The 122648-nt window shown below is 38.0% G+C and overlaps 2 protein-coding genes across 4 annotated transcripts; one reads left to right on the top strand and one right to left on the bottom strand.

The window, feature by feature from the left end:
• Window positions 1-22721: 22721 nt before the first annotated feature.
• LOC104140466 (uncharacterized) lies at window positions 22722-42705 on the bottom strand. Its single transcript, XM_009669268.2, has 7 exons — window positions 42641-42705; window positions 41090-41254; window positions 38498-38620; window positions 36887-36934; window positions 32762-32850; window positions 31150-31242; window positions 22722-25149 (listed from the first exon to the last, which is right to left on the bottom strand). The coding sequence occupies exons 2-7, from the start codon at window positions 41199-41201 to the stop codon at window positions 24961-24963; spliced, it is 654 nt and encodes a 217-aa protein (XP_009667563.2). The 5' UTR covers window positions 41202-41254; window positions 42641-42705; the 3' UTR covers window positions 22722-24960.
• Window positions 42706-57187: 14482 nt separating this feature from the next.
• On the top strand, window positions 57188-116188 carry BRD10 (bromodomain containing 10). Of its 3 annotated transcripts, none has more exons than XM_068927804.1 (9): window positions 57188-57249; window positions 57964-58244; window positions 68743-68943; window positions 76272-77707; window positions 89197-89273; window positions 95422-95511; window positions 108770-108885; window positions 111279-111466; window positions 111952-116188. In XM_068927804.1, the coding sequence occupies exons 2-9, from the start codon at window positions 58060-58062 to the stop codon at window positions 115575-115577; spliced, it is 5919 nt and encodes a 1972-aa protein (XP_068783905.1). In that variant the 5' UTR covers window positions 57188-57249; window positions 57964-58059; the 3' UTR covers window positions 115578-116188. The 3 variants fall into 3 exon arrangements, with proteins under 3 accessions (XP_068783905.1, XP_068783904.1, XP_068783906.1); XM_068927803.1 differs by having other exon boundaries at window positions 57238-57249; window positions 57587-58244; XM_068927805.1 differs by lacking the exons at window positions 57188-57249; window positions 57964-58244; window positions 68743-68943 and adding an exon at window positions 75521-75582.
• The last annotated feature ends 6460 nt before the right edge of the window (window positions 116189-122648 follow it).

The following is a 122648-nucleotide window of genomic DNA, read 5'->3' as shown; positions in this document are numbered from 1 at the left end:
AGGAGTGTAGAAAGTGCAAAGATCTAATTGGAGGTGCAAACAGAAAGTAATTATAAACATAAAAGATGCACAGAAAAGTAAAATTTAAAGTGAGATTTTGGGAGAGAGGACAATGATCATTTTCTTATGGCAAAACTGAAAGAATAAGAATGAAAAATTAAAGGCAAATTAAATAAATTGAGAATAAAAAAGAACATAGCCATAAGCATGAATTTGTTTTGGAGTTAAGAAAAAAATTGATGATGAAATGTTCAAAAGCAAACCATGACGTGTATCATTCTCGGTGAGATAAAGTAGTACCCTTACAAAACAATAACATGGATGCAAGTTGTGCTCAGTGCTGTTGGTCTGTGTTCACCCACGAGAAAAAAGGATAATGTGACTTTGAGCTGATACACATAACAGAAGTCGGTAGTAAGTACTGAGCGAAACCTGGAAGGATAGGGTGAAACATGGGAGCTTTTTGAGGACTGGACTTTTGTATATGTTGGCATTTGAGTAATTTTCCACAGGTAGTTTGCTCTAGGACATAAATAAAGATAATTAATAGTTTGAAAGCTTGTTTGTTCTTGCATTTGAAGTCCTTTATGAAATCTTAAAAACTCAGGTGATTGCCATGCACATTTTAATTTGGTCAGCAGGAGACCACGTATCTGAATGTTTTCAACATGGGTATAGTCATGGGTATAGACAGAAAATGTCCAAGCAAAACTCTGGTGTTGACTATAGTATTTATAGTAAAATATAGAGAAATATTTTATGTGTATGATAAAAGCAGACTACTATAGCTAGACAGATTAATATTAAGTCATTTAATAACTACTTGAGGAATTTAAATGCCAAGTAATGCTACTAGCACTGAGTTGGGCAGCTGAAAGTTTTAAAGCATTAAGGATGAAATCACACTCTTCGTTTAAGAATAGTTGTCAGAAGCTAGAGCTGACCTGGTCAAAAGTACTAACATTTTGCTATGTAGGAGAGAGGCATATCTGAGCTTACCACTGTTGTCCTGTCATCTTCAGAGTCAGAATGGACAGTCCCCATAAGTTTGGGTGCCTATGATTTTTGAGAGGAAATAGAAGGGTGATATGGGGCCGTTTAATACTTCCCACAGTACTATTATCATTCATGTATGCAGAGTTTTCCTTGTAGAAGACAGTGGTGTTACCACAGTCTTTTCCTAAATCCTACCCAGTCCTCAAAACCTTGCTCTGTTAAGAGAAGACTTGGTCCAAGGAAAAGCAACTCCGCTCTGGTTCTTTTTTTAGAAGTCTGTATGCTTTCTCTTTATGGTCTTAGATATGTGAGAGTTCTCTTACAGGTCTTACAATATTTTCTTAATTTTTTCTCATTGCAATGCTTTCCACAAAGATAAAACTTTGTGAAGGGAAACTCAGAATTTTTCCTAAAGCTGTAGATTTTCTTGTGGTAGACCTAGAGTTGAGGTAGATACATTGCCTTGTTTCCAAATAATGTCACTCCGTTGTTGGTGAGGATTAAAGCTATTTGTATGTATAGATGCCAATCTAATAAAATAGTTCAGGCTTGCAAAAGAAATGAAAAAATCAGGATAGCAATTAATAGAGCCCTGATGTTACTAAAACTACAGCCTTCCTATAAGCTACAGTTCTATTGCAGAATTTAAAAGAAATATGAAGAGAATTTTCTTTAAAAAAAACATCTTTCTATTTCAGCCTGAACATATATGATTCACATAATAGATTTTTATTGTGCTAGTACATCTTTAGCCTCAGGCAAGAAACTCATCATCCCAGGGTACCAGTAGAGTATATGCCACTAGTTTTGGCATTGCACAAGTAGAAGAGACACTATGGTGATTTCATAATTGATTCTGAAGCATTAGGAACTGGAAGCATCTCATGTAAAGTTAATAAAAGTTGAGTGAATCAAGCCGTCCCTTGATTTCACTTGAACTTTTCCAGTGAATCCTAAATTATGCTGTATGCGAAGGAAATCTCCCATTAGGTTCAGTGGAGAATTAGTATCGCATCTGAATCAAGCTTTGTAGAAGAGCTCATTTAAAATGGTAGAGCATTTATAGTGCTGTCTTGACTTTCCATTTGATAAAAGCCCTCCTTGAAGACCAGTGAAGCATTCCTACTAAATTTTTACAATTAGCAAATCTATAGTTCATCCCCTCTCATTTCAACAAAGTTGGGTTCCCATGTAGTTGGATTCAGTAGAAGAACTTGACAGCCAGATTTGTTATAAATAGGATATATAGAATGACTTATTTTTAAGCCTCTGTTTTCTCGTTGTGTTAAAAGATTGCTCCAAATCTCCAGTTCAGATTAAGGAACCACGTCCTGCAGCACTGAATGGAGCTGATCACTCCAAAGCTTTTATGATCTTCTTTCTGTTTCTGAAGCGTCTTGGGACCCCGTTCAACTGTTGTTATGGTCAATAAAGAAACATACCTCACCTTCGGCAACGCTGTGCTGAACTGTGTTTTAGTTAGATAGCTGAAATGTGGAAATATATTTCTGATTTGAGAGCGTATGAAAAATCAGCTCTCTGAAACTAATCTGAAAACTATAAACCTGCAAAAAATAGGTTAGTAGTAGACACAGGTAAATGGAATAATCTGGATGTAACGATATCCAATGCTAGTGTTATTTCGCAGTAAATTTCAGGAATTTGTTTGATGTAGGCTAATGTAGATTTTTTGCACAATTATTCATTTAATGGGGGATCCCTACATTCTTTTGCTCTCTCAGTAATGCAAATAAACAGGTACTTTCCTAGTTTTGCAGGTAACTTTTAAATAAACATGTCAGAAAAGAATCCTTTCAGTGGTTATATTAACCAAAAATGAAGCACAGCAGCATTGTCGCTCCCACACCTCAGGAGGCTCATGTTTCCAAAGTCTCGGAGTCAGGCATATTTACACCACATAAATCTCACTTTTTCTAATAGAGCAATTTTGGATACATGCAAAAGGAAGCAACTGGGGACCCCATTCGTACAAAGCTTTTAATAAAGCTTTAACTAAAATACAGTTTCCATGTCAGGAAAGCTCACAACCAAGAACAGGTATAGAAAATTGCTTCCAGGGCAATTTACTGAATAGAGAATCTGTCTTAGAATACTAGAAGAGCTGACTGATTCATCTTAGCAAAATAAAGGCTAAACACAGCAAGTGAACACCTGTGAGGGAACAGTAGCTACGTGAGTTCACGGACAGTGTTGTAGAAGGACAAATAAAATATTTAGAAAGTTTTGAATTAATTTTAGGAAACTAGATGGTGTTTCCAACTGCAAGAAATTTAGATTCTTCATTTTTTCATAGATCTTCATTTTTCGATTATCAAATATATATCAAACATGTTGTTTTAATATCTATACCTTGCTGAGACGTTTGAAGTAATTTTGTGTTTTGACACTAGTTGCATGATTGTGATGTAGTCTTTGCTACATCAGACTGGATCAGCTAACTACAGATCAATCCAGAAAATTAAGGTGGAGGAAAATGCAGAATCCCATCATTTCTTTATGGCAAAATACTTCACTAGAAAATCATGATTTTCACTGACTTTGGTTTGGCTACCATTTCGAAGTTAAAGTGCTGCTTTTCCTTTACAACTCTTCAAAAAGGTCAGAGCCTTGCTGCCTAAGATACCACCACTTCTCCGTGGAAGTTACCGCTGGTGGCAGGACTGAAGCTCTCCAATGACTGGGTGTAGAAAGTGAGTGCTCTTTGTAAAAGCTGCTCCTGCCTAAAACCATCTTCCACCTCAGTCTGAAATTCCTTCTTTCTACTGATGCTCAAAACGTGCTTCCCTATGGCATTGCCATCCAACCATAAACCCTAGCTTGTCAGCCTCTATAGTTGCAAACCTCAGCTCTGCTCCAAACTTGACCTGCTGGCACCGTGTTTAATCCACCTCAGCAATTCCTTGGGGATCCAGATATAACTGTAGCTCGGATTGGTATGGTGAGCCAAAACAGTAGCTTAAACCCTAACGCTTATAGCCCAACTCTAAGCCTAGATCATGAGCCCACACCTTACTCCTAGATTACATAAAATGTAATCACAGAGTACGTTGTGTTCCGCCAGTGCAAGCACTCGCTGTAGAGCATGTCAGGCAACCACTTCCAGCTTTAAACCTAAGTCTAAGAACATGACTGAATGATTTCTAAATATGTAAGGAGCAGGTATTGGTACAGATCGCATCACCTAAGTCTAGGTGTTGCTCTAGCTTAACAGTGCCTGCTCACTGAAACCTTAGCCCCGCAGAGGCAGCTTCAGCCTGATTTGACCTTACACCCGCACCAGACCAGGCCATAACTGTAGCGCCTCAGCCTTTGCTAGTTCATTTCCTAACTCAAATACCAACCCTAGCCCTAGTTTTACTACCTTAAATTTCTTCAATTTTTTTCTTCTATTAACCCTGGGGTGAAGGTTCTGATGTGGCAATTATGTTAGTGCATAGCTTCACTTCTGAAAGTTAGTGCTAGTCCAATAAAAAAAAACTGTACCTATCTGGTCCCGTTAAAAACTGAGCATAAAGTTTATAGCTCTGAAACAAATATTTTCAACTTTTACTAGTTAACTCAGAAATAAGCAAACAAATGGTTGAAAAATCAAGCTCAAACTGTAGTTTTTTTCGTGCTATTTGACCAGCAACCTAAGTGAAAAATGCGTAAAGGCAAAATGGATTTCAGGTAATTATATCTTTGTTATAGACATATGTATCATAAAAGCTGAAGCAATTAGTCCACAATAGGGAGCACATGCTTGCCACATTATATATATTTTTAAATGTAGCTATTTTTAGTTACATAACATACAGAGTTTGATCAGCTAAAAATATACTTATTTGTAAGGATGTATTTGTCCTTACATAATGGTCAGACTATTAACAAAATGTTGGGGAGAAACATAGTACGAGGCTGAAACCTTTTGTACTGAGGGCAGAAATAGTTGTTTTTCTCAGTAACGTAAGCTCCAGAAAATATAACTTAACAGTGGAACTACAGTTTCTTTCATAGTCACTTTGCCACTACTGCATATTGCTTCAGTATAAGGAAATAAACAGCAATCAAAATGGAGAGGAGAACTGCTAAAAATGACTAAGTTCTGCAAATTTGTAAGTCATGTAAGATCAGTTGAATTATGCTATGCCGATGAGTAAAGCTATTATTCTACGTTTTTGTAGGGCTGGGTCTATTGTGGCACTAGCCACAAATACAGATTATCTAAAAAGTATTAGATTATGAAGTTATACAGAAACCGTACAACTATCTATATTATCTCTTGAAGAGCTTTAAAATTTTGTCAAGTAATTGGTAGTAACAGTAGAGTATAAATTTTCAGAAAGATTTCCACTCCTGACTCATCAAAGCAATGGTTCCTGGACCATGAACAACCCCCAAACAGCAACCTTCAAGGCCTTTCTAAGAGATTCACCTCATTAAACAGAAAATGCAGAACATTCTTGTCCTTTATGGCTGTCCCAGCGTCTCGGAGAAAATTGGAGAGTCTGTTGTGCCAATAGTTTAGGAATCATTGAACTGACCAAAATATTCAAAACTGCATAACGATACGTGAGGTAAGTGATAATAACCTCACAGCAATACAGTACCATTTAAATTTCCTGCCCAGAGAACATGCTAAAATTAGACACCCAAGAAGGACATCCAAAACAGGGAGTGTGATGAGTAGGGAGCTGTAAGATTGGGTACTTTGTAGCTGTGTAGATCCAGAAGCACAGAAACAGTAAGGGGAACCTTAAATTCTACTTGATAGGTAATACAAAGAGCTAAATCCGGATCCCAGGTCAGTTGCTGGAACTGACTTCTGAAGACAAATGCTTATTTAGTTTCTTTCAATGGTATGGACAAAGCTCGCTTTTTTTAATTACAAAAAGTCAAGATTTCAGGATGGCGAGACATATGGTAGTTTTCAATTTCATTCTTCTGAATTGTCTTTTCACTGTTTTTTACTGTAAGTGGATTAGTATCTGTTCAACAGACGTTTCACAGCTAATTAAGAGGAAAGGCAAGGGGGCTTACCTCCCGGCCCGTGAGGAAAAGCAGCGCATCTCATTTATTGCGTCTACTGAGAATGAACAAAAAATGGAATTCTTCTGCAAGAAGAAATTTTCTGGGACATCAGATGAGTTTTTGTGTCTGTATATGTGTGTGTATTTTGTTATTGATTTATTGCATCCTAGTTGCAAACTAGTTTGATTCTTCCTCAAATTATTGCACAACTTCTGCAGTTTATGTGAGTCAAGGAACATACTTAATATATGCAAAGTCAAGAATCTACGGTTAGTGTACGTAAAGTCGTAACAGTCTAATCAAGATTAGTCCATTTAGATTGGTAGAAAACGTTATAGCTGGAACGTTGTACAGTTAAAACTGATATATAATAACTTTCTGTTATCTACCCCTTTCTTTATCTGATGCCAACCTTTCCACTGACACTATGGGTCTGAAACATCAATGGCTTCAGTCTGGGAGGCAGTTTCAGCATGCTACCAACATCTTGAATCCTTTACTGGGGGGAGTATGGTACTAATGGTCAGATTTCTTCCTCTTCCTTGGTCAGATCTCTTCCTCCTCCTTGCTAGCAGAAATAAAATGTTCATATTGATTTCTTTCTCCTGACTCTAGGGTCTGTTTGGGATCATTTTATTGTTTGCTGACAAGTTCTATGCCTTTCTGTTGCTTCGCAAGTCTGCAAGTTCAGGGTAGATCAAAATGGACTTTAAGTGTGTTTTATGTATGTTGAATACTTGTTCTTGGTTCTCTTTATTCCTAGGGAGAGTGGTTTTACCGAGCTCCCAAGATTGCACTCATCTAATGACCAATAACTAGTCATGTTGCCAGTGAGTTGCTTATAGCCTTGAACCTCTAGTATCATTCTACATCTGGGCTGTGAAGGCCTCTGCTGTCACCTAATTTCTCTGCTCTTCTTTGTTGCATTGATACTTCATTCAACAGAGAAAAATAGGTAATTATGGCTGTCTGTTACTTGTAAAAAGGCGACAGTTAGTTACAATAGGCATTACAACACACTGTAGTGAAAAGCTAAGCAAACACTAAAATTTATTAAGTAATACTCACCTATTACCTGATACTAGGTAATTACCAAAATAGTTAGATTATTGCTCTTAAAACAAAACAAGCTAAAATAGAGCTCCAAGTAGGCCAAAATAAATCCAGACAAGTCCTGAGTTTTAATCTTGAAACAAAGTCTGTGTCTCTTACAAGCAATGGCAACACCAGCTTTACCAGGCTGCAAGGCTGCAACTTAAATGTAACCAAAAGGTAAGGCAAGGACATGTTATGCTAAATTAGATGAATTATGATAATATTTTCAATTGCTCTAACACATATCAGAATTAAGAGCATTTTCAGGTGTCGTGTGTTCAGGATATAAACTATCACTTGAGAATCAGGAGGATATTCTTCTGCCAGGGCCATGGTTTATTAGTACTGTAGTGGCCATGCAGATTCAGTTGGGCATTGTCTTGGTCTGAAACTGCAAACACAATTTTATTTTATAAGTCTTAAATGTTTAAGTGTCTCAGCACTTACAGAATATTGGTTTGTACTACCTGACATTTTAAAAGAGTTTGCGAGAGAGACAAAATTAAGCACCCTGTTTTGTGTTACAAATGGCTGTTCTGATTATTGCCTGCGTTTAAGGTCACTGTACGTTGTTCCACAATCTGATCATAAGATTATATATTTGAAACTTCCATAGCGATCTATAATGTTATTTATATTATAGTAAGTCTTTTGCTTAAGTCTTTTTATATTTGGGACATAGTGTAAGCCAACTTAGTAGGAATAGAATAGGAAGTAATATTATGGATTAGCAGAGAATGTACAGATGTATATACAAATTTGTGCAACATGTCTTCTATACAGTAAGTTTAAGTGGAATTCTGTATTGCAAGATAGTATTCAGAAACATGTATCTATAAAATGGTTCATAAATGTAATTGGTGCTAAGCAGAATGTATATAAGCTGATCCTATTATCTGCCTCTGATTTTGGATAGCAGCAATGTTAGTCTTTAATCACTGTATCCAGTGATAAAAATTAGCAGATGGAATGTTTTATTAAACATTACAAAGGGTCTTAGCTACAAGTGCAGATATTATCAACCTCTTGCACCAAAATAGATATTGGCGGCTTGTAGTAGAACATGCATGCTGTTCCTGCCCCGTTTGTGGACCTTCTGTACTTCTGTTCTGCCTCTTGGCCCCTGGGGCTTGGTCCTCTTTTATTGTAGGTCTGTCTATCTCACAGCAGAAAATAAAGAATTTTATTTCATGAGAGAATCAAGCCCTTGCCACTCTTGCTCCAACTGTTCCATGAATGCATGAAGATAGTGCTTAAACTTGTATTCAGTACACAGTGACCCAACCGTACTCAAGTAGACAAGATTTTACCTCTAATTGTGTTGCAGTAACATTGATTTTCTGTTTCCCTCTTCAGTTATCTTACTTTAAAATAATCTGCTTTGTAAACTGAATCATTTTCACAGCCCTTCACTGGACTTGCTCCCATAGGTCCATATCTCGCTTTTACCGGAGACTCCCAGGACTAAACCCAGCACTCCAGGGGTGGCCTCACCAGTGCTGAGCAGAGGGGAAAGATCACCTCCCTTGACCTGCTGGCAATGCAGCCCAGCCTTCTTGTCACGATTCACACGAGGATGGTAGACACACCAATTAAAAAACATTTTTACTTTAATTGATTTATTCAAATTGAACGTGTGAACTTGGTTTGTTTAGGTCGCAGTAAGGGCTCTTAACTTATATGAATGGGCTTACAGTAACATTTTTAACAATGGCAACTAGTTAATGCTAATTAACAGTATACTTAGTGTACTATAACACAAGAACTTATTTACAGATATTTACAAGAAGCTTCTGTAGTTTTACAGAACAGAAATACAGAACATACAGAGTAGATGGGTGATGTAACCTGATAATAATAGAGTTGACACATCAAGCACAGCAAAGGGAGGGGAGAAAGGTTGGAGTATCTCAAATGGATACCCAGACGGACGTACCACCCAGTCTCACCAAGTCACGCCAGTGAGCGTACTGGTGCTGCATACCTGGCCACGCCGGAGGGGTGTGCCAGCTTTCGGGGTCCACATAGAAGGATGACTGGAAGGATCCTGGGTATACTGGTAGCCAGCATCCTGAGCCTAGGATGGGGGCAGGTATTCAAGAGGCACCACTCTTCTGCTTCAGTGGTGGTCAGCTGCTCCAGTTTCAGCTTCAGATGATCTGGCGGGGTCTTCAGCCAGAGGGAGAGGAGCCTTGACCAAGGCTGCTGGGCTTCTTCTAGCCTTGAAAAAGGCCGCCCAGTGCATTTATGCTCCTCTGTCTTCGTGACTTCAGCCCATCTCGTGCTGCCGAACCGCTAAAGCGTTAGATCCTGCCGCTTTTATGCCCAAGACCCCTTGTGCACACAGGCATAAACTATGTTCATGATTGGTCCCATTTTGAATCCTGGCTCTAATTGGATTATTCTTGATCCTTCGTTTGAATATTCTGAAACCTTTTTGTGACTGACAGTGGCAGCTGCCACCAGCATGTGCTGTTTCTCCAGCTATGATTTCAAATCAGGGTGGCAAGAAGCCTGTCTAGCCCGCCTGGGGTTATGTGGAGGTCACCCAGATATTCCTAAGCAGGATTCAAAACCTTAACCTTTCAGCTATAACACTTCTTCACCACAATGGCATGTTGCTGGTTTATAGTTGACTTGGTGTCCACCAACACCCCGGCATCTTCTTTGTAAAGCTGCTCTCCAGCTGGTCAGCCCCCAGCCTGTCCTAGTGCATGGGGCTATTGCTCTGCAGGGGCAGGACTTGTCATTTCTCTTTGTTTAATTTCATGAGATTCCTCTCTGCCCATTTCTCCAGCCTGTTGAGGTCCCTCTGAATAGCAGCACAACCAATTGCTTTATCAGCCACTCCTCCCAGTTTTGAATCTGCAGACTTTTTGTGGGAAGGATCTAGGTGGCTCTAGGTGGCCCTGCCTGAGCCAGGGGGTTGAACTAGATGATCTCCAGGGGTCCCTTCCAACCTCAACCATTCTGTGATCCTGTGAAACTTTTTGAGGGTGCGTTTTGTCCCATCCTCCAGGCCGTTAATGAAGAGGTTAAACAGTACTGGACCCGGTATCAACGCCTGGGGGGACACCAGCACTGACGGGCCTCCAGCTGGACTTTCTGCCACTGGTCACAACCTTCCGAGGCCAGCAGTTCAGCCAGTTGGCAGGCCACCTCACTCTCCATTTCTCTGGTCTGTAGTTAATCAGCTTGTCGCTGCGGGGTGTTACGGGACACAATGTCAAGAGCCTTCCTAAAGTCAAGGTAAACAACATCCACTGCTCGCCCCTCATCCAGCCAGCCAGTCATCTCGTTTTAGAAGGCTATCAGGTGGATAACCACAGTTTCCCCTTCCTAAATCCATGCTGACTGCTCCCAGTCACCTTCTTGTCCTTCCTGTGTCTGGAAACGGTATCCAGGGTTAGTTGCTCCACCACTTTCCCAGGGACGGAGGTGAGGCTGACCAGCCTGCAGTTCCCCACGTCCTCTTTCTTGCCCTTTTTGAGTACAGGAGGGACTCTTGCTTTCTTCCAGTCGCAGGAAGCTCTCCCAGTTGCCACAGCCTGTCGAAGCTAATCGAGAATGGCTTCGCAGTGACCTCTGCTAGGTCCTTCACACTCATGGGTGCATGCCATTCAGGTCCCATCGACTTCTGCAGGTCCGGTTTAAGGGTTCCCTGATATGATCCTTCTTTGTAAGGGTAAGCCTTCATTACTGCAGACTTACCATCTGGTCTCAAGGGCTTGGAATTTCAGAAGGCCAGTCTTAGCAGTAGAGATTGAGGCAAAGAAGGCATTGACTACCTTAGTCGTTTCTTTGTCCTTTATCACCATGGCCACTACCCCATGTAGCAGTGCGCCCACTTTTTTCCTAGCCTTCCTTGTCCTTAACATCTCTGTCCGGCCAAAGTCTGCTCTCCTCAGTTCCTGGATTGTGATTCTGCTTCTTGCCCTGCTCCCTTCTCACAGGATCCACCATCTTAGCCCATGGCAAGGCTGCCCCTGACCTTCACATCCCTGACTAATCCCCTTGTTGGTAAGTATGAGCTGCAGCAGAGCATCTCTCCACATCAATTCCTCATTCACTTGTGTTAGGTAAGTCAGTGCACTCCAGGAAACTTCTGGGTTGCTTGTGCCGTGCTGTGCTGTCCCTCCAGCAGGTATCAGGGTGATTCAAGTCCCTCATGAGGGCCAGGGCCTGCAACCATGAGGCTTCTTCTAGTTGTCTGAAGAGGGTCTTGTCTACTCCTTCTTGATCAGGCAGCCTGTAGCAAGCACCCACAATATTGTCACTCCTATAGGTCTGCTCCTTAATCCTTACCCATAAACTCTCAGTCAACCCTTGCACACCGCCATACATTCCTGCTGCTTTCTCACGTAAGGGGTGACACCCCCTCCTTGCCTTCCTGGCCTGTCCTTCCTAAAAAAACCATGCCCATCCATGGCAGCACACCAGTTGTTTGAACTATCCCACCATTTCTCTGTGATCCCAGTGAGGTCGTAGTACTGCAACTGCACGCAGACCTCTAATTCCTCCTGTTTGTTTCCCAGGCTGCATACATTAGTGCACACATGCTTCGGAGAGGCACCTCAGCACACTAACCTCCTAGGAAGGGCACCAGATCTTTCTCCATAGTGTGATCTCATAGGCTCTTCCCTAGATGCATGCGTACGTTTGGGGCAATTCCACTCCAGCTCTGTTTTGTTGAGTAAGAGTTCCCTTCTTTCAAACAAGTATCTATAGAGTATGGACTGTAGAACTCTAAGATATTTTAGGGTTTTTTTAGGAGACATACAGGAATTTTAGGACCAGTGTAGGTGATTTTATCAAGTAATTTTGTATCAAGTAATAAAATTTCCTTAGAAATACAGCTTAAAAATGCAACAGACATGGAAAAATGGAGAAATTAAAGGGCTATAAAGCTAATGCTTTATACCCCAGAGGGCGTGGTTTCATGTTACCCACTATAACTGAATGCTATACCTTGTAAGAGGTCCTATAATCACAGATTTTTACCATCTGATCTAAAACTAACACATTAGAAAATTCCATGCCATCAGCTGGTTGATTTGACATATCCTACAGTAACACTATTATTAGGCCTAACCGAAGAAAGCATTGAGCAGGACTGCCTATTTTAGGGTCAACCTGCTGTTACATAGGACTAAATTTAATGTGAATCTACAGCTTCAAATCCAAGCTGCTGCAGGGACCAAACCATACACTAGCAGATGCCTTTCATTCATATCATTGTAGGGCCCCACAAAGCTGAGCATTTTGAATATGCCTCTGCTCCTGATTTTCTTTGCCACGTTCCCTTTACAAGGGTTTCTAAGCATAGTGGATTACTTAATGTTAGGATGATTACATCTGTCATTTGCTGGTAGTGAGTTATGAGAACATGGCACAGAATCTAACCCAATTCATTTTAATTGTTTGCGAGCGTATTGTGTTTTCTTTTTCCAGATTATATATCAGTTTCACCTTCTTTTACACTCATAGATTGTCAATGGCTCTTTTGCACAGGAAACTGAATTTCACTGCTTCAGGAGGACACTGTGTTTGTAAGTCTGTAGAACACAAATGGATAAACTTTTTAGTTATTTGGAGCAAAGTTTCCCTAGTCATGAATCCATGAGATATCGGGACAACTTGATAATGTGATGGTTATGAAATACAAAAACAGAGAGTGATAAGGGAGCCATCCAGTGGACTAGTGTGAAACATACAGCAAGGACAAATCCAACTTAAATCCAAATCTCTGAAGTTGTTGTGCCTTTTTAACTTCAGGATGTTGGATTTTGTCTCTTTTGCCCAAAATCTGCCAGCACCATTTAATACAAAGTTCCTTCACCTGTTGTGCTCATTGTAAATAACTAATTGTCCCAAAATCCCTATCAGTTTTAAAGTTTTTGAAGACGAGGATATGGAGCTATATTCACTAGAATCATTCAGTTAGAGTGTGTACATTGGGCTCCATTATTTTCAGTTTATGTGGTAGAAACAAAAGTGTATCATACAAAAAGTGTGGGGTAGGAAGATGTTAACTCATTCCTTTGAAATCTATTCTGAAATACAATTTTATCTTACTGCTTTCAGTTCTAAATGTGTGCTATTTTAAATGATTCTTAATGCTTCTGAATTACTCATTAGAGATTTATTTAAAGTCTTTAGAGTCTTTAGGTTTCTACAGATGATTTATAGATGATTTATTCACTTACCAGAATAAACTGAATAGGGATGGAAACTATGTCTCTTAGTGTTTATAGCAACACAAGATTTGTGATTCAGAAAAGTTTGGACTATACAAGGAATAAAGAAGAGTTCCCTCTAAGCTTAGAGAAAATGTTAATTGAAAATAAATAGGAAATTGATCCTTATTCCCTGTTAGCATAGCACTTAGCGGATTTTTGCTATGATTCTTGTTGATTGGAACAGTATGATTTTCAGTTCGACTGGTTTTCAGTAAAAACTGTTAACTTTGTTCCTTGGCAAGGGAAAAGGAAGAGAGGCTTGAAGAGTTATGATACAGTTACGTAATCATGAAGTCAGCAACATGTGCAACTGAGCAGTTGTAATCTGGAAAGGAAAGGAGTTTGGCACAAAACCAGAGACAGCTTTAAAATTTTTATTTTAGCTTGTATAGCATGCTTCTACAAGACTTTTTTCTCTTCTGACCACCATTAAAAACTGTCAGTATAAAATGGGAGCTTTTGCTGACATAAAAGCTAGTGTAGTCTGTGAGGTAAGCCAGTTCTTCTTACTTTTTTCTTCCCCTGTGGCAACTTGAAGTATTTTGCCCTTTTTTTGATTTACGTTTTGTAGAAAGGTAAGCAAAGCAAATTTGGGGTAATAGTCAAGACTAGTCTAAATAAAAAAGTGACAAAACTCAGTATTTACAGATTTTACAACATCAGGTCCTTGACATAGCTCCATAGCAAACAAAAATACATCAAGACAGTGCTTGTAAAATTTAATTTTATTACAATATAATAAGAGCTGTACATAACGGACACTCCAATCCTGTGCTGAATTCTCTCCCTTAATTTAAAGGAAGCGTGGTAAGAGTTGTGTATCAGTCACATTACTGGAGCATCCTATATACAATAGGCAGCATTCTAAAGTTATTTAACCACACTGTAAGACTGATCTTGAAATATGGTGCAACATGATCACATTTCCGGTGCTTATCTCACAGGAAGTCCAGTTCTATATTTTGAATATAACAGTGCTGGTTTATTTTTTAATTTCTTTCTGATATTCCAATAAAATCCAGTTTAGTCTGTTCTAAAACACATTTTATGCAAAATAAGTATTTTTAACAGTAAACATTAAGGAAGAGTGAAGAATTTTTAACTAAGTGTACACTTGGTTAAACTTAATTAAAAAGAACAATTTGTTACTTCAATTAATCCTAGGAGAACAATTCCTTCTTCTACAAGATACCAGGCTTTCAGACCAGGTATAGTATACATTGCATGCCACATTTCCTGCCAACTCAAACCATATAGAAAATAGTGTTTTCTCTTTTCTCCTGGTAATTTTATTCCCTGGCCTCCTTTTTTCTTGTTTCTATTCATTTTTTGTAGTATTGGACAGAAGAATACAGTTTCTTGCCAAAGCTGTTTTTTGTGTGTGTTGGGGGGGAGGAAAAATCAACAAATAGACCTTCTGTATTGAGTTCCAGGAGAACTGAGAGGAAGTAATCCAAAGCCTCTCTCTCTTGTATGTGTTTGTAAAATTTTTGGGGTGGGAAAGAAGTCTGTCTTTCTCTGTTAAAGAGCATGTTAATTTAAGATGTCATCATTCTACATTTTCCATGATAGTGCTGATAAGTAAAATAAACTAAAATGCTTGTTCTGTTTACAGAGTATATTTCACTGACTTATTTTTACTTTCATAAATACAGCAGCAGTTTTAGAATTCACAGCTGCTGTGTGAGCATCATTTTTATAGAAACTAGACTGCTAGATGAGAATGTAGAACCAGTCCTCCACGCAGTCTCTCTTAGTATCTAAAGCAAAAAGGGACAAATCTTCCCAGCTAGGGATTCAAGTTTTTATGTCAGCCTCCGATACTGTTATTAACAATGAGGAGGAAGAGCAGATCTGTCCCTAGGCTTTGGTTATATTGTTTACTGAGACCCCATCAAGCTGCATTTGATTCATCTGTTTGCTGAACTTAACAGGTACTGGGCTAGGCAAAACATTCTCTTATGCACCCTTATGCATTCTGTCAGGTGGACTGACAGAATTATGTCTTCTAAGGTAATATAAAATCTATCAGATTCTTGCTTAAACATCACTTTCTCTCCAACAGTTAATTCAGCTGGACAATCCTGAATACCTGTCGTACATGATAGCAAAACAGAAGGTCTGAGGAGTGAAAAGACATTTTATTTAGTAATGATCCATTCTTCTGTGTACTCTGTGGCTTTCTACTTTTTTCATAGATCTATGTTCTGTAGCACTTGTTTCTCCATAACTAATACATAAAGCCGAAATTCATATTTATAATATCATTTTCAATATCTTTTTAGACTTCTTTTCCACACTTTATTTTTCTGTGCCTATACCTAGAACTGCATACCATTCTGTTCTGCGTCTTGTAAAATGTTTGAAGCTCTTAAAAATAATGACAGTATCATGGAAAAATAAATTATGTGTTTTGTCAAGTAGTTAAATTCCTAAATCAAATATTATCGGAGACTAACCCTTTATTTCTGAGATTAAATTTTCAGCCCATGAAATCATATTCCAGTCAGGGACCGGTCTTGAAAGCCGATTAGTTTTAAAACATGAATTAAAATTACTTTCAGGTTTTACAACTGCCTCTGGCCTTCTGCCGCATATGAGGATTTAGTGCTATATTTTTCTGTTTTAAACAATGTTATTTTCTAGTTGGTATGTTAAAGTCTTCATTCTGCAGCTGAAGCTGCAGTGTTCAAGCAACGGAACAGTCACTAAGAGATCTAGCAAACCATAATTCAGGATAGCCCAAAACCGTCCTAGAGTCTGCCCCAGTCAAAATCAGCATATTCCAAGTAAAAAACCTCAGAGACACATTTTTCTTAAGGCTGATTCTCCACCCTCTCACCTCAATCCAGGTTAATTTGGCCTAGAGATTGATATGCCTCTCTTTTCTTATTATGTCAGGTGCTTGTGCCCTACCGTTTTTTGTGCCCTACGCTATATTTTGAAAAGTGATTGCTTTAAAATAGTCACCTATTTAGACAGAAGTAAAAGTAGCATGAAGAGCGATAAGCGTTCTACTGCAGGACGAAGTGTAACATTCAAACCCAGGGAAGGTGGTGGCAGTAGTACCACTGCATTCAACAGCACAGAACTGTACCTAATATCTTTGGATATAGCTGAGTTATACAGCTCAACAGAAGAACATGCAGGATTCAGGGACAGCTGTTCTTTTGGGGTGATGGTGTCCATGCCCAGCACAAATTCGTAAAGATCACCTTGGCAAAATCTTTCTTTGTTCTGGGCGCAGACAGCGGCAGCCCAATTGCCAGCACCAAGCCTAGCATCATGACCACAGAAAAGGAAATACACTACCCTGTAGCCCTCAGAGAGGTGGGGGGCCAGCTAAAAAGCATCACAGGTGCCACTGTGCACTCACTGCATATAATCTGCAGATTATAGCTTGCATTGGAATCTCTCTCAACTTTACCCCCCAAACTGCCCTCATCTGTAGTTAAGTAATTTATGCAATACATTTAGGCAATAAAATTATTTTAATGTTAGTCATTTGTAGATTGGCAGTTCACTGTTCTAATAATCTTTTTTGTTTGCCAAGTGCGTATTGCATTGTGATACGGTGTATTATTAGGCATAACAGTGGAATTACATGAAGTATTAATTCAAGCTATTATATCTGTGGATTCTGATAGTAGCGACTTTCGTGATAAACCTTAGCTGTTCTGCTCATTAGCAGTAATGCTACGGAATTGCCAGCAGAAAATTCCTGCGCTAATTCCAAGCTGGGAGTGAGAGAATCGCTCATCAATGAATTACTTCAACCGTATTGTTAAAAATCGTTATTATTAATGTTTATAAAAGACTAAGTGGTTGTAGTATTTAAAATGTACTTTATATTTATTTTGTGGTTAATGGCCTGTAGTCAGAATTACCTCGCTGAGGTGTTACTCAAACACATTTTGTTTAGATTTCCATTTGAAGTGTAACAGGACAAGAGAATATAACAAATAACAACAACAAAAGGATTACAGGCTAGAAAAGATAAGGGTTATGACATTCCTTGTGTACGACATGCTCTCTGGAGCATTATACTTTTTGTAGGTTGTGATACATTTTTGGATTTAAGAAGGAAGCGGGGGAAGTAAAAGTTCTTCTGGGCTAAATGACTAGAGACTAAGTTATGCCTCTGTTTTGCCTCTAATTTCAGCAACCAGGTTTTATGACTCAGCAGATCCCTTCCACATCCGTGTGGCACAGCTAGTTCATTATCCGGTAGCTTTCAGCAGTCCATGGAAAATTCCTGGCCATATGAAATGAATTTCAAAGTCAATTTCAAGTCACATGACTGGAGTTAGGGTTTTATCAGATGGAAGCTGAAAAATAATGATGAATATCTTGAGATTAATCCAGAATAAAAGGAAAAAGTTTAATTCATCATCAAGAATTAAACTAATGCGCTCAGAAACTGAACAGACAACTGAAATACAAAACAGAACGTTTTCATACTGGCTATTTGCCCATAAAAATACAGAACACTGTCCTGCCATATATGCAGACCACAGGACAGAGGGCCAAGATGTACCCTTTTCAATGTGAGGCTAGATATACTGCTGCTTAAGTTTTCAGATGGCTTATAAGGAAGATATGATGTTTCTTTATTTCTAAATTATTGATCCAACTCTATCAACACTTTAAATGTGTTTTGAATAATCAAGAGGAAAGCTGGATAAAGTAGCTCATTTTTTCCTGATCGTTGTTACCTGTTAAAAAATATACTGTGGCAGACTTTGGATATGTAAGTTAAATTTTATGTATAAAATTAAAGCAGAATAGAATTAAAGAGAGATAATGTGCTTTATCTTATACATATATTTCTATATGCTCTGACATAATCAGCTAATTGTCTTGTAATAAACCAAATATTTTTCTGTGTCTCTGCGAGGAAGGGCCCTGAGTAAATCAGCAGGCGGTAGCCACCTTTCTCTGTAATTCCTCCCCTGCAACTTCCTTCACTTATTGCATATTTGGCTGCCTTTATTTAAGGTCAGCTCTGATATGGTGCAACTGCGTAACCTTGGATGAGACTTCGGTGAAAACAGCTAAATTGTGAGAAAGAGATATGAGAAGCTGAAATAGCTAAACTGTGAGAAAGCGCTGAATGAAGCCTCGTCCAGGACATCCACCTCGCACACTTGGCTCAAAGGGGCTGCATTTATGCTCAGGCTTCTGCCATTGGTCCTTGCCTGAACGAGTACATTGCTGATCCAGACCTGGCCTTGCTAGCTTGTCCTCTGAGCCACCTGAGCCACCTCGCCAGGGGCTACCCGGTGATCCCAGGAGTCTCAGCCACTGTGGGAATGTGCCCTTGCTGGAGGGGTCCCCTGTCACCCCCCAGGCTCCCAGCTCACCGTCCCTTGCAGAGCAGCCAACCCCTGCTGCTCCGTGACAGGTTGTCTGCCATTTCTTCCTGCAAATATCTGTGTTACTAGTGTCTCAAAACCATTCCTCCACTTTTTATTAAGAATAAATGCAAATTCCAGAAGCTTTTTATGTAGGTCTGGCAATCAAGTTAGGCTGAATAAATTAGTCAGAATCTTCTTATTGCCACAGAGAAGGTTTGCAGCAAGTTGTTCGTCTCAGTCTCTCTGAAATTGAAAGCTCCATTTGAAAGAAGAGGTGGAGTTTACTTCAGTAGTGTTTCCAAGGGTAGGTATAATCAGAACACTGACAACTACTAATTTGATAGCAAATTTCAGTTGCCTTCTAAAAAGCATTTATGAATCTGCTGGTAAACTTACCAAATCTTTGGTATCTGAAGTTTCTTCTATGTTAATTTAAGCATTTCAGTAAAGGCAGACAAGCTTTCTAATCAGTTTAAGACAGCTACCATCGTACATGACACTTTATAACACAATCCTGGGAAGTCTAACTCAAATTTATTGAGGTTTACACAGTGTACCTGTACTAAACATTCTAGATCATCTCATCTGTTTAAACTAAGCTGCAAGTCAGTCTTAAAAAATACTCAAGTGCTTTATAGCTTGTTGTCAACAAGTTATTACATTTCATTAGAAGTAATAACAACCATATGCAATACATTTTTTTCCAAAGCTGAAATGAAAGTCATCACTGCTGAAAGATCAAAATCAGTCCCATCTGATGCATTTACAAGACACTTTGCTTCTTTGCTTTTAAGTTCATATGTAAAGTGTTCGTGCTCTGAGGGTTATGGAGAGTCTGTTAGAGTCTTGTTTATTCTTTAGCCACAAGAACGTGAGTAAATATTAGACATACCACAAAGCTCAATTCTGCAGTAGAACGAGATGAGAGAAATGTTTGTAAGATTGGGAATCATGAGCTACTTGCTACTGTCTGGTTGGGGCTAAGTCATTTTGCTGTCTCTTTCTTCCTCTATTTAAAATGCAGGCAATAAAATTTGTATTCATCTGGATGGCATGTTAATATTTTACAGTATTTTGACTTTGTAAAGCACTCTGGGAATGTGAAGTATTATTGCAGGCTGTACCAATGCAGGCTGTATCACAGTTTACAATACCACTGCTTCAAACATTTTACTTCTTTACAGTTCTAAGATGTGAAATGAGTAGAAAAGCACAGTCATCTTCCACCTAGCCAGTACTTTTGAAGCATGACACCTATCCAGTAATATATTGGGAAGATATACAAATAGGATGAGACTTGGGGAGCTAAATGTATAATTTTGGATAGTACAGATACTGTCATCAGAATGAGTTTTTCAGTTGCCTCTGAAGAAGCAGCTAATGCAATACTGAAAACACTGGACAGAATATGTTGAATTCATAAAACATCATAGAACTCTTTTATTTTTTTCTTCTTCTTCTTCTTCTTCTTCTTCTTTTAATTTTCCATAGCAACACACTGCATAATCTAACAATAAATGGATTACCTGGGGTTTATATTTGAGGATTTAGCGCAATGGCTTTCTGAAGAGAAAATTTCAGAAAGAGTAATGTTTTATTCTGTCCCAAATAACTCTTTTCCTACTTCTGTATGATTATCAGCTGTTTTCATATTCCTAATGCTCCTCTCAGATGCAGTCTTTCCAGGAACAAATTTCTCTTGCAGCACAGAGGTCACAGATTATCACAGAATTGCAGAGTAGTTGATGTTGGAAGGAGCCTCTATAGACTGTGTAGTCGAACCCTCCTGCTCAGAGCAGGGTCAACTAGAGCACATCATTCATCACTTGAGAGGAACATCATCACTTTTTACCTAATTCATGGCTGATCTTGAGATCCATCTGATTAGGAGGAATAAATCTTAAAGTTCTTCCTCTCATCTACCAAAACTATAGGGGCTGATTTTTGGACTGCATCGAGATTACATTTTGTAAGCTCTGGTTTTAAAAGTCATTGAGCAATTATCCCTGTTAATTATTAGACTCATTCAAATGATAGTTAGATGGGAAGTGTAATTACTGTTCAGATATTAGAATGCCTCCAGATACGTTGTCAGATGGTGTTTAGTAACATAGCTGGTCCTTACCATCTTGATTACATGCTTTAGAAATATAATTTATAGCAAGAGCACCTCAGTGTAACATGGTGAAATATTAATGTCTCTGCTCCTGAAATTCCAAACCCATAAAATAGTTTTAAGGCTTATCTTAAGACTGAAGCTTAACTGTCAGCAAGAATCATCTTAAATATATTCTGTATTTACAAAATATAGTTAGTAGTCAGCATTTGGTGATAGTTAATATTAGTTCTCATACTAAAGTATTAGCATGACTCATAGTATTTAGTATTACCTTACACAAGAGAATAATATAATTCCTAGGAAAACACTTAAGTTCATTTCAGATTCCAGAAAATATGGTGCTTCCAGTAAAAGAAGCTGCGAAGGTCAGAACACACAAGTCTTCTTAAACGGTACCTGTTAATTGTGTATACCTGCTTCCAAAGAATAGTTTGACATAAAAAAGCTCAGACTGAAAGCAAGCAGGTCATAATTACTAATTAATTACTTTGACTGATTGCTATTTAATTATTATCTAAGCTACAAATAAAAAAGTTGAAAACTGCTTGAGAGATTCTGCAAATTCTTTCATGAAGCTGCAGGGAATCATAAAGAGCATATGACTTGCTAAATAGCCAAAATTAAAGACTCAAAATCTGTGGATAGCTATGCCTAATTCTTTATACCCTTTTCTGCATTTGTCCCATACGGGAAAAAAAGTCAGTATACATGTCTCTTGAAAGAAACAGTTAAAACAGTCTCTACTGTAGAGCTCATGCCTGCAAACAAAAGGTAGCAGATTAAAGTTTCTTTTGTGTGTAAACATATTCCCAAATTTCATAAAATCTCTAAAGCTATGTCATATATCACATAGCCATAGCGTCTCTGGGCAACCTGTTCCAATTCTTAATTACCCTTGTGAATTTTTCATACTTTACAGACAAAATTTCCCTTGCTGCAACTAGTGACTGCTGCTTTGTGCCTTTTGCTGTGCACCTCTAAGAAAAGTTTGGCTGTATCTTTTCCCCAGTCCTATTTTAGCTAGGTGAAGGCTTAACCTTCTCCTCTCCAGGCTGTCTCCATCTCCAGATGTGACTTTGCAAACGCCAGATAGAGGAGGAGAATTAATTCTTTTGACTTTCTTGGCTGTCGTCTTCTATCATTTCAGACCTGTGTCTGGCAGATGTAGGCTCTGCGTGAGTTGGAATTAACTATCGGTGTTTAGAAAAGGAAGAATGCTTTGTTTTTCAGCTGCTGAGGCCTTTTTTGTAGCTTACTGGTGTGATAAAATTTGAAAACAATTTTGCTACCATTTACCTGGAGTCCAGCAGATGGTGCTAGAGAATGACGGCTTTCAATGAGCTGCGCCTAGCTACTCGAACAGCTGCTCTTTCCTCTGTAATATTAATGAGCCCATGTATTTTGGCGGATTTGGCAATTTGGCAGAGAAAATGGAGAGAGGAGCTAGAGGGGAATCTGCTCTTCTGCACCTATTCCCAGAAGAGGGAATATGAGGAGTAGCATTTAAAAGACACAAATGTCAGAGGGATTTAAACTGCCTATGATTTCATGATTTCTTCGGCTAGACAAATTCTGAACGAACCAAACCAAAACAAAATTGCCTTAAAAAAAAAATCTCTGTACAGACATTCTAGTTCAAAATACACATATGTATCTAAAGCCAGCACTCAGAATACTGTTCTGTTAAAATCAGTGGGGAACCGTCGATTATTATCTATTGTTACAAAATTAATATGTATATTAATCTTAACATCTATTGTAACATTAACATTCACCATGTCATCCTATCTAGGGACAAAGGGTCCTTGACTTCAAATTGTGAATGACTGGAAGGGTGAGAATGTTGCATTAGAGAAGAGGCATGAAGGAGACCTTTTGTTTTTTCATTTATTATATTACTAAAGATCCTTAATAGAAACTGATTGGGATGATTTATAGCTATCAGTATGGTTGTAACTGCACCAATGCCAAATTGTTATATTTTGCTTAGGCTGTAAAAACATTCATTAGATTACAAATTTGTAATTTTAATTTCTAGTTCTTATGGTTACACATACTGAAGTTGAGTATGTAACAAGTGTATGCCAGGTCCACCAGGGCTGGCCACCAATCTCCTGCTTTAGCCTGTGACAGTTGTTCCTTCTAGTTTAAACAGACACTTGAATGCAGTGATTCCTTTATCACTCTTCAGCATTTTTTAATTTAAATGGGTTAGACTGTTCATACCTCTACGAATGAAAGAACTCTAGCCTCTAGAAAAATTAACCCATAGACTGTAGGAAGATTTGATTACCTCTTTTGCATACAGTATTTGGTTACCCTTTGACAGATTACCTAGTAAACTGGATGATCTGGAATTAAAACATTTTCTTCTATTGATTCTGTATTGATTATATCAACATTTTCACAAGTTTTATTCTAACAAGTTACAAATATGGTCAGAGTACTAGATGTACCTGAGGTTACATTATACAGAATACTTCCATCAAATTGTTCCGCAGCAAACAGAACATAGTATTTCTTTTAAGGCACAGCTTTTGAAGAACGTAAAATATTTGTGTTAACATTAATAATTATATCTGTAAAGTAAAAGTTACAGAATATCAGTACTGTTTTAAAAACATATTACAAAATACTCATTATATTTCCCAGTCAACTTTTAGATACATTGGATAAGTATTTCTATATTGTAAAGTGTTAGAAGCTATATTTTCAAAAAGGCTCAGTGGCCTTGGCTTCCTGTTTTGCAATAAAGCTTTGGTTTTCACATGCTTTGCACCTTGGAAAATACAAGCATAATTGCCACTCATTACAGATTAGTGCAAATTTGAAAATGTCAGTTTACAATTTTTGTACAAGTGAAATAAGAGTTTAGGAAAGAACAGGATACAGAAATTGTTAATATCTTTTTCTACATACCTTTATAGACACAGAGCTCACTGGTAAGTTTTCAGAAAACATAATAAATTCAAATGCAATTTTTGTCTTTTATATCTCATATCTAAAACTTTACAAAAATTACCATCGTAGCTTTCCGGACTGGCTTTTGTCCCTTGAATTAAAGTGTTAAAAAACCTTATTTGAAGTGTAGATGGTAAATATGAACATACGCATATGTTCATACGAATATGAACACAATTTTAGCTTTAACTACAGAATACTTTTGAAATTCACAGAGGTCAGAGACTTTTTCTGACATCAATACGCTTTGTATGAATTTTATACAATTTTAAGGAGTGGTTTTATCAACTTGTTTCCTGGAGGGCATGTTCTGTAATTTAGTCAGGTGATCACATCATTACCAGAAATAAATATATGATTGTAATATGTTAGTGTATCAATTAATGGAATTTTACCTGAGATCCAATTGAATTTATTCCTTGTGCAGCACAATAGTTCTAATGGAATATATGCTGCACTCAGTATCTGTTTTTTTCTGCTGACGTTGCTGACCACTTAACAGATCCAGAAGTCATGAGTATTATTTAGGGGAAAGTCAAAAGCTTTCTTCTGTTCACTCAGTATTGAAATCAGCAAAATGATTTTCACTATCTGGCGAACACAACTGTGAATCTAGCAGTGAAACTGCATGGTTATTGGGAAAAAAACAAACTTTTTTTAAGGACTCACAACCCTTTGAGGTTTTGTCTACTCTAGATGAATTGCCTTACTGCCATGTGCATTGGTGTGATTGATTGACATTAGGATTCCTATTTAAGGTATGCGTTTTAAAAGAGGAAAATGTTTACAATGTGGAAAACTAACTGTGCTTTATATTTCATATCTATGTGTGATACACTCTTGTATCTCTGTTTCTGAGATATGCCTGTGTATTTTTTCTCTTCAGGAAGAACTCAGCTACTTAAAACAATAATAGTGCAGATACGATGCCAATAGACTGCTTAGTTTGCTTTCCCAACTTAGCCACTTCTCTTCCTATTGTATAGAACAGAACTAAAGGATGTTACTCTCATAAAATGGAATATTGTGACTCAAGATGGTACAGAAAAGTTTTAAAAAAGGCAAAATGGAGATTAGTTCTACATGATCTCAATCTTCCTTTTTTTCTGTTAGCCTATTATAGGAGTTGTATGGACACTTAGGCAACTGAAAGGTAGACAAATTACTTTTCCTGCAAATATGACACCCTGAAGTAAAAATTTTTCTCCCCATCAGGTTCTGTGTCTTCCGGCTTGCGTATATCTAGTGAGTCCTCATTCACATGCAGATAGTAACTTGTGTCTTTGTAGCACTGGAACTTCACTGAATCTCCTTGGTAATGCATGATGAAAAAGTGATTGTCTTCCCTCAGCTATGAAATAGGCAAAACAAAGAACATGTCATTTTTTAAAGCATTTCTATAGAAATTCATATATGAAGAAAATTCAGAGATGCTGTGAGCTTGTTATATTCTGAGTGCTTTTCTCTAGTGGTACAGATTTACCAATGTATATGATAAATCTTTGGGGAACACCTAATCATCTGGCAACAGATGACTGTAAACGAAAAACATATCTGTCCCCCTCAAAAGACTGGATATTTCCAGACACATAGCTGCGTTCCCTTTCTTTGCAAAAAGACTAGCACAGTTTCCTCTCATTGGGACCACTTATGTTTTTATCTTGTTATTTTTTTACCACATATTCCCTGCTAGCTACCTTTGGCCAAAAATGTCAAGCCACAGTTTCTGTTAAGCTAAGGTAATGTCCTTGCCTAATTTATAGTAACACTAGAATGTTACAGTGTCGATTACTCTTTAACAACTGTTCTATTACATACATTTTTCTGTATATCTCAGGTTTCCAATTTTTTTTTAGGGTTCATCTTTTGAAGAATGGCTGCTGTTGTAACAGCCGTCTCTGTGAGCGTGCGTGAATGGGCTCTGCAGGTACCTCTGGGTGTGGATGGAGAAACAGTTAGCAGAAAACAGCTGGCCGAAGAGAGAGGAGGAGTACGTCCTGAGAGGCAGCATCTCAAAGTCTCCCACGAGCTCAGGCTGGTCTTAAAGCAAGAGTCAGTAAGCTGAGGGCACGAAGGAGCTGCCGTCCTCTGCCCAGAGCTTCCAGCACCCACCAACACCAACACGGGGTGGGTGGGTAACCCACCGCGCATCCAAGAAGGCCGTGGCTGCTCTCCGGGGACCAAGGCCAGAGGATAACGTGTGTGCAGCCGATGAAGCGAGGGACCCCGCCAGGGCCTTTCTGAACAGCTGCCCGAGCCCCAGGCGGGTGGGTACGGCCCTCTGCCTCTGAGTAACCGGCTGCCCCACTGCTGCTCCGGCAGCCTAACCGTGAGCGAGTGTGAGCGAATGACTGAACGTGCTATGGGAATAGCTATTCGGATATTCATAATAAGAGCTGAATTAATAAAAGCTGTGTTCTATGTCTCAGCCAACTCCAACCCCTATCAGGGGGCAGGAAATTTACAATATCTTTTGGAGAAGATTGAGACGGTGAATGAATACATCATAACTAAATTCTTTCCTCTTTTGTGAGTGATCTGTTTGAACACTCTAATCCTACTTGCAAGATGGCTCTGTATATCTGACCAGTCTGGTGACATATCATTGCACACAATTCTTAAGTGAAACTCTAAATTGAAACTGAATGCTTGGGAAAAATCTAAAAGGCTCAAGAAAAGCCTCAGCAGGAGAATATTAAAGGGACCCCACCATGCCGGCTGTTACAGCACTGGCAATAAGTCCCTTTTCATAAGAGGAGGAGTGTGTCACTTCAGTCCATAGTACAATAGGTGACAGAGAGCGAGAGCACATGAAGTGAAACTTAAGGATAGATGTCCTCTTTAACAAGACTATAATGGGAATCAGCTAAAACATTTTGTGCTGATGCAGCTGCTGCAACAGCATAATGTATTGCAGCTTTGATCTGAAATCTGGGTTTAGAAATAATTATTAAGAAAGTTGAAGCTAATTTGTCTTTAGGAAAGGAACACCTTCTAGGGACCCAATAAGGTAATAAGGAGACACAACTGTGGTAAAAGAATCAGATGAATTCAGAAAAAAGAAAAGAACTGTAGAAGCAAGGAGAGGCGTGAGTATGGAGTTAGTCCCCTAGAGCCCCAGAGATGCCAAGGGGACCTGGTAAATGTGAAGCTCAAATTAGGTGCTTGTAAAAGCAGATTTAGATGCAAAAATTAAAATAGCTGCTGTATCTACATGACATGACGCAGCATTAGATTGGGAGCTATCAGAGGAATTGGATGATGATAGTGTGCGAATAGAAGAGGAGCTGGGAATAGCAGCATATCCAACCACTGCTAGGACTGCCATCTCAGAGCAGAGAGACGCAGCAGATCATTGTTCTGAGGGAAAAAATAAGGAGGATTTAGAACAAGGTATTTTGCAAGACATCACAAACCAAAATATTCTCCATTATAGCCTGTTAAGAATGCTGATGGAAAAATCTGGAGCATGATGGTGGACTACTGCCAGAAAAAGTTCATCTTGAGGACAGCTTTTGTGGCAGCAGACATGCCTGAGGTCACTGGTAAGTTATAAGGAAATAATAGTTTTTCGTTATAGATCTGACTGTTTCTTTGCCGTTACATTAAATGAAGAACTAATTAGCAGGTTTGCTTTCATAGTTAGTGACAAAAAGTATGCATTTACTCACGTCTCACAGAGGTTTCACAACAAACTTTTAATAGCACAGGCTCATGTTAGAAAAACACTAACATTGTTGTCTCCACAGGGTAAAATTAGTCTCTTATGTGAATGGCATTCTAGGGGTCAGAGCTGCAGAGGGAAAGATTTGAGGGAGAAATATCCAAGTTTTAAAATAAATAGACCCAACAGGATTTAAAGTTATTATGAATAAGGCACAACTAAGGCAAGCCCAGACTAAGTTTAACTGCTGCAGTCTAAACCAGAAAGCAGCTAAAAGATTAGGAATAGATATCAGGGCCAGCTGAAAGGGAACGAATCATTGTACACCATCATGATATATTAAACAAAGGAGTACAGGACACTGTAAAATATACATGTGGCCCCAAATGAAGCAAGAAATTGAGCACATAGTTAAAAACTGCATGAGGCATACAATGATGCAAAAGCAAGCTAGTAAAACTGAGCCACCACCCGAATTGCATCAGAGAAGCTGTGGACCTTGGCAAATAGGCCGGACAGATTATATAGATCAACTGCCATGAACTAAAGAAGGATATCAGTATTTCCTTGTCACCAAAGGTATCTTTTCAGGCTAGGCTAGAGCACTGTTGACTTCAGTAATTTTCTTTTAAGCAAATGTCGAGAAGGCTTTTAGAAGGGTATCAACCAAAGAAGCGAAGAGAAAGGGAAGTTTGAAACTTAAGGGACACTGAGTGCTATCAGCACTTGAGTAAATAAAAGCTGAGAGAACTGGAGGTTGAGGATATGTATGCGAAGATCTGGGAGGGGGTAACATGTGAATAATAAAACATTATGACTGAACCAGAAGAGAAGTAGCATTGAAGGGAAACAGTAGGATAAGTAATGGAGCAGATTAGTATACTTGTCTGATAACCAGTCTTCACTCATTAAATTCAGCATTTCTTGAAGAGTAAAAAACAAATGGTAAAGATTTATACGTAATAAATGAAAATGGTAAAATGAGAATGGTACAAGTCTATTACATATATGTAACAAATGAGAATGTAGGCAACTCGATGTAATTCCCCCTACTGCTATTTCTTCTCTCCACAATGCCTCCTCCTATCTATTTTGCTGCTTGCATCCCAAGGATCCAGGACTCAGCTCTGATCCTACACAGCTATATAATCCTGGGCCAGCCTTCTGAGAAAATTGCTAAGTCATGAAATAGCTTGAAAAAATATAGGGAAGGTGTAAAGCTGGAGGAGTCTAGCTCAGACCGTTGGGTCAGATAAAGCCATTAGTTTCAACAGGAAATGTTAAATGAAACTGGCCTAAACATCATAACCAGATGTTTTTCTCAGAAGCGACCTTGGATAGCGTTATTCATGCGCTCAGGCTTCATCAAGTGACAAAGTTTGTAAATGTAATGTTACTTGTGCTAAAAGAGACCATATTGTCTAACAGGACATTTAGCCTCCCCACTGCTGCTCCAGCTGTGTAACTGTGAGTAAGGGAATGACTGAACATGCTATGGGAATAGCTATTCAGCTTTTAAATATGTGGTGTTTTAATAAATACTGGTTGTAATCTCTGTCCTGTGCCAACTCAATCCTCTGTCATAAGAAGCTCCTATTATAAGCTGTTATTTGTTTTTATAAACTGTTATTATTTTATTGTAATAACAACAGCTTAATTAATAAAGGATGTTTATTGGTTAATAAATATTGGTTTTTAACTGTGTCTCCTTCCAATTTTATTAGGAAAACAGAAATTCAAAACACTACATATAACTTCCCGCTGAGATAACAGCAGGCCTCACAGATGTCTCATATCTATGGCAATACTGGCAGTCTTTCAATGAAAAAGGAAAACGTCTGTCTTTAAATATTTTTTTTAAAAGCTAGCAGACCAAATATCACATTGTAATACCACGTAGCTTTCAGTCATGAGAGGTATAGCCCCATCTTACTCAACTACTCCTGCATTTTCTCATCCTCTGGACAATGGGGGCTTAATTCTTCCAACAAATAGTTATTTTCTCATCAGCCTACTCATTTCAGAAGGTTCATAAGAATCTCATGATTCGCATTTGACTATGATTTTTGCGTCTGCTGAATGTGGCTCAAGTGCAGACTGCTGATTCCTCTTCACACAAATCAGGAACATTTATATTTTTCTACCTGAAATTATCAGCAAGAAACCATGATAGGTTGCTCTTTATCTTTGGGTGCATAATAAATAAGTTCTCAGAATTAATTCTTCATTTTAATTATCTGTTTAGAAATCCAAAGTGATGAATAGGTCTCTCTAGGTAAGCGTAGTAGTTCTTCTGTCCAGCTGTTCCCTAAAACTTGGAGCCATCACAACAACAATTCTTTTCCTATGAAGAGTACGACAGAAAAAGGTATAGCTTTTTCTTTAAAAAAAAGGTAATATATTTTTAAGAATGCTGTGTGACTGTGATAATACATATCAATCATTCAAAGAAGGGACTAGAAGTTATCTTACAAGTTTTCGAGCCTCATTATTTCTCCATCTATACAGAGCTAAGGAATTTTTGTGGCAAGAACTTGACCTGAAGAACCCATTGGGATTTCCCAGTCCTGATAAGCAGATTTTCTCATTTATTATTCATAAACAATTTTTGAATAGTATTGCAGCTCCTACCTTTGAAAGATTATTTCAAAAAGACTTCAGAGAGGAAACGTCCAGTAATCTCAAACTAACAGAATTCCCTTTTGATTTAGGAGATATGTTAGAAATATTAAGCTGCGAACTACAGGCTTTTCAACTTTTCAGTTTTGATTTTATGAAGTTCTGCATCTGATCCCAGACAACTTTAATTCTGCTTCTTGAAATTGGAAAGACTTGTCTTTTTAATCTCCCTGACTAGTAAGTCAGGTAGAGCATGACCCTACAAAAATGGTTATTAGCTACATTTTCTTAGTTTTTAATTTCCTCTAGCTTAGAACATCTATTTAAAAATAAATTATAATAAAACTAAACTATTTTTCTTTCTATGTTCACAGCATTTTATTATTTCTATCTAGAGAATAGACAATAAAATCAAGCTTCCATCACAAAAAATGTGTTAAGAAAGCACCCGACTACCTGTATTCCTATACACTCTTGATTTACAGTCTTCTACAGAAGATACAGAATTCACTCTGAAAATGCTTCAGGGATAGCTTATTTTTAATTTCTTATTTATATTGAGTGTTTAGCACTTCCTCTTTTGTGTTTTTATTACCTCCCAGAAGTTCTGATATTTGATTGATTGATTTACTATTCATAAACACATTACATACTCTTCTAAATTGACCCTTTAAGAGCTGCTAATATACTCACACAGATTTGCTAGATCTTATCTAAGAACTTGTACTAGGGCAAAACTTCTGTGTATCTCCCTGATTTTATACAAGAACAACACTGTGGGAAAGAACTCTTTGTCATTTGAGTTTTAACTTAAGCTCAGATATTTTGCCTGTAGACTGGAAGATGTGTTCACATACAGAAGTCAAGTCAAAAGTAAAGACAAATTGTCCATTCCTTATTTTCTGTTTTCTCAGGAAAATACTAAAAATCAGCGAAAATAGGAACATAAACAGTCATTTAATGAGCAACAGCAGGACTGCATTAAGGTCCACCTCTTTTTACACATAAGCCTGCATATACACTTTCTCATGCATGCAAATTTTTATTTGGCTGATCGTGATTACATACCTGTTCAAAGTCTGGATTTTCATGCTTGCATGTTTTCATGTTGCATCTTTTCAGTGTAGGGTAATCTGGCTCTGAACAGCATGCTTTTAAGACCTGTGTTTACAACCACCCAGATTGGTAATTTTGTCTTCATATTTTGGTCTGTTTTAAACCACCATATGTAAAATTAATTCTAAGGAAAACGCTCATTTTTTAATAAATCTCATAAATGATTAAATTCAAATTATCCAAAATGACTAGTTTGTTAAGTTCCCAAAACACTTCTGTGAGTATATGCCTTTCTTACCATTTGAAATGCAAAATGAACGGGGTTGAAAACAAATACCGGAGAGTTCTTCAAACTAATTAAAGCCCAGATTCTGTTTTGCAGTGCAGGCAAGGTTGAACTGTGTCGTAACAGAATGCCCCAAACTGCATTGTAGACAAGGAGCCTTGTCTTCTTCCATATGAGAATTCTTGTTGAGATTAAAAAAACTATCCATATTTGGCTGGAAAAGTGTGTTTCGTGAGACTTCCAAGACTTTTAAGTATTTGGGAGACACTGACTATGTTTTACCTCATTTTCAGATAAAAGCTATTTTTAATCATATCAAGGAACATAACAGTACAATCTAGAACTTTAAAATAGGTAATTGAAAAGTAAAATCTATCAGGGCTCAACACAATTCTTTCTCTGATTCTGTAGTACACCTTTCAAACAACTAATTTATGAAAAGTTAATCTCTGAACTAGTTAAGTCCTGTACAAATAGTAGCTCTTGCAAGGAGACAAGGGAAAATTTCAGTGGGATAATATGTTGCAATCATAAATAATGAGTTTATTATTTATCCCTAGATAATTTCAGGAAATGAATTTTATGGAAAGTCACCTACAAAATTAAATGGAAAACATCGAAGATTAGATATGAGAAAGCATTTGATGATTTACATCATCATACACAGCCAAGGTTGGATTATGGGTCATTCTTTATCCCATATAACCTGTGTAAACAGAGCTTCTTAGACCTTTGCCCAATTTTAGAGGGTAAACACCAGCTTCTTGAGACAGGTTTCAGTAAAGGTTTTAACCTACACTAGGGAAACTTAACCTTACCTACTCTTTTTACCAAGAACAAACCTTCACAAGACTGGCATAAATGAAAATGTTCCAGCAACAGATGGCAAATGTTTAAAGCAGGTTACTAAATTCAGCTGTAATTTCTTTTCATCATAAATATTCCTTTCATCCACCTTGTAATTCAGGTGTATTATGAGAAAATAATTCCTCTCTTAATCTCACCTGTCTCCCAGGCAACATTCTTGCTTCCTCCTCCTTTTATCTCCTGCATGTTTTCGAGGGAGGAAGCTCCCTCTCCTTCCACAGAAAATGAACCCCAACTTGTCTTCCAATGACAGTAGTCATCTACCCAACCCAATGCTTTTTGCAATAACCCATTCTAAATATTTCCTCAGATAGCACACGAGGAGGTAGTCAGAAGCTGTGCAATGTGGAAGAAGAAAGGAAAAACAGAGAAGAAGAAAGGAAAACAAATTTGAGAAAGGACTGTGGGGAAAATTGTTCTCTAGAGAGAAAGAGGACCCACAAGTTATAAAGAAAATGAACTACTTCTTACCTTTAGACAGAGCTGCTTTTCACCCTTGCACAATAGGACAAATTCATTAAGCTTTGATCTCTGCATGAGGATCACCAAATTTTTAGCACCTGTTTTAACAAGAGGAGAATTTTGTAATAAAATGCCTATCAGTTTTTAAAGTTAAGCATAAGTAAAGAAATATTTTGTAAAGAGACAATATTCAGGTTTACTTTATATTGATAGGCATAGAAAGAGAAATAAATATCAGCACTGTTGATACAACACTCTTCTGTAAAGTATTGAAAGATCTATGACTTTATGAAGCTTTAAATTCACCATATATTCACTTTATTCATTTATATATGTATATGAAAATACATATATGAATTGAGCACGAATTAGAAAAGAAAACATCATAGGAACTACAAGGACATATATATTTATTACATATTACTAGTTATATATTATTCACAGAATCACAGAATCATTTAGGTTGGAAGGGACCTCTGGAGATCATCTAGTCCAACCCCCCTGCTCAAGCAGGGAGCACATTGCCCAGGATCACATCCAGACGAGTTTTGAATATCTCCAGCGAAGGAGACTCCACCACCTCTCTGGGCAACCTGTTCCAATGCTCCGTCGCCCTCACAGTGAGGAAGTTTTTTCTCAGGTTTAGGTGGAACTTCCTGTGGTTCAGTTTCTGCCCGTTGCCTCTTGTCCTGTTGCTGGGCACCACGGAGAAGAGACTGGCCTCATCTTCTTGACGCTCCCCCTTCAGATACTTGTACACGTTGATGAGATCGCCTCTCAGTCTTCTCTTCTCCAGGCTGAACAGGCCCAGCTCTTGCAGTCTTTCTTCATAGGAGACACGCTCCAGTCCCCTCATCATCTTGGTAGCCCTCCGCTGGACTCTCTCCAGTAGCGCCATGTCTCTCTTGTACTGGGGAGCCCAGCACTGGACACAGGACTCCAGGTGAGGCCTCCCCAGGGCTGAGGAGAGGGGCAGGATCACCTCCCTCCACCTGCTGGCAGCACCCTGCCTAATGCACCCCAGGAGACCATTGGCCTTCTTGGCCACAAGGGCACACTGCTGCCTCATGGTCAACTTGTTCTCCACCAGCACTCCCAGGTCCTTCTCGGCAGAGCTGCTTTCCAGCAGGTCAACCCCCAGCCTGTACTGGGGCATGGGATTATTCCTGCCTAGGTGCAGGACCCTGCACTTGCCTTTGTTGAACTTCAGGAGGTTCCTCTCCGCCCACCTCTCCAGCCTGCCACAGTCTTCTGGTGTGTTAGCCACTCCCCCCAGTTTCGTATCATCAGCAAACTTGCTGAGGGTGCACTCTGTCCCTTCCTCAAGGTCACTGATGAATATATTGAACAAGACTGGACCCAGGACTGAGCCCTGGGGGACACCACTAGCCACAGGCCTCCAACTTGACTCTGCGCCATTCACCACAACCCTCTGAGCTCGGCCATCCAGCCACTTCTCAAGCCACCTCACTGTCCACTCGTCTAGCCCACACTTCCTGAGTTTACCTACAAGGATGTGATGGGAGACAGTGTCAAAAGCCTTGCTGAAGTCCAGGCAGACAACATCCACTGCTCTGCCCTCATCTACCCAGCCAGTCATCCCATCCGAGAAGGCTATCAGGTTGGTCAAGCAGGATTTCCCTTTGGTGACTCCATGCGGACTACTCCTGATCACCTTCTTGTCCTCCACATGCTTAGTGAGGACCTTCAGGAGGAGCTGTTCCATCACCTTGCCAGGCAGGGAGGGGAGGCTGACAGGCCTGCAGTTTCCTGGCTCCTCCTTCTTGCCCTTTTGGAAGACTGGCGTGACATTGGCTTTCTTCCAGTCCTCAGGCACCCCTCCTGATCTCCAGGACCTTTCAAAGAGGATGGAGAGTGGCCTAGTGATAACATCCGCCAGCTCCCTCAGCACTCGTGGGTGCATCCCATCGGGGCCCATGGATTTGTGGATGTCAAGTTTGGACAAAAGATCTCTAACCTGATCCCCCTCCACTAAGGGAGAGTCTTCCTTTCTCCAGACTTCCTCTCTTGTCCCCAGGGTCTGGAGTTCCCCAGGACTGGCCTTAGCAGTCAAGACTGAAGCAAAGGCAGCATTCAATAACTCTGCCTTCTCTGTATCCTTTGTCACCAGGGCACCTGCCCCATTCAGCAGCGGGCCCACGTTTTCCCTACTCTTCCTTTTGCTATGGATGTATTTGAAGAAGCCCTTCTTGTTGTCCTTGACATCCCTTGCCAGATTTAATTCCAGCTGGGCCTTAGCCTTCCTTGTCGCATCCCTGCACGCTCTGACAACGTCCCTGTATTCCTCCCAAGTGGCCTGTCCCCTTTTCCACATTCTGTACACTTCCTTCTTCTGCTGGAGTTTGGCCAGGAGTTCCTTGCTCACCCATGCAGGTCTCCTGCCCGCTTTGCTGGACTTCTTCCTCAGAGGGATGCACCGATCTTGAGCCTGGAGGAGGTGATACTTGAATACTAACCAGCTTTCTTGGACCCCCCCTTCCTTCTAGGGCCCTACCCCATGAGATTCCCCTAAGTAGGCCCCTCAAGAGGCCAAAGTCAGCTCTCCTCAAGTCCAGCGTTGCAATCCTACTCATTGCCCTGCTCCCTCCTCGGAGGATCCTGAACTCCACCATCTCATGGTCACTGCAGCCAAGGCTGCCCCCAACCTTCACCTCTCCAACTAGACCTTCTTTGTTCGTTAGTACAAGGGCTAGCAGTGCACCTCTCCTCGTTGGCGTCTCCACCACCTGCGTCAAGAAATTATCCTCAATCCTCTGCAGGAACCTCTTTGACTGTTTCTGCCTAGCTGTGCTGTCTCCCCAACAGATGTCAGGGGGGTTGAAGTCTCCCATGAGAACCAGGGCCTGTGAGCGTGAGGCTACTTCCAGCTGCCTGTAGAAGGCCTCATCGACGACTTCCTCCTGGTCAGGTGGCCTGTAGTAAACCCCCACAACAGTGTCACCCATGTTAGCCTGCCCTCTAATCCTTACCCATAGGCTCTCAAATAACAGTAGGTCAACAAAACACTGTAATCCTCAACCTGTTACATTGACAATATCCATTAGCAAATGGTACCTCAAGTCCAAAACCAGATCTTTGATTAAAAGCAAAAGCAAAAAGTAAATAAATTAAGGACACCCTTTGTCATACTCTTGGTATGATATGGCATACAAGAGCTGCTTAAGGGCTGTTATTACCCAGCAGAGTCAATGACATTAATAACTACCCACTGATGGCATAACTATCTGATTAGCTCCCAGATTTACTTCAAATAATACCACTTATGCTTTTAAAAATATCTCCGGTATTGTTTAAGCCAAAAAAAAATGCAGCTGTGTACACGTCCATCACTGCAGTATCTTTACAAATGTTACAGATATTACATAACTATGCATTAACATCACCAGCTGTTGCAATTAAAGAGATTTCTTTTCGTGTTACCGGAGATATTTTTTATTCTCTGAAGGGTATTCTGAATCAGCAGGACATATTCATTCCGCCTGGCTGATTTTAGCTACTCTAATCCTGGTCATGATTTTAGTTACCCTAACCATACTGCTTTTGTGGAAGCCTCTGCAAGGAATTTAGTCTGAGCCACTACTGCATGAAATAGCACAAAAATCCTGGTTAGAACTTAAGACACACTCCAGCTTAGTTTATTTTACTCAGTATGCCTATATATAAATAAATCAGATAAATGTGGTAGAATGCAGAGGGACTAAAAGTCTGCCAATTTCGATACTTTTTTGACAACAGTTTTGATTGCCTCAGCTGCAATTGTTCAGCTTCAGCTGTAGCGTGTATGTGGCACATCAGTAGGGAAGAGAGATTTTATATGCAGGTCATAAGAGTGTCTGACTGATGTGTAAGAGTAGCAACGAAACAGGGATGTGGAAATCCAGCAAGTCGACCAATGACATAAGTTAGTATGCATTACATTCTAATTATCCTTGGCTTTCTCTGTCTCTAAAGTTTATTTCAGTTTGCTTATACATTGTTTAGTCAGAGCAAATTTGAAGAAGTCTAGCTTTCTATATCACCCCTGGAAAGTGGAAGCACCACGTATGAAATCATGGAGAGGTTCCTTACGTTCCTGCCATAATTTTGTTCCCACTTGAGTCATCCAAGTCTTACCACAAATTGTTGGTTCATTGCTTGTGAACACGCTTAACCATGCGATATCTAAAATAAAACACACTTAATAAATATATGGAATTAGACAGTTAATCTTCAAACTTAAAAGCATCAGAAACAATTTAGAGAATTGTTTTAAAGTACAATCTGAGGAACTGTGCAATAGCAATAAGTATCAGACTTCATTTCCTGCAGGTATCTGAATTCATATAATCCTGATAAGAGTGTGCAGTTACACTTGTACACATGTACTCTCAAGTCTGAACTCAGAGCCTAATAAATGTATTAAGTTATTATATTTTACAGAAGAGAATTCACCTAAGAAAACAGAGATCGATAATGAAATATAAGGCCTTAAATGCTATGAAAGACAAGCCTGGAAGCGTTCAGCAACAGATGCTGGGACCCCTATACAAAGTGAACATGACTGGAAGGTAACAGATAGCAATGGCATGTTTTTTCTGGCTCTTCTAACAGGCGCCTGAGTTATGCCAGGCAGCTGCCTGGGGAAGGTATTACTCACTTCAGCTTAACGTCAGAAGTGGCCAGTTCGCTGTTGGTTCCTAATTTACAGTTGTCTAAACTATATTATAATGAATATGCAAGTTTGTATGTCTTTGTGTTTACACATATAAGGATATCACATACATTTCCATTTTTTTTCTTTAGGAACGTTGGTATCTTCTATATCTGGATTATAACACTAAGAGTCTATTCACAGGCTGCTTCTGTTATATACAAGTACAGCTTTTATTGCTGCTCATAAATTAGGAATACTAATTGTTAGAGTTACTTCAAAACTGCATGAAGTTTATGAACTGTATGAATTGTATGATACGTATAAGAGATACTTCTAAAAATAGAAAGCACGCTTAAATACTTTACTGGTCAGTGCAGTTGTCATTAGTCATAGTTTAATAGAATAAAAGTTCTGTTAATTTAGTTTCTAAATGTAGCAAGCAAGCCTTTCTGTTCCTTTATCTGAAGAAAATCTAATGGACTTCTCATTCCTATAAAAGCTGAGTTTCTATAAGAATATAAAGTTTCAATGAGTAAGTAGCTATCTTGCAGATTTCAACTTTTCCCTATATTCCAGTTATATCTTTTTTGCTTTTTCTCTCTACTTTCATATCTCTGTAAAATGTATAATTCTAGAATAACTGCATTCATTGTTATTTGCATCTTCTCTGCCAAAAGCATACCCTCTAACAATTATTTCTGTGATGTTAGTTGTGGTATCATTTTCTGTGTTAATTAGAGAAGCCCTAGCTGAGGCAATAGAAGAGTTCCATGAAATATAAAATAATCCCATAAGTTCCAAAGTTGTCTCTGTTTTTAATTCATTTTGCCTTGTCCCTGTGCTTTCTATCTCTTAACAGGTAAACATGTAGACATGCCATTAACTCAGATGGGAGCAAACAAGTTAATCTCCTTTTCATTCAAGTGTGTTATGTGCCTGCTATAACCTGGCTATAAGTTCTCTTATATCACCACCAGTACTTCATAAAGATGCAATAAAATGTTACCTCTACTGTTAAAAGGTACATTTAACATTGCCCTATAGTACCATACATACAGTTGGTGAGTTTTGATATAAAAAGCACATTGTACCTTCATGGGACTGCGAATCCTTGGTAGATATTTCATGATGACCATTTTCATCTAAGTCAAAATGCACAGTTTTTGAGTCTTCTGTCAGTATGTAACATTTTAGTGTTTCTCGTAGACTAAACGCTAATCATAAATGAGTTTTAATTAGTTTTACTAGCAGCAGAAAAATGGCAAAATTCCATAATAAAAAACAAATGTATTTTTACAGCAAACTTTGCCTGATAACCTCCATATGTTTCACAAAAACTAAATACACCTTACAGCAGTATAGACAATGTATAATAAAAATTATAGAGTGGGGTAAAGCAGGTCTTTTTGTGGGTTTGCTAGTAGTGTCAAGAAGGAAGAAAAGAGTTTGTGCTTGGAAGATTGTCTCAGTGAAAAGAAGAAATGTACGCTGAGCCATCTGGAGAGTTAATGTGTGTTTTTGAGCTTGAAAAAGTGGCTCCCAGCTAAAGAGGAGTGGTTAAGCCTGAGGGAAAACGAATGAAGGGGGATTCTGGACAACTTGCAGAGAGCTGTGCTGGAAGAGACTGATGGGGCTAGGGGGAATCTGAGTAAAAGAGGGAGGGCCTGAATTATCAATCAGCCGGTGAATGGATAGTCTTATGGCAGAGCAGTCCTGTGGGGAGACTGCAGAGCTCAAGCAGGGTTGTACACAACGGCCTGCACTTAGAGAGGACAGTGAAGAACAGAGAGAGCTAAGGTACAAGTTTTCATTCCGAGGGAGGGAAAAAGTGAAGCACAGAAAGTGCGGCATACTGTTTCCAGACTAGTTTCCTTTACTTCATAGATAAATGCTTGTTTGTTTCCTGATTTTGCCCTTGGAAAATTATATCTGCTTGCAGAGAGCAGTTTCAGGGTGCATGTGGCTAAATAAATAGCATCATTTATTTTAGACACTGGTTATCTCTTACAGAAAAACAATCACATGTTCATAGGTAAAACTTGTAAGGAAGAAAATTGAGCTATCAGAAATATTAGGCCAGGAGACTTGGAACTGAGCAAAGAAAAGCAAGACAAAGGAAGGTAAGTACAACAACAGGACAAAAGCCAGAGATTTTTTTTTTAGCCGGGGGTATCAGTAAATCAGTGTATAAGACTGTTAGAGCACAGAAGTAGCACAGAAATTGCTCAGAAGCACATTACCTTCCAGCAACTGCACATATTTCACCAGCCTCCTTCTTCCTTCCTTTATTAGCCAGAAAGCCTGCTAAAGGCTCAGGGACTTGCATATGAACAGTTCGGAAGAGGGGGGAGAACATGCAGAGCAGCGAAAACTTAAGAGTGAAGACGTGGCTATAGGAATATACAATCAGCACCCTGGGCACAGAGAGCAGTACTGAACAAAAGAGGGAGACAGCCTTTAGGGAAAATGCTGGAGCAACCATGGTTATCCACAGACTTTGAAATAGCGTTTCCAATATTAACACCAACAGTGAAAACATAAGCTGAAAAAATCAAATAAAGAAAAAATCATCTAAGAGAGAGAGCATTTGCCTTAGACCACTCTTGATTTTATGGTTTGTTTGGTGTCTCACTGTTCAGCATCACTACTGACTGTAACTCCACAGTTCTGGATGTTTAAAGGACATAGTCCAGCCACTTGGGTGTCAAACATCTACTGAATTAACACTATAAGGCACAATGTATTAGACTGAGCACTGTCTTCCTGCAATAGATTTTCTACTTGTCAATTCAATACAAAACTTAGACATTCCTGAGACAACACAGACCTCTAGAATAAGCAAATGCTGTGAGATAAACTGACCTTTCTTGGCCGGAAAAATTAGGCAAGTAAAACAAAAGCATACTCAGCAGTCACTAACAGTGACATAATCTTCTGGGAATGTTTGACCTTACTGAAAACTTCACTCGCGTTATATTGACGTAGATGCTCTGAAACATCTGTGTCTTAGCAGGCGTTTTGAAAACAGAGTTGTTTCTCAGAGGCTTTCTTCTCATTCTCTCTGTTTAGAGTGATCAGAAACTTTGCACATAATGTGAGCGAAACAGACTAACTGTGCACACCCTGAGAACCTGAGTCAAAACCCCAGCAACAGCAGGTCTGATGCATTCTGTGCTGCACCTTCTGCATGTGCATGACTGATCTACGCACAGGCAAAGCACTTCTCTCTTCAGGTATCTGACAACCTAGGCGGTCCGATTTCCAGAAAAGAAATGGGTTATTTTAAAAAGCAGCACAATAACAGCTAGCATAATTAATACTGCAAAACTCTAGAAATTGTTATTGCATAATATAATAATTGTGGTATAGTATACTAATTAGCATAGTACTGGAAATAAAACAGTTGGCAGTCCGTCTGTGTCACTCACTTCCCTTCCGTGAGATATAGACCTCCTTCAGAAAGTACTGGCCAGCATTCGGTGATGTGAACAAATCTAATGCCACTACTTGGAGGAGTATTTTTCTGCTGTTTATTCTAAACCCAGCTTTTATTTTTGTTCCTCCAAATATTTTCATTTTCGAACTCACTATGCATATGCTTTTCTAGATGCTTAATTCTGCCTTTTTTGTCACCTTTCCCAGATTACAGACGTACCTTTCATTAACAGGAAAGAAAGGCTTACCTGACTTTTCTGAAACTGTTTTACTAGCCCTCGGTTGAGATTTCTTTTCAACATATCGTCTTCTGCTGACAGGTACTTTGTAAGGCTTTTTGCGGCCTGAGCGGAGCAGCATTGTGGAAGTACTTGAGAAATCCTGGCAACCTGAGTTGCCACTGTTTTCCAGTTCTAAAGTGTAAGTCAGAATTGTCACAATACTTCATATTTCATATCAGAATAAATTTACAATAATTTTGCTTAATAACATTTGAAGAAAGCAGGATAAACTCAATAAATTCTTGATTGCTCGCATAACCCAAGCCTCTATCTTGTGTTTCCAATGATGGTAAATCTGTTGATTTATCTTTATTTCTAGTAAGACGCAAATTAGCATGCAGAAAAGTTGTGGTAAAGCAATGTCTTTTAAAGACGTCTCTCTTGATAAGCTATAATCAGTTGCGTAAGAATGGGAAATGCTGAGGAACTACCTAACGAGCTAGTAAGATATCTTGAAGACACAGCTTAAATCATTCCCTTTCAAATAAGCTAGGGACCTTACCTCAGAGGTCAAGAAACGGAGACTGTAATTCTCCATTTTAAATCTCTCTTGAAGACAACTTTACAACAACTACTTATGACAAAATGCAGATTAAAGAAAACAATTAACTCCATTTTTTTTCCACTTCCCTGGTGAATGAACTAAGCAAAGAAAGGTATGGGTACGATTTTAGCTCCGTTCAGCTTTACATAGAATAATTAACTGTCATTTAGGCCACAGAGATCCTGACTCTTGACAGTAGTGTAATGACTGTGAATTCATTTCAGGGGAAGAAAGTGCTGTCTTCTAAACGGTTTAAGTTCCCTGATTCAGAATTTGACACTAAATACTTCCGTGAAATGACAGAAATGAAGGACTTCTCTCACTGGCAATTTTCTTGTTACTAGGCTAAGAAGTCTAACTAATGCTCTTTTCCCTGTCTTTGGCTCAGTTTATACAACTGAACATTCATTTATGCCACTGAAAAGTGAAGCATCTTTATTAGAAAGAACTAACTTACTCTTCCTGTTAAAGATGTTTCATTTTTCAAATGCATAATACCTTGCAGTTAGAGGTAAAAAGGTGATTCCCTCATCTTGCTAAGACTGCTTTTCCACTAAGGGTTAAACAAAAGAGAAGACTCTATGTGGTTTTCTGTCAAGTCCTGTCTGGGAGCTGACCTCTGAAAATGGTTAACCCAATAAGGCTCTGCAGAGTATGTGGGCAGGTAATGCTAGCCTGTAGACCTCGAAAGACATTAGTGTCATAAGTGTTCAGCATTAACAGAGCATCAAGTCTTAGTGAGATCTAGGGATGCTGAGAAAACAGGCATTTAACCCCTTTTAGAACATTTCTGATGAAAGTAAAAGGGCAATTCTAGTTTGGCAGCACTTGAACAGAGGTTCAGAAGATCCGTATGCTGGATTTTTACACCTAGTGAAGCAGAAGAGTCCCTGTATCTGATCTTCATTTACAGCAGTTACTAATGCAAATTTAGACTGAAGTTAGTCTTAAATGCTTAATGAAATAAAATTTACTTTTATGGAGAACCAAAGTAATATCATACAAATCGTCTGGCTTTAGTCTTGCACCTGTGTCCCCACCACCCCTGTAAGAAAAGAAGGAGAATTATTACAAATTAGGACCCTGAAGAGTTCCTGAAGAGGGCAGGGCAGTTCTAACTAACTTTTAAAAGCCTATTTTGGGAGTGGAAAAAATTCTTAAGAAACTTGCTACTGAGAAAGATAAGAAATTACTTATGGAATTCTGAAGCACTGTACTTAATTTCAATTGTTTTGAGCTGAGGCTTGTTTTGGACAATCAAACAAGTTTAAACTAGAGGAAATCGAAGTATTTACATTAGAACTTCACCTTGGCTCTCTAGAATAAATAAAACTCTCTAAAATAGATGGCAAAGATGCATTACCAAGCTTCATAGCTGCAACTTCCTTACCTGTCCCCAAAAAATAAGTGAAATATTAATGCCTCTCTTCTGATAACCCTTCCCTTTAATGCCATGTGCTTAGATAGGTATCATCTACTCTTGCTTTTTTATTTTTACTTGTACTTGTTACTGTTGCTTGCACCCTTGCATCTATTTTATTATTCTTTGTTTTAACACCTTTTCAAGCCCATTTCTTCAGTTTCTTCCTCTCTTCTATTAGATATAGGCTACTTCAAGAGGCTTGGGAAGAGCTGTAAACAGTGTTTGTTTTGGAGACTTTGATCTGTTTTGTTCTGCTTCACATCTGGGCTAAGTACCAGGGAAGCAGACAATTTGAGCTATGGCTATCTAAAATGATGAAATCGGATACACTTGAGCACGTTTGTGGCCAACAGCAACAAGCTGACTCTGAAAGCACAGGGAAATTGAATAATTTTCCTGCTACATACATACCAATGCATTTCTACAAAGGCAGCACAGAAAACTGTTACTTAACTTTTCTTGCCCCTTTACTGATCTCTTGCTCTCAGCCATTGTTCTCTCTTCCACTTATCCAGACACATGTGATCATAAAATTAAATTAAATTCAGTACATGAAAATAGGATTTAAAAACTTTGGAGTTCGTTCTAAAAGCAGCATGATCCAAAATTATTTCATGCTACACTGGTGCATTCATAACAGGGTATCTCAAAGACTATCTCAAGGGATCAGATGTGTTTTGGGTTGAAGCTGAAAATCTTGCTTGTTTAAAGACCATCAAAGTTTTACAATTTAACAGTAAATTGAAAGAAATTCTGTCATCCTATAATTAATAAATAATGTGGTTATTTTTTCAGAGCAGTTAACCTTTAAGAAATCTACAGGCTCTAAACTAAACATAAGCTCAGATGAAGGAAGAAACGTCAAAAGAAAACTTTAAATTCAGCTGAAAAATCATTATTTGTTAGAATCTAAACAAGCAGTATGATAAAATCTTCCCAGTTTTCCCCACTTGCTTACCTTATTGTGCCAGCTATTGTCCAAGTTAGAACACGTCTACTCAGCAGAGTGCTGGAAGCAGCTCTGATACAACCAATTTATTGCCTGAACGTATGGCAGGGAGCCAAACCTCTGAATAGAAAAAAAGCCTGATGTAGACCTAGTCTTTTTACTAAGTGAAAATTCTTTTTAGATCTCTTGATTCACTCACTGATATCAATATTTTTGTGATTCTGACTGGTGAGGGAATTCCATGAGCGCTGGAAGCAGTAAAAACAAGCTTTTTAACTTTTATGTCTCTAAGTTGCCATAGAAGCCATCTTTCCTGGAAATTTTATGCAAATTTTTAGCCAGGATTTCTGTGTAGTCCTTGAATCGCCATGAATATCATTCTGACACTTTATGTCATTGGCATGCTGGAGGAGACTTGTTAAAATTATTCCACAATCATTTTTTTAAATAAGGGCTTTACTGTTCTTCCTTCCAGGGATGTTTGATGGGCATATTTTGGGTTCATGGAAATATAAACATATTAAAACTCAAAGCGTAGCCTCAGCCGCAAAAAGCTCAGAACAGGTTAACTGCTTAAACTTTTACCCAGCTACCTGAATGGGCTTTGCCACCTATACCATGCTCCAACTGCAATAGCTGCACTGTTTCTATTACGTGAACCAACTTGATTAAAGCAGATGTGCTGTGTCTCTGCCCGTAAGGTCCAGATAACCCTTTTATCACACAGGGACCATTTTTTTCATTCTTCACATTTGGCATGTTCACTTGCCTTTATCTTTCTACCTGCCCGCCTTCCTATCCCTCCAGTCACCTCTCCATTTGTACACATTAAATTTCTTTTCTTCAGTGAAACTTGGAGATTATGTTTAAAGGAGTGAATCAGACTTTTATATGACTTGTTAAAATGATGAAACCTCTCTAAAAACAAATACACCTTTCTTTTTGCCAGACCTTTCTTACAATCAAGATTTAGCAAATCTGAATGGAGCTACTGCTTTTACCTACAGTTTGCATATTATGTCAAGAAAGTTTCATATATTACCTATATTCGGTTTAGAAAATGTCCTTTTTAGTTCCTTAAGCCCACGCTTTAGCTTTTCTAAATACAAAGAGTCTTTCAAAATCCAAATCAGCAGATGTTTTCAACAGTACATGGAGCTTTTAGTTTAGTGACAGATGAAGAATGAAATAATTTCCTTGGACAATACAGATCAGGAAATGAATTCTATATTAAAAAAAAAAACAGGGAAAAAGGTTAAGTTTACAGCAAAGATTGCAAAATAGAAAATGTGAGCAGAGTACAATTATCGAAATGTTGGAATACCAGAAAGATCAAGTTTCCCTAAAGTTTGTTTTTCTTACTTGACTCACTAAAACAAGTTGCAAAAAAGATTATGTGTATGCTGCTGTTTTCAGAGCCGCGGAAAGAAAGACCATTAGTATATCCAAAGCACACCTTTTTTCCAAAAATATCTGAAACCTTAAGAGTTTGTTGAAATTAACAAATAAAATTAACAACTTGGAAGCAACTGAGAAGCTGTTCAAGTTTCACAGGTAAATGTCTAAGATTATGTTCTTTGAAAGTGGGTGGCGTTTAATTTCCTCCCCATTGTGGTATCAAAATAAGCCTCATTTAGAAAAACTGAATGCTTAGCTATCCTCACTAAAGCTAAGAGTAGGCTAGTACAGTGATAAGATACAGTTGCTTAACTACCGCAATAGCTATTTTCAAGAGTTCTATTTTTAACAGTTTCGAGATATTTCCCTTTCCCTTTTCTCCCTCTCACCTCCTCCCTCTCCCTCTCCTCCCCATTTCTCTATGCCTTTGAACTTCTCTTAACAAACTTTCTGCATCACTTCTGTTACAATACTAGGTCCAGTCCATCACTGGACACATCTTCAAATTCTTCCCATAATTAAAGATAAAATACCCACATTCAAACTAACATATCTTATTAAATTATTATGAAAGGGCCTAGCTAAACCCACACACTCAGAACTATAAAATAGTTCATATTGTGAAACACTTCAACAAAATTCTTTTAAACCTAGTTCCAATATTATCATTAATCTCTAAATTATTTGTATTTTAAAGCCTTTTTAACCAAAGCTCTCATAAAAGCCTGTTAAAACATTTCATTCTTGCTTATATTATTATGCCAGGTAACATTTAGCTTTGTATCACTGCCCACGAGAGTAGTGGAAACAGCTCAGCCTTAGCTACATCTACAGGATGAAGTAATGCAGGATGATGGCATGGAAACTAACAAAGAAAACAACTGCCTATTGTTTGGTAGGCGCAGATTCCAGTACTTCTTCTTCTAAGAGAAAACGATAATCTTCTGCAGAAAATCAATATTCTTTGCAGCAGTGATCAGAAAAGAAGGAAAAAATGTCCTGGTATCTTATGTTGTTGTTTGAAAAGTATATGGCGTAAAGTAAAAACCAACAATTACACTTTACCAGCCAATTAATTTGCAAAGAATGTCCAAGAGACCTGGTTCAAACAGTAATAAAATTGGGACATAGACAATGGACTGTACCAGGAAAAAGATCAGATATGAAAACTTATTTCTAATTTTGACTCTAGTGTTCTGCCAGCTTTATGCTGGGGAAAAGTCTGAACACAAATAGTACCATCCTAGAGAAAGCCTATCATAAACATTTTCAGTGAAAATGATTGAAATCATTCAATATTTGATGTGAAAGGCAGAACTTTCAGATTTTGGAAATGTCAGATTTAAAATACTGGCTATGCTTCGGCTCTGGAGTTTCTCATCTAAAATCTGGTGATCTAGAGAACACAGATTAAATCATTATGCAAAATTTTCATTGTACCAGAACAAAGACTAATATTTGTACCAGGAAATTGGGTACAAATTTCAATCTGAGGTCTTTTTTTCCCCTAAATACATTAAGATGGACCCTAAATTTAATATATTTTGTGGCTTACTGAAACAAACTGACATAGAAAGTCTATCAATACATTTTTTCTTGGAAAGTATAGAGCTTTCCTAATATTCTGAGAACATTTTAAGATGAGCATGTAGCAGGCAACTTTATCTTATTTCACATCCTGTTCACATGCCAGGCTAAAGACATATATAGGACTAAACTGAGTCTACAGCAGCCTATCTATTTCTCCCAGTACTTCCAAACTGTCAGTAACTAATTCTATTTTACTGCACAGTGAAGCTTTCATTCCACTCAAAATCGCAGGCGCTTGTGAAAATTTCTAAGTGTTTCTGTGCACAACAGATGACTAATGACATGGTAATACCTATGCTGACCATGGCTGCAAAGTCTACCCATTTTAAAGAAATCTCTGTTCTTAAAAACACATACTAAAAAGTGAAAAAAAAGATGTATAAAAGGAAGTCATTTCTTCCTCAAATGCTATTTTACTATTTTTTAACAGAGGTCCACAGATGGGGTCAGGTAGAAGTGGTCTGCTGCTCAGTTATATGTGGCAGTTCATCTGTCAGTGTTATAAGCCATGAGATTTCATTTTATATTGAGAAAAACCTAGAGGGAGTCAGGGTATCCTTCTAGACTACAACAGAATTTTTGTCTTAAGGGCACAATTGAGTCACATTAAGTCTGGCTTTAGCCCTTCTATTCCAAAGGAGAGTAGAGTTAACTTAAAAAGATGATGGGAGTGACACAACATAAAGGGGTGTTTCAGAAGTTCACACCGTCATATTAAAAATGTCACAAAGGGAAGCCATGCTGTATCTTTAAAAGGAGACCAATACTTCTCTTTCAGTTGAGTTCTCTTGATTTCAAGGAGGATTTTCAATGAAAGCAAGGAAAAATTTCCTCAATACAGGAGGAGCCATTTAGGGAACATTTAAACAAACCAGACCTGCAGAAGTCGATGGGACCTGAATGGCATGCACTCATGAGCGTGAAGGACCTAGCAGAGGTCACTGCGAAGCCATTCTCGATTAGCTTCGACAGGCTGTGGCAACTGGGAGAGCTTCCTGCGACTGGAAGAAAGCAAGAGTCCCTCCTGTACTCAAAAAGGGCAAGAAAGAGGACGTGGGGAACTGCAGGCTGGTCAGCCTCACCTCCGTCCCTGGGAAAGTGGTGGAGCAACTAACCCTGGATACCGTTTCCAGACACAGGAAGGACAAGAAGGTGACTGGGAGCAGTCAGCATGGATTTAGGAAGGGGAAACTGTGGTTATCCACCTGATAGCCTTCTAAAACGCGATGACTGGCTGGCTGGATGAGGGGCGAGCAGTGGATGTTGTTTACCTTGACTTTAGGAAGGCTCTTGACATTGTGTCCCGTAACACCCCGCAGCGACAAGCTGATTAACTACAGACCAGAGAAATGGAGAGTGAGGTGGCCTGCCAACTGGCTGAACTGCTGGCCTCGGAAGGTTGTGACCAGTGGCAGAAAGTCCAGCTGGAGGCCCGTCAGTGCTGGTGTCCCCCCAGGCGTTGATACCGGGTCCAGTACTGTTTAACCTCTTCATTAACGGCCTGGAGGATGGGACAAAACGCACCCTCAAAAAGTTTCACAGGATCACAGAATGGTTGAGGTTGGAAGGGACCTCTGGAGATCATCTAGTTCAATTCCCTGGCTCAGGCAGGGCCACCTAGAGCACATTTCCCCGGATAGTGTCCAGACGGCTTTTGAATATCTCCAAGGATGGAGACTCCACAACCTCTCTGGGCCACCTGTGCCAGTGCTCTGTCACCTTCACAGCAACGAAGATTTTCCTCGTGTTCAGACAGACCTTCCTGTGTTTTGGTTTGTGCCCTGTATCTTAGGCTGCATTAGACAGACGGTTGCCAGAAGGGGTGGAGGGGGGTGATCCTTCCCCTCTGCTCAGCACTGGTGAGACCCACACCTGTAGTGCTGGGTCCAGTCCTGGGGTCCCTAGTACATGGGAGATATGGAGGTACTGGATCAGGAAACAGAGGGCCACAAAGATGATTAAGGGACTCCAGCCTCTGTCATGAGGAGAAGCTGATAGAGCTGGAGCTGTTTAGCCTCGGGAAGAGAAGGCTCAAGGGGGCTCTTATCAAAATGTATGAACATCTGATGAGAGGATATAAAGAAGATGGAGGCAGATGTTTCTGAGTGGTATCCACTGAAAGAATGAAAGGCATAAACTGAAACACAGGAAATTCCACTTAAACCTAAGGGGATGATCTCACCTTGGAACAGGTTGCTCAGAGGCGCTGTGGGCTCTCCATCCTTGGAGATATTCAAAAACCAGCTGAACATGAACCTGAGCAACCTGCTGCTGTTGACCCTGCTTTGAGCATGAAGCAAGGTGAGGGTTGGACTGGAGACCTCCAGAGGTCCCTTCCAGTTCTGAACTATGCTGTAATTCTGTGAAATTATTATTCCAAAAAGTTATAAATTATTTACGCTACTGAACTATATTTCAATTTTTCTGAATCTCCTATTTGGAAGTAGTTGGATTTTTTTTCTCTAGATACATGGAGTCAAAACAGCAGTTCAGCCGAAATGCAGTTGGATAAGAATGAAGACTGTTTGATTTTAAACAAATTTTACAGATGTATTCCTACAGCTTTTGTGAAAACACTCAAGAACAAGGGTCAATACTTGAAGCTATTCAAAAAAAGAGATAATCCTTTAAGTTTTTATCTTTCAAGTACTGCCCAGTCTGAACACCATTCAAACTAGTCTTCACTGCTGGCATGGTACAGTAGGAATGGTACCATCATATATTTGTGTTCAATGTGTAGGTTTTGAACCAATTAGACAGTGTCAGGGCTACTTTTATGTGTGAACAGTGCCCAGACAGGCACAATGAGTTACAATAAACACTGTATAATTTTTGGTTTTCTGAACATATTTGAGAGAGTTCTCTTCTTGTCTGAAGCAGACGTTCAAATCCGATTGACTGAGCCGTTTTCGTCTTGGCTCATAAGTGATACATCCTCTCAGATCACTGTAGAATATGGTCTTTATAGTTAATGATTACACACGAACTGAACTGGCCGTGAATGGTGTAAATTTTTTAATCATTACACTTGCTCATTTCAATAAGCTCAGAACTCGCTGCCATTCAGTCCTAGGAGGTAAGAGAGCATGTCAGAAGATAGCCTATGAGAAATAAAAGCAATATATTAATATACAGTAATGTGTTGAAACACATTTGAACTACCTTTATTTCTGCATCTGTCAATTGATATTTTTGAAACATTGCCTCTCTCTGCACTTTTAATGTCCAGCTCTAGCCTCTCTCAAAATCTGTCTTGGCTATTAAAATTATATGTTGGTATTTTTCCTCCACTCTTTTGCGGTGAAAAAGGGAAATATGTAAAATTTCTATAATATTAGAACAATGAAAAAGAGTTTCAGATCTGCCATTAGACAGTGAAATGTATGATTGCAAAAACTTCCATTCAAAAAAAATTTTTCTAAGTTTTTTTTCTAAAAGTTTTTCTAAGGCAACTTTGTGGCTGCCTTTCTTGTGTTGCACAATTATAGAGAAAAGATTCAGCATGAACACTGTTAGGGATGACTGTTAGTAAGTTCCTTTTAGTCTGTTTTTCTAAGGAAATGAGGCTTATGCAATTGTGCTGTCTGTCTGTATGTCTGTCTGTCTTTCCTCTCCAGTAACTTTTGAAGCTGCTGGATAATTTTGCCCATGTCTGGTGAGGGCACAGAAGAAGGAAGCTTGGCTGAGAAAACATACTTTCTCTGAAGTTCTGTGAAAATCGGCAGCTGAATAGAAGAGACAGATTGAAATGCCTTGCTGAATGAGAAACTTAGCAGGCTTTCTCTTTGGCTAAGGAGCTAGTCATTCAGCCTAGATGTACTGCCTCGCCATCTGTTACAGGTGAGACAGAGTAAATGACAACCTGTAGCGGATCTGAATACTGGAATATTTGAGAGCCAAAGAGGTTAGAGCTTTTACCGTACCTGATTATCTCACACACTCACTCAGTTGCTCACCTGCAGTGTCTGGACTTCCCTTCCCCACAGACAAGCTCTCTGTGGGCCTGGGACAGTCAGGCAACAAGCTGGGTCAGCTCTTGCTGCACTGCTGCTGGCCTTGGGCATTACTGACCAGGGTCTGTGGACATCCATCAGCATTTGTGTCCAGGCAGCTCCCTGATCTCCACTATCTTCTCCGACTTCCAGGATCTTTCTTCCAGCCAGGATCTCTACCATCTTCTTTCCCAGCCTCCTTCTTCTTTCTGAGACCACTTTTCATGAACTCTTCTTTTTGGCACCAGCTGTTATTTCCAGGTCCCCAAGCCCCTGGTTTTCTAAATCTAAATAGTCTCATGTGCACAGTGCATGAACGACCTCCTAATCAGTGGTTCTATCTCCTTATTAGTTGGAGGACTCAGGAGGTGTTTTTCAGAATTTACAACCAGCCCATGCCAGCTGCAGCTAGCAAGTAGCAGGCTTGTGCTTGAGGGTTCAGAGGTTCAATTTCAGACATTCACCCCCCCACCCAATACACACATATGCCCAGTTATCTGCTGCCTTTAAGGGGTCACAGTTTAACCTGTTTTTTTCACCTGTTACACCAACCAAGATGTATGCAGTGGAACCGCACTGAGCTTGCCTCTAACCTTTCCGTCAGGGAAGACAGAGGTGGGAATAAGGGAAGTTTTAAGGATGTGTGAGCAAATCAAATATACTATGGCAGCATAGCTTCACACTGTGCATCAGTACAGACCATCAGTCCGTTGGAGATCAGATGAGATTAATTGTGCTGCTCAGGAGCCAATGTTAGAGTTATGTCTTTGTTCTACCTGTCAGGTGACAGGTGACAAAATTTAGTTGATAAAAAGTAACTTCAGTGCAGCATTATGGACAAAAAGTAGATGGCACTAGGTAATTGAGTTATAAAACATAGAAATCAGAAAAAAATATAAAATTTTACACTTTTAGAATAGAAAAAATGATGACAAATTCCATCACTACTGTTCAGGAAGAGCCTGGTTGAGCAGTCTAATCAGAAGTAGCTAGCTCACGGAGGGGACTTTAGTAGCAATCTGGAATCAAGAAAAAACATTCAATTTGTTCAAATGTTTTACTTCTTTAGTTCTGAAAAGAGACCACAACACAATTTTTGAGTCATGATACTTCGTATTAATAAAAAAGCTAATTATTTATTCCTGCTCTTCGTTTGCTAGATAACAGATTTTTGATACATTAAAATATGTTGTAAAATTCTGATTACTTCTTATTCTTAGGGCTTAAGTTTAAGCTGTTGAGAAAGACTTATTTCAAGGAGAACTGCTGCTTTTCAGAACTATTTACTGCTCTGTACTGTTTTGGGTACAAAAAGGCTTACAGCTTGGTGAACTCAAAAAGGGCAAATGTCTTTAAAGTGTAAAATTCAAGGATGTTTTCTCTGTTTCCTGTCAGCTTATATAACTAACTGGCAAGGAGGACAGCATTAGCAATAAAAAGTAGAACTGTCTCTGCAAAGATAGAGATCTAAATAATAGTGGTGGGATGCGTGAGAGGATGAAAAGATCAGCAGAATTCATCTGGAACATTTCAAAGACTGATTATTTTCTTCACTTGTCAGAGGCCCTGTTCCTTAAGAATAAAAAACAGCAGCTAATAAAATGGAAACTTCATATGGCAGACACCAAAAAGAAAAGAACTTTGCCGGTGCTTTTTGGAGTTTGGTGTTGTTTTTGTTTTCTGTTGGTTTATAGCTGCCTAAAGAACATGTGGTTTTTGGGGCACACAGTTTAGCTGTTTCTGCTGGCAGTGCTCGTTCAGTTACCTCAGACGGGGCCATGAGGGAGGGCTTCGTGTGGGCTGCTCGGGTATGTCGCTGTGCGGGTTGTCAGTAGCAAAAAATTGAATCCGGGACCTCTGGGTTTAATGTATGATCTGAAAGATGCAGAACCAAGGCAAGAGCAAGCTAATCAGTCACTATTTATGACTGTCACTACACAGGAGGAGACAACAATGATACTGAGCGGGGCATACGCTACATAAAGAGCAGTTTTTTCTGGTATTCGAGCATAACCTAAAGTTGAAGGTGAGGAATACTTTGGGATCCTCCTGTACTGCTAGGAAGCAAGCAGATAACATTATTTCATGGTTCATGTAAAGGGAATACAGGGGAAAAAACATATACATTTTATTCTTCTCCTTAAGAAGAGAAGAATTTATTCTGTTCTGCTGCTGCAGAAATTCTTCTTTCTTTATTCCACACCCTGACACAGGCAGCGTCTCAGATCTCCCAGCACACTCATACATATACTATAATATGTGGCAGCCTAATGATGTTTTCACTGTGGTGGAACAGTGATTGCTTCCTTTATAAAAAGGTTTAAAAAGGTTAGAAGAGATAACAACAGGAATTAGAGGGCTTTTGGATTCAGGAAGCTTCAAATAGCTTTTGGAAAATATTTCAGTTTCTGAGAATTATGTGTAGATTTGTGAGTACACGTATATAACCTATTGTTAAAGACAGACAGTGGCAGCAAGGAAATTAGGGACTTAACACTTTTTTGCCTTGTTGTTTATCTTATTCTTGTCTTAATTTTGTAGCCATTAGATGTTCATTTATAGTCTAATAATACTGATTTCAGTTTGAGAGTTAATTTAAAAGGTAGGGTATATATATCAGGTTAGGGCATACTACAGAAACATTGTAATACCCAAGTCCATTTTCAGGAAGTGTCCTGATTTCTAAAGAGAACTAATATTGACATAGTCAATGGGTGACTGTAGAAATTGTAGGTGGTTTCAAACTCAGCCTGACATGCCCTCTGAACTTCAGAACCTTTAATTCGACCTACACGATCAGCTAAGGTTCCCTCACAAAATTGTATCAGAGATAGGGGATACTAGTCACATCTGATAGTCCCCTCTATTCCTTTGCAAGATCATCCTACCCTTGCTGAACTGCATACGGAAGATTATTCTTTCCCAGGCATATCCACCCCATTTCTCCCCTGTGATGTACCATTATCCACTTAACGTTTGTAACTTTTCCCTAACTGCCTCATACACTGTGGATAACAACATCACTGAAAGATTTCTTGCCATTTTTGTGACAACATGAAGGCAGAGGTGCATTTATAGTGCTACATTCCATCTTAGAGAAGATCATGCAGATCCACGTTTGTAATTACTTATAGTTAAAAGATGTAAATCTATGTGATGATAGTTTACAAAAATCATCTATCAAATTCAGAGATATATTGTCTTTGTTTGCTTGTTTTTGCACCAACAGTTATCTCCCGGCTAAATAGAAATGGAGTTCTACCTCTGATTTAAAGTAGAACCAGGGTATGGTTTTTATGCAACAGTGCACTCATGTGGCAAGATTTAGAAGGTACGTACCTAGTTTATTTCCGTATTAGCTAAATGCAATGTATTTTTTTCAATGCAGAAAACAATATAACACATTAAAACTATTATATGTAGATACTATAATTCTGTTATCCAGTATAATCCATTTTAGATTAGTTTTCTTGTCATTCTTTTATCCTTCTTTGTTTGCATACTTAGAAAAATACCCTCTTTCAAATAGGTTTGGTGAGACAAGTCAGGGTTTCAAATAGAGAATATTATCTTGTTTTGTGATGTCTGTTTCTTCAGTATGGCTCCATTCTTTACTGTAAATTTAATTTCAGAGTGTAATCTTGGTACTTTTATTGCATTCATCACCATAGTCTAAACATCTATTTTTCTAACAGAGACCTGACTATAGCTAAGATGCTATCACAGTACAAGCTGGGAACACCACTATTTATGGCTTCTCAGCTACTGTCCAATCAATTGTATACAGAAGTCTGACTATGAGCTCTCATAGCCTGAAGGCAAGACCAGATGTGTAGCTGGAAGTAATAATTTTTATTAGAGTACCTGGTAAGGTTGATTAAAGTATAAATAAGCTTCTGGGCACACAAGTCCCTCTTTAAGCCTGAAAAAGAAATGACAAACTTGAAAACTAAACATTCACTGAAAAAAATGGCTATTTAATTAGGCCTAGAACATGCAATATATGCATCTGTGATATCTCCGTCCGGTCCCTCAAGGAAGGCCTACAAAACACCTTCAAGAGATAGGCATTGGAACTAAAATTCGTAACTTGTGGGAATACCAAAAAAAAAAAAAGATATTGGAAAGTAGATGCTGGTTTTGTAGCTTATTACCGTGTCTCTCCCCATCACTAACTTGCATATTCCAGAGACTAAGAATTCTTTTTCTTCCATTAAGAAGACAGCTGTCTGAAGGAAACGATAGCAGGCACCTGTAGACGGAGAGTTTTTAGTCAGTCAGAGAGATGATAAATGCTTAGCTGATACAAATCAAATAAACTTTACTCCTGCCATTTCTACTCTTTGTGGTGTTTCAGGAGGAAAGAGGCCCTTGGGAGCACATCTTCCATGCTTAGGACAATCACAAGTGGGTGTAGATCTGTACAACGTCAGGGAGCAGCAGCAGTGGCTGCTCCTCAGAGGAAGGTGAGCCAGGAGCCGAGGATGACAGCGAGGCAGGTAAGGGAAAGGCCTCACATGACAAGGGGAGCCGTCCCACAGTACCCAAACAAGGAGAAGAGAGCAGAAGAGTGACCTGTTAACAGTAACAGGTTCAGCAAACAGTCCAGTGATCGCCAGAGTCACTATAGTAGTGAGAAGGTAGGTCCAAGTCAAGACAGAAAGTCAAGTCAACAAGGCAAAGTCAGGATCAGCACAGTAGAAGGCATGGCATGCCTACAGCACTGCTGAGGCAAGGACAGAGGGCAACGGCATGAACTTAAATGCAGTCTGGCCATTGCCTTTTGTAATGTAACTACAGCTGCCTCATACCAACCGCTGGGCAGTCAGGCCAGGCAGGGGAAACCTGTCGTCAGAGTAACCAGAGCACACTGCATTCAGGAACATCCTGTTTTTTCAAACGACTGGGTCATCACCTTTGCTGAACACAGCTTCTCTAAACCATAGATCAGAGCTGGCTCTCACATACCAATCTGCTGCCCATTCCACGTAAGATGTGTTAAAAAAAAAAAAAAAAAGACTACTGCTCTTTGTCAGTGCTATGAAACACTGGGCTTCCTCATAGATATTAGCTCTGCAGGAGGACTACGCAACACCCCATGCCTTCTGGATCTGGTGTTCCTTAGTCCTACATGGGTGGCATGACACTGACTACAAGCATATAAAAACGCATACCTGATGTTTCTTTAATGGGGCTCTTCAAGCACAACCTTAGCTACAGGTGCTGCAAAAAGTGGGTTCATGCACTCATCATCAAAAGACTACCTAGAGCTCAATGTTCTGTATGACATTTATTATCACTACGTGTAGCGCACTTACTGAGGCTGGGAAAATCATTTCACCTGGATTCCAGTCTTAGAGGGTCGTCTTACAGATGCATTTTACTCCAGCGTGATCTCTTACTTTGCAGAAAGGACAAGAATGCTTGAAAAGGTCTTAGAGGGCTTGTTAAAGTATACGTTATTGAATTTTTTCATTTTTTTGCTTGCATTGATTGTCTCAACTTTTAAGTACCCTAAGCTTTTCATAGCTTTGTCGATGTTAAGGGATTAGCTCAAAACCGTGCACAAACACAAATCTCTCCCAGCTCCCAGCTGGGGAATCCTCTGGAGCCCAGGCCGGCGATCTTTGCAGTGGCAAGGGGGACAGGAAGACATGTAAGGGCAAAGCTGAAAAACCTGAAAGCGCACTCCCAAGGATGGCTCCATGCTTCTAGTTACTACCTGTTCCCATTCAGAAAATGGTAATATTTCAGGTCAGCACCAGTTTCAGCAAACTTGCTCACTGCAACCACTGAACCGCTTGATCAAGACGCCTTAAGACGCGGCAAAACTGTGACCAGCGTGTGTCCTCAGCAGAAACACCTGTCCGCAACACGAGAGGGAAGTCACGTTCATCCTTCGAGTTTGGTCCACCTACCACCCAGCACACATTGACAACCCACTCTACATTGAACACGGCCTGAAGGAGGAGACCCACGCACCCCACGCCTCCACCCCGCCCGCCCGCCACACTACGAGGCCGCCAACCGCCCCCCGCGCGCGCGCGCGCCAACCGCCACCGCCCCACCCCCGCCCCCCACGGCGGGCGCAGGCGCCCTCTGCCCCACGCGCGCGCGCGCGCGCGCGCCGCCGCCGCCGGCGAGGCGCCCTCTGATGACGCCACCTCACCTGGCGTCCAAAACAAGCCCGGCACCGCCGCGGCCTTGCGGGCGCAAGCGCATGCGCGCTAGGTGAGGCGCCCCGTCCCTTTCTCTCGCCCCCTCTCCCGGGCCGCCCCCCCCTTCCCCCTCCCCTCGCGCCGCGCCGTTAACTGACAGCGCCGCCCGCCGCCAGGCGAGGAGCGGGCCGCCGCGGGGGGACGGTGCCGGCCGCCCGGCTTCCCCCCCCCCCACCTCCTTCTCCTCTTCCACCGCCACCACTCCCCGCCTTCCCGGGGCGGGCGGAGCCGCGCGCGGGCCCGGCGGGGAGCGCGGCGGCCGGCCGCTGCCCCTCCCCGCCGCCGCCGGGGGCAGGAGCGGGAGCGGGGCAGCGCCTCGAAGGGGGCTGATCGGTGTCTGTGGTGCGCAGGTGAGCCCCATGTCGGTGCCCCGGCCGGGCGAGGGCGAGCGCGGCCGTGCCTAGCCGGTGCTGGGGAGCCGGCCCCCGGGGCACAGGCAGCCCGGCCGGAGCCGGAGAGGCCGCCGGGCGTGGGTGGCGGCGGAGACATGGAGGCGGCGCAACCCGCGGGCGCCGCCGAGCACCCGCCGCCCCTGGCCCCGGCCGGCTGCCCGCCGGGCAGGCAGGAGGAGGAGCAGCGGCAGGACGAGGAGCGAGGTGGTGTGGGAGGCACGAGCGGCCGCTGCCCCTGGGAGCAGAGCCTGAGCCCCGAGCTGCAGCACGGGTACCGCATCCTCCGCGAGTTTCTTCTGGAGAAGCACCGGCCTCTGACAGCGCCTTTTTTGAAGCCGCTGGCAGATGAGGCATCCGTCCGGGATGAAGGAGGAGCTGGCTCCCCGTCAGGTCGCAGCAGCGCTCACTCGGTCCAGCAGTTACCTGCTGGAATGTGGCTGCTGAAGATGGAAGAGAAATTTTCCAGCGGGCAGTACACAGGGATAACGGATTTCGTGGCTGACTTCCGGCTGATGCTGGAGACGTGTTACCGGCTGCATGGTGTGGATCACTGGCTCTCCAAACAGGCCCAGAAGCTGGAGATGATGCTGGAACAGAAGCTGGCACTGCTGTCCCGGTAGGTGTAGCAAACTCCGCAATTGCTCTGGCCGGTGCCTTTTACACAAAGTGAAGGAGGAAGGTATATTTCTTTGTGCAGCTGTCGAGGGTTTGAGGATTTGCTTCTACTGAGAATCCTTCAAATCTTGTTTTTAATTTAAACTTTCTGGGAGGCGCCAGAGCTGAAAAACATCAAAATGCAAAATAAGGCTCAGTGTTTGCTTGCTAAGGATTTTCTTTTGTTAAGGTTGGCAGGGACCTCTGGAGCCTTTCTGGTCCAACACCACTGCTTAGGCAAGATCAGCTGCAACAGGTTGTCCAGGGTCATGTCCAGTTAGGTTTTGAGGGGCATGGAGACTCCACAACCTCACTGGGCAACCTGTTCCGCTGTTCAGCCACTCTTGCAATGAAGAACGGCTTTTTTATGTTCGGGTAGAGTTTCTTGTGTTTCAGGTGGTGCTTACTGCCTCTCATCTTGTCACTGGGCGCTGCTGAGAAGAGTCTGGTTATGTCTTTTTTACACCCTCCCCTCGGATATTTATACACATTGATAAGATCCCTCTTGAGCCCTCTCTTCTCCAGCCTAAGCAGTTCCAGCTCTTTTAGCCTCCCGCTGTATGAGAGATGCTCTAGTCCTTTAATCATCTTCATGGCCCTTTGTTGGTCTCGCTCTAATAGGCTCATATCCATCTTGTACTAAGGAGCCGGGTATTGGACACAGAAAAAAGAAAAAGTCTCTTATGTACGTGCAGCAGAACTTCTTTGGAAAAGATGTCAAATTTAACTCCTGCTATTTAACTCCTGCTATTTTACGCAGGCAGAAGCAAGTGAAATTGCCTAACTTTTGTGAACTGTCTCTTTAAAGTTAGAAGCCTTCTCTGTTAAAAGTAGATGATACATTTTACATGCTTAGTGTGTACAAATTTTTTACTGCTGTTAAGAATAAAACGTTGAGGCAAAAGTACCTGTTCTGACACTGCTATTTAATGTCAGAATAGTTTTAGATAGTGATAAAGCGGAAGATAACTGCTGGCATGCTAGTTTTAGTCTGAAATGTCAAATAGCAACTGCTATATTTAAAGTCCCTCACAGGAACTTATTTTTCAGCCAAAGCAGCTGGAGCATGAAAAACTCTCAGCTGTATAGTAGAAGGCCCTGTTTAAGTCACAACTGAAATGCACCTTTCCGCTGGAGTTTGGCGTGTGCTTGATGTCTTTGTGTTCATAAAGCATGGAAGCTTTTTACAGTGAAAGGTCCACCAGTCTACTCTGTGACTTAGTATCTTGCATATAAAAAACGATAAGTGTTTTGGAGGTAGGGAGAAGAAGAACAAGGAGGGAGATATGAAGAAATATCAGAAGCTGTAGGCGTCCATCTGCCTCAAACCTGCCAGTGACACAGAGTGATATTGCTGGCTGGAAAGAAGAACCTTGCTTGCGTAGAGAGAATGCTTGAAGAGGGTGTTGCGGAACTCAAATGAATAAGCCACGGTGAATGTATTCTGTGTTAGTGTGTCAACACTACACCTTTGAAACTTATTCTGCATAAACGTGTTTTTGGGTCAGGCTGGGAGTAGATGGGTAGGAGCTGAACCCAAAGGGGAATGAATATTGCTGGCTTTCTTGAGTTAAATTTGATCTTCAATAAGAAAGAATTCTTGCCTCAAAAGAATTGCTGCTGACAAATGAATAGATAAGCAAATACAGCTTGGAAGGTTAATCCCGAGTTCATTTCTGTATGTTATCTACTGCTAACTATGTATAATCTTTCCCAGTCAAAAAACTACTACTTGGAAGAGTATGTTACTGCAGTATAAAGGTTGAATGATTGTCTATGCAAGGACTGATTATGCTTTTGAATTTGGCTCTTCTGCATTCTGTTTAAAAGCTGTCTGTATAGGGACGTTGCATAAAACTACTCGATTTGCTGCGACTGCAATATCTCAGCAGTATTTAACTGAAGGACATCTACCTCTTTGCTGTTGCATGCTGCGTCATTTTTCTTGTTAACTGTTGTTTTCACAGTGCTTGGTATGTGTTGGAATTGCAGTTCAGTATTTTGGGCAGCTAGCACACAGTGAAGTGTTCTGCTTAGTTTTGCTTTGTTGTATTTCTTTTTCATCACTCTAAGTTGATATGTCTGTTAGAAATGAAAGGAGTTCTTAGACAACAGGTGAAATTCAGCGAACTCGCTGAAAATGCTGAATAATACTGAACGCTTGTTGGATTTGGTATGACATGGGGGTGCTCAGTGCCCTTTGGCTTCACTTTCTTGTGAAGCGTCAAATCTATGTACTGATCGATGTTTGTATTTACTAAAAAAAATAAATACAGTTGATCTTGCTGTTCTTTCACTCACAATCTTTTTTCAAATAAACAGGAAATATTAAATAGGCTAGAAATTATTCTACGTCAATATAATGAATACCTAATTAACACTTAAGAGATGTTTAAATTTTTTAAAAAATATTTAGCTTGTATATTAGCTTGGTAGAAGTTTCTGAAAACTGCATTAACGGAAAGGATTATGGAATCCAAAAGTCTCAAAGTTCTTTTACAGTTTTTGGAGAAACAAGCATTTTAAGTGTTTAACAGAACTAACTCCATTAGTAAAAAATGAAATGTGAGAACAACTTCTTGGAAAAATCATTCTTCCTTCACTGCAGTGTAGTAGTTAGCTCAACAATCCCCATCAGGTGGCTCCTGGGCAGCAACGTTGCCGGTAAGATTGTCGGGTCTTTCAAACCACAGAAAATTGTCTTAGAATGGAGATAGCTCTTATGAGCCTTGTTTACAAGGGCTATGTCTCTGTTAGCAAGTGGATTGACGCGATGAGAACAATGCAACACAAAATTTTGCTCTAAAGACTTAACATACATGCTACTCGTGTTTTAGGGCAACTTATTTTGGTCCAGCTTTGGTATGTTTGTAGGGACCAAGTGCTTATTAGCAGTTCAAGCACAGTAAGTATTTACTGGAATGTACCTTTCAGTTCAGTTATATCCCAAAAGAGTTTTGTTGGTACAGTCAAACACTGCTCTGAGGTGTGAACCAAGGTATGGTAAGTGCGGGCGTGCAGGTGACTTGCTTCAAAGTGTGCTCCTGATCTGAGCCAAGCTACTAATGTGAACTCACGCAGGAGATGAAATGAGCGTGATATTATCCACAGTATGTTATCTGCATGCTGTTATTGCATGCTGTTATTGGAGAAGGACAAGCAGACAGTTGATTTGTGTAAAGGGTTGTCTGTAGAAGTAACGTTGAGTCACATATTGAAGGAGCAATTTAGTCATGAAAATTCTAGTATACAGAGCATAACATTACTTTAATCCCTCCTTTTGCTCCCTCCCCCTCCCCCGGCAGTAGGCTATGATTTTTTTTTGAACCTCAATCAGAAAAACATTTCGTATTCCTAAAAACAGTGTGAGTTTATAATGGCCTTCCGTAACCTGCAGTAATTGAAAAATAAGTATCTGTGATTGTTTGACTTGGAATGACAGAATCTGTGGTAATTTTTTCCATTACTATAACTACTTTAAGACAGTGGTTTTGAAGCAGCTTGACAAACTAAAAGGATCAGTTATAATTAGTGCTTTTAGGGAGAGAGGAAAGCAAATTTGCAGATAACTTATTTCCATAGCATCAAAAATCAAGTACAATCTTTCAGGGAAAATAGAGTAGCAAGGCTACATCCTTTTATGCATATTAAGAAGGCTTCAAATACATGACTATTGGAAGGAACTGGATCTTTTGCTGCATTAGCCAATGACCATTAGCCAAACTACTAGTTCTTTCAGCTCTTGCTATGTAAACTACTACAACTGTGCTACCCTTGCCTATTCATTATTTACTCGTAATATGCAACAGAATGGAGGCAGTTGCTTTTTAGGAAGCTAATGTTAATTTTTAATATAAAAAGTTGTAAAGATGCTAATTCTAATTTTTTTTTCTTTTCTTTTTTAAACTAAAGGTTGTTATGATGATTGTACATGAAATGGTTAGTGGCCTCATGTTGCTGTGCTTCAGAACTGGTCGTGCAGCTGCTGTTTTTCTTGGTAGTAAGCAGCAGTATTATGTATTACCTTTTCTAAAACATTACTAGCAGCTTTAAGGTCTTCCATAGCAATGTAAGCAAAATAAATAGCTTCATCTTGGGCCAAAGTGGAATAAGAACATTCACTAGACTTAGGCAGTGTTTCCCGGTTGAGGGCTGTAGCATTTTAATCTGGTGCATCTGTTCCAGCAGGTATAAATACACAGCCATAATTAGCTGCATGGTAGTGTATATAATAATATTAAGGCTGTGTTTGTGCAAAGAGTATCAAAAGTAAATATAAACATGTTAAAATTATTTTATTTCAGCATAACTACTCATGCATAAGTGTTCTCAAACTCTTCATAAAAGTCTTTTGCAGCTGAAAATATTTTTTTAACCAAGATATGTTATTAGTTGAGTTTATTAAAATATTTGTCCTGTTGATGCCGAGGGAAAATTGTTTAATAATGATTTTCATTTTTTTAAATATAGTTCTTATCTAAACTGTGACCCAAACTGTGAACGTAAGCTTTATACTGCAGTGCACTATCACTTTCCTGAAAAGTGCCTCGGACAAGAAAAGTTGCACCTGAGATATTAAAATAGGATTCCTTAAAACAACCAGACAACTCTTCGTCCTTTACTTCAGGGACGCCAGCTTTGTCTTTGCTTTGCAGTTGAGTTGCATCTTGAAAATACACTGCTCATCAGAAATATTTATGAAGTGTACCTTGCATGTCTAGTATGTTACGCATTGGTGTCATTCTAAAATGACTTGTCTATCGTTGTATCTTTTCACTCACTATCAAGTGAGAATCTAATCACATTTTTAACAAAGCCTCTGTGTTGGATAGGGATGGAATTATTCTTGAAATATCTATTAACTGCAATCTAAAAGTTACAATTATCAAAAATAGTCTCTCTGCCGTATTTGTAATTCTGGAGTTTTTGTTCCGTCACCACTAGTTGTGTCTCCCAACATAGGATTGGCCAGGTTTCCATTATAAGGCTCGGTTCACTTCACTGCTGGTGATGACTTCTTTCAGTCTCGTAGCGTTTTCTCTCTAATTTGCAAGCTTAATTCTGTTTATAATATGGAGGAGTGTTTGTGTGCATCCCAATAGGGAAATCTTATTTGGAAGACCAAATTCCTTCTGTTACTGGCATCCGTACAAGCATAATCAGGTCCAAATGTAGCATTATTATACTAAATGAAGTCTTGAAATTAAGTATTTGGATTTATTCCAAATCCAAGTATTATTTCTTGGATTAAAATGATATGTTCAGATCTGAATTCATCTGTTACATTCTTAGACATTGATTCTGCATTGGACTTTGAGAGGTTTACCGTGTTTCTACAGTTTCATTAACTGTCAAATAATTCTATTTAATCATAAAAGACTGCATGAAGCTTTTGCAGATTCAGAAGTGGAAAAATATTCGTGATTATCCAAAGAATCTTCTGATTTAACATTTCAGTCTATAAAGACAGAACAGATTAATATTTAGTTGTGCTAATACAGATTTTATCAGAGACATCACCTTCTTCATGAGTCCTGTCAAGGAAAGCATGAAATCTTTGAAGCCTATTTTCTTCAGAAACTTGTATAGGTGAAACCATCTTTTTCAAAGGAGAAGATGCTAGATTTAATTCACATTGTACTTCTGGTGTATCCTGAGAACATGAATACACATGCTACTGCATGTTGGCTGCTTCTACAGTAATTGTGTAAGTGTATGCTTTTATGTTACAGCGAGTGAAAAGTAATCTTGAATGTCTGATGCAAGGTAAACTAATTCAGACTTCAGCTCACTCTCATACACCTAGAGTTAAGAAGTCAAGCAGAAATCTACCTACTTGCCTGTCCCTTATAAATCATTTCTAACTTCTAAAATTGCAGTTTTATGATTCATTTAAGTCATATCCAAGTGCACACCTACTGAAAAACGTATTCTTGGTGAAAATTGATTAGACAGCTTTTGAAAATTTAGTAAGACCGATTTTTTTGAACTAGATAGGGGAGTTGTGCTAGTTGGGGTCAGGAGTTGATTAGGTGGGATTGCCCTGTGGTGAGTGCCAGCCAGCATTTGGGTTGGTTTCAACAGGTCGTGAAACCACAGCCTAAATAGTTGATTTAAAAAATACTGTTCATGATGTAGTGTCTAATGCTTCAAGCTTAGGAAGTGTCGGAGTTGATTGACTGTATTCCTAGTTCTTTGTTTTTAGTCCTTACACTTGTCTGAAGTAGCACTGTTTGTCCACTTTGCTTCTCCCTGATTGTCCCCTTCCCAACCTCCTCCCAACATCATAGGTGCAAGTTGAACAGTATTTTCCTCTTTGCTGTTCAGTATGACTACTGCTTTGCAAACTGGTGGATTTACACTTTTTTGCTATTCAGTACAGTGTTACACTTCCTTGCAATATTTCTGTAAGAGTTGAGGTAACGTTATTAGTCTAGTTTTACAAATGAGAAGCTGGAGAATGAAGAGGAGGCCCAACTATTTCCTCTCTAAAGTTTCTGGGATGTAGTAACAGCCCTGGTTTGTTTCTCTTCATGTTCCCTACACTCCTGCCTACTTTCCATCTCCCTTCCTCTGCCACACAAACGCATTTTTCAAAGCCCAGTGATAGGTTCTTCCGTTTCCTTTTTCAGTAAATAAGGAATCTGCAATTAGATGTTTATGAAAAGTCTGAATTAGGTAACCTGGTAAGAATCACAGGGAATTAATGCAGAGATAGAAATAGATTGCAGATGTCAAAGTGCCTCATTCATCTTTCCTAACTGTGTCCACTCTCTTCCTTCTGCTTAATTGTGTACCACACAGCCTCTTCAAAACATGAGGCAGAGGCTGTGAAGACAAGTCCCATTCTGAGAACTTTTGTATTCTACATACTCCCCTTTCTACCTTCTGATGCATGCATAGCCTGAAATATAGAATTTAGCCACTAATATTTTTAACAGCTGAGAGGGGGCACCTTTATTTTGTAAAGCCTTAAAAATTGGACAAATTTGTATGGATTTCTTCAGCTGGAGTGAAATGCAAAGAGAAAGAAGCGCAAAAGCTGGTTCAGTCTCAGATACTAGCTTGAAAGCACGAGAGCACTGCATTTTAAGTTTACTGCCTTTTCTGTAGATTCAGCCACGTTCTTGGGGAACATGCTGTTTTCCTTATGAAAAGGAGATGTCTTTTCAGCATGAAACAGAAACCACACATGAACGGCTCCAATGTCAAAAGATGGTTTAAGAGTGCTCTAGGATTCTGTTTTCCGTTACAGTTACTTATGTTATAAAAATATTGAATAATGCTGTTCCCCATACAACTAGCTGTGTAAATTCTGTAACAGATGCTTCCAGTTCACTAGATAAGCCTGGAAATCTTACTTTGATAAAGTATGTTTTTATAAAATAGGAAATTTATTTCCTATAGTAAACAGCCTTTGTATTTGATCTTAATTTTCCTGCAGCAGCGACTTGCACCAAGCTTTAAAATGTTTATAAGTAAACTTCTCTTGAAATAGGTGATGCCCCATTGTCTCCCTCCCTCTTCTCTTTCCTTTCTCCCATGATTTGGGAGATACTGGAAGCATTTCTTAAGCAAACTGCAGGACAGATTGCTGTATCATAGAGAAAGATGTCTTTCTGCCTTGAAGTTTTAGAGAAACTTAAAGTATTAAGGATGCAGTTTTCCATTATGCTGCTGATGAAGAGAATGGTCTTGCTATCCTACCAAGAAACAGGATTTTTTTTTCCGTGGAAGGTACTGTACACCAGGTACTTTCTGGTGACTTATCTTTCTGTTGCCTTTGCTTGTTAATCACACTTGCCTTGCAGCAAAGCTATCATTCAATTTAATATAAGAGAAGATGGGAGTGGGAGGAAGAGGGTACTTCAGTTGCTCCAGTTACAGGTTTTTTAACAATCTTTAACTATCGGATACTTCATAATGTCTCCCAGTATTCCTTCTTTGGAAGCTGTGTTTTTAAATATTGCTTTGAAACTACTTAGAAATGTCTTGTGAGTTCATAAGGAAGGCACCCTCTAATCTTTTGACTCTTGAAGCTGGAGCAATAAGAACTTGGAGCAGAGTCCTGGGTGCTAAAGTAGCTGGTGCACTCCTTAGTGTTTCCAGTGTGTGATATGGGAGCTTCGTAACAAGCTGACCACATACACCCAGGCTACCAGCAAGTTTTCTTTTGTGCATCAAAAGCCCTACCCTTCTCTAATAAATTTATGTGGGGATGATACTCTGTAGTTGCCTTCATGTCTGGAGTAAAGACAACAAAAGAGTGGAGTTTGGGGGTTGAGGCTGATCAGGCCTTTGGTGTGGAAAAATGCTTTTTTTGTGTGTGTTTCTGTGATTAAAAGAACATCAATTAAGTATACTGCTTTTCAGATCAAATGTTTTAAATATCCCAAAACAACTCCAAATTAGCACTGAGGTATCGCTAGAGAACATAATTCCGAGGTCCCTCATATGATTGCTTTATGCAGAACACGCTTCTGTATAAACATAATTAAAGAACCATGTACCTTAAATTTGTACTTGAATTGTTTCTTGGAAGATTAGCTAAATAGATAGCATTATTTCAATTCTTCTGAGAAGAAGGTAGTGAAAAAAATCTTTCAGGTTTATAGAATTTATATTACTATTTAGAACTATTTATTACTATTATATTATTATTTAGAATTATTTATATATGGTAGTGCTTACATAAGACTTTCAAATGTGGTGTTGTGAGGTGTTTAGGTTGCTGGTAAAGAAAGATTATTTAAGAAGTTCCAGTCACTGGTTATTCATTCCTTCTGCCATACCATGTTTACCTGCCCTCTCAGTTGTGCCAAGGGAACTTTTTGTAAATTTTTTTTAAGGAGGGTGGAGGTGTTTTTTGGGGGGGGATTCAGCTCGTTGTTTCAGTGGCCTGGGTTACACAATAGAAGGTGTAACAGGGAGTAGGAGGAGAAGTAGTAGGCCAGGGATCATATATTAAGCCAGCCAACAAAAAAATGTTATGTAACTATACCCTGACATGATGCCATATTACATGCCGCTGCTGGAAGTCTTGCAGTAATGCAGGAATTCTCTTCCTGGGGAAGAGGATGTGCCAAGGGTGAGATATCAGAAGTGAAAATTAAAGAGCTATCCTCTGTATCCAGACCCTCAACATGATGGTCTAATAACACAAATAATGTCTGAACTGAAGTATAGTGTGTGCTGAAGCAATTGCCCCCCCCCCCCCCAGACCTCCCCCCTCCTTTTTTTAAATGCTTCTAAGCCATATTAGCAACCAGGCAATTTATTTAGTAAGGAAGATTATATGTAAAGTGGTGAGCACTGCACTTGCTGGCTTACCATGGAGTGTGTGTGACCACCTGTTTTCATTTATCTTTTAGTAACTTGTCTGCACTAATACCTTCAGTCTTTTTGTAGGGCTCCTCTTCATGGTATTTCAGTACCTGCTAGCTTTATAATTTTACACAAATTTTATGCTGTAGTTCTTGAAACAGAGCAGCCCCATGAGGCACAAGTCAGTTTTCCTCCTTTGAGCTTGAGCCTATGTTTTTGTTCTCTCCAGTTTCTTTGTATTTTAAGTGGCCTTCTGGAATATAATAGTGCTGGTCCTCAGGCTGCTGTGTGTACCAGCGTTCTTCTGGCAGCCTGCAGATTAATCTGTAATCTAGAATCTCTGTTGTACGGGTCTCTGAGTTGTTGCCATATTAGCCTTGATTGTCTATCTTCTAGGGGCAGGGAAAGAGATGCGTACACTCATATGAACTCCATGCTGGAACAGCTATTCACTGTGGATAGTTTCCAGTTCTAATATTCCCCTGAAAAATTTGGTTCACGTTGTTTGGCTCAGGAAAATAGAGGGGGGTTTGTTTGTTGTATTTTCTGCCAATTGTTTTCAGAGTTTGTGTGACAGTGTCAGTCTTCTGATACTATGTCTGCTAGAGTAGTTCAAAACATGATATACGCTGAAATGAAACTTCATAAGTCTATGGGTTTAGGGGTTTTGATTTTCATCTTTTTTATGTTTTCAACAGACCTAAACTCCTTTTAGGTGGTTTTTAATCACACTGTTTAAAACAATTCACCTCCCTCCCCCCATATTTTGTCTCAGTATTTTTGTCTTCTGAAAATGCTAGTTCCTTACTTCCAGGCTTGTGAAACTATTTTCTGTCCAAATATTTTTAGATAAATACAGGAAATTCTTTTTCCAATTGATATTCGGTTACTTGAGATAGATATCTGCCATTTTTAACAGACAAAAAATATAACTTATGTCAGTTTATGATTTTTAAGTTTAAAATTCTGTAAAGGAACCTTCAGAATGAAAAATTTGGCAGTCTTCAGAAAGGCAGATGAACAGTAACTGTGTTTCTCTGAGCAAATATGCTTGATCTGTGGTCGGAAGTGTAGGCATTAAACTGCCGCTGGTAAGGGAAATTGTAATTGTGAATTGACTTACTTTTTCCTTCTAGGCATTTGAGAGAGAAAACATCAATAGCTGTAACATCTAGAGGATGCTATGGGCTGGAAGATGAGAAAGGAACAGTATGCACTTCAACAAGACGTCGTTCCACACCTCGCAGTTTAGTAGGCCTGTCAACAGGCATGTTTGAGTCTGTAATGGTTCAGGTTCTGAGACAGGAGGAACAGCTGAGAGCAAAAGAAGAAAAGAGGTAATAGGAAAAACTGGAAAAATTGGTGGGGTGTAAGGGTTTTTTTTGTTTGTTTTTTAATAATCCTGTCTCCCTGCTTCTCTAAAGCAACTTTTTAAGGCTACTTTAGGTCACTAAACTTTGTGCTGCTCCTATTCTTGAGTTCACTTATGAACGCAGGACTTCAATACAGTGCCTCCCCAAAGCAAGAAATTTGGTTTATCCCTTATTGAAAAGAATTCTAAAGCATATATTTTAAATGGTTTAAGGCTGCTGTTATTTAGTATTACGAAACTTCTGACAGCAACTGAAAGCATCCACTGCCACATTTCCTGTTAGCTCAGTCATGATTTGTTGTACCTCTCCTTGGACTATTTTTCATGCAGCAGTTATATAAATACTACCAAAATCTAGCTTTACAATCTAGCTTTATGAACCTGTCAGTGCTACTCTCACTAATAGCCAGAGGCAAATTATGTCTACCAGTACAGCTCCTGTTATCTCACCAATGAGGCATTTCACCTTGTTGGTTAGGTAATGCATTTAGAAGGTATATGTAATTAAGTGTGTGCAATTTTTGTGGGTTTTTTTTAAGTCCATAAATTTAAGAGGAGTATAATACCAGACAGCATTTGATGTTGGTTGTGACATGTTTCACTTTAGTTGAGAGTGTGAAGCTCATAAGCATGTGTATTTTAACAGTAACTTGAGAGACTGTCTGAACGTGGAGGGTGATAGCAAGACTGTTAGCTTTGAAAGTCAAAATAGTTCCAGCTTTTTTTCACACTGTACAGCTTTGGACATTTTTCTCTTGTTTTAACCAGTTTACTCAGACTTTGCAAGTATTCCTCATTTTCAGCTCATTTGAGGCCGTACAGTTTTAGTTAACTCGGGTGCTAGCCAGTTCCTTTTCCCCTAGAAACTGTTAGGTCTGTATTCTCCTCCTCTAATTCACCTCATACTTTGCACACTGGAAAAAACCAAAGGTCACTGGGGTTATTGTTTCTCTGGTAAAATTTACATGAGCTGTGTTCAACTCCGTGTCTGTGTTCTTGACCTCTGAACTTGATAGCACAGTTGTGAAAAAGGCTATTTTGATAGATTTTTAATTAACCTATAGAGTCTGTAGAATGTATTACCAACTCCAAAGTTTGCTTTTATATACTTATATTAAACACTTTTCTACGAAACCATAGTAATTAACAGTTATACATGCATCTGATCATACTCAAAAGTCCCAGATTTTGTGTGAAAGAAAGTCCACAATAGTTGATTCTACTGCACATTCTACAAGAAAAGAAAGGAATCACAACTGACTTTCCTCTTTATGCCCTAAGATTTTGCACTATATCACTTAATAGGAAGAATTAGAAATGTATCAGTAGATAGCTGGTCTTATTTGCTATTACTTGAACTGTATTGATCCAGGAAAATAATCATGCTTTTTCTTCTTCATTTTTCTTATTTACTAATGGATCCACCATGTTTTCAAACTAACGTGGACCTCTCTATATAAATTACTTCCCTGCGTAACATAGTGCAAACATTCAGCATTTAAATTTGGGGGATTTTTTTTTAATGTTCTTGCAGAAAAGACTTGGAAGTTGGAAGGCCTGTAAAATTAATGAAACATTACTGGTTAAGGTCACACATTATTATTGACAACTTAAAGGAACTTTCATAGTGTTAAATTTATATAAGAGCACATATTTGCAACACTAAAATAAGACCTCATTCACTTTTATTGAAAAAAGTTGTACAGATTCCTAAAGTTGTTTTGGATTATTACTGAAATACGGACAATGCTGAATATATACTTTTATGAAGAGTAGAGGTTTATTCAGCTTCTTTTTTTAGAAATCTGATACACTGAGGTTAGCACAGAATAGATTCATTTCAGAAGCAGGTGCAAGATTGCAACCCATAGGTAGCATAACTGGAGTGTACAGGGCCTTCCTTTTAATAATCCCGTTGCAGTATTTGTTAGAGCTGCAGACTTGGTGCATCAGCAGATAGAGATTCTCATCACTGAATTTGGCTTCGAATCTCACTTTTTGTTTTTGTAATAAACCGTGGAGTTGGCTGAATTGAAATTACATTTTCATCTGTTTAAAGCTCGTCTGCAAGGAAAATCTTCAAGGAATATTCAAATGAAGTTATGTGGTCCTGAACAATTATTCCCATCTTTTTCAGGCCATGAAAAGTTAATACAGTATTTCTTTTTATGCAAATTTAAAAATTTAAGGTATAAACTATTCTTAGTATTAAAACACTATTTCATCAGTAAAACAATTGCTATCCTCTTATTATTTGGTTGTTTCACTGACTCTTTTATCACAGTTGTAAAAGAATGACTGTCCAAATTTGTTGCTATAAGATGGATAAGCTATCCAGTGCCAGAGTATAATTATTGACTATGAAATTCAACGCAAATGAGGGGGTAAATCGTGTAAGATTTTAATTTACACCCTGCTATATACATCTTGCCTTCCTCCCTCCCAGTCTTGCTCTGCTGCTGATTTTCCATAAAACTATACGCTAGGAAATGAGTTGTGTTTTCGCTGATGGCACCTGCTGTTAAAGCTTCCTTGCAGGTGAGCAGTTAGGAAAACAAAAACATGCTCACTTTCTGGCCATCCAGCCAACCAGTCAGCATACATGTACCTTCCAGCTAACAAGCATCTCTTTTTTTTAGACTGCTGATCCACCTCGCTAGGAGATACATAATTCCAGTCCCAGATGAGTAAAGTTGCCTGTGCTGGTATCTATCTGCAAAACTCTAGGTCAAGTCTAAAGTAATTGCCTGTTGAAGTCCAAAATAATATCTCATCTTTTGCTTTTAGAGATTTAGATTCTTCTGTGAATCACTAACACCTTATCATTAGTAGAAAGAATTGCAGTAAACAAAATCCTTAAAACAGCAGTTCAGGTTTGGGGTTGTTTTTGGTTTTTCTTCCACAAAATCCTTAAAATTGATTTTACAGGCTTTTCTTCAAATGTATATTTTGGAAGAATATCCCAAAGTGTGGTTGTCTGTTGTTTTCTTTAACGTCTGTGGAAATCTTATTCCTAATCCTTTTGTCATTTATGTTATGTAGGTATTCTTTCTGTAAAGTTGTCTTTTCCTTTTTTGTAATTTATCCATTCCTTACACAATCCTTTTTTTTCCTTGTATTCAATTTTTTGTAGCATCCCTGAAGTGGTATAGTTATCATGGAAGACCCATCATGGAAAATCTTAGAAAATATCTTTGCAAAGCTGGTTGCAGTATTTTGCAGTTAATACTTTCTGCACAGCAACAAAAGTACTTTTTTTTCTTCCTAATATACGCATGAGCTTTGATTTAGTTTTCTTGTGAATCTTTATTAAATTTGTTAAATTATTCCAGTGTTCTCATCTCTGGATTATCAGTTAATGTTTCTTGGGAGCTCTATAGAGGGCCCACTCAACTACTGAGTTACATATGAAGTTACATACATACATACTAACTTATATGTTAGTGAACAACAATTATTTGTGGAATTGTTACATAATCTGGAACGCTCACCTTTTCAAAGTTATTTAGATGCAGAAGAGCAGAGATAGATGTTTAGTGAAGTTTTTAAAGCCCCTGGTGAACAACAGATAATCCAGGTTGCTGGGCTGCTTTCGCTGGGAGTTAAGTGTCTGTACAATTCTTGTTGAAAAGTGTGTGAGGTACCTCTATGTGTCTTTAGCATCTCTGAAGTGTGGTTGTTAGGTGAGTTTCAGAGGTTTGTATGAAACCATTTGAAGGATTCACTTTAGGTTGCAAGTGAGTCATTTACATTGGTAAACTATGGAATAAGGTGTGCTTACGTAGTCTCAATTTTGCCTTTTATGAGGATGTTGTGGGTATGGAGTGAACTGGGTCTTACAGAAAAATTCACAGTATGTGATAAAGTGATTTAAGATTCTAGAAGTGTAGAATTAAGGTCACTCAGACACCCCCAAATTCAGTTTCTTCCGACTATTGAATGTTAATGTAATTTAATAATATGAATAATACTTAATATTACTATTTTATATGTAATTTTGTACGTTTCTTTTAAAGCTTGTAGAAACAAACTTGTGGCTATTTCAAACAATTTCCGGTTCCTTGTTATCAGAGTTTCAGTGCTTCACCTTTCAGCATAAAGCATAAGGGTACTTACCTTTTGAGCTATCAGACAAATAGTGGGCAGCTGAAGAGATAGCTGTGAAAAAGAATGCAACCGTTTCAGTGGTTTAGGAGTGGTAATTGCTGGAAAACAGTACAATTTAGTCTTTGTCTCCTCCTCCCTCCAGGTGAAATCTTTTTTTTGGGGGGAGGGGGAATTAGCTGGTGAGATATGTCTTCTGGTTTAGGGAAGAAAATGATAAGAAACTGGGAGTTAATGCCTGGACTCTGTTCTGTGTGGTATCTCTACTCTGGGAGTATGACCACTGAGTTTTAAGGTCATGCACCATGCTTTTATCCACTCAAGAGATACAAAACAACTGCAGCAGATGACATGTTCCAAGAATATTTTTGTCTTCTGTTAGTCTGGAAATGTCAACTTGACCTTGAATAGTTGTGTGTTACTATTGCAAATGTAAGTCTACAAACGTATTCCTGATAAATGTAAAAATAAAAGTAGGAAAGAACTTTTTTTTAATGGTTGCTGTCAGCACAAAAGCCAAAGTCTTTGTCCAGAGAGTTTCTCAGTGTAAGGATATTTGTTCTGTTAGATATCAAATGTTTCTCCCTCTTCCTCCCTCCCTTTCCCTCTCCTCAAAGAAAGCTCCAGGAAAATGCCGTGTCATCTGAAAAATGGGCGCCTAGTATAAGAGCTCAGTAACGAAGATGTGTGCCATTTTTTACACTTTTTTTCTCCAATGTCTGCTGCGAGTATTATAAAATGGTACCTTTTTAAAAAAGTAAACTTTTTGAAAGTGAAATAACATACATTTTGCTTTTCAAAACAGTCTAAAAAATAACATAATATTTTTTGAAGCTCTAGGCAAAGGTCTATCTAGGATTTTTTTTTTTTTTTTTGAGAGTTCTACCTTAATTTAAATTCAACGTGGATGGTGTTGGTGAAACTATTTGCACATACTGTATAATAAACTATACTAAAATAGGTAATTGTTTCTACATATTTTTCATGTCAGTGTATACCTATTGATATTTAAGCTTATTCCCATATTATTTTAATAGTGCTCACTCTCTTTGGAGGCAGCAGGGCATTTGAAAGTCTATTACACAATTAAAACGGAGAAAGTAGAGTACGTGGTTTCGTTTTTGTTTGTTTTTTTTTTTTAACATTTTTTACCCTCCTTTTCTCCTTCTGCCCCATTTGTAGCAATTTTTTCACTTATTATAGTAATGCAGTATTAAAACATTGGAAAGTTGGACAAAAGTCAGAATAAAAGAATTGCTTACTTTAACTGTACAAGTAGTCCTGTTGGCTTTACTGGATTGTTCAAACGAGATGTTGGCAAATGGGATTTTTGTCCGTAGATCACGGTCATGATATGATTAAATTAGTGCTGCATTGGGAGAGTTAATTTGAGAATTGACTGACCTGTTTGTATTTACATTATTTTGCATGAATCTGTATTTCTGCACTTGTTAGGTACATAAATAACAAGCATGCACATGTATAGTATTAAAAATTCATGTTCAAGCTATGGTAACAAGCGACTTCAAATTTATTTTAATTATTTATTTCAGATAAAACTCTCACTGGGATCTTATTATTATATCTCATCTTAACTACCCACATACAAAGGACGCAAACTATGAATTTGTGATCATGGCTTAGTTTTCCTGCATCAATACCAAAATGTGGCTTAGGGCTAGGTTTGTCCCATGTCTTTGATAGTATTGAGGTGTCTAAATATTACTTTATACTTGCAAATGCACATTCTTCATGCTAGAAGACCATTATCAGCTTCATGCTATGAAAAGATTTTAATATTTGTTTATTCTTTGGCTGAATTTGGAAGCATTGGTGCTTTGTATTGTTACATAGCATTTGCTATTGTTACATGAAGGAAAAGAATTTGAAAACCTGAAAATAAGGCAATCTAAATTTCAATATTAGATCATATCAGTGATCTCTCTATACCAGTGACTGGTAGAAGCTTCAGAGGAAAAAGCTTTGAAAACAGTTCCAGAAGAAATTTCCAGAAAAACTTCCAGGAAAATTTTTCCTGTCTGCTCATGCCTTGAGGCAAAAATGTTTGTTTATCCTTGAAACGTTAAGGAACAATCCATCCCATTACTAATGACCCTTAGAGATATCTTTTTTTCACTTTGGAACTAACTTAACATATCTTGTATTCTAGTAAGTTAGTTAGTAATCTGAAGGGGATTGATGATCTGAAGTGGAAGCATTTCCACCTCTTAAAACATGTTGCATTTGAATTTTACAATGAATTTACTAACAAGTAAATTGAGGTATCCAGACTAAAATATCTTTTCATACTAGTTTTGTATACTGCTGTCATGTTTCTTCTTGCTAGTGTTTTGTCTAGAGTCACAGGTTTCTCAACTTCTCTTTCTGTGGAATTTTTTACAGGCCTCTGATTATTAATAACATCTTCCTCTGAATACCCATTATTTCTGCTCTATCCTTTTTTTAGATAGGGGGACCAGAACTGAATACAGTTTTCCAGGTGAGGGCAAACCATTTATTAATGTAATGATATTTTATTTTTAGTGTTATTTTCCATCACATTCTTCATACACCCTAAAATTTATTTCCTTTTTGACCATCATTGCCTACCAACTAGTAACACACCTAAGGGTGGGGGGGGGGGGGCTTTTGTAAATAGGTGAGGCACTTAAGAGTTAGGCATGTGTACTTGTAGTAAAGAAGAGAGTTACCAGGTAGGTGACAACAAGCTGCAGTACAATAGTTTGAAAATGAGGCTTCTCTGCTATTTAAGAGATTTTTTTTATATGGGTAGTTGGTTAGCAAAAGCATTTTTGTTTGGTACAGGACCATAGAAATATTGAATAAGTGCCAGAAAGTAGGGGCGGAGAGGAAAAATATACATACTAAAAAAACAAAAAACCCCTCCAAAACAGCACAAATATCCCAAACTATTGGTATCTGTCAGGTTTTTCTTCTTTTTTCAGTTTTCCAAACTGGTTGTGATGAGGAATAAGGAAGTCTAATTTCTCATGCTGGTGCTATGATGCACTGTGTAATGTAAAATAAGACAAACTGAATTATTTTTTTGTGCTGCGTTCTTTGTTACTTTAAGATATGTATGTTTTTCATGTTGTAGTTTTAATTTTCCCTTCACTATTTCTTTTAGTTCACATGATAGCTGAATTCTTGTGAACTTTCTTTCAATAGGCTGAGAGAGCAAGAAAGAAAAGAAGCAGAAGAAGCTTGTCAGAAAGAAGTAGAAGAATGGGAAAAAGCACTTTTAGCTCAAGCAGCCCCTACAAGGATGGAGACAATGTGGGAGATTCCAGCTATTGGTCACTTCCTGTGTTTAGCGCAACAGATTTTAAACTTACCTGAAATAGTGTTCTATGAATTGGAGCGTTGTCTTCTAATGCCTCAATGTAATGCTTTTTTATCTAAAATAATGACTTCTTTGTTAAGTCCTCCTCATCGCAGATCTACATTACATCGAAGACCAACACTTCCTTATAGGGCTTGGGAAGCAGCACTTAGACAGAAAGTACAACACTGGTATACTGTTGTAGGGCAGACTGACAATCCTAATAGCTCTGCAGAAAAACTTGGACTGTGTCCCCAGTTTTTTAAAGTCCTTGGAGAAGTTAATCCCTTGCAGGAAAAACCATTTCATGAACTTCCATTCTACCAAAAAGTGTGGTTACTAAAAGGTCTCTGTGACTTTGTGTATGAAACACAAAAAGATGTTCAGGATGCTGTGCTAGGTCAGCCTATCCATGAATGCAGAGAAGTAATTCTTGGTTATGATTACTTAGAGAATGCGTATGTTCATTTTCCACAGTTCTGTGGTGCAGATGTTCGGATTTACAAACAAAAACCTTTTCAGGCTCCTGAATTTCCATATCCTCCCATCAAAGTAAGAAAAGTACCACGGATTAAAGTGGAGAGAGTAAGAAACGTAAGCAAAAGCAATGGGGAGGTCAGCTCTGGTGGTAGAGAAGAGCTGAAACCTCGTTCCAAGACAGAACTGGGGAAAAGCGTGGATTCCATCGTTAGCTGTTCAGAGAAAAATATCCACTCAGATAGCTTTAGAGTCACCACAGAAGAGATTAAACTTAACTGTGAAATCAAAACTTCAGAAGTCTGTGACATCCAAAAAACTGATTGCTGTAAAGAGAATTTGGGGAAGCTGGTTAGTCCAGGAGAGACCGTTGGTGTTGGAGATCACCTTAGCCCAGAAGAAATATCAGCTGTAGAGAATGGACAAAGTTGTGCCGAAGCTACCAGATTGAAATCTGAGATCAGCCCATTCAGGGAGAACACCCTGAAAACTTGCCAAATACATGCTAATGGCAGTCATAATGACAATCCAGACATGAATTGCCACAAATTTGGTAAAGAAGCAATGTTGGAGAACTCACTGCGAAATAATAAGAAACTAAAGCTTAACAAGTTGCGGGCCAAAAAGAAGAAAAAGAAAAAAAAGAAACTGAAAGACATTTTAAATGAAAATCTACAGAGAAAACTTGATGACTTACAAAGAAAGCGTGAGATTCACTTTCATTCATTCAAATCTTATAAATCTGAGATCCAGAACAAGTTGTTTATAATCAAAAAGAAAGCAAAACACAAGAAGCACAAATCTGGTAAGTTGACGTTTTTACACAAATTAAAAATTAGGGAGATACTAATTTTGTGTGTTTGTGTGCTTGAAATTGTCTCATTAGCTGATTTGATCATGCTTCATATTGTGAAATGGGACAGCATTATTGTGTTACACTTTTGTGACATTAATTTTAACGTAAAAGTTTTCCATTCAGTAACAGAAGCATACAAAACAGGCTTATTGATTGATGAAACCATGACTGATTTGAGGAATTTATCTAGAGAGAACATAAATCATTGAAGATTTTTTTTTTTTTTTTTTGTTATTAAAGATACTTACAGAGATTGGATCTGACCTACCAGTTAGCTCCAGAGAGCATGGCCTGAAGTGGCTTCCAAGTTATTTTATCTCATAGCAATTGTGGAAATATTTGGCCCTTTTCTGATGATATTACCTCATCCAAGTTACAGAGAAATGCAGAGTGGTTACATAAGGTCATGATTCTAAAGTCATTATTACTAGAACTGTGTGGTCTTAGGTCACCAAACAGTAATGCTTTGACCATGATCGTGTTTCAGCCAGCTTAGTCAAACAACTCAAATGCAGTATTTAAGCAGTTTTTTTTTTTTTTTTTTTTTTTTTACAGATATGGACAGTGTCTAGTTGAGGGTTACGAATAGGTCTTACCTGATCCAGCAAGTTTTCTGGTTAGGGAAACATTTGAAAACAATTTTAAAGTTCTTAAGATTGTACAAATTGCCAGGTAGCTGCAGTATTTTTAATGTTGTGTAAAGCACCCTGAAGCTTGATCTGCCATCTTGTTAAGTCATAGGCTAAGGTATCTGTGTTAGATTTTAGGAGACTGCCCCAAACAATGCATGTTAGGATATAACTGGTTTATTTTATAACAAAGTAGATTGACAGGTAAACATTGGAGAAATCCCTTTGTAGTTTTAAAGCAAGGAGCTGAAAACAAAAATCTCTGTGACAAAACATCTTTTAGAAAGGTGAAAGAATTCAGAGAACTGTACAATGCGCTCTATCTAGAGCTTAAGTAGAAGCGAAAAACAAGTAATTTTAGATCCTGAATGTTTGTGCAGAATACCCAGACATCTCTTTTACCCTGTGAATTGTAAACTCCACCCTCCAAAAATATTCCCATGCCCACATCTAAATATAAATACTAAGAGTTACAATTTATGTATGTGGTATTCGGCACAAGCAGTGTGACGTATTTTACGTTCAGTTTTGTGACCATTAGCTCTCCATACGAATTGCCAATTTTCGGTTTTCTTAAGAAAAAGCAACAAAAAAATTGAATAACCCTAGCCTAAAATAAGGGCCTTTCCATTTAAAGAATTATTGAAAAAAATTGAGGACAAAGTGTTTGTTATTTTTCTGTGAAAGGATTTAAGTTATGTAGTTTTCTTGATTATAGCCCTGGTTTAACAATGCATGCTTAAAAATCTACTTGGTATGAAAGAAGCAGTGTCCGTGGAGCAGAATGTGTTTGGTTTTGAACAAATTATTGCTTTGAAAGAGAACTACTGCTTAGCAAAAACAGAATGGCAGTATTTGGAAGTCGCTTTTGAAAATAACTGATTGGAGGAATGATGTTTATTGTGATAACTGCTTTTTAAAAATGTGTGTCATTTTGTGAAAATAACAAAATACAAGTTCAAAAAACGTCCTGTATAGCCTTCATCGTTATACTTGATACTCTTCATAGCATGTTTCAAAATACCTAAAATCTTGTTATAATTACAAATTGTTCTGTTTTTAAAGATGAGAAGAGAAAAACTTTAAAGCATTGTTAAAGGAACCATAAATACTTAAGTATGACTTAAACTCTTCTAGAGAAATGTGTCATTACCTGCACTTATAGAAGTCGTTGCAACTTTTAAGAAGAAATTCTTGCATTCTGAATGTTTCATTTTTAATCTGTTCAAGACTAAAATTGTTAGTGTTGAATTGGTCACAGACTTAATCTTCCACTGTTAGTAGAAATTGTAGTGCTCGCTATAATATGGTGAAGATGAATATCTAAATATAGGCAGTTGTTTTAGTTCAGAATTCCTGCCTTTTAATTGGCGCTGTGGGGAAAAATAAAATGACATCAAGAAGGAACTTTCCTGCAGTCAGTATTCCTTTTTGTGTCTTATATATGAGAGACTGGATACTAAAAATGAAGATAGAAATGCCTGGGAGCTTCTTGTAATAAGTTCATGTTTTATTTTCTGAAGCGCACAAAAAAATTGTGGATTTTGTAATATCTTGTTAGAAGAGTATTTATTGTTTACGTGAGTCTTTTACTGGGTTAAAACTGGTTGAAACTTGGTGATACTGCTAATATGATTTTCATTGTCCTTTGTACTTTATGTTGAGCTTTATTAGAATGTGTTTTAGGACCCAAACATGTTTCAAAGGCTTGCTATAACAAAACATAGTATTCTGCCGGAATGAGAATATGGGAATTAAAACAGTTGTTACTTCAGCTGTTTGTGTTTTTCCAGGACTGAATAGTAAACCCATCAGTAGACTACCTGTCTTTGAATACTGTGTCATGAGGAGCTTCAGCTTGTCAGTGGTGATTTAAATGTAGAAAATAATTACTGTGAAAAATATGTTTGTTAAGAATATATTTCTGTAACTGTAAACCCGTCCCTACTGAGAAATAATGCCATTATTTGTGTGAACTTTGGTTTAAATACATGTGTTTTCATAACTGGAGAGCACTGCAGAAGTAGAATTAGTGTTGCACTTGGCCATAAGAACAGTCCTATTTCTTTAGTCCTCTCTTGTCCTTTATCTGTTAATATTTTTTGAAAATTCCCTTTTCTTATTCTGACTTCTTCACTGCAAATTTTGTCCTTCCGGAGGAGAATTTCATCAGAACATTACAGCATTATGAGAAAGAGCTTTTCATCTTGTGCTTGTGAAATCTCCATTAGTCCTGTAGCTGTTACTCAGAAATGGATAGGATTGGATTGGAGGAATGAATTCCTGCTAATGCCATGCTACAGAAATTACATCTTGCTGTTTTGTCATATTTAAGGTTAAGTAATACTCTCATAAAGCTCTTTCTGAGTTGCTTCCTCAGTTTAAAGATGTCCATGTGTTGTAGAAGTCTGAAAAGGATTTGGTTAAACCTATTTTAAATTCACAGAAATACTGATCTAAATCTGATCATAGCCCTAATCACTTTTTACTAAATTCCTTAAGTACAGAAGATAAAAGAGATCATCAGGAGTGTAAAAAGTACTTTTCTTTAATTTTTTAACAGTAATTAATTTTTTCCTATGAGTTCTGTAAGAGAGCTAAAGACAACTTTTAAGTTGTTCATTTTTCTATTAAGATGATCAGTGCCTTCCTAAATTGCTGTAAAAAGTGGCCAGAATGAACCCAAAAAAACCCATTCAGGAACGTAGACAGCTTATATGTTTATCAGCTGAACACTTCCCGTTAAGTATTCTGAGCAAAACTTACTGGAGAACATTGCCCTGTTGTGGACCTTCTCATAGATGTTAGATTGATTTACGAGTTATGAAAAGGAAGATATAACCACTTTATTGAATCTCTGTCTTTGAAGCAAGTTGAAGGTTATCACTGTGACAGTGCCCTGTGTCAGTGTTATGGGTCGGAGTTGTACTAAGTGTAATGGAATGTATAGTGAGTGTCTAAGCTCAGTGTGAACTGTACTCTGAAGTAAGCTTTGGCTTCTCGCGTGTCTCCAGTCAAAAAACAATGAAATTCTAGGCTGACTTGACTTAGGTTTGCTATGCTTGTAGATGAGGTATGAAAAGGCACCTGAACAGTAAGAATCCCCATCTTTCAAAAAGGTCATGAGTTATGGAGGATAGACAAGTAATTGTTCCTTGACAGAAAGACAGGTTTGTAAAACAGTTTAGTAAACAACTAGTATGCGAGGCATCCATTTTAAATGTAGTTTATTGCTGATTTTAGTTAAATTAGGTTATAAATCCTTGACTTAGGACTGTGACAGTGGTAATGGGCTTGCAGGATCTGGACGAGGACTGCTGTGCAGAGGTAAATCATGAGGTGCAGCATCATGAGGTACAATAGGGATTGCAGTGCAAGGCACAGTGTAAAAGTGTGAAAATTCTGTGATTGCATGCATGAAAGAGTGACTGCATGAGATTTGAAATATATAGGGTGCGTGGGAGAGGAGAAAGGAGGGACCAGGGGCTGCTTGAAATAATTGTGATGTGCCTGAAGCCAAATTTGACGAATTTGAAACCTTTACTCTGGTGTCATAGACCCTTTTTCATATAGCATGTACTTGGGCACAACTCAAAGGATTTCTTGACAGTTTCTTCTACAAGAGCCTCAATGTAAATTTTATACCCTATATTCATGCTCTGAAAGGTTCATAGAAATCCATCAGGTGCAAGTCTATTTCACCCTGTATTTTATCTCTTTTTGTGTATGAAATCAAGATTTACTTGAATGTAAGGGAATGAATTTTATAGTCTTGCAATAATTTAGCAGTGTCTGGTATACTGTCTTTGGGAGTTTCATATTCACCTTTGGCTTCAGAGTTATAAAAATGTTATTACTATAGTATTGTTAAGCCCCTAGTTTGGGAACAGCCCATTGACCACATTGAAAGTGTTAAGTGAGGTATTCTACAAACACTTGCGGCTGCTTTTTTTTTTTTTTTTTTTTTTCCAAGTTGTAACAAAGTTCTCAGTGCATCACAATGCAGTGTTTGTCAGTCAATGTTAATATCTTCAAAAAGATATACCGCTGAGGTTATATTGGATTTACTTACATTGTTATGTAAGATGCACTTTTTGAGACCTGCCTCACGGTTCTAACTGTATACAAGTGCATGCTGTGTCAGTGCGGAAGCTTCAGAAGTCTTCTGTCTACTTCACTTTCCAGGTTATTGCAGAGTATATTTTTCTAAAGGAAGAGCTGTTGGGAGCACATTAGGAGAATAGAATAAAAACAGGGCATGCTCAGTAGGTGCAAAACACTGGAAGGGCATAAAGTATTTCTTGCAAATGAACAGGAAAGCTTGAGTCAGTTCTTCTATTCAAAAATAGTAGAGTTGCATCTAGAAAGTAATGAGAAAACATAGAAATTTTTGTAGTTTGAAGGGACTAGATAACTTTTCCTTCTCATCATGGTTAAATAAAACACCATTTTTCATCCTTCTCGGTAGGAATAAGGCTCTGCTGCATAAGCTGCAGAGATTGCATTGGTGTGGCCTATGATTTTACCACTTTGTAATTTGAAGGACAGATTGAAGTAAAAGGTCTGAAGTTTCATGGCTCATAAACAGAAAGTTTTACCACTTTCCTGTTTTCAAGTCAAAATGATTTACATTATGATAGCTAATAAATGAGTTACATTGCCCCTGTTCAGATAATTTATGAATGGCAAGAATATTTCTTTGGGCTAGTATTTTGTTTTAGAGGCGTAGAAAAGTAGAGAGATAGACATAGAAGAGGCCTGAAAGATGACTTATTTCCTCTGTCGTCTTCGTTCCCATATAACAAGACCAACCGTTTCTGAAGATGGCTTCTTTCTGACTTGATTCTACCTTGAATGTGTCTAATGGATTTTTTTTTTTTTTTGATAAGTAGTATCAAAGCCCTGGATTTATATAAGTTTACTAATTGCCTGAAAGTCTATTCAGTCATATCATCTATGGAGTTTATTTTGATTCGAAAGGGAAAACTGTAATAGCTAAACATCTTCTGGACCTATTAAACTTCAAAATAACACCTGCAAGTGTTTTCAGAGCTAGCTAAGAGGCTCTTGGGAATCAATTTTTTTTTTTTCAGTACATCTTAAAACAGAAGTGTTCCAGTAAGATGTAAGATTGTGTTGATACTTAAAAGGGATAAATATGAAGGGTCTGTGGAGACCGATTTTTTTAAATCTCAGCAAAGTTTAACAAAATGATTTATAATAATCATAAATACCTGTTATTATTAAATTGATAACAAACAACTTTTAAAACTGTCAAAGGTATAAAATAATCCAATATGAGTTGAGTCTAGAGCAGACCGTAACTCAAAAACCAATTAATTCAGGGGAGTCAGATTACTTCTGCTTGACCTGTTGTTTTTGCCTTCCTATAGACATTGAAAATTAAACAGCTGTGGTGTAAAAAACATTCATGTCTGAAATACGTTTATGCGATTGTTTTGGTTAAGGTTTAGATCTGTTGCATAAACTATTATCTTTGATCTGAGACTTAATCGTACGTGAAACCTTGAATAGCCTATTTCAAACATGAGTAGAAATATTTCAGTTGTCTTACAATGTAACATTCACATACTTTGAAACAGACTCTCTTGAGAACAGCGTGTGTTTCATACTCATTTTTGTGCTTTTTGTTTGCACTGCTATTGGCTTATACTAACACTCGCTACACAGGTTTTCTTCCTTGTTATCCTTCAATCACATCTTCCAAGGCAGGAACATCTTCCAAGTTAATGTTACTTGTGCCTGCATAATACAGTCTCTAGCTTCCCCTACAAATGGGTAAGGGTTTGCCTTATTAAATCAGCTGTGGAAAACCCACTTCTTACTGCATTCCTGCCCTGATAAAGAGTTTGTTTCGATTCAGAAGAAGCAGTGACAAGGTAGCTAAAATGCTGTGTCTTTCATTGCAGATGGTATGTATTTTACCAATTTTTTTTTTTTCAGATCAATATCCAAGTGATTTATGTCAGCAGGCAAGTCTGGCAGTGTTATCAGTTAAACTTTTTGTCCCTGATGCTGCCAACTCTATGTACACGTTGGTAACATTATTGTAGAAAGAAAACCACCTTAAATTCCTGAAGAGTTTTGTTTTATACCCAGAGATAACTGAATTATAGTTTAATTTATGACCATATATGTTGTAGTGTACTTGAAAAAAATAAAATAATTTTGTGTGTTCTCTTTATCCTCTGGTGGAGAATGAGAAGGAGCGTTATTTGTTACACAGTCCTGATTTGTTCACTGAGCACTAAAGGGCTCTTTGCCTTAGCTAGCTGTAGTTATCTCCTCCCCAGTATCAGGGATAGCTTAGCTCTCTATCCGTATTGGAGATAATGTACTCCAAACGGATACTACCCCGTAGTTTGGAAGGTGAAAAGAGGTGAGAGTCACAAATTCTGTCTTAAGGTAAGCTGTCTCATACCAAAACCCAAGTGAGGTATGGAGTCTGTTGGAAAAGGCAGTGTGGAGACATCGTTAGCAATTAGTTTTGTTCTGTGTATATTTAAATACAGAATTATTTCCTTTATGCAATAATGTTACTGTATAATGCCAGTGAGTGAGAAGAGAGAGGTTTTTTGGTTTTTGTTTTGTTTTTGTGTAGGTTTTTTTTCACAAGTGTTGACTATATTTCAAATTAAAGTTTAAATCAAAAAAAACCCATAACTTTAACTGCAAGTAATGCCTTATAATGGAAATTGGAATCAGAATAAATCAGTATTTATCAATATTTGTAAAATGTTTATCAAACATTTGAAATAAATACTTCTTCTTCATCCTGCAAAAAATGGTTTAGTATTGTAGCTCTTGCTGGATAGGGAGGCAACTGTTAGTGCCTCAAGGAGGTAGTCCTAACAACAGCTTTTATATAGCTGCAGCTTTTGAAGGAAGTGGCCTCTTCAGACATTTCAGGATCATGATTTTTCTTTGAACTTTTTGTTTTAGTTTGGGAAAATCTTAGTTTACTTTGGTAAAGAGTGTTTTAATCATTGCCCCTTTGATGGTTAGGAGGAGTAAAAACAAGAAGAATGGTACTGAAAGCATTAACTGATTTGTCTTGCATCTGTGTAGTACAGCCTTGAGTTACTGGTTCTTATTTATTTTTAATATATGTTTACTATGTAAAGCAGTTTTCATAGAAATGTTGGTTGGAAGGAACTTCTGGAGGTCCTCTAGTCTGACCTCTTGTTTGAAGCAGGACTGTTAAAACTAGATCTGGTCAGCTATGGCTTTGTCTAGTCAAGTCTTGAAAACTTCTAAGGATGAAGATTAATTTCTCCCTATACTGTGAGAGTTTTTGTGCTGGAGTGGTTTGGAGGAGGAAGGAAGGTTATGTGCCAAATTATTGTTAAATGGCTTGTAGAGTTTGGCTAGTAAAATCTGGGGACAAAGAGGTGGGGAAAAAAGCAGGACACGTGTTGCATAGGAACAGGAGATTTGAAAAAATAATGCATATCATATTTCTTTATTTTCATCATTTCTTAGATGTGCTTCTGCAGCTCTAATTGCTCTCACTCAGCAATTAAGTATGTTTGTACACTGAGTATATTCTGAAAAATACTATTTGCTGTGATTCAAAATACCTGTAGCTACTGTCAGTAACATTATTTGTTACAGTACATTTGTTTATGTAAGTGGTTTAAGGCATTTTAAACAGTCTTTTTTGAGGATAATGGGCAAAAGAGCTCTAGCAGATGTCACTGGAGTGGTTTTAGAAGCTGCTGCTCAGGGCACTTTTTCGACCCCTTAGTAACGTTACTCTCCACGCAGAATCTATGCCACCTTTAGTTTACACGTTTAGCTTAAACCCGGTTTAAGCGGTTAACCGATTTTAGCAGTTTAAGCTAAATGACTAGACTTTGTAAGCTAAATGACTAGACTTTGTAGTGGCATTAGTAAAGGGTAGCCACGTGTTCTGTGCTACGCGCGGCAGGGGTAGTAGCAGGCAGCAGGAAGGTATGACATGGCTAATGCTGGCAGTTGTTTTTGGGGTGCATGTCTGTCTGTGGTTGGAGAATCTAAACTAGTAGATCTTGATAGATATTTATCGTGGATGCTTGATTGATTTTTGTCTGAAGTTTTTCCTTTAGAGGTAAGTAAACTTGAATATTTTCAGGTATTAAAGATTATTAATCAGTTTGGGGCCTGAACTTAGGTGCAGCATTTCAGTGCAGCTACATTGTCTGAGAAAGTACCAAAGAGAGATTTCTTTAACTCCTTCCTTTATCATCTTTATGATCTTTGGAGATTTTTCTTTGAAAAGCCATTAAAGGAAGATTTTTCTTTAAAACTTGGAAAACCTAAGCAATATTGTTTTTAGATTTAACGAGAAACTGGTGGCTACATTTTTTTAAAAAATAGAGATTATTAATTCTACTGCTATAACTCCTTTTAATGTAAAACTTTTGTTTAATAAAAATGTTAAATTAGAGGTTGAGAACTAGGGAGTGAGAAAGGTAGTTTGCTGTATACATTAATTCTATCCATTAGTGCAAACGTTTGTAGTATTTTCTTTCTTGAGTATCTGAAATGCAACTGAACTGTAGAATGTCTAGAGTGTAGTCACAAAGTGGGAAAGAGATTGTGATGTTGCACTGTACAGATGTATGCTTAGCTTGTGGAGGATGTCAGCCTGCAAGCTAACTTTGTGAGTCCTATGCTATATATATTCTAGTAGGCATCCTTTACGATGTCGTATGACTTTTTCCTTGATACAGTTTGCAGTGAAGGTGAGGCTCATCTTCCTTGTGTTTCTATTCAGGTTTTTTATTCTTCTTATTCTGATTTTTACCCTGTATCTTCCTTACTGCATGCTATTCTGATGCTTCTGTGTAGGCAGAATTATTTATTTTCTTTCTTGTAATTAATTCTAATTCTTCTTAATAATTGATTTTTCTATTTTTCGGAAGGGAATGTTGAAGAAACATTAACTACTATTTTTTCAAAGTATATTGCATCACACAACATCTGATATGCTGAAAATGGTTTTCATGTTAATTGTACTCAAGCTAGACAGTGTAGCAACCCCACTGTTTTTTAACGCTTTAGATCCTTATCCAATAAAGTTCTTTTACCATGTTAAAACGAGAAACCAGACTTCTTTTTGAGTCAGTTTGTCAAGAGAACTCCTATCAGATATGCACTTCAGTCCATTTAATGGATAACTCTTTTTCTCAATATTAGCAAGTGAGAAATATTAATCAATCCTACCGGATCCATTAAATACATAATAGAAATGTTGATGTTATGGAACAATTTCAGGTTTTTTTACATGTTGTCAAAATGTTTTGGTCACTGATTTAGTATGCATGCTTCTACATTTTTTATCACTTGTTCTGTAGCATGAAAACATCTCTAGTGTATCCTTTTCATGGAAAGAAAGAAATGAGAATGACCCACTGAGAACTTAGAAAATGCAGAATAGTTACAGTAATGTCTGTTACGTGTGCTGTTTAGGAAAAGGGCTTGAAAAATATAGTACTGTTCCTGTGCTGTTGATAGTTGATCTTTCAGATATATTTTTACCTGATTATAGTGTATTGTGTGTATGTATTTTAACAATGTTTGAAGCTTTTAACTAGGTTATTTACTACCTGAGATATCATTACTGAATGTTGAACATCCATTCAAATAGATTTCTGTAAAATATTGTGCATGAATGGGAAATTACTGGATCTAAATGTAACATCAGTTAAATGGGATACTTTTCTTCCTATAGGGCTGGACTATCTTTCTAAAATGTAAGCAAGAAAACAACTCTATTCTAGAAAGAAAAGTTCAAATTACTTTAGGTCCCTTACATGTTCAGAATTTACATATAGATTGAGGAGGGTTCTCTGAAAAATTTCCAGTAAATAGCATGCTGCCTTCTTTTATGCTGGTTTCACATACTGATTACTTAGTTTGAGCATGGCTTAGGCGCCTATATAGTTTTTATCCGTTGGAAAATCTTTTACAAGAATTGTTATCTGTGAAGTTTGGAACTCCTTTAGGTTTTGTTATGTATTCAGTATGTGGAGTTTCAGATCTTTATTCATAGTAGCAGTCCATCTAGCCCAGTGCCCTATGGATATTTTCAGACTCAGGATAGATGTTCAGGAAACATTAAATAATTGTGTAATACATTGAAAATATAATTTTGTGAGTTTTTTTTTCTGTTTTAGTTAATGATTGATGCATATCTTGAGCTATGAAGAAAACTGGGTGGGAAGGGCGTTACGGGAAGGCGTTTGCTTTCTTCTGAAATGTTCTGCCACAGCTAGGATAAATGAAGTGGTAATCTGAGTTCACGGGTAACTTCAGTGTATCCATTTGGGGATTTCTAGAAATTGCTTCTGCTTTGATGATATATTTCACTGTAGCATACAGAGGTCCCAGGCCTTAGTGTGTGGGTCACTTGCAGCACTGTCAGAGAACAAATCTTGCAGGTAAGATACTATATTTCTTAAGTTTATGGAGTAAGTTCTGGATTTTGCTCCTTCCAAAACAGTGGTGTGAATGTTTCTTCTCTGACTTGATAAATTTCTTGAAGTAGTGTCTTAATATTTAGGTTCAGGAACATTGCAGGCATTTTAATGAGTTTGGTTTTTGTTTGAAAAAATCTACTGTGCACATATACTTGTAGTTTAATGTTTGCTTTTGCTAAGTCTAGTTCTGCTTCATCATGTTTACGTGACTCACCATCAGTCATCCATTAGTTATAATTTAACTTTCAAGGCTCTATGTAATTTAGTTTTATTAATGAAGTGCAATAAACAACATTATGAAGCTTTTTTCTTTTAATCTTAAAAGGAAAAAAATCAATATCTAAAAAAGCAATCACAAAGAAGAGGAAGGCTGTCACAAAGTCTACCATACCAGAATTTCAGGTAAATGATTTTCATTTCTGTTTTAAGTACTTGAAATCTAAATGTCTTTAAACTCCTTCAGTGTTTGAAGGAGACCGTGGAAATCATAACCTAAGGTGAATTTCCTTTTTCCAGTTACAGCAGATGAAAAGGTTTAATCTGATTGTATTCTTAAATGCGCATTTCACCTTTTCTCGATAGAGAATGTTATAGCATTTTTTACTATGTGCAGTTTACACAGCATTTCCCAGTGTTATTTAAGAGCACAAGTGACTTTGGTAAAGCACAAAACTTGGAAACCTAGTAGTGGTTCTTCTGTTTTATAATGTAGATACTACCAAATACATGCTTTCCTGATTAAAATTATTTGGATTTTGCATGAGGTGTGACGTTATGATCCTCGAACTGAGGGTATCTAGCTTGATTCACTGAAGGACTTGCGCAAAAAAAAAAAAAAAAAAAAAACTAGACTCATGTGCTCATCTTGTTTATAACTTTTACCTCTTATCTGCACATGACCTTTAGACTAGAGAACACCAAGAAGAGGGTGCTTATCAAAATAATCTCTTTTTTATGATACTATAACAGAAGTATTATGGTAATTCAGTTGTAAGTCACAATTTTTGTGAGCATGCTTACTTGTTTTGGAGTTCTCTCCTGGTTATAGGATTATATGAAACTTATTCTGAGAAAGCATTCTGCTATTCTGAGCAGTAGACCCTCATTAAATCACAACTATTCTGCAAAACACTCAAGCTGAATCTTTTTTTCTATGATGATGTAGTGCTTCAGGCAGAAGTAGTAGAATTTCTGGTGATGAAATTGGTTAGACGCGATTTAAATGTACACTGACTTTTGTCTATGTCCTAATGGTAGGTGCTGGAATCGCTTCTGGCAACTACAGGAAGTAGATGAAGTGTTTAAAAATTTGTTTTTTCTCAATACATTACGTGCATTGTATGGATGTTCACAGTTAATAGTTACAAATCCTTCTTTACATTATTAAACTGCTGAATATTCTGTCTAAAAAAATTATCTAAAACTTAGCCGTACTTTTTAGTTAACCTGTGTAACCTGCACATATACCTATCTAGCCTATGTATAACGTTGATTAAAATGTGGTAAAGGCACTTTTGATCAGAGCTGGCCTTTAGACATGTTTCAGGTGAAGCTAAGATCTGTCAGTACTAGCAGTTCAGTCTTGCTAGGGGACTTTTTAAACATAAATTTCAAGAGGACAGGCAGGATTAGTATGACTCTGTTGCAAGCATTTGCAAATATTAAGCCGTTTATATCTGGAATACTACTAAAACTTTTAGAGCAGTATAAAGCATGTTTTTTTGTGCTTTCTGCTCCACATACTTGGATGACCAAATTGAATAGAGTTATGTAACTGTTTGAAGGTGAGAGTTTAATTTTAACTATTGGATAAAGCTCCTCAAGACGTTACTTGCCCTATGAGTTATGCAAGAGGGAGTATAACTGTAAGAATACTGCTAAGCATTCCTAAATGTCAGTTCTTTAATAAACAAAACCTTATATGAAAGCCTGTAAGGTGTTTTATATACCTGCAGCTTATTAATGTAAAAAATCCTCACATTGCAAGAGCCATAATGCACGTGATTTCATAAGAATAGATCCTATACTTACATATAGATCTCTTACCTAAAAAAACAAATCAAACTTCAAAGATGAGCAAATTAGTGTTAATACCTCTTTTAATATCTGCAGTGGCTGCAATTCTGTGTTAAAATCAATTATTAGCAACCAAATTCAGGAGGTGAGTGTACTAATTAATGCTCAAGTTTAGAGTGCTGTTTGTAAAGATCTGTTTGAGAAAACGTACAACAGATTCTTCCGCTGTCGTAGTTTGAATGTCAGGACCAAAGCAATAAACAAACAGATCAATGAACATCGCTCCCTATTGTATATGATTTCAAGTCTCTATAAAGATCTTAGCTCAAGGCTATCTTAAAAAAAAAAAAAAAAAATTGCAGATGCAAATAAGTTGTGTTTATAGAATAAAAACACATTATTTTAATATTTTGAAAATGCAAATGTTTGACAAGTTACTTAACAGGTTCAGAGATCATGATTTTGCAGGTTAGCTGTTTTATTAAGAAATTTTGAGTCCCGAATTTATAATTCTTGTTGCTTATTGGTGTCTTAAAGAAATTGTACTAATTATACTGCTATACAGACAGTTTATTTTAGATAATAAAGTATGTTTGTGTTTGGTAATAAGTGCTTTCTAAGTCTTTCCTCCTTTCCCTGTACATATATATACATGCAGCTATATATACTGACATGTACAATAAGTAAAGAAAGAATATACATATTTTAAGGAAACGGAGTAAATCTTTGGCTTTTTTACCTAACTATGTCACAGCAGAATTTCATTTTTTATCAGCTCTGGTCTACGATAAATGCAAATATCAAAAGGAGGATGTCTGATTATTTTCCAGTTGGAGCCAGCAGCAATTAGAAAGCAGATTCATGGGAAATAAAACTATTGTTTGCAGTTATTATATAAATAACCAAATTCAGGCACATAACTAAAATTTGTAAGAATTACTGAAATTTGCTAAAGAGAATTTTTTTTTTTTTTTTAATTCTGGCTGGCTAAAGGGAGCCAAGGAGGGATCCTCTGTGATCTAGAGGAGTATGTTAAGTATGCCTTTACAAATAGATCTGCAGAATTAGATTTTTTTTTTATATAGTGGTGAAGAGTCTGTTTATAAATTCTGAGAGTTCTGTGGAGAGTCCCAGGTTAGAATGGAATTTTTAAAAAAATCTGGGGAGTTATCTTATTCCTGTCTTTCGTCCTGGAGTTTTTAGTAATCAGTAGGGTCTTTGAGAGGTCACTGAGATATGAGACTGCATCCTAATGGGAGAAGTTGAACAAGGAGTTTTCAAACTTACTGGAAGATTGAATACTTGCAGCTTCCATTGTTTTCAGTTGAAAAAACAGAATGCTTAGTGCTTAGGAAAATTTAGCCCATATGTAGTAAGTTCTGAACATGATTTAAAACTACATGCGCTGAAGTTAGCGTATACATGAATAGTCTTTAACAGAAATATTTACACCCTGGAGCTTGAAGCAACTGCACAGTGTCCCAGAGAATAGGAACTACTGTATCACTATTTTTTAAGTCATTAAAAAAAAAAATTTTCTTTTTCAGATTCTTTTTCTCGTGATAGTTAATTAGAAGGCGTCTTCAAGAGCTGTATGTGACGCTGCAGTGATCTATCAGAATGTGACAGAATGATTAGATTGACATTATTATCTTCCTTTTGCCATTCATGTTAACTCATCTGGTAAAACATATAAACCAATCTAGGCAATGTTGCTTGCAGAAAGCTTAATAGCTAAGTTCAGCCAGTTAACAACTGTAAGCAAAGAACAGTATGAAACATACATTGGAGTCTCATTATGAGGAATAGCTACTAAACTCCCTATCAAATTTATCTTTAAAAAATTAATCTTTTTTTTACTGTGGTTACAGACTGTAAATCAGTAGACTTAATGGAAAAGAAAAAAATATGTATTTGCCTCTGAATTCTTTGCCTAAAATAATAAAGGCATTATTTATTCTTTCACCATAAATTGAAAATTAAATGAAGTCTGAAGTTAAGCCTGTCACAGTTACAAAATAACAGCTTATTTCAGTCATTATTGGTCCAAAGTGATTTAAAAACTGATAGTAACTTTATTGATCTTTTTAGGTCTAGTTATGCCTAAAAACTTGGTCATGAAAATGTTAAAATTTCGAGGTCAAGATTCTGAAATTTCGGAAATCCCCAAATTATTTATCCTTGCATTAGTTCCATTCTCTTTTGCATATGAAATACAATACACTTTTAAATAACTGTACTTTTCATCCATCCCTTAAAATTCTTTTTTTGTTCTATAAATAGGATGGAAAATGAGACAAGTTTCAAAGATAACTTCTTCCCAAATCAGTGTATATCTTTGGTACCTCATTTCAACCCCTAATGTGAATGACAAAAATAGAGACTTCTTCTTGGACCTTTTTATGGTGGTTCTCAGTACAGTATTAGTGTTTCAGATGCTAAATTTGTTTTGACAACAAATCGTCTTTGCTGAGCTCCTGTTGTTTTCCTTGTTTTACCAGTGAGGATACACACTGATACACACAGGTATCAGGCTCAAATATCCACCTGTTCTGATGCCAAGTTAGGACTTGGAGGTTTGATTACCCTTCTTTGCCCCCAGCCCCAAGACAACTTAGCCTTTTATGTTGACGTTATTTTCCATTGCTGTAGTTTGAATTGGTTCACAGTAAATTTTGCAGATCAGATCTTCATGTCTCAAGTGACCGTTCTGAAAATGAGAAACAGGACTTAGACCTGTGAAAAGTATGGCCGCATGAGTTGTCTGAAGTCATGTTGGAGCTCTATATAGAGTTGATATTTCGAGGACAACGTTCAGCTAACATAATACTGAGATCATCCTTCTTGCAGTCTCTTGCCTTACTTTAGTTGATCCACTTCTAGCTCTGCAGCACATGTAGCACAGAGTTTTATGGGCACTGTTCTTCCTTGCATCATAATTCTGCTTTATCTTTGATCCATGGTACACTGAATTAAGCAGGTACTCCAGAAGAAAATAAAAAACGATGACACAATTAAAATCTGAATTATCAAGTGCATAGCCAATGGGAAGAATTACAGTCGCATAGGGGAAAACTTAGCCCCAACCTTTCTTGGCTTGTGTCAAGAGCTTGATCTGACAAGCTTCCACATTTTTGTGTAATAATACAGTATCACAGATTTTCCTTCAGACTAGATAGGAGAAGAAAAGCCATTATGTGGTTTCCAGTTTCCAGTTATATATTTGGAATACTTGCAGGACAGAGGTCCAGTATTGAACTTAAGCGAGTTACGTGAGTAACGCTATTTTCTGGGTCAAGAGAGAAACCTTTTGCCAGCTGAGTTTACACATATTTACAACTGCAAGACAGTGGTAATTTCCTCATTCATTCTCTATTTTAAACTTGATAAACGTAAACACTGTAAACTTGATCAGGGTAAACATTTCATTTGTGGTGTTCCACTTTCCCAGCCCCATCAAACATACACAAAAGTTTTGAAAAGTAGTAATTGCATTTATGCATTACAAGTTTCTGAAGTACATGCATCTTGCTAAGGGTGTCTGTTCTGTATTTTAACAATAAAACAACATGGTTAGTCTTCTGGGTTTTTTTATTATTATTACTTAAATTTTTTTCCAAATCTAAAACTTAATCTGCAATTGAAATAATTCAGAACAACATATTTTTACTGATTTAATTAAAAAATTAGTAGTTGTATGGTAAAAGCATTTTTTGTTTTATTCTATTTGTATTTGATTTTCTAAAGTGATTTCACCATTGTTTTCAGTAGTAATAAAAGAATTTTTCCACTTAAGGAAATTCAGAAAGAAGCAAGTCTTAGAGTACAACAACCTGAATGACAGCTAATAGTTTAATAATTTCTAGTTTAAGATGTCTTTAGTTGCTCTGAACTATGGTAAACCAAAACTTACAGATTGCTTTTGTTTGTTGACAAATTTGTTCAAGAAGATAACTTCCATTCTGAAAGGCAATACGTAAAAAGCTGACATGAAGAGGAGGGAGTTGCAATGCGCTAAATAGAGTACTTTGGTTAAACCATATTATTTTATAAAAATGGCTGAATATATTAGGTTATCTTTCTGGGATTACCAAATGTAATGATATGAAATTTAATTCAGGTAGAAGCTTTAGCAAATGTAATTGTTTTAGGCGCAGTGTAGCACAAAGCTACCATGGTTTAATTCACCGTGGAGTTGTTTGTTGCTCAAACTTGTTCAGAGTCATTGCTACACCTCAGACAAAGTTGACTCCTTGTGTTGTTCACTGCAGTTTTAAGAAAATGCCTACATTTCGAAACAGAAGCTGACAAACAGATATGTGTTATGTTTGAAGAGTAAAGTATTTTCTTAATAGATTTCCTTTGAAAATGTCTGGATTATTTTTATGTTTACATAAAAGTTTCTTTAAGAAAATAAAAATCAAACGGCGTCATTAAGTAATAGTATGTACCTCTAGATTTATTTAATGTTTTTATGTGTTTTCCAAGTGACCAAACCTTTTGTGTTCCTTTTTTTTTTTTTTTTTTTTTTTAGCTTATTTGCACTAATCTTGATGAACTCAGGGATTTAATCACAAAGATTGAGAATGAACTCAAAGATCTGGAGGACATTAAAAAGAAATCGGTATGTGACATAAAAACTTTCTGTTATATGGGTGTGAAACTATCCCAGTCATTTGCTGAGGCTTCCTTAGGCCTGAAGATTTTGTGCTTTTTCAGTAATTGTGTGAAGCCTTGCAAGGTTGATACTTGAAGACTATATTTATCATAATATTTTTTTTTATGTACTGCTCAGTTCACAATGTTGCTATAATAAGTAAAATCAATAATTCTGTATTAACTTTTCACTGCCAAAAGAAATCTTGGGTAGTGGTGATAATATATCAGTTAGTTCATTTCTGTTAAACCTGTGAGCGTTCTTCCTTGAGGCTAACCTTTGATCCAAGCAGTTATGGAACAGAGTTCTCATTATCTGTGCATGCAGACCTGATCACATCTCCTCATGAGCCAATTCTTTTGTTTGTTTTGATTTGTAACTCATTTTTCTTTGCAAATAACTAGAATTGCCTGCAGGAAAGTGTGTTATCTGGTTCTAGGAAAGCGTGTTTAATGGTTCTAGATTCAAGATTTAGATACAAATTTTACCTAACGTGCCCAGTCTATGATGCTGCAGCTGAAAACTCCAATAGAATAGCCATTAGACGAGAGAATCCAATGCATTTTGGTTTTGTAGGAGGGAGTGATTCTCATCAAGGAGGTGGCTGATATTAAATACACAAAAAGTAGTATTCACTTAAATGGCCATCTGCAGCCAGAGCCTTTAAATACTGGGTTTTTTTTTTTCCTACCAATCTTGTTTAGTAAACCTTTGCTTAGCATTTCTGTGGTAGTAGTTTAAAACTCTAGTAGTTTAAATTGTCTGGTTTTTTCGTACTTTAGAAATCAGGCTGCTAGTTCCTGTGAATGTCTTGCCTCATGCAGAAATTTTTTTTTTTTTTTTTTGAATGTGAGAGAGAGATTTCCTTCACCTACCGGACGTAACTTAGGGCTCTGAAAGACCAATTTCAATGTAGACACTTAGCTTAAGACTTGTTACAATATCCAAAGTAGTAATAAGGGACCTCTCTTGAAATTGTTTTTGCAGTTGCCAAAGTGCAGGTTAGTTTTCTAAAGAGGTTATCAGAGAGGCTATGTCAGCAGTAGAAGAAAAAGTAGCAAAAAACCCATATACATCAGCATATCAATAGTCTTAGTATAGGTGAGACTTCTGGTGCAAGTAAAACCGTACTAACAAGACTTCTTCGAGGGTAGACAAATGCTAAATATGTCATAAATGCTGTTTGGACTGAAATCTGATAATGTCATTATGTAAATAAGTTGCATGACTTCACGAGGAATACTATGTCTAGTTCTAATCATACTACCTTTAAAAAAAAAAAAAAAAAGCTAAGCCTAAGTGCAGGGTTGCTGAAATGCAACTCATCCAACATTCAGAAGTTGTCTGAGGTAAGGACAATCATCCTATGTGCCTGTATAAATATATCAGATCATGATTTTTGGTCTCTAAACATTTATGTTACAGAAATGTTATGTAAAAAAAAAAAAAAGAAGATTAGTATGAATTGCTTTAGAAGTGAATGTAAGGAAACAAAGTGAAGTACTGATTTAAAAAAAAAATAATTGGCATGAAGAAGGCAAACTGCACACTCCCTTCAAAAAAGTAAGAACAAAAAGATGTTAAACTAGTTAACTAAGTCAACAAACTTAACTTGATAAAATGAAGTTTCACTTTGCAAGGGAAATCGTTACAGTTGTATTTTGATGTTGGTAACACCATGCATAATTAGGTTAGATAATTTTAAAACTAGAAGAGATGCAGATTTTCATTCTTTATCGTATAAACTCTTACAGAAATGACAATGGCAGTTCCAGAAGCATCCAGAACAGAATTTTTTTCAGGTTTCTCTGAAGTACCTAATCTATTAGGTTCTGATCTAATTCACCTATGGAAATCTGACCTAGTGTGGAAATTCATTTTTATATGATAATTGATGTTCATTTTGAGGCTGTTCATGACCTCATCTCTTGTTTTGACCTAAAGATGACATTCTTAACTCCTTCATGCAATCGCTCTTGGTTTTGTTAGTAGTAATGACCCAGGAGAAGCCAGAGGATCTCCTTCGTGATTAACACTCTTGCTAATTCCAGTTTTAGTAAGTTGTTGGCAAATGTTACTGAGATACACCCTCAAGACAAGCTTTAAAACTTCCATTAAGCACTAACGCATATTAGAACTATAGCTTGCCTAATTTAAGTTAGGACTTCAAAATGCAATCTTTTTCTTAGTCTAAACTGCCACTTGCTTCTCAGGAAGCCATTCTATAGCCCATAAAAAGAACTGCTTCTCCAGAACTTGGAAGTACTAGAGGCTGTAATGAAAGAGCTGAGCTGTAAAACTTCCTTAATATGAGTAAACTACTTTTTTTGACGGCATTTTTTTGTGCATAATATGATGGCGTTTTAGCTGAGACTCTTCAGAATATCAACTTGAGCCAAGAAATTGCATGACAAATTTTTAGCCTAAATAAGCTTTGTTTGGCAAGTTACAAGCAAATGAGAACAGGGAAAGCCTTAGGTAATTTTAAATGTGGGCATTACTACCAATTCCTCCTGTAACAATGATGTAATAAACCTATTAGCAGGAATTGTCAGTGTCTGGCTGCATAAAACTGTTTGATCCCATATTCTTTTGTATAACTGTAATGCCTTTTGAATTAGGTATGAATAACAATCAAAAAAAATTTTGCACTTTCACTTGATTACTGGCAAGTTTGTAAAAATGGTGAGATTTGCCTTAGTGCCATTGAAAGTAACTATTTAAAGAAGTGTGTAATTTGACCTCAATCCTTTAATTTTAAACTAAAGTTCAAATCAGTCTTAGTATTACCTCTTCCCAGACTGCTTCCCTTTTGAATCCTGGCCGCAGTTCTGATGTGAGGCTGCAGTTTCACATGTGCTTTCAACTGACATAAGCCAAAGCTGCTGCCAAAAAATAGTTACCACTCTGTCTGTGTTCCTGGCAGCTTGTTGCGTTTTCTGTGCCACCTCATGAGAGAGGATAGCAAAACTTTTTGTTTAATAGCATGGTGAACTGAATGAGGAAGATGGCTTGGGATAAACCTAACTTCCCCCTGCGCCACCCCAACTGAGGTAGTTTTAACCCAGATCAATTTCCTAGTGCAGTTTATCATGCAGCGGCACAAACAACTTGTGCTGATGCTGCCACAGTTTGAGGGGTCATTTTAAGGGCAGGAGGGAACATCTAGGGGCAGAAGAAAGTAGGACCGCTTTTTTCATGAAAAGTGTTCTTTTGTGGCAGTTGGGATTGTATGCCAAATTACAATTTGAGCTGGGAAAGAAGTTTTTTATCTCTTGCTTCATCTGCTAAGCAATTCCTCTCCTAGCCACTTACTACATTTCAAGAGAAAAGAATCAGTTAGTCAGATGTATGTTTTTATTTTCGTGGATGACTGGAGGTCAGAAAGCTAGAGATGCAGAAAGGGGACTTGAGGGACTTGAGTCAAACTGAAGAAGTCTGAGCTCTGTGTACTGTCTAATAAAAGGATGGGTGATAGCTCCTCTGTCCTAAGGAATGTGCTAAAGCTAGAGGAGAAGCTAGAAATTGCAGTTTCCTGATTATGTGTCCTAGCCCAGATTTAAAAAAAAAAAAAAAAGAGCGGCTCTGACGTGTTAGCTGCTGGCGCCGCTGTCAAGAACCACTTGAAAACTGAGGGTAGCCTCAAAATTCCTCTTCTTGCACTATGCATTTTGTGTGAGGAGCTGTAGAAAGGGAGATAAAGGGAAGGTCACATGCTGTAACTCAGGAGGAGTCTCCTGGAGGAGCCTTTTGGCCAGGTTCAGTTCCTTTTCAAAAGTAATGGAAAAATGGCAAAGAATATGCCACTCTGCTTTCTGAAATGATACATGTCACTGGGGTTGTAAAGGGTTGATTTTGACTAGTGAAGATCTTAGTCTTTATTTTAGTCTGCTTCTGCAGGAAAGTATACGGAACATAATGCTATATAGCCATTTCTTTTATCCTCGTTCTGTGTGTGATTCTCAAACAGAATATCTCAGATTGCACACGTCTAATCTTCCAGCTTACCTCAGAAAGTCAAAATGAAACGCACAGTACAGAGATGAGCTGAAAGTCTTCCAAACAGCAGACCATTTTATCTCTGCTTCTGTTAAGTGGTCTTGGTTGCTGCAGGAATATAGATGTGTTTGGCTCTGTACCGCTTCTGTTGCACTGGCTTGTCGCTAGTGCTCCACATTGTGAGAGTAGCAGTTCAGATTGCTAGCTAGTACCTACCTGTTCTGTAATGCCGCTGTGTGGGACACAGTGGAATGCAATGATGGCCGTTTTAGTTACGGAGTTACTGCAGGCCAGCCCCTGGGAGATTGCCTTAAAGTTGGCAGTGTAGGCTGAAGGATGAAGCCCTCTGGATTTTTACTTTTTATTTTGTTGTGAAGACAATCTTATGTCTTTAAAGGTAATGTAACTTTTGGCATGTGTTAGCCTAATGCCTTCTTCCGCCCGCCCCGCCACAGAGATGCACTATAGCAAATCAATTTATGAAAGGAGTCATTTCTTAAAGGCTGTTTTTTTGATCAATTGCTTTTTGGTTTCTCTTATCCTGAATCTGAGGATTCAGGAAATAAGGAATTTATTTTAACTGAGAAACTTATTTTTAAAAAATCGTGTATGTGTATACAGACATAGGTACATATATACACAAAATATACATGCATCAGTATATTACAAATTTTAATAAGAATATATTTGCATTCATACCTCTTTTGATGAAAATTTAGATTGTGTACATGAGTGTGACAGTTCAGTTAACAAATTTCTAAGAACTTGCATTTATAACTAGCAAATAAAAACATGTAAAGTAATAGTGCTGTGATAAGATTAGAGAAATTCCACTTTAAAAATGCACTTGCAGCTTTATGAAAAAATTGTTCTGTTCTGACAAGCTTCCATGTGATTGTGAAGCATTTTGCCAATGTATTTAAGGTAACAAAGGCTTCCGTCTAATATTATATAAACAACTTTTGCAAGAAGAGGTGGTAAAGTATCTCCTTTTATGCTGATCAAAAGATAACTGTCGGTCTCTGACATTTTGAATCCCATTTTGCTGTTATCTTCTGTCTCAGGTAAAATCAGTGGGAGTTGCAGTCAATGGAAATCTCTTCATTGTCATTCAGATGATCAGTTTCTTGAGTGAAACTCTGAATTAAGCTATTGCCTAGAGCAGTGGTATATATCTAACTGTTTCATATCATAGCAGAACTTGACTTTTGCTTTGATCTCTTCTTGGCACGGTGTAGCAGGAAACTGTGACAGGATTGCAGATATTTGTGTCAAGTAGTGAACTCTGGGCGTTTTTGCAGAGGTCACTTTTTAAGCTGACCTTGTAGTGAGCATGTTTATTGTAAAGTGAACTGGGTTGTGACAAAGGCAGTTAGTTCCAGATGCTGTCCCATTCGTGTTAGAGTATAAAGTGTTTTGGAGAGCGTGTGAACTTTGGAAGATTCCTTTTTGCAAGAGTTTATTTCGATAGCACCGTTGGATTTGAGTCATTCCCTTTATTATTTTGCAGAAATCTGTAACACTCTAGTGATCCTTTACAAAGGTTCTGGGTTTTGCCCCCTTCTAGCATTATTCCCGAAGGTTTTAATTAGATGTTTGTGCGTTACAGGCCGGTTAAATCCACTCACAGACAAAAATATTCATCTAGAAGCAGGTGGATCTCAGAAGGGCTGAAGGCAAGCTAAGGTTTTCTGCAACCTTAAGCCCTTGTCAAGTGCAGAGATCAGCATTTGGGAATACACCTGAAAATTCAGAATTAAAAATCAACAAGCTGAAATCAGAACTATTTAGGACTGCAGACAAATTCATTTGTAGGAGCACTGAGGCTGCCCGAAGGAATACATTGGGCCAGGATGGAATAAAATAAGGTTTTCCCTCTGTGTTTTGGGTTTTTTTGTTTTTGTTTTGTGGGGGTTTTTTGTTGTTGTTGTTTTTTGATATTCCAAACAGGCTGCTGTTAAACTTGTTCATAGGAAATGGAAGCGTCCAAACTAAGAGAATAGACTGTTTTCTTTTTTATTGATTTGCTGCATGTGACTTTAAAAAATGAAATATCAACATAAGGCAAAAAAAAGGCAAAATTGCTCATTTACTAAATATAGGTTTCCAAGATGCTTCCTCTGCATATAGTAAAGCAATGGAAAATTGTTTCATAGGGGAACTGTGTTTGAGCAAGACTGTACAGAAACTTCCCAAGAATGCTCAGCAGAAATTCATGCAACCCTCAAAAACAGATAAGCACTATTACTATTTTTGTGAATCAGGCACCAGCTTTATAACTGATAACTTACAATAAGAAAAACTTACTATATATTCTCATTTGGGCCCTGTGGAAATTTAATTTTTAGAGGGTTAAATCTTTGCTTTTTAGCCCAAGGTGGAGTATTTCTTCTCTTTCCTTGCCCCTCTCCTCCCTCTCTAGTGAAATATATATCATGCTTGAGACTTTTGGATGCAAAGAGTTGTCTGTTGTATTTCTTTGCATTTATATTACTGCGCCTACATGCTAACAAATATTATTATGAATATGAGAAACCAGGGCTTGCTTTTGCTTTAAACTGAAAATGTAGTAAAGGATCCTTAATCTAAATCTATATTACAATGACCATATTTTAGTAGAACTTTTGTAGTCGCACAGCTGCAATATTTTATTTTAATTTATAGTTTACGTTGTATGTCATTGTGCATCGTATTCTGTAATGTGTCTAACATACTCTTTTTCCGTTCTTTTGTCGTAGAACTTGATTTGTACTTTAGTCATTTGCACATAGTCTGTTACTGCTTTTTTTCTGGTTTCCCTTTGTTTTACTTCACGTTGTGAAAATGGTGGTACAACCCCAAAAGGGGGGGGTTATCGAAAGAAGTGGAATTTGGAGTCTGAAATAAGGCTAGTAAGTTCACGTTTACATCCGTAACTACTATGTAGCCCATAACTGCTGTTTTCCTGTAGTCCTGAGGAAGGTTTGAGCATGTAGAGCATTTGGAAATCCAACCAGCTAATTAACTGTTTTAGGAAGAATGAATGAAGCCAACTTTAGGCTTCAAAATTGGAAATCTTCTTCACAATGATTTATTTTTCTTCACTTATTTCTATCTTCTGTTGCTCTACTACGTTTATATATTTTTGTCCAGGTCTTCAGTTCCTCCTAGCTCCTCCAGTTCCTCTTTCGCTCTGTATATTTAGCCCTACCATTTTGTCAAAAACTTTTTTTTTTTTAAACTTTGCATTGTTTTGTATGTCTTTCCTTATGTTTAGTGTATCCCTCTAATAAACCTTTGTTAAGAGGCTTCCCTTAAGCCACTAGCTTCTACCTTTTCACAGTTCCAAATGTGAAAGTGCACGTTCTGCATCAAAGGCGTGAATATGTATTCACACCTTTAATCTGTAATATTTTCATCATATATTCAGCACACTTCACAGTGCCTTAGATTCTGGTCAATTTATATATTATTTTGAAAAATGAAGCAAGACAGTACACCCAGTTACAATAAAACAGCTAATCTTAAGATGTTGGGAGGAAGAATGGAAAAATGGTTATATATCTAGGGTTAGGAAGATGAAAAATTCAGCTGTATGAAAGGGACTTAAATGAGGTCCTTATTAGTTTAAAAGAAAAACAAACTATTTGTAAACAATTAAACATAACGCACGCACAGTCAGTTTCTTCATGAGTTATAGTAGTGTAAGTAATGTAATACCTTGAAGCTTTTCTAAAATGATGAGTAAAATGTGACAGTTCAGTGCTGGATAGTTTCACTGTTCTGAGTTAGTTTAGAAAAGGTAATGAGATCAAGCTGATAAATTTTCTTCCATGTTTGTGTTTTAACTTTAAAATAAATATGGGAGGTTAATCAATGCAATGATGATTATGCAATAATTTTGCCTAAAGAAAATGAGCACATGTGGCTAAATGTCTGTCTGAAGAGTGATTTCATAGTAATAAACTAAATCGTGAGATAGACGCTCTTAGTAGCAAGAAATTTATTGCTTACTAACTTCATTTTTTTGCAATAACTAATAAGAGAGTCTGGGGTACCATTTCTGGATGTAGGATATAGCTTGTTTTGATCAGATCTCTGTAGGTCATAAAAAGCAAGTTGAAGGTTTTCAAAAAAACAAAAATTTTGGGGCTGAAATAAGGTGATTTACCAGTCTTTTCATTAGTTACAGGTCAGTTCTGAAGGATATAATTGATAAAGAGAGGTCATGAGGTAATTTATTTTATAATTTACTGCAAGTCATTCCTCTTGACTGTTTTGTCCCAGTCGTCCAATATTATCAGAGGTTAGCTGTTGATAGATCACTTGCAATATTCAAAATGATGTTGCTGACAGTACAATACAAATGACTAACTTACCTTTCACAGTAAAAATTTCTGTAACTTCTCACTAAGCTTTACCAAAACAAAAACACTTCAAATCATAGATGCGGTCATAGAGTATACTTAAGTAATCTGATCCTGCATTCTTATTCAGTCAAAGCTGCCTTTGAAGTAAGTGTCTGAAATTTTGATGTTTGACTTAAGTTGGTTCACAGAGGCATTCAGTCTTCATCCATATCTGAACTGAAAAGTTACCAGTCTCTTTTCTTTAGGTATCTGATGTCCAAAGCAGCTGCAGATCACCAGCTCCCTCTCCGTGTGACATCACTAGAAAACGCTAGACTGGTGATGTCACACATACCACAGAACCCCGCTGCAGAATGGAGCAGGCCTATTAAGGGTAAGGTAAGTTTTCTCCCTCCACCACCACCCCTTTTGAACAATATTGCATGGTTTTATAAGATTTCTAATTTTCTTTATTTTATGTCCTCAGGATATAAAGTAAAGATTACAGAAAATCTTATAAAACTGCATAATATTGTGGTTGTGTGTGTGTGTTTATTTAAATACAAAACAAAAACTCCCTTATCAAGTTTAGTCCTTACCCCGTATATCCGTACCCTGGCTCCAGTCTGCTTTGGGGTTCCATGATGAGTATGCCAGAATAGTGTATGCTGGGGCATCATGGAGAGTGGAGTCAACATTCCCTGGCTGCTCTGGATGTCAGAAACCTTATTTTAAAAAAAGGTAAGTTTTCAGTTCAGAATGTGTTGAATGTCTCTCTTTAGTTTTGTGGAAGCATTCAGCACGTTTTAGAAATGTATTTGCATTGTTTGTAATTTAGTTGTAATTTACCATCATAGCTCTAAGCCACATTTTACCTTTATTCTGTATCTAGGCCTTTGATTTATTGTTAAGAGCATATGTTGTGTTTTCAGAAGAAAATGATGTTTTGCGTGTCGCTACCTGAAACAAGATGGTAGCTAGAAGTCAGATCAAGATATAAAAGCAGTGGAACTGGGATTTTGAATTACAGGCCTTGTAAGAATGTAATTCTGCACACAGCCATGTTATGTACTGGATGTTGCTGTTTAATTCTCAGCTGAAATAATTAACAGTTAGGAATGCAGACTCTAAATTGTTATCAGAGTCAGAATTACCGCTAATAAATATAAAGGCAGCAGTTTATTCACACGTCTTTTAAGAGCTAGCGTTGAACCTTTCCTTCGGTGATACAGAAAGAGTGTTTTTTCCTCTGAAGCGCTGTCTTGGTTTGACGTAATTGCATAACTTCATTTCATATCTACTAATAAAACCCTATTGGATTAAAAAACAGCAACAGCAAAACTGTAAGTCAGTGCATCCAATCCCCCACTTTGCATGCTTCTTACCGATGAATGGGCTGAAGTATGGAGCTGTAATAGCTATTCGTTTGTACTAATCCTGATGTTTCTCCAAACCACTGCTTCTGGAGTTTTCTGAACAGCTAGCTATATTTTGATTACTTTGAGTAGAAGGGTGATGAGTATTCTGCTGTGGTCAACACCTTCTGTGCCCTTACATGTTGTATTCCATTTATTTGTAAATCCCATACCGAGTCAGGTCATGTTCAGAGATTTTATCTTTTCAGCTCCAAGAAATTTCCCGGAATCCTACAACTGTTCGTTGGAAGGGACATTTAAAGGTCTCCTCATCTTGAAGTAGGACTGTTGCCAGTGCTGTATCAGGTCATCTGTGGCCTTAGCTGAGTCCTGAAAACTGGGAAGAATGGAAATTCCACAGCTTCTTTGGGCAACCTGTTCTAATGTTGTAGCTTTCTGGTGAAAATGTCTTTCCTAATGCCCAACATGAACCTCCTGAGCTTCGATTTGTGACTGCTTTCCTGTGTGATGCCATCTTATGGAGAAGAGTTTGGAACACAGTCATTAGGAAAGAGAAGTTTATGTTCTATTGACATTAATCTGCCACTATGCAGTGCTGAAGTAGGGAGTTAAATCGTAAGCTTACCAGTAATTGATCTGCTTTTTTCCTTGAAGAGCAAAAGACTATATTAGCGAATGAAATTGCATAAGGTAATGCTAGATTAGTGGTGATGTCTCAAAGTTAAAAACTTTTTTTTTATTTCTCTTCTTTTGCTATTTAAATAGTTAAGGTAAATAGCAGATTTTGTGTATTAGCAGGGCTTTGCAGAAGTCTCATGTTTGCACAGAAAACCAACTGAACCACAATCATTAAAAAGATGAAGATCACTTTTTCTACATTTTTGGCCCATGCTTGCTCAGACTATTTCTGAGTAAGGGAAATTCTTCACATGGCTTACATTTATATATGTTGCCACTGACATTTGTTGCCAGCTGCCAAGCCCTGGTAAGAAAAAGGAGTAGTCAAGATGCAGGAAATTCATTTCCAAATTTATTATTATTATTATATTGTTATCATAATTGCATAGAAGTAATTGGCAAGGAAACAACATCTGAATTTTCCAGAGATTATAGCCGAAGGACATTAATTTCCTCTAAAAACTGTGTCTAGAATTCTGTCAGGTTTTTGGGTTTTTTTTTTTTTTAAGGGACAAGAAAAGTGACCTGTAATCATTTTGTAATCATTTAATCATCTCAAAGTGGTAATGAATACAATAAAGCCCTGAAGCCTATTCTTGACTAAGCCTTCTGCCTGTGTCTGGCCGTTCAACGCATGATACAGTTATTACTTCAGAGTTTACTCAGTAGTTCAGCTCATATTTATCTAGCTCATAAATACTCTATTTTTCCTACCTAAACCAAGATCTCAGCCTTATTTAGAGGTAAATGAGTCTCTCAAATTCACTTTTTCACTGTTTTTTTTAACTTACTAGTCACTTTCTGTATGTGTGTTATTCTGTCTTGTTTTCATGCATCCTGTTCTTTCCTAAATCCGATACATGCATTTCCATGTCCTTACAGTAATTTTACCGCTATTTTTTTTTTGCCATTTTGATTTTTATTTTGATATGATCCACTAATACTATGCGTTATATAAATTCATCCTTCTAAAACTCTCTGAAAAATGTTACATATACTTTAAGAGAAAAAGCTCTGCTTAGGGATTTTTTTTTTGTTTGGTTTGTTTGTTTTTTTTGCTGTCATTAAAAGGTGATATCAAGTGCCTTGTTAGGCTACAGTATGCACATGACTGTTCTGTGCTCAGCAGCAGCTTTTTTGCTGCAATGCAATTAGTGCAATTAATAATAAATAAATTTAAATAAAATAATAAATTAATTAATGTGTGCAATATGGCTGGTCACCAATAGAGGAAATTTAGAACACAATTTCCTGAACAGTCTGTAAACCTCCACATTATCCATTGTATAGTAATATGGCATAGTTTCCTATTTAAAACCTTTGTTTTTAATTTTACTTAAAGAATAAGGGAGTAGCCATTAATTAAATTAATTACATGTTTTGTAACATGTAAATGACAATCCATAAAAATAAAAAATATGTCTGGTCTTCAAGCAAGCATTCAGTCTGGCTGATCTTGCTGTGCAGTGGAAAGATGTGCTGGAATGAGTAGAAAGGAATTACTCCACTCCTTAGAAAGATCATTACTGCAAACTGCTGAAAGGCTGCTTTGTCTAGCTTGATCCAGCTTCTCCTGCCCTGATTTTGTGTGTGCGTGTGTGTGTGTGTGTGTGTGTGTGTGTTGGAATGCGGCTAGCTGTTAAGGAGATGAGCTCTACTAAAAGCTAAAGATGTGTTTGAAATATGAGCAAGTTTCTTAATCTTGCTTCTTTTTCTGCTGTTGAGACATAGTGTCTTTACTATCTTAGCATCTTCTATGTGAGATGAGACAAAATCGTAAGTAAAATACGCAGAGTTAGTAGAGTGGCAAAAGCACTATTAGTGCACCGTATTCCTTTTTGTAGCTACTCGTGCATACGCATTGTTCTGTCCTTTATGAAAGTAACATGAGAATAAAGTTTTTTGGAACAAATACTTTAAGGCATATGTGTCTAAGAGCGTTAAGAGATGTGTTTCACAGCATTATGTCCATCATGTTTTTTTTCAATATTACCTGTTGCCTATTTAATTGAACAACCAAGAATGCTGTGCTATTTATCTATACTCTGTTTTTCCCAGTGTCTTTTATCCTCAGCCTTTTCAGACTTAACAAAACATGAATATTTCTTGGGAGATGATAAGATTATATGTCTTTGTTTGGAAAAGAAAACTATTTTTTAATTATATGAGTTTGAAATTTTAAGTTTTTTACATTAGCAAACTGCTCCTGCCCCACTGTCTTACTTCATAAATGATCAATTTACAGAACTTTCTTGTATTTAAAAAAAAATAAAAAAAACAAAAAACCAAAACTTTATGGAGAACTTTGGATAAAATACAAACAAAAATGTAGTGCCAAAAATGGGGGGTTTTTCTCTCTGAAAATAGTAGTAAATAATCTTTTATTTTTCTAAATGATTATTTTTAAATTATATAAAGTGAAATTATTGTAAGATTTAATGTAGAAATTTTAGTATTTACTATTAAAAGTTTACATACATGACTGGTTTCTTTGACCTGAATGGACTACTACGTATGTTAAGTACTCGTGTAAGTAATTTTAAATACATCATATTTTCAAAGAATTCTACTTCAGTTTTAAGTTTTAGCAATCTGTAAAGAGTGTAGATCTTTTTAGTATGGCTTTTTTAGTTAGGACATTGTCTCTCTGTAGTATAAAGAATGTAGACGTTATAGTTTGCCTTACAAGGTTAAGGGTAGACATAACTATGAAATGTAATATGCTTCTAGTAATTATTTTTCTATGTTGTATTAAGATGTACCAAGATTACTGCAGGAGAGTAGTACAGTATAAAAAGAATCAGGTGTAATGCAGTGATAAACAAATTATATTTATGTTTGCAGGGAAGATGGTATCATCGGAAACAAGCTGTAAAGGAATTGCATGGTACGTTGATACGACTGCTTAATGAACTGTTACCATGGGAACCAAAGCTAATGAAAGCATTTCAGAGAAACAGGTAATTAGTTCCTTTTTTTAACAATAGTTCTTGAAATGGGAAACAGAACAAAATTCGACTTATACTTTAAAAAACTAATGAATCCTAGTTGGCCTCTAAAATAAGCCAAATGAAGATGCTGTGAGGGCTGGAATAAGGTGTATTGGCAGTGCTTTAGTTAGAAGGGTTATTTGATATTCCAGACTTAGTGACTCTAAGTAAATTTGGGGTTAATCCCTAGGGTTTTTTTTCCCTAACACACTTTAGAATCCTTAAGCATGCTTGTCTCAGTACTTCTTTCACAGTCTGTCTAGGGTTTATCTTGCTGTTTGATTGAGATAATCTGAAAAACTCTATCTAGAAAACTACACCAGGGCTTTTTCTGACATTTTGAATCGGACTGTTGTGTTACGTACTGTCTAAAACTACCTAAATTGGTTGCTAATTAAAATATTCTTTTGAGTCTTTCTAGCTGTATAAATTTTTATGTATCTGGGATAAGGTATGTCAGAGAAACGTGAGTATAGCAGTGACAGAGTTAAATCTAGCAAGGACAGGTATTACTTCTGAGAAGTCCTTTAACCCTTTCCAAACTGCAAAGGAGCATAGCATCGAATGGTATTTGAATAGCAGAAAGGTTTGAAAGAAACGATTGCTTGTACCTACTAACCAGACCTGTTCACTGACCCTGAGCACAAGTTCCTCAAAAGAAGAAAGGAAATTCCTATCCAAAAGCTCTAATACAGTAGTGCTTACCCTCGTGTCCCTCTACAATTCTTGCATACCTGAGCTTAAACTTCAGTATCTCGACAATAGAGTTGAGGTATCATCCACAGTACATCTTCATGCAGTCTTCAAAGTTGCTTTCTCTCAGTTATCCAATTCAGTAAGAGACCAAAGCGCAAAGGCCCTGAGTGCAATAAATGGCCCTGACCACCTCAGTGGGCCTCCCCCTACCCTGCCCAGGCCCAGGTCCCCATTTCAGCCCAGCCTGGAGCCATCAGTCCATGTCCTGTGACACAATAGCGGTGCCAGGCTCCAGTGCTGCCGTTGTTCTGCATCTGCCCAGCCCTGATCCACAGGTGACCACTTGGCCTTGGCCTCGGCCCATCATGATGGACCTGTCTAGTCACTTCAGGGCTGTGTCTGACCCTAGTTACCTTCACCAGTGCTGATCCGCACCCTAACCCGCAGGCTGACTTCCTGGCCTGATGTTTGACCTGCCACCCAGCCAGCACTGGGCTGGGTGCAACCCTGGTTGCCCTCACTGGGCCTGGTCCTGACTTGTGGATTGACATCCTGGACCTGTCTAATCACCATGAGCTTGCTTGATGATCTGGACCTTTAGCTGAACCCGGCTACCACCCCCAGTCCTGCTGGCTTTGCTCTGGTAGTGTGAGATGAGGTCCTGGACAATGAGGCCCCTGCCCTGCAGGCTGTGTTATTGCACTCAACTCCCTGTTCCCTGTCCCGTAGGGAGTGATGGCCCTCACTCCAGTCTGACACGCAGAACTGTTATTTTAACCCATAAGCATGGGTAAGTTGAAGACTTTATTTTTACTGTCATAAAGGTTGAGTTTAAATCTAGACTAGAGGCTAGAATCTGTTCTAGACAAGGTTCTAATGACTAACATCTGTTCATTCTTCTGATAATTAATCCTTCTGGATGTTGTATTTGGTTAGTGCTGGCTGAACCCTGCAGTTCACTGTGTTTATATGCTAAAATATCCCTAGATCTTTTCTAAACAATGGTATAGAAGAAGGAATAGTGGAAGTAAGTAACAGTTTAGGAGTATCAAAATAAGGATGCTGTTGATGCTATTTCTGAAAAGTGTTGAAATGGAGTAAAGCAGCTATATATTTGTCTTACGTAGGTTCTTAACAGACAGTGAGTCTGTGGAAATGGCAATGGCACCTGTTCTAATGGCCTTGAAATTAGTAAGTTATCTTACAGGAGAAAGATGCATTGTGGTCCTGTAGATGGTCCAAAGACATGATGCGTTCCAGAAAACAAGATCTGCTACTCTCTTTAGTCAGAGCTGTCTTCAGAGGAAAGAGTAGACTTGTTACAATTAATACCCCTATCTGTATAGGTTCATCTATGACCATGAAAGGCATAGGAAGAAGCAGAAAACGGAGGCAGGAAAAAAGTGATGGTCAGATGCGACTCAGTCTTGTTGCTTATTGTTAGAGGACTTTAGTGTATAGGATTTGGTTTTTGGTGAGGGAAGGGAAGGGTCGTTGCCATCACTTTACATTTTCTGGTTTTTAGAAACTTGCAGAGCTACCCTGAACGTTTTTTGAAGGGTACAGGCAGTTCTGTGCCAGTTTTTTTTAATGTGGTAGCACATACAAGCAAAAGCATGAAAAACTGAGTGGTGTTCTTCAGTAAAAATAGCTGTGTTATTTACAAGGTCTCGATTGAAGAAGGACTATGATGACTTTAAAAGACATCCAGAACTTGATAAATTTACCAGAGAGTTGTGGAGTAATGATGAAAGCGAAGTTGATGCTGGCAAAGATTCTTGTGCAGTAGTAACCAGTAAATCTTTAGAGTCTGCAGAACATGTGGAAATTTCCCCAAAAGATCACCCAGACAGTGGTAAGTGTTTACGGGAACTTGATAGCCTGAACTTGATTCAAGAGCCTACCAGTTTTTCCACATGTGCTTGTGTCCTAGTTTTTACCTTAACTAGTAGTCTGACAATATTGAAGTAGATTTTGTGATGCACTTCTGGCAGCTGTAGTCTAGAAGGTGGCAGACATTACACAAATCAGAATTCTCCTCTTTGTCAAGTAAGCTTTTGCCATTTTATAGTTAATTATTTCTATGACAATATGGTAGGCGTGCTCAGAATTGACATTAAATTGGCAGTAGCTTGTATTGTTTAAAAAAAAAAAAAAGAAAGTAGGAAGACATAGTAGAGGTGATTAACACTGTCATCACCTCAGAGACTAATCTGTATAGTTTTCATGACAAATGCTTACAAACTGTATTTCACCTTCAGCTAAACACAGTAACACTGTCATATAGCTATATCAGTTGTAAACGTCTAAAACACAGTTTCTATTTTAATATACTTGCAGAAGACATGAAACTGTTAGAGATGAATTTCCCTGCAGGAAAAAGCAGATTTCTAAAAAAAGACTCGACTTCTAAAGAAATACAGAAGACGCTGCCTAAATGTGTTAAACGACAGTCCAAGCAAAACAGTTGTCTGGATCAAAGCACTAATGAGCTTTCACCAAGGAAGAAAGCTAAGCTGAGCACTAATGAGGCTGTGATCCACAGTTCAGAAGGTAACATAAAGATAGACAGTTGTTTGACTGAGCCAAAACAATTTGAAGCATCACCTCCGGAATCATTTTCTCCGGCAGATCCTGTAACATCAATATCAAACTTTCTGAAAGGGACCAAACCCATCCAAGCCTTGCTTGCCAAGAATATTGGGAACAAAGTGACCTTAACAAATCAACTGTCACCTCCCCCAGGCATTAATGTATCCACTTCTGAAAAGCCACTTGTATCACCTTTGGAATCATCATTGATAAAACCAGCATTGCCCTGCCAGACCAGTTCAAAGAATCCTTTACACATGGTATACAAAATGCCAAATGGTCATTGTGTACCAATAGACCTTCACAACAGCTCCGTGAAAATTCAGATGCAACCTGTGATTGACCCTAAAACTGGAGAAAAAGTCATGCAACAAGTTCTTATTTTACCTAAGAATTTTCTCATTCAGCAGAAAGACGGAAAAACTGTATCCAAAGACGTTCAGTCACTGCAACAAAAGTCTCCTGAGCTGCATTGTACAGGTTTCCCACAAGTGTCAGGTGCGAATGTTTCTTTAACGCCTGTCCTGGTAACAGCACCTGCAAATCCTACCGCTCAAGCGCCTAACACAATTTTTAACAAGAGTGTTACGTACTTGTCACAAGTGACTGATCCTATGAGTAAAACACAACCATTGCCCTCTATAACTTCAGCAAGTAATTTATTATCATCAGCAATTACGGTGAGCCAAACTGAAACTGACAAAACCAAGACTACAGTTTCAACTGCCACATTCCCTGTGTCTCTGACTTCCCCCGCTATTTCCACAGCTGGTCAGTCTTTGATATCAGCAACAACATTAAGTGGATGTACAAACGCTGCTTCTGCCTTTCATAGTCTCACATCACAGCAGACAAATGACTCCTTTGAAGCTAGGCAAGAACTGAAAACTGTGTGTATAAGAGAATCGCAGTCTATTCTGGTCACAACACGAGGTGGTAACACAGGAATTGTTAAAGTGCAGACCAACCCGGACCAGTTTTCACCTACTAGTTTATCTCCTAGTTCTGTTTTCACTTATGCACCTCAATTTCAGGCGTTTTTGGTGCCAAAATCCACACTATCATCGTCTACTCTTCCATCCATAGCAACGGCCACATCCGGTCTCACACATTTTGGACAATCCTCCGTTTCAGGGTTTGCCACCTCAACAGCTTCATCCGTCAGCATTCCAGCTTTCCCTGCTGGTTTAAACCAGACAGTGGAGAAAAATCTCAAATTTACATTAGAGCAGCCTACTTATGGGGGCACTTTGGGTCAAGTAATAGAGAAAAACTGCCCTGTATCCTCTCCTCCTTTGTCCTCCATTTCGTCAACTAGCACTCTGATGTCAGCAGCTCCAAGCAGCCCTGCTAATATAATTAGCATTGGACAGAATAGCTCTGTCATTAGTTCAGATTCTTTAGTGCAGCAACAAGGTGATAGTAAAACTAAAAAACAGCATGTTATACAGTCTGAGTTGAATTCCGCAACAAATGGAGATGTAAGCAGTGGTAATCCCTTCCAAAAACTTATGTTGGTCACAAATCCAACTATTTTACCCCCCTGTGGGGTTTCAGGAGTCAATATTATACCTTCTCCAGCATCCAGTGGGGTTAGTGCTCAGAAATTAGTTTTCATTAATACTCAGATTGCCAGTGGCCCGTCAAACACTACTCTAGTTGCAGAATCGTTGAAACATAACCTTTCTTCTTCCCTAAGCAAAACTTTTGTTAGTGCCACAGAGCAAACACAGTTGGTTCTGATCCCATCTACAGTAGGTGCACCAATAAGAATAAATCCATCACCTACTGTTGCTCAAGTAAAAGATGTGAAAATTGGACTCAATATAGGTCAGACCATTGTAAATACTAAAGGCAATGCCCAGCAAGCTCCCCCAATTAATATATTGCAGTCTGCCATTTCTAAGGGAGAAGATAAAAAAGGCATGGGTTTGTCTTTGTCAAGTAGTAGTAGTTTGGTTCCTGTGTGTTCAAGTTTTGTGAGTCAAAGTGTTACGTCAGTTAATGAATCGGTATGTGTTGCAACAAAAGCTGCAACTGCGTTTATAGCAACAACAGCAAATGCACATGTAGAATCTGTTTCAGTAACACCAAGTGGGTCTTCTTCTGGGTCATGGCCCACTGTTTTGGTTGGTGGAAATGATACCTCAAGAATAAGGCCAGTTCTGGGTAGTCGACCATGTACATCAAATATTGGAAATACTAAGGGTTTATCAACTGTGAAAACAGGTCATCTTGCTTCATCTGTGCTAATTTCAACTACACAACCAGCAGTATCTCCTCACAGTTTACCATCTGCCTTGCATTTTCCAGTCATTAGCTTACCTGGATCTGTAGCCACGCCTCCTAAAGTGTTACCTACAGTTCCACAGTTGGCAGCAGTTTCAGCTCCTCCTCCAGTACCTCCTGCACCCACACTGCTTCAGTTCCAATCATCAGGAATTTCAGCTGCTATGCCAAGTAATGCAAATATTCAGAAACCTCAAACTCTCTTGCCCCTTGCATCACCAAATGCAGGCAAAGTCGTTAGTTTTTCTAATTTTTCTTCCCTACAGTGCCAGCAGATGCCTCCCAGTATAGTGAAACAAAGTCATGCTCACACTTGTGCTTCTAACATTCAAACATCTACAGCTTCACCAACTATAACAAGCAAGGCAGGAGGTCAGCTGAATGAACCTTGTATTCAACAGAAAATAGTCATTAACACCTGTGTGCCTTTGGCACCCGGAACTCAGATAATGATTAATGGTACTTGTTTTGTTGTTCCACCACAAGGCCTTGGAGCTGGTAGCCATGTTCTTGTTCTCTCTTGTAATACAAAACCGATTCCTCCCTTAACTATTAACCATGGTCAGGAGGCTCAAGGTGCCCCAGTTGTTAATCCAGTACCCTCCAAGATCACGTTAGCACCAAGTAATTCATTAAGCTGGCAAGCGTCAAAACATCCTTTGAAGAGCTCTACAAAAATTGTGAACTCCTTTGGGTCTGCAGATGCTTTACCAATTGTACATGCAACACCCCAGATACTGAATACTCCAGCTAGCTCATCTACTCCATCTGCAACAACAGTGTCTATGTCTTCAGTAATAAAATCTCCTGCTAATGTTTTAGCTACATCTTCAGTGGTTTCTGCCATTCTGCCTGGGAACTCTCAGTTAGCAAGTAACGCTTCAGTGCTTCACTTAGACACATCTATAAAAAAATTGTTGGTCAGTCCAGAGGGAGCCATTTTGAATGCTATAAATACTCCAGCATCAAAAGTTTCCTCCCTCTCTTCATCACTGCCTCCTGTTGTGGTCTCCACAAGTCCCACCGTCATTTTCCCTAGCCTTCAGTCATCTTGCCTTGATAAACCTGACAAAGCTGCCTCCTGAATTTGGAGCAAATGAGCCACTTGGAAATTTTGGGGCATTCTTCTGACTTTGGAAGTTGTTGTTGTAACTGTTAAATCATTTCTTACATTGTTTGAAACGGTTGATTTACTTAAAATTACTTCTTAAGGTTATAGCTGTTTTTTGTTTACCTGTGGCGCTTAAGAGGAGGAATGGTATATTCAATTTAAGTCAGAGGTATGATTTCAGAAAGTTGTTTGATAAAATGGTCAGAGATGACCAATGAGTTCATAAGCATTGTTAGTTTGAAGAAATCTAGCTTTTGCACATGTTCTATCTTACAGTCTGGACAGTTTGGCAGAGTGTTTATGACAGTATGTGTCTCCTTTTCATTTGTCAAATCTTATTTTTGTTTGATTTGTTTCTGTAAAAAATATTTATGCATTGTAAAAATGCAGTTTATGATATAAAATTGTACATATTCATGAATTCCTAACAATCTGTACTAAACTATATGTACAAAGGACTATGCTGTCTTATTTATGTTTTGTTTACATAATGTATAGTTTTTTAAGTATTTTAGTAACTCTGGACCAGTGTACTGTTTAGCAACAATGCAGAAAAATCTGCATATAATAAATCAAGTTGCTGTACTGCTTTGTGTTGGCAATAGTTAAAATATGTGTACACCTGTTACATCACAGCAGGCTATACGTGCACACACACACACACACACGCACGTCTTTCTATTTAGTGCAGATGCATTTCAGTTTGTGGAATTTTGTGAAATGAAATTAATTTCTGTTGTTCTGTGTAGCTTACATTTCACGTGATTTAATAGATGTTGGAAGGTAGGTCTTCTTGTTGATCCTCCTGATACAGGGTGGGATGACCCGTATCTCATGCATTCCTAATAGATGTTTGCTTAAATGACCTAAAATCTCCAATGACAGGGTAAGGCTAGAAATGATTTCCAAGTCACCGGTCTAAATCACACTGGTTGCTGTTCAGGACAGCCGTGTTTTGTTGTATACCTCATAAATCTGATGAACAGTTCATTTTCCTCTTTTTTTTTTTTTTTTTTTTTTTTTTTGCAGCCTAACATGCATTTATACATATTCAGAGACTGCAACCAGCTATCTCTTCAGTCTTCTGTTGAGTCAGAACGTACCCAGTTTTTTTCACCAGTCTTGTTTTCTAGATCTGTTTTGGGTGGTAGTCTTTCCATTGTTCCAGATCTTTCCGGAAAGATTGCTAAAACACCATATTGCTGTTTTAGGAGGCCTTATTTTTGCTTTCGGTAGGAATAATTCACACCTTACACAGAACTTCCCACCCCGGCTTTTTCTTTCAATGTATGCAGTATGTGTTGATGTAGGTTCAGCTTTTGATCTGCTAAAATTCTTGGGTCATTTTCTGCAGATTATCTGACTTCACAGGTGCCTGATGCAGCGCTTACTGAAATGGAGAAGTCTTCTGGTCTTCTGAAATTTTCACAGGACCCTTAGCATGTAGAGCACATGTGTCTTTCTAGCAGCTCTTATTCTGTGGAAGATGATAGAAATGTTGTGTTCATAGTTGATGCCCTAGTTTGTTAGTTGCATGGAAGTCCGAGGCTGAACATATTTGAAATTTTTAGGAACAGCAAAAGAAGTTCCCAGAAGAACTCGTTAATGTTAGTTATCTTTTTAGTAGTTGTGGTTTCAAAGGGATTGAAAAACTTAGACATCTGTGTTTAGCAGAAACGTGAGCCGGATTTTCATTGAGATGAGGCTTAAACTTTTGCTCCTCATCCTCTCAACTTTTCTCCTTTCGCTACTCAGTCTCTACACACAGTCTAGCTTATATCTTGGATTGAGGAATAAAGCAACAGCTTCCTCTTTCTGTATCACCCGCCCTGCACAACTTTCTGAGAAGTAATCTGGTAAATAGTTAAGCAGAGTTGGGGGTGGGGTGGGGAGGGAGAAAGCTTGTTACCCTTTGTAGATTTCTTCTCTAACTACAGAAGAAATTGAATTAGGGAGTTCCCTCTTTCTGGATTGGTACTCTCCATCTTAATTTAAGGCTGAGAAAAACTAAAGCTTTTGGACTTTTTTGAACAAGAGAGCTTTTATGTTAGAAAACAACTACCTGATATGCTTTACCTACCTTTCATTGCAGGCTTGATGTAATTAGTTTTGGAGATATCCAGTAGTAAATGAGGTCTATGCGCTAGTGTTTGTTAAAGACTTTTTGAATCTGTCTCCATTCTTGCACTTAATTGCTACAGGCTACAAGTGGCTTCTTGTTGGAACAGATACAGGAAGATTTTAAAGTGGCAGTTTCTTCACAGACACTTTAGGTTCTCTAAAACCTTATATGCCTGCAAGAACATGACATTTTATTCCTGTTTCACTGGTGGAACCTTGGGGTTGACTTTCTTGGATTTTTCTCTGAGGATATATGTTTTTCGCTTTCAGTGTTTTTAAATGTTGTAGTAGACTGAATATCTGCCTTGGTTCTGCTACTGCAGGCTGCTCAGATGGAGAAAGATTTTATGTGACATCTTTCCATCTGCAGATGCAAGAGGAAGAATTCTGCCAGAGCGCATTCTAATAAAGAACAATGTTAGAAAAGCCTGATTGAGGAACTCAAAACTCAGGTTAATTATATGAATAATTTTTAGAAGTTTTCTGAATCATTGTGGTTAATAGTTTATGATTTGACAGGCATAAATTTGCCACGTGCGTATTTGGAGGCATGGGTTTCAGTTGGGTTGTAATTTTCATGGACTTTTATTCTTTATTGGACACAACTTCAGATTCCAAAACCTATCAGAGAATGGCTTTAGATCATTGTGTGATGGACTTGAGTGATTCATTATTTTGAACAAACAAATTTTGTTTTTTTCCCAAGAATACAATTCTTCTTGCCGTCACTGTTCTCCGATAATGTAAGTATTAGTCAAAGGAAGACCTTTTTTCTACAGGAAATGAATAGCTGTTGACTATTTGCTATATATCTTTTCTTCTTCATACCAAATATATACCTGTGGCACAAAAAGAACTGTAAAAAAGAAGATTACGTTCACAGAGGCAATGAAAAAGCAGAAGGACCTGCTTTTTTATATCTATTTGCAGTTATATATAAAAACGATATATTTCAATCTTCAAAGAAAATATTTTGACCTTTTCAGAGCTTGTAAAATGCCTTACATTTGTTGTACGCAGACTTTGGTTTTGTTAGTAACTTTCAACGTTTCGGTTGGTATCTTTAACTTTTAACCAAATGAAGATGCTCTGTACAATAATTTTGCTTGGCTGTGGATAGAAAATGGCATTTGTTTTGCATCACTGTTTAAATTAAGTGTTTTGATGTCCATTTAGCCCCTTGCTTATGTTGCCATTTTCATGTGAAGTCACAAAATGATGCAAACTGTTTAGAAGAGAGGGTTGGGGGGGAACAGAAAAGCAGAACTTGTCTTTTATTAATCTTATTGCTAGCAACTGTTAATTTGCATTTAGACATTGTATTAAGACATTAACTATCCTGTGTATTAGGAACAGACATTGTTTACACACACGAGTCTAATTTGTGCTGCGCACTGAATTTGACTGTGTGAGACAGCAAAGATTTCAAAGGGAAATTTGAAGCAAAAATTATGTTGATATGAAGAAAAAATTAATGTATTTGCCTCAAGTAGATCAAAATTTACTAAAAACTGATATTGGAAGGAAGGGAGTCCACATGGTCCGTATCCTCACCACTGTTTGTTTCATAGCTAGTTTTGCTCATATGATTGTGGTACAGAATTTTGGTAGTCCCAATTAATATTTCCATATTAATTAAAGTGATTAATTAAAGTGATTAATCACTTTGATTAATGTATGAATGTTTATTATGAATAAGCTATTTCCTTTAATAGGAACAATAGGAGGTACTCATAACGGCCAAAATTAGTATAGCCTATTCCTCATATGCCCCATAAAATCCGTGGAGAAAGAGGGAGGCTTCTTCAAAGATATTTTAGACTTGTTTCTTCTGAAACATCCTTTTGAAAAGGTATTTACTTTTTATTGACACAAGGTGGCTAGCCACCCTGAGCAAACATGGGTGGTTTTAGTGACAAAAAATCAGACAGTTAGTGCCAAATCAGACTAAAGCTCCGTCTGTCTCATCCTGTCTCTTGGAGCAGTGAATTGTAGTAGTCCAAACAGGTATAGTGACAGGGAAAGGACCTAGTGAGAGTTTTCATGAACATTGTTATAGTATCCAGTAATCCATGACCCAGAGACTTCCTCAGCCAAATGTGATTGGAGTTTTTTTCTGGATTTATTAGCCCTCAGTTTATTTTTTGTGATGAAATCATCCAGTCCTTTCTGGAACCGTTATGGAACGCCTATAAATTGTTAGCATTCACAGCATCCTGTGGTAAAGAGATTTTCATGCTACGTGTAGTTAATCTCCTTCTGTTTGCTTCTGAACCTGACATCTGATATTTCATTTGATGCTAATAGTAACTGTATTGGAAGAGAGAATAAACATTTGCTCTTTATTCACTTTTTCCCTGTGGCTTATGTAAACCACTGCCATGTTGGTTGCCTCTTCCAGAATGAAGAGGCAGAGTCAGTTCAATTATTTCTCACAATTATCTGTTACTCTCGTTGCTCTCTGTACTTCTTCAGTTCTACTACATCCTTTGTGAGGCCAGAGAATCAGAACAGTGAAGATTACTAGATTACCATTCTCTCATAATGCTTCCTTCCTTTTTTTTTTTTTTTGTTTGGCTTTTTTGGCTATTTTTGAGCCTTGAGCTGACCTTTTTCATAGAACTATCACTTATGAACTAAATACACTCTTATACAATGTATTTTCAAAACAGTTTCAACTCATCCTATAAGACTATACCACTTACAAAATATCACAGGCATAAAGACATGATTGTTAAACCAGACTGATGAAGCCGATGCAATTCTGACACTCTCTCTGGAGTTCTTGGTTTTATTTGTTTTAGTTCTCTTGAAGAATTTAGAAGGAACTGTTCTTAAACTGTTCTAATGATTTTAAAGCAATAGATATCTGTCTGAGTTGTCACCAATTTAACTGAAATCATGCAAATTCTGTGCATCAGAAAGCTTTGGATTTGTTCTTTTGGACATAGGATACAAGCTTAAATCTGTATATTAGGTGTGTGTTCATTTTACAGACATGGGCACTTTCTCAGCATCCCAATAAAATTTTTTGAGTTGTTGAAGAAGCTGTTTTTTCAAATGTGGGATGATTATGTTCCCTTTGCAATATTCTACTTGAAACTGCAGTGGCACAAAACAACTTCAAGGTCTTGATAAACATGCTTTTTCTTTCTTTCTCAAACTACTCGATTTGCTGACTAATTTGTTTTCCTTATACTGGGTGCCTGGTGTAAACTTGGAAATCAGGATACTCTTTATTGGATGCTCTTTCTTGTTGCATATGTGGCTGGTGCAGAAGGTCTGCAGTAAGTCTGTTACTACAGAAGTTTTTATTTCAGTCGCAGTTGAACTACACACATTAAATGGAATGGTACGTAAAATGAAAGAACAGAAATGTAATGAATTGCTTGAATCTAATAATATTTATTACAGTGAAATTTATTACATGGTATGTTGAAATGTGCGTAAATATAATTTTCCACCTGTTACAGATGGAGAAAATGACATACAGAGTTATTGCAGCAAAGTGGAAGACCTGGAAACAGTAGCCTATATCCCCTGACTCCCATTCCAGCATCCTAGCCATAAGTTAAGGTATAGGTAACTAGATCATTGCTTTATTTTTCTAGATTTTTACCAAAGAAGAGAAATGATTTAGAAAAGTAGTTTTCAGGACTGTAAGTGTCGTTGATAAGTAGCATTTATAAAAATTAAAGTGTACAGAAAAGCAAGATGGAAAAGAAGCCACTGTGACTGTGATTTTTGTCATTGTCTTCAGGCTTTGGAGCTTTGCTTGTCAATATTGATTTCACAAAAGAAAGACAATATCCTTCTCTAAGAGAGAACAAAGATGAGGAAGGTCTATCTTAAAGTTTTTTCCTAAGATGTCTGACAGCTCTGTTGGCCCTGAAATTGAAACGATATTTCAGTCCCAGAAATGCTTTTCAGCTGATGTTCCTTTGAACTTTAGTTTGAGTCCAAGGCTGCACTTTCGTCAGAGAGAGACCTTCAGTATCCAGATCTGTCAAGGGAAGTTACTGCTGCTTCTACCGGTCAAGAGCATAGAATAGGCAGGGACATTGTTCCACAGTGAATACAGTGAGAATCTCACCGGAAACCTTTTTCCTCCTCCGCAGCCTAGTAAATTGATGCAAAAATCATTATTGTTTGTTCAGAAAGGAGTCCATAGTTGAAAGTGGGTCTCTCGGACACTTCAGGCCATGGAATGCAAGTGACAGCCAGGAAGGGAGTCCAGTCCCTGTATGTGTGTTTAGCTCGAGATCCTATTGCTCTAATGGCAGTAGGGGATGCCTAGGAAAAAGAATAAATAGGTCAAGTAGGAGTTAATTTTATGCAGTATATATGCTCAGTACCTCCAGCAGTAATTCCAGAAGTGTGTGAACTCGGTCAGGACTTGTTTGTGAGATGAAAGAACAGATTTTGCAGCCAGCCATTCAGGTCCTGGAAAAAGGTGAATGCTAAAGTAAGGAAAACACAGCAGAAAAAAAAAAATTAAGAATAATAATATGGATATTCAAAAGCTAGAAATGAAGAAGCCTCAGGAAATCATTAGATGGAGAGAGAACAAAGAATACCAACTCAGCAGTGGGCTTTAATAGCATAAAATTGCTCCTGTAGTTAAGAAGAGTTGGGGAGAGGTCTACCTGTTAAGAGCAGGAATTTTGAACAAGGAATTGACTGTGAAACACTTTCCTTCTCTTTCCTGATGGTGAGGCCAAATCGAGAAGGTGTAAAGCAGACAGTCTGCATAATCTGAGGATGACCAATCTTAAATCTGTGTTGACACTAGAAATGTTCAGGAAAAGATTTCTGGAGTTATAGGAGCAATTTATTACAGAGTAGCTATCTACTAATGGCAAAGACCCTTCTACATATGAGATTAACGTTCAGGCAGTATTCACTCATGCCATGTGGTTTTGTT

This window comes from Struthio camelus, chromosome Z, assembly GCF_040807025.1.
Source record: "Struthio camelus isolate bStrCam1 chromosome Z, bStrCam1.hap1, whole genome shotgun sequence".
Lineage (NCBI taxonomy): Eukaryota > Metazoa > Chordata > Aves > Struthioniformes > Struthionidae > Struthio > Struthio camelus.
The sequence above is the reverse complement of the archived record's forward strand: the minus strand, read 5'-3'. Positions and strand labels throughout refer to the sequence as shown.

What these genes read in the sequence shown, in the direction of transcription:
- LOC104140466 (XM_009669268.2), bottom strand. Translation starts at nt 41,201, where the DNA reads ATGCTGCTCCGCTCAGGCCGCAAAAAGCCTTACAAAGTACCTGTCAGC. An exon ending in AACAGTTTCAGAAAAGTCAG is followed by an intron (nt 38,621 to 41,089) that starts GTAAGCCTTTCT and finishes ATTTATGATTAG; the next exon opens with CGTTTAGTCTACGAGAAACA. An exon ending in GGATTCGCAGTCCCATGAAG is followed by an intron (nt 36,935 to 38,497) that starts GTACAATGTGCT and finishes GTTTTATTTTAG; the next exon opens with ATATCGCATGGTTAAGCGTG.
- BRD10 (XM_068927803.1), top strand. Translation starts at nt 57,724, where the DNA reads ATGGAGGCGGCGCAACCCGCGGGCGCCGCCGAGCACCCGCCGCCCCTG. An exon ending in AAGCTGGCACTGCTGTCCCG is followed by an intron (nt 58,245 to 68,742) that starts GTAGGTGTAGCA and finishes TTTTCCTTCTAG; the next exon opens with GCATTTGAGAGAGAAAACAT. An exon ending in CTACCATACCAGAATTTCAG is followed by an intron (nt 89,274 to 95,421) that starts GTAAATGATTTT and finishes TTTTTTTTTTAG; the next exon opens with CTTATTTGCACTAATCTTGA.